Source organism: Ixodes scapularis, unplaced genomic scaffold (assembly GCF_016920785.2).
Source record: "Ixodes scapularis isolate PalLabHiFi unplaced genomic scaffold, ASM1692078v2 PGA_scaffold5__190_contigs__length_132052651, whole genome shotgun sequence".
Taxonomy (NCBI): Eukaryota; Metazoa; Arthropoda; class Arachnida; order Ixodida; family Ixodidae; genus Ixodes; species Ixodes scapularis.
Genome location: NW_024609880.1, coordinates 1127905 through 1272083, shown reverse-complemented (window position 1 = coordinate 1272083; position 144179 = coordinate 1127905). Strand labels below are relative to the sequence as shown.

Below are 144179 nucleotides of genomic sequence, written 5' to 3'. Positions count from 1 at the left end.
GAAAAGTTCATTTCCATCCTTAATCAATTGTCCAAGCTCATTGGCGAATGGATTCGAAGCGAGGAAGTGCCACTGGTGAGCGTGAACGAAGAGGCTCACGCGTCGGCCTCTCACTGCGCGATTTGTGGCGAATCGTTTGGAAATCGAAAGAGAAAAGTGAGAGATCACGACCACTTCAGCGGATCGTACAGGCAGGCGTTGTGTCAGGGATGCAATTTAAATCTGAGAGTAAACAAGAAAGTCATTCCAGTGCTCGCGCACAACCATTCGTATGACCTTGCCTTTATACTATCCTAACTCGACTTATTCGAGTCTAAAGATATTAAAGTGCTCGCCACTAGCTGCCAGCAATTTAAGCGACTCGACGTGGGTAACCTGCGGTTTCTCGACAGTCTGGCATTTCTCCCCGCCAGCTTGGACGCGCTGGTTCAGGACCTCCGTTCCAAGAGACTAGAAAACCTGTGCTGCCTAAAGCAGGCTTTTCCGCAGCACGTTGAGCTTCTGGCGCGGAAAGGCGTATTTCCCTACGACTATGTGACCAGTTTCGAGGCTTATCGGAAGCCCGAGCTACCGCCCCGCGAGTCATTTTACAACAAGCTTAACGACAGCCAAATTTCGGAGGAGGACTACCGTCACGCCCAAACCGTCTTTCAAACATTCAATTTCAAAAGCCTAGGAGAATACAGTGACTGCTACCTGAAACTCGACTGCCTACTTCTCGCCAACGTGTTCCAAAGTTTCAGGAAATAGACTTTAGACACGTACGAGCTCGATTCGTTACACTACGTTTCCCTGCCCGCGCTCAGTCTCGCCTGCGCACTTAAACAGACTGGGGTAAAGCTGGAGCTGCTCGACGACGTGGATATGTATCTGTTCATCGAAGCTGGTCTGCGAGGAGGAATCGTTCAATGTGCCATTCGTAACACGAGGGCTAACGTGCCAGGAACCGAATGTTTCGATCCGAAAACGGCGGTTTCTCAAATTTTAGACCTCGACGTGAACGGCTTGTACGCTTCCACCATGCGACAATCCCTTCCATGCGCCGAGTTTCGCTGGCTAGACCGCGAGGAAATCGACGCTCTCCACTTCCAGCAGGTTCCCGACGACGCGCCCGAGGGTTACATTTTAGAGGTGGACCTTGACTACCCTCGGGAACTACACGATTCGCACGCGGACTTTCCCCTGGCTCCCGAGAAACGAGGAGTCCCGCTCGAATGGCTCTCACCCTGTCAAAAGGCGCTCGTCGAAAAATTTCACCTACCCCAGCGAGAGTCTGAGCGAAAACTGCTTCTCACCTTTTACCCGAAACGCAATTACATTATCCACTACCGAAATCTCAAGCTGTATCTGGAGTTGGGCTCACAGCTAAAGGCCATTCATCGCGTTTTAAAGTTTTCGCAGAGTGCATTCCTTAAAGATTTCATCGACTTTAACCACAACCTCCGAAAACAGGCGACTAATGCTTTTCAAAAGAACCTATCTAAACTCATAATGAATTCAATTTATGGCAAGACAATCGAAAACCCACGTCAGTACAACAACGTTGTCATTAGCGTGAGCGAGGACGAAGTGCTCAAAAACCTGCAGAAGCCTAACCTCAGACAGTTTGCGGCAATTAGCCCGACCGTGGTGATCTTTCAGTTTTCCCAGAGAACGCTACACTTGAACAAACCCGTGTACGCGGGTTTCTCTATCCTAGAGATGTCCAAACTGGTCATCTACGAATTTTTCTGCAAGCAGGACAGGCGCATTTTCCCCGACGCTCGCGCAGCGTACAGCGACACGGACTCGTTCATCCTCCAAATCACCAACCCGGATGTGGACTCGAAGCTCGCGACCCTTGCCGAAACTCACCTGGATACTTCTGGCTACCCGGGCGATCACCCCTTGTTCTCTCCCGCAAACAAAATGAAACTAGGAGTGTTCAAAAACGAGCTCCCAAAAGATCACATTCTTGGATTTGTTTGTCTGAAACCCAAACTCTATTCGATGGAACTAGCCTCCCGAGAGCACTACGTGAGGGCGAAAGGAGTGAAAAGGTGCGAGTCCCGTAAGCTAACCTACGAGCTGTACGTTCAAACTCTCGAGCAACAAACTCTGCACAAGATCACGCAGCGGACTATCGCACGTAAGTTGTGCGAGAACAAGACTGTTGTCGTGAAGAAGATTGGACTCAACCCGTTTGACAACAAGCGCTTCATCGACTCTGACGGCGTTTCAACTCTTCCTTTCGGACATTGGAGCCTCTTGTGAAGTGCTTTTTTTTCTTTTATTTCAAGCTGATGTATTTGTGTGTGTGTGTGTGTACACAGAGGGTATTGAATAGAGCCATTTCTATGCGGCGCGAGGTTTTTTTGTTTTTCACCAAGTGTTTGATATTTGTATAAAGAGCTGTCGCGCGCCATCTCCATGTATCGAGAATATCTTAGCCGTTCCTAATAGGATGTAGTCGAAGTTTGAGGGTTTGGAGCCTGAAACCAACGAAGCTGTTTTGCTAAAAAAAAAAAAAAAAAGACGGGTGGGAACCTGCGAATTCGCCTCGTTTCTCAAAAGAAATAGGTAAGATGTGTTTCATTGCTTCGTCTACGAGATGTTGAGGATCCATTTTTTTTTTTGTTTTTTTGTCTCGTGGTCCCTTTTATTGTAAAATATTTGTGATCGACATCGTCAAGGAGTTATCTGCGATGCGAGGATCGCGCGCGCGTTGCTCGTGAGATGTCATTTCAAAACTTTTTTGCCTCGGATGTGTCTCGAAACTGTGCTTCTGTTGTACATTTTTTGGTGTAAAGCATTTCCAATCACGTCTTTGTTGCGTAGAGTGAAAAAAAAATAAATTAAGTGCCGTATCTGTATTTAGAAGTGTGGCTGTCTTTAGAGCTTATGAGAATAAAAAAAAATGAAACACCACATCTGTCTCATTTTTAGCGCGCATGGATGCGGTCACGCTCCGTTCCATTTTCCCACACTGCTCCGTTCAGCAGCTGCAGATGACGATAAAAATTAGCCAGAGATATGGCGCGCGCGATACAGTTGACGCCATCTACCAAGCTGGCGCTAAAATTAGGGAAACATTTCGCGTGATAATGGTTCACGCCAGCCAAGGGATTCAGGTGCGCACCATCTACAAACGGAATCGGCAATTCACAAAGCCCGGACTTGCGCGCGCGCGAAAATACGGATGAGCACGCCTTAGCAAGACGAGCAATTTAACTTTTCAGCAACAGATGGCGCAAGGTCACACCCACGCCGCCAGATGTCCCTCATGCCCTAACAACGAAGACGCTTAGCAACAGAATCTCGCACCATCTATGAACGGAGCTGACAACTCGTACACCTAAATCCCAGATGTAAACTGTGTTCGCGCAAAATCGAGAAGAGGAAATGCTATCTTCATCTCATTGAATTTTAAAATAATCTTCGACCAGTTCAAAGTTTTAACGCTTGGTGTCGGATACATCACAATTGGCTGGGACTGTGCAAAGTTACGTCACGCGACCATGGACACATGACCTGCGGCAATCACGCATCCTGCTTTGTAACCGTATTACAAAAGCCAAGTGCCAGGAAAACACGTGATCTGATTTGCACACACACGGACAACTACGAATAGTTAAGCCCTCTAGGAAGCAATGTGCTTCTAGCTCGGGGGGTAGAGTGTCGGGCTCCTGTGTACAAGGTAGCGAGGTCGTTCCCCAGCCGCCGCAGAGCCTTTTTTTTAGCGAATAAAAGTCGTTTGCCGCGCAGCGATTCAAATAATGTCACGTGACCATCATGTGACATCACGTGAGCGCCCTCTGTCGGACGCAACTCGAACCCTGTGTGAAATCACGTGAGCGCCCTCTGTCGGACGCAACTCGAACCCTGTGTTACGAGGAGGCACGAACCCGGGGAAAATCACGGGGTTAATATCACGTGATGGGAGCCGTGGTGACGAAACAAGACGATCAATTAAAACTTGTTGTTGGCCTAGTTGGTTCATGATGCAGTATAGAGGTTTTTTGCGCGACACAGGGGACAATTACAAGCGAGTAGACACGGACAAGCGCTTGTCCGTGTCTACTCGCTTGTAATTGTCCCCTGTGTCGCGCAAAAAACCTCTGTACTGCAAGACGATCAACGTCACACGACCATGAACACATGACCTGCGGTAACGACGCATCCTGTTTTTTTTAACCGCATTACAAAATGGAGTAGCGCGCGGGAAATCACGTGATCTGAATTGCACACACGGACAACTACGAAGAGTTAAGCCCTCTAGGAAGCAATGTGCTCGTAGCTTTTACATTATAATCTTAAAAGCTACGAGCACTGTCTGGTGTCAACATGTATTGGGGAGAGAAAACTGTCAACTTTTCGCCCCCAATGGAAACTTTGGAAATTTAATGTCACACTCTTATCAGAGAAACGTTTCTCTATTCGCATTCCGGATATTCTCTCATCTGTGCTATGTCTCCCGATGCTTTCCATCTTTGCTAAGTGGGATATGTTTAAACAAGACGTAAAGAACTGGGCTATAGAGTATTCTAGTCTTCTTGCGTTTGAACGAAAGGAAGACCGACGAATATTGCTTAACACACTTACTACATTATATGAGCTCGAATCTTTGCGTCCAGGAACTTACACAGAGGACATTAATATAACCAAAGCACAACTACAGCGATATGATGCAGAGAATTACAGAGGAGCAGTCATTCGTCCGCGATCGGAGAGGTTTCTCCTAAAGGAACCCCCTTCGCGGCGATCTTTAAATGACGAAAGACAGTACGCGCTATCAAAACAAATCCTAGCGATTGACCTCGAGGGCACTTCCGTGTCTGATACCCCCGGCATCTTAGACGTCTTTCTTGAACATTACAACAACCTCTTCGGTAAAATAATACCAGCAGGAGACGAGACAGGCGCAGAAGAGTTGCTTTCACTTTTACCAGTCTTATCAGAGGAAGAAAGAACTATGATAGACGGTGACCTAACATTAGAAGAAGTGCGAAATGCCATAAACGCACTACCCGCGAACAAGACACCTGGTCCTGATGGTCTGGGTGCAGAGTTCTATAGGTAGTTTTCACAGACGTCACCGGAGCGATGCCTTCTGGGCCAGCAGCCATTTTGTTGTGAATGTTTTGACGTCCCTGCTCGACCGTACTGGCGACGGTCACGGCTGCTTCCGATCACGTAAACTCGATCCTTTCCGTCCTGTTCTTTATTTTGATTTTTCTCATTCTTATGTGGAATGGTACACTGCGCAGTCGTCGGCTGTGGCAGCCGATCTCACACCAAGTCAGAAAAGCTCTTCAAAAACAAACGGGACCTGCGATTTTTTAAAATACCGAAGGTTAGGCATAACGAGTGCGATAAGACCCGCCAACTTTCCGAAGAGCAGCGCTCGGAATGGATTTCACGGTTAAGAAGAGCTGACTTGGACGTCCAGAACGCCGACAAATACAAAATTTGCTCGAAGCATTTCGTCACAGGTGAGTAAATTTATGCAGCAACAGAGTGCTGTTTGTTTGCTCCTGTGAAGAGCCATCTGCGTGCCACGACGCTTTATCGCGAGCACTTAATCAACCGTCGCTCGCAAAAAATAATAATAATAATTAACATGCGTGTATGCACGTCCTTTCGGCTGTACTAAAAAGCTCAAACGGCCGCAGCAGCCAGAGAAGAAAGAAAAAAAGTAGGCTGCGGTCGCGTGATGCGCAAAGCAGTAGCCTTGCGTACACTGATTTGTTTGCTTTTCGTGATTCGCAACTGGGACATAAACGTTTATGTGCCTTTGCCCCAGGATCACCTGCAGCCTTATTTGACACCAGCAATCCCGACTGGGCGCCTTCGCTGTCCTTGGGGTACGAAAGGCGGGGCGGCGATGCCGACAGCGCTCGCTACGAACGTCGGAAGGCGCGGAACAGAGCAGGAAAAGATCGCTCAACACACAGTAAGTTGAAAAGAATTTAAAACAATTACACTCATAAAACATCCAGCTGGTGTCTCTTCAGGCACTCCAGACCAAGCAGTGGATGACTTGGATGCTTCGCCAGCTCGGGCAAGCAACCTTTATGAAGAGATGACTACTGCTGGTACGTCTTAGTTCAGCAAGTTAAATAGAATTTAAAATAATTAGCCCTCAAACATCCAGATGCTTTAATTACAGGCACTCCAGACCAAGTAGTGGACGAGGTGAATGCTTCCCCGGCTCGGGCAAGCACTTTGATGGGAGGAACAACTACTGTTGGTATGTTTTGCTCAGTTTAGCAAAGTGATGAGCCTAACTTCTGAATAATTTGTTTCAGAGCTTGGCTGTCAAACAGAGATGACAGCAGCCGACATCCAGAGCTTGGAGCAGGAGGTAACGCGGCTTAACGAGGAAGTCTACGCTCTAAGAAAAAAGGTGGAAGACAGCAGGTTTACTGCGGAAAGTTTCAAAGGAGATGACGAAAAGGTCAGCTTTTACACAGGCTTACCGGGATTCGTCATGCTAATGGGTGTTTTTAACATGCTTGAGGCCCATGTCCAGCACTCGTCACAAAACTCGCTTGGGAAGTTCGAGGAGATGATGGTATTTCTGATGAGACTGCGGCTCTACCTGTCAGTACAGGACCTAGCCTACAGGTTTCGGATCTCTGCCTCAACGGTGTCAAGGGTGTTCGAGAAGTGGTTGAATGTGTTTTACGACAGACTGTCCCCACTCATCAGATGGCCTACAACCGACCAGCTCGCGAAGACGATGCCCACCGTATTCCGAGAGAACTTCGGCACAAAGGTGACTGTGATTCTGGATTGTTTTGAGGTTTTTATTGACCGGCCGAGTTCACTCATTACAAGGGCTGCAACCTGGTCCCAATACAAGCATCATAATACTGTGAAGTTTCTGATCGGCATTTGTCCACAGGGCAGCGTAACTTTTCTTTCCAAGGCATACGGTGGAAGGGCAAGCGATAAGACTATTACAGAAGATTGTGGCTTTTTGGCACTACTAGAGTACGGAGATATGGTTTTAGCTGACCGGGGATTTTTGATTGCAGAAAGTGTCGGTATGTGTTGTGCCACCCTCCATGTACCATCCTCGGCGAGAGGGAAACGCCAGCTTGGCCATTCGGATGTAGTGTACACTAGAGAGCTAGCAAATGTTAGAATTCACGTTGAGAGAGTGATCGGGCTCGTCCGAAACAAGTTTAGCATTTTGAAAGGTCCTCTCCCTGTGGAATTTCTGAAAACGTCCGAGTCCGATTTGGCCCCAGTAGATAAAGTAGGTGCGGTGTGTTCAGCTCTTATCAACCTGTGCAACTCGGTTGTGCCGCTAGACTAATGCTGAACAGTGTTCACTGTGAAAACTTTTCCTTGGTGCAATTGTAATGTTTGTTACTTGTACAGTGCGCTGCAATATGAAAGACCCACTGGGAGTGCGTGGCCGAGGCGGTGGCTGGTGGGGGCGCTGCGAGCACTCCGGGCAATTCCATTCTGCTTCGAGGGCAGGACGCTCACTTGGGGCTCAGCTAAAGTGCAACGCGCTTATCAGTTTGTGCTGAGCTCCGAGTAAGCGTCCTGCCCTCGAAGCAGAATGGAATTGCCCGGAGCGCTCGCGGCACCCCCGCCTCGGCCACGCGCTCTCAGTGGGTCTTTTGTATTAGAGCACACTGTACTTTATTATATACTTACCATGCAATGCTGCCAAAAATTGCTGGTGTGACATGCTCGCGCCAGCAACTTTGTCAACATATGAAACATGCTCGCGGCAGTACCATTCACACTAGTGATGGGCCAAACTTTTTTTTAGATTCGGCAAAGGTACATCGTTACCTGACTTAACGTTCATATTTAGTTTCTTCTGGCAAAAAAGATAATTTTTTTCTTAACATAAGTGCAACATGTAATGCATATTGACACAGTTATTACTAAATAAGGTTATATTCTACAAGATAATTTTATTGGTGTCGTTTTTTGTGTTTACTGGTAATTGTAGTGACTGCTTGCAGAAGTGGCGTGACGAGGTTGGGCAGTAGCCGGTGCAGTCACAAATCGTGCTACGAGTTTTAGTTTTGAGGCCTCGTCAGCGCATGCCTGCAAGTGTTTACATTGTTAACATAAAGGCAATTACTGCGTTCTTACTTTCTTTGGGAGTCCGTTTTGTGCACGAAAACGAATCCAACGGTTGCCGAGCCTTCACCAGAAGAGATAACACTATTATTGTAAATATGCAAGTTTTTAAATTTGAGTCACTTGATGTCAGCTTTGCATGAAAGTGTGCGTTCCATATTTGCAACCATGTCATTTCTAGCCTTTTGTTCCTTACTTGTCACTGGCTACAGCTAATAAAATCATTAAACCACTACTACTGCTCTTTTCTTTGTCATACTGTGAGAAGTATCATACTGTTATATTAGAAGTCTCTTGATGCATAGCAACTGAATGCTGAAAACACAAGCTTGTTTTCAATATCACTTTATAAACAAACATCGAGCAAAAGTCAGTCAGTAACACATTTCTTGCCCAGTAATAGGAACACCGAGTCACTTGGCTCTTCTTTGAGTTTTGCATGTGGAGCAGAACCATTGCTTTTTTCTTGGTGCAGTTTTCAGTCCCACACACCTGAAGTGGAACCAACCCACGACACAGTTCTCGTTATCGCATGCAATCATTTTGCCCTCTTCCGGACCGCTGCACACACAGTATGTTGGTTCGGCATTCGATTCGTGCGGCACTGCTGTCGACAACGAAGGCCCGAGAGCTGCATGGTCCTGTTGTAGCGTAGGTTGACGGGTAAACCAATGTGCGACCAACTCTGGTAGCAGCACCTGTGAGAAGAACTTTGCGGCATGGTCAACTACAGCGCACAGGAACCCATTGTTGCGGACAATTCGCTGGACGTCGCTTCCTTTACCGTTCCACAGCAAAAAGTCGGCATAGTCCACGTTGCAGACAAACATCTGCAGTTGTACTTGATAATAGTATGCATGGGTGTCCTTCAAGGTGAGCTCGTCGTCCGTGAGTGTTACACAACTCTCTGGGTCCTTTGCAGCAGACTTGAGGGGTACATCGCGCAGCTTGTATGGGCACTTGACTTCCACAACGCCTTTCCCGCAGCAAGCGCACTCAACAAGAAGGTCGGGTGTGGCCGCAAGGAACGGGCGTCCCTTCGCAATCATAAGGCCAGGCCTCCTAAAAGTGACACACTCGTGCCCCGCTGTGGCGAGTGCTTCGTAAGCTGCAATGGCCTTCGGCTCATTTTCAATTCCGTACCTGGTTGCTGCTGTCGAAAAGCGGTTCCTTTGAGGATAGCATATCCGCTCGAGGAGGGATTGCGAGGGATCTGCCAAACTCGTGTGGCAAATGGACCTCAAGTTGGAGGCCGTGACACGGCCGCTTCGGTATTTGTACCAAAGGACACTGTCACTTTGCCGACGCGTCTTCTGCTCGATGGCCACAATGGTTGAGTCGTCCATCTCGAGCAGCTCGGCCAGACTTGCCGTCTTTGCTTGCAACTCCTCCCAGGTCAGATCACAGGCATTAGCATCAAACAGCTGTAGCAAATAAGATGCAGTGCAGCTGCTGATCTTTGGTACATACATGTCACTATATTTAGGATCAGTAGCGGCTACTGCTGGGCGAAGGCCAGAGTTAGTGACATTGTCGAAAAGGACTTTCCACTCGTCTTCACTTGGAGCTGGGGCCCTGACACGTACTTGTTTCGGAGGAAGTGGGGTAACCTCGTGGCTCAGTCGCCTCTTTTTCATTACAGACGAGGAAAAATCCATGTCTGCAACGGGCACGGAAACGAGACTCTTCACATGTGCTGGTAGCCACACACTCTTGCTGTCCGTGCATGATGCCTCATCCCTCATTTGAAGGCCTACCTCGAAATAAAATAAAATTGCCGCGACGTGAGAGCATGCTTCGCCGTGTCCTGCCATGCAGGTGCAGTGGGCGATCACCACTTCGCCGTCTTTCTTCATTAGCAACCAGACCTTGAGGGGTGGTGCCGAGAGGCTCTGGGAGTGGTTCACCTGCAACAAGCACAAACAGCGGGGGGTTTTCAAACTGGACAATGTTTTATTTTTATAGCGGCGAACTACGTTTTAAAGGATGAGACACATGCAAACACAACCATAACGTAGCACACATTACGAAATAATATTAAGCACTAATTTTTCGAGCACGCAGTGATGTGCTACAGTATCTTAATTTTCACTAATTAAAGACATCACATGTTATTTCTGTAAATTAGCGTGTCTTACCTCGGAAACAACGACGACTGCGTCGGCGCCGATGGTCTTCAGAGAGGGCTCCTTCACCCAGCCGCTGGTTAGGTAGTTGTGAGCCTCCAACGACTTGTAGGCTTTCATCTCTTTTCTGGTCAAGTAGCTTGTCTTCCTTACGAGGTAGTCGATGATGTCGCCGGCATCAAGCTGAGGCCACAGCTTCCAGTCCTTTTTCAGGTCTGTAGCCTTCAACGTGAACGGATCAAGTCCACCACACATCGCGATTTTCGCTTCGTAGCGACGGCGTTCTTCTCCTTGGAGTTCATTGTGATAACTGGTGGAACCGGAGCTCGAAGCCCTCGAGTTGGCCATAGAGCACCCAACACGAAGCAGTCGTCGTCAGCACCAACAAGACAGCGTCAAAACTGGTCACAATCGCAAAAGAAGAACCACGTGCAATCGTGTTCGCAACCGGCGGCTCCGTGCAGTGGACTGCGGTGGCTCCGTGCGCTACTAAGCGTCGCGCGCGCCGTCTGCTAGCAATAACAAAAAAATGGCGCGGTGTGGGCGCGGCTGTTCTGGTGACGTCAGATGAAAACTACCTATAGAACATTTATTGACTTATTAGCTCCAGTGCTGCTTGATGTATTCCGCGTCGGATATAAAGAAAAAATGCTTCCGCCTACCTTTTACCAAGGACATACTGTCTTAATACCAAAGAGCAAAGACGAAGCAGTGTTGAGAAAAGCTACAGGCTACAGACCAATATCATTATGTAACGTTGACTACAAAATATTTGCAAAATTACTCACCGAAAGAATTCACGTGGTAGCTCACAACTTAATTGGAGAACACCAGACTTGCGGAATACGGGAGAGAACTATTCAGACTAATGTGCACATTGCCAGGTCTGTACTCGACTGTGTGACTGAAGGCAATGACCAAGTTGCATTAGTACAAATCGATCTTTCAAAGGCCTTCGATAGAGTCAGCCATTCATTTTTGTTTCAAGTTCTTGCCAACCTCAATATCGGAGACACCATCCTCTCCGGCGTTAAATTATGTTACAAGGACTGCTCCACCAGGATCATAGTTAATAACACTCTCTCCGATCCGATTGCTATTAGGTCTTCAGTAAGACAAGGATGTCCTCTATCTCCTCTTCTATTTGCCTTATACTTGGAACCACTTTGCCTGAGCGTGCTGTCAAACCTCAATATTCGTGGGTACCAATATTGTTTCTCCGAAGTGAAGTTGTTGGCTTATGCCGACGACGTTGCCATTTTTTGTGCCGACAAAGACAGTGTAGAAGAAGCTCTACGCGTAACGCAGAAATTTTGCACGGTCACCGGTGCGTCGGTCAATAATGACAAGTCCAGCGGATTTTGGCTAGGCATGTGGGGAACAACACCATCCAAATTAGCAGGGATCCACTGGAATCAGCCATCAATAAAATACCTTGGCGTACCCCTAGACCAGGCCAGGAACAGTGGGCTATATTGGACGTCAGTTGCCACAAACATTAAGCGGAAAATAGATGCCTGGAGGGTGCGAAACCTTTCCATTTTTACTAAGGCTGCTGTGTGCAATATTTTCCTTACGTCTAAACTTATGTACGGGTTACAAGTCCTCCACTGTGCCCGCCCACGTATACAAGCGTTCCATCGACTTTTCGCGACTTTCATTTGGAGTTCCTCGTGGGAACGGATGAGGCGAGACAATTTATTCCTCCCCCTTGAGTGTGGAGGGTTGGGTCTTGCCCACTTATTTGTCCGTCAACTTGTATCTAGATTATTTTTCTTTAGGAATATCAGACATCCGCTACTGGCCTCGCTAGTTCAGACGAAGCTTGCGTCGCATTTGCCTTTTTTGATAGTTTCAACGACGGATGACGTTTCGTGTGTTCTAAGAGGATTTTGGAAAGAAGTTGTAGACACGTTGTTGTTTTTAAATGTCCGGTTTTCTTTGGAATACTTGTTTAGTGTTTCTAGAAAATGTTTGTCTCAGGCCTTAGTTGAAAATTTTTTCCCACTACCGATTTATAGATCAAGGTTTAATGACAGCCCTGGACAGGATGTTTTGAAAAGAGTTAAAAAGATGTGTGTATCGCCTACTGCAAAAACATTTTTCTTTCAATTACACACTTCCACGCTTCCGGTTAAAGCGTGGCTACAGGAAAGAGGGTTTTTCGTTCCATGGTCTATTAACTGTCGATTATGCAACAAACCGGAAACCATTGAACACAGATTCATATACTGTAATGACGCAGTGTACTTTTGGGACGTTCTCCAACGAACACTGAAAAAGGATATCGACTTCACAGAACACAGTATACGATTTCTCCCCGTTGAACAACATGGAGTTGTCCCTTACGATTTATTTATGCTTCTTGGGCTGCATAGCTTGTGGAAGTGCCGGATGATCGACAGAAATGCCGAACAGCCCCGTACGACCAGATCTCTTTTCATTGAAGAGGTAGCGAAAGTGCGAAGTGTGTACGAGGCCCGCCCACCGGTGCCAGATTGGTTTAGTCTCTTTGATGCGTGCTTAAACCTACCGCACTTTTAAATTGTGTAAATATGTAAATATCGATGTTTATGCGTTGGGTGAATGGTGAATTCTAGCCAATGTAACCTTTTACCTTTTACAGAACTACTAAAGATGTGTGGTTGTCGCCCCACGCGATTCACGTGCGCGTGTGTGAGATTCTGGTGACTGGTGGCCTGTGCCTGTGCTCCATGGGTTAGCATGTGTGGGTGGGACTCTACGTGCCATGTTGTGTAAGGTGGACTGTGATTTTTGGACCTTTTGTGTTATTTGTGTGTGTACTGTTGGACTTGGCTGAGTAGCTATTAGTGAACTTCCATTTATTAAAGAAAAAAAAAATGTGCTCGTAGCTCAGGGGGTAGAGTGTTGGACCTCTGAGCCGAAGGTAGAGCGGTCGAGTCCCAGTCGGCCGCGGAGCCTTTTTTATCGAATAAAAGGGGCATTTACCGCGCAGCGATTCGAATAATGTCACGTGACCATCATGTGACCGCGGCGCAGCGCCCTCTGTCGGACGCAACTCAAACCCTGTGTAAGATCACGTGGTTAGAATCACGTGATGGGAGCCGTGCTGATGACATCCCTGCGGGATGTCATCAGCGTCAGCGGTCACATGACCTGATAGTCATGTGACCGCGCTGCGCTGCGGTCACATGACTATCAGGGATGTCATCAGCACGGTTCAGCACACCCTCTGTCGGATGCAACACTAACCCTGATGACATCACGTGAACGCCCTCTGTCGGACACAACTCGAACCCGGGGAAAATCACGTGGTTAACATCGCGTGCACGTGCGTAATACCAGGAGGCACGTGCGTAATACCAGGAGGCATGTGCGTAATACCAGGAGGCACGTGCGTAATACCAGGAGGCACGTGCGTAATACCAGGAGCCGTTAACTAGCGGTATTAGGTACGAGGCACGTGCCGCGCACGTCACCAGAGGGCGGGACCTCGATGAGCTCCGATTGGTCACTGGGATGGAAGAGAGGGAAAGGGCCCCGCCCTCCTGCGCTGTGATTGGTCGGTCGGATCGGGCCCCGCCCACATAGGAACGCCCCTAGCAATGGGCAACGCCCCTAGCAACGGTTTGTTTACCATCTTTACTACTACTTTCCAGTAAAAAGTGCACCATCCAAAGCATCGAGCTCGCTTTATAGCTTTTGGTGTGCTCAAAACTTTGAAAACACGATTATAATCATTTCTATTATTTTAATTATTTTAATAAGTGCATCTATGTGTTTTTTTTTTGTCTTTTGCGTTCGCATGTCATTTTCGTAGTTACATAATATTCTTCCAGAAATCCGACAACTGTAGTCTGTTTGATCATAAGTAAAAGCCGCATATTCAAGGATGTAAAAGAGAAAAAAAAGAACGCGAACACGCGAACACACATTTAAAATGCGATGTGGCGGCGCATTCAAAATTAGTCGTTAGTTTTTTAGAGAGCAGCAGTTTCGCATGGCGACTTTGTTACCCGTTGAAAATGATAAAAAAACAGTACAACTGTTAGCTCGGGGTCTTTAACGTGCATTACGCAGTATTGCGGTACAGGATCGCACAACGGTAGGATTCAGAAGGGCGACTGAACTTAGGATCCCGGCTAGAGCCCCTTAGGCGTTTTCTACAAGTACCGCCAGCCATTATAGTGGAAACGCGCAAGACACGTGCCTGAGCGGGTGTTCCGCCGCCATTCGCTTTCAGGGGCCAGTCATTTTAGTGCTGCGCCGCCATTTGCCTCCAAGGGCCACTCGAGACACGGGTCTCGTGCACTGTCATTTTTAAGGTTACTTGAAAGACCAACGCAAACACATCGAGGGGATTTAGTCCTATACTGGAGCCACTAAAACAGCTGCATAGCTTATTTAGTGGCACTAGTCCGTACAGGTTCTGCAGTGTGAGCTCCGTGCTTTGAACGGAGCTCACTCTTGAGCATTTCTCCACGTGCTCTGATCTGCGGTGTCAAAACATACTCAGCTAACGATCCCACACCGCACTTGGTTTAGCCTGTGAGCTAAACCAAATGGGCTACGCTTACAGTATCGGCACTTTTTCCCCCGATATTGTTTTAGACGCCGCCATCTTGGTGGTTAGTAACAACCCAGACAACACCCGACATCCTCAGGACGTCCTCAAAAGGTACACAAGTCCTCAAGGTTTTCAAGACGTCCTCAGGACATCCTGAGAACGTCGGTCGCTAGATCATCCTAGAAACGTCCTTCCGAGGACTTATTGAGGACGAAGGATACAACGTTAGAGGTAATATATACGTCCTCAATTTGATTGCGTTTTTAAACAAATGAATGAATGAAATAGCGGTAGTATACACAGTTCACGTTCACTGCTCAACTAAATTTCACATACAAATTATTACATGCAGTTGCGTAAGTTTAGGACATCTTTTAACAATAGTTTTGATCAAACAATTCTTTAATAAAACCAGGACGCACTACAATTATTATTAATTTTGTATTTGTGCAGTATTTCGAAATTCAGTTCCATTTGCAACATTCAATCTAGGTGGCGCAAGCTACCGCCTACTACAAGGTGTACCGTTATGGCAATTATCCACCCATCCGAGAGACTCAAGCAAGCTAGGCCAAGCCAGGACAGAAACATAAATAGCGCCGAGGTTGTTGATGGCTTGATAATGTGGATGCTTGGGCTAGATGGTAATTCATGTTTGGATGGAGCAGCGCCGATAAAGTTACACTCACAGGCACACAAGAAGGAAACAAACCCGCAGCGCTGATTAACAACTCAGTCGTATATTTCTTCTTCCTCATATCGTCATCTTCTCCTCCTTCGCCGTTAATGAGAACATTTAAAGTTTTTAAACACCAGAAACCAAATAGCCAATAAACATTAATAAATAATGAATAAATAAATGGCAACTAAAAGAAATAAAACTTAAAAAATTAAAAGAAATAATTTTTTTTTGAAGTTTCATTTTTTAATTGTAATTTATTTTCTACAAAATATTTTTTAACTTCATTTTTATTTTTTTTTAATTTTCTTAGTTTTATTTACTTTTAGCTGTCATTTATTTATTTATTATTTACTTATTAATGTTTATTGGCTATTTGGTTTCTTGTGTTTAAAAAATTAAAATGTTCTCATTAACGGCGAAGGAGAAGATGATGACGATTTGAGGAAGAAGAAATTATATATCACTGAGTTGGTTAGTCAGCGCTGCAAGTCTGTATATCCGCGCTGTTTCATCCAAATTGATGATGGCAGCAATGCAAGGCAGGAAACAAAGGTTAGTGTGTTTTTAAATGAATTCTTCTAAATGGCGGAAAGCAATGAACGGCAGTTTCGACGGGAAAGATGCCGGCGCGTAAACAAATGCTTCGAGCTTTTCAACTGTGCGAAAGTAGACTCAGTAGCAAGGTATCTTCCTCGCACGAACATTAATTGTGATATTTTTCTAGACCATCTTAGCTTTCTGCTGTGACTGTCATCACAAATCAATGTTTTAGGAGCAGTGAAATCAAATGTTGAGTGCGCAAACAAAGCTGACGTGGAGACCATCATCAAAGTATGGCTGCGCCACGCTGGAGAGAAACTGAAAAACTGCAGTCAAAGGCCGCAGATGTTCGACATGATGGTAAGTTTCTCATATTACCTGTTTTTATTATTAATGCTAATGGAATTGATTTTTTTCTGCAGATCCCGCTCACTATTTGGACTAGTGCTGGCCAAGATGCGAAGCCAGAGTGCACGTCTGGTGCAGACATTGAAAAAAGTCATGTATAACATTTGCTTTGCAATAAAGTATTTCTTGAACAGTTACTTTTGTTTGCAATAATGAATAGCACGATCATGCTCATAGTTACAGGCTAAGAACATAGCGCAAAGAAATACGCAGAGGAGAAAGCCGACAGGATGCTGAAGGGGAGAGGTTTTTTTCTCTCCTCTTCAGCATTCCGCCAGCTTTCTTCCTCCTTTCCCTTGTCTTATGTTCTTAGCCTCTCACTGACTAGTGATCTAGAATTAGTGTGTGAATTTCACTTTAAAATAGTGCACAACAACGCATTTTTTTTTCCTGCAGGCAGCTTTTGCAGGCATCTTCAGGTTCAAAATCCAGTTGGAGAAAACCTAGAAACAATAAAAGTGAAAGCATCCTAACAGCTCAGTGAACAGCGGCACCTGCAGTGCATTGTCCTAAAAATGTACTAGAAAAATCCTTGGCTGCCCTCCTGAGGACGTTCTGAGGATGTCCTGAGGCCGGACAATAGGACGTTTTTAGGATGTTTCCAGGATCATTTGAGGACATCCTCAGGACATCATGATGTCCTCAAAAGGCTGTCCTGAAGACATCCTGGGGATGTCCATGTGTGTCTGCGAAATCAAACGCAAGTACCCATCGTCATGATTCAAAAGTGCGACTTCCTCAGCATTAGTTTCGGTGTCAGGAAGCTCACGTAATATTGCTTTCCTTTGTCGCAAGCCGTTTGCACATTTGTGAAGGACGGAAAAGCGCTTTTCCTGTGATTTCAGATAAAGCTTCGATAACTGACAACCATCATTTTAATTACCAAAATGTGTATGAAGCGTAGCGTATTTAGGGGCTCTAGTTTAGCCCGGAGAACGAACAGCTTGACCTCGCGCTCTTGGCGCTGCTGCAGAGGCTTCATCAGCCCGTAACGTTAGCTGCGCTCCGAATAGACCGATCTCACCAAGCGTTCCACGCATGCGTGACGCCGCAATAACTGTAGTTCATAGGATGCAGACGCCAGTTCACGAGACAGCTCAGGCTGCCTCGTGCTCTGTTCGCTCAGACTAGTGCCACTAAATAAGCTACGCTTCAGAGTAACGACACTTGGCCATATTGTGGCTTAAAATCATGGCTGCCAGTTATCTGGAGCTCTGTCTGAAATCACAGGAAACGCTTTTCCGTCCTCCATTAATATTTAAACAGTTCGCGACAGAGGAAATCAATATTACAAAAGTTTCCTAACACCGAATATAATGCTGAAGAAGTCGCACTTCTGAATCAAGACGATCGGCAGTTGCGTCTGCTCTGCACAAGCCCCAAAATGGCGGCGCCCACAACAATGTCGGGAAACGGAGTGCCGATACTCTAAGCGCAGCTCATTTAGTGGCTCTAGCTCAGACCTCCAGCGGGGCTGTCGCGCGTGCAGAAAGACTACAGCTCCCACGATGCATGGCGGCAGCGGTGGTGTACTCAAACTGGCTGGTGAGATCGGTCTATTAAGCTAAAGCGAAGCACATGTTCAGATCTTAGTGTTTTACATGCCAAACCAGCAAAATCACCTAACACGCCCCTATAAAAAAAATTGCGCGTTTATTTTCACTATTTGGAGACCTTTTGACGTGCAACCGAAATCTCAGATAGCCTCCGTCAGATTGGTGGCACCTCGGCCGATATTTGAACGCGACAAATATGGATTCATGGGCAGCGCGTTGGCTCAGAGATACTGAGATGATTTAATATGCTCTGTTTTGTTTTATTATTGTAGTGTACTGGACAAAAGGGCGCGAGGGTCACACACATATAGACGACGACGAGGAGCACGCCCTCTGATAGAACTGTAGAAGCAGGACTACCACGTCCAACATAAATGCTACGTTTTATTTAACGAGTACGTTTTACTGGCGACAAGACTGAAGGACCTACGGCACAGCCATGGCTCCCAAAGTGAACATCGAGAAGTTCGAGTCTACAGCACCAAACGCTTGGATCGAGTACATCGAACGCCTAAACAGCCTCTTCGTCATTCACGGTGTAGAGGAACCAGACTTACGGCGTGCAGTGCTGATTGGAAAATGCGGACCAGCGGCATACTCGGTAATGCGAGACCTCTGTTCACCAGCCCTATCGTCGGCAACTGACTACGAGATCATCCTCGAGCGAATGGAAAATTATTACTGCCCAAAACCACTGAAGACCTTGCAACGCTTTCGTTATCACAAGCGAGAACAGCATGAGAGCGAGACTATTGCTGCCTACGTGAGTGCACCCCGTCGCTTGGGCGAGACCTGCGAGTATGGTGCTATGCTCAACGAGATGATCTGCGACCAGATTTTTTGTGTTGTGTGGGACACCAAGCTACAGGACAAGCTTCTGTCTACTAGAAACTTAGACCTGCAAACAGCTCTCGAGCTGGCTACCGCTGCCGAGGCTGCCTCGCGAGGAACACTAGAACTACAATCAAGATCAGCGCAGCCCGGAGTGCAGCCTTGCACAGATGCTGAAGCACCAGGTTCCGACTCTTCCATCGTAAACGCAGTTCAGCGCGGCTCTCCTCAGAGACCTACGCCATCAAGATCTTGTTTTCGCTGTGGGGGTCAGCATTCACCGTCAAAATGTCGATGCAAAAGCATGCTTTGTCGTTACTGTAAGAAGCTGGGCCACATCGAGAAAGTCTGCATGGCCAAGGAAAAAGAGCAATGACAACGTCTACAGGCGATTTCGAACGAATTTCATGCTACACACGTGGTGCAAGGAGGCCAAGCCGACATGTCCCCACCCCGCTTTGACGTGTATGCAGTTGAAAATAAAACTGTGTCGCCGTACATGGTGACGGTTACTCTCAACGGTGTTCCACTTCCCATGGAAGTGGACTGTGGAGCTGCCGTATCTATTATCAGTGAAGCCACTTACAGGACGCTCGGAGCAAGGGCACCTCCAACGTTGACAAAAGAAAACCATCTGCTTAAAACCTGGACACAGCAGTGTCTCACCGTACTGGGAAAAATAGAAGTCGAAGTAGGATTTCGAGGCCACACCCACACACTTTCACCTTTTGTGGCCAGTGGGGGTCATGCCAGTCTCCTTGGACGTGATTGGTTTGAAAGTCTGGGCATTGATGTCACAGGAGTCAACTCTTTACGCAGTTTCGATTTGCCTGGACTTCACCCCGACGTTTTCGCGGGAGGCTTAGGAGCACACCGCGGTGAGCCTATATCAATACCCATCGCAATAAATGCTACGCCGAAGTTCTTAAGAGTCGGCCCGTTCCGTTCGCTCTTCGGCCCGCCATCGAAGAAGAGTTAGAAAACCTAGTGAATCAGAAGATACTGGAGCCTGTTCGACATAGTCAATGGGCCACACCCATTGTGCCAATCCTAAAAAGAAACGGCAAGCTGCACACATTTATCACAAACGGGTTGATAGTGCTACGGCAACCGTAGCACTATCAACCCGTTTGTGATAAATGAGACGAGCCCGCTTCCAACGATCAATGACATTCGATCCACTTTAGCTGGAGGCGTGTTTTTTTACAACATTCGATTTAGCTCAGGCGTATCAACAACTCCGGGTGGACGATGCAGCTGCGGATCTGATGACCATAAACACGCATAGAGGCCTGTACCGCGTGCGGCGGCTAGCTTTTGGGGTAACTTCTGCAGTTGCCATTTTTCAACGCTTTATCGACACGCTGCTGTCAGGAATCAGAGGTGTGATTCCTTACCTTGATGACATCCTTATTACGGGAAAAACAAGTACAGAACATGATGAACGTCTGACAGAAGTATTGTGACGACTGTCAGAGGCCGGACTCCGATTACAGAAGGAGAAGTGCGTTTTCTCCTCAGCCAGCATCACCTACCTAGGCTATCATATAAACTCGACTGGTATTCGGCCAACCAAAGAAAAGGTAGAAGCTATTCGCGACGCTCCAGCACCACGGAATGTAACAGAGTTGCGTGCGTTTTTAGGAATCCTAAACTTCTACGGATGTTTCCTGCGAGATCGGGTGACTGTGCTGGAGCCGCTGCACAAGCTGCTCGCCAATGGTGCAAGATGGCAGTGGAACAAGGCCCATGACGAAGCCTATTTACGGGTGAAACAACTTCTCCAGAGCGACAGCTTAGTGGTGCACTACGACCAAAGCCTGCCTCTTTCACTGTCCTGTGACGCTTCTCCTTACGGTGTAGGCTCTATCCTTTGCCACACCATGCCAGGTGGACGAGAAGCACCTGTGGCCTATTCCTCAAGAACACTAACTTCTACCGAGCAAAATCATGCTCAAATTGACAAGGAAGCTCTGGCTATTGTCAGAGGCGTCAAGAAATTTTACCAGTTTCTGTATGGCCGTCATTTCTTGATATACAATGACCACAAGCCTTTGTTGGGCCTGATACATCATTCCAAACCTATGCCACAAGTCATGCCTCCACGGATGCTGCGATGGAGCCTTATATTATCGGCCTATGACTACGAACTGGTTTATCGTCCAGGAAAAGAGTTAACTAACGCAGATGGACTTAGTCCCGTGCGACTGACGACCTCGACTGGCGAGATGTGTGGTACACTCATGAACTGCCTACTCTTAGAGGCGACACCAAACCCTCCACTCAACGCAAAAGGAATCGCGGATGGGACCCGCCGTGATCCTGTATTATCTAGGGTCTTATCATGCGTATTGAACGGATGGTCAACACTGCCACCGGAGGAGTGTTTTCGGCCTTTCGTTCAAAGGCGGCACGAGTTATCAGCTCACAAAAACTGTCTGCTCTGGGGTAGTCGGGTGGTTGTGCCGCCTTTCTGTAGGAAAGTAACATTAACGCTGCTCCACAACAGCCACCCAGTTATCGTGCGAATGAAGGGCTTGGCTCGTAGTTATGTGTGGTGGCCCAAAATGGACTCTGAGATTGAAGAAACGGTCAGGCAATGCCTTGCTTGCTAAGAGTCGCGTCATGCTCCCGTGAGGAGCCCTACGATTCCTTGGGAACGCACGAGCAAACAGTGGTCTCGCATTCATATAGATTTTGCTGGCCCTATGCATAACAAAACATTCCTCACTGTCGTAGACAGCGACTCAAAGGGGCTGGAGGTAATTCAACTGACCACAATGACAACATCATGCACGGTATGCCACTTTCGTGCTTTGTTTGCCACTCATGGGCTTCTCGACGTCATCGTGTCGGGTAACGGAGCGTCTTTTACTTCAGCAGAATTTGAGCAGTTTTGCTCCCAAAATCAAATCCAACATGTTCGTGTCGCGCCATATCACCCGACTTCCAATGGACAGGCCAAACGAATGGTACAGACGGCTAAATAGAACCTTCTTCGTATAGATTCCAGCGATTGGTCGCTACGTCTGGCGGGAATGTTCTTCGCACAGCACTCCACTCCCCACTCTGCGACCGGGAAAACTCCGGCAGAGCTTCTCATGGGACGACAGATCACGACGGCGCTAAATCGACTGCATTTAGACCTGGATGCCGGTATCAACGCATGAAGTGAAGATGCTTACAAGAACCAACCGTCGGCTGAAAAATTGAGGGGTTTTAAACCAGGTGATGAGGTGTACGCCCCCAACTACGCATCTGGGCCTGCTTGGGTACCTGGCAATGTAGAAGCTGGAACAGGTCTGAAATCGTACATTGTGCAGACAAATCCAGGACCATTCTGGCGTCGTCACATAGACCAACTACGCGCCCGTACTTCAGCTACTGTGGGTGAGTCAGGCAATGTCGAATTCGGTCGAGCGCCGTTGCTAGCGCATGCCTCATTTACCGCCGAGTTCATGAGAGCCAAACATGCCTCAGCGGCGCACCTCAGCTCAACAGTCGCCTAGGCAAGACGTGAACTCAGTCTAACGGTGGATGTCAGATCAACAGCCGCCCAGGAGAGAATTAAACTCGCCCCAACTGCGAGCTTTTCCTCAGCGGCGGCAGGGGGAAGCAACATTAAGTTCACCAGCTTTATCCACGCCAACGGCCCCGTCGCTACGTCCAGCAAGAATCGCTTCCCTGTGCGGTCTACCTCCTACAGCGCATCCCGCATCGGAAGAACAAACTACTTCGAGCGATGGAATCGCTGCGTCTCAAAATGAACAGGCGGCGATTCCAACAGAATTAAGGCGTTCCGAGCGTGCAAGCAAGCGCCCGCGTTATCTTTCGGACTTCGTGTGATTGAAGACGGAGTCTGGCGTACTGGACAAAAGGGCGCGAGAATCACACACATATAGACGACGACGAGGAGCACGCCCTCTGATAGAACTGTAGAAGCAGGACTACCACGTCCACCATAAATGCTACGTTTTATTAACGAGTATGTTTTAATTATCATTGCCACCTAAGAGCCACCGAGGTGGTTTTTGAAACCAAATATGATCAAACCATTCCGACAAGCATTCTTTGATTGCTAAAATGATTTTTTCAACGGATAAAAAACATTAAAATGTTTTCGCATAGGTGGCTGAATCTTAAATGGCAGAATGCATTTCATGGCCCCATTTCAAGGTGCTGTGCAGCGACATTGGGTAGGAATGTTTCTTACTTTCCACCACCTTCCTGGCACTAGTGGGACCCAAGAATACTCGAACGAAACACCACTGACGAAGAAGCGTCTTCGTCGTGGCGGAATTCAAAGGATGAAAGCGGAGCTTTTCATTCCGTCTCTCCTTCTAAAGCCGCCTTTTGCTCCTTCGCGAAATTTAATGACGGAGCAGTGGGAAAATGGCAACAGTACGATCCCCGGGAATGCGTCATCGAGCTTTGCGGTGACGAGATTCAAATGCTGCTCACACAGTGGACGCGAAGAATGCGTACGCATTCGATCTGGGCTCGTGACGATCGATGCCTCGTCATGCATTCGGGTAGTAGCCTGTGTCCAATCGGTGCAACGACGACAATAGCCGAGCCATAACAATGCCTGGAACTCAACGCACGTCCTCTGCTTTGCCAACCTTAAAGCGCGGCTATGATAAACCCGGAGGTTCAAGATCTGGACCTGGCGCGGTAGCAGAAGCCAGATGCCTTCCTCTGGAAGTGTTACAGAAACAAGAAATAGTACGAATTCATTTACGCCATAAAATTCAGCATAAGAATCACTATCTTTCTAAAATACACATAAAACGTCCAAACTCCAGCTACGGGGATGCTTTAGGCCAAAATCTTGACAATATTCCAAAGCAGGCAACTTTTACCGAATACTCCAAAATACCTCCATGGACGCTTCGAAAACTGGATATTAATCTAAACATCCCCGGAATCATTGCAAAACACCAACAGAGTAGCTTAGTTATCCTACAACTTGTAAGGAGTTACATATATGAAACTTACACAAGAACAACGCACATATATACCGATGGCTCAACAACGGCGACAACTTCATCGTCAGCATTCTTCGTTCCATCGAGATTTCTTGCAAGATCTTGTCGTCTAAACCATCATACATCATCAACAGCCGCTCAGCTTCACGGAATTAAGGAAGCAATCAAGTATATATGTAAACAACCACCACAACAATGGACCTTATTTACAGATTCAAAATGCGCTTTACAGTCGCTCAGTCCTATTGGAAAGAAATCCATGTATTCGATTTCTTCCCTAGAAATAGCTGAGTACCACCACCTAGCATTCGAATACGGTCACCAAATTACATTTCAATGGATACCAGGACATCCCGGTATACGAGGTAACGAATGCGCTGACAAATCAGCCAAGAGAGCCCACCAGCACGTCTCAACACGAATGGTTCCTTATACGAAAGGCGATCGTACATCTCTGACAAGGCAAATTGCAAAAAGTGCACGTGAGATGCTTTGGTCATCACCGGATTCTCACTACAAATTTCTCTATGACATAGACCCTTTATTAACAACACGACTACCAAGCGACCTACCACGAAAATTAGAAACTCTTGTACATAGACTTCGCCTCAACTGTGCGTACACGAAGAACTATCGCTTTAAAATAAAACAACACGCGACTCCGGACTGTGAGAAATGCGGTGCGCCGGAAACCATCAGACACATTCTACTCACATGTCAAGCATATGAAAATGAACGCAAAGTTTACAAAAATTCTACGAATGCTCTGGACTGCAGACCTTTTGATCTGCCAAAGCTTCTCGGACCTTGGCCTGCTAAGAAACATCAAACAGCCTTAAAGGCCCTCTTTAAATTCCTCGAAGACATTGACTTACTGACAGTGCTATAATTATTTTTATCATCTTTCTCTCATTTCCCATCCTGAAACTAGACACTATAGCGTGTATATATTTTAACATTTCATCCCATCATCATTGACCCTTTATCGATCGTCTTTCTGTCCCCCCTCCCCTTCCCCACCACAGAGAAGCCTGTTAGAGCGCAAAGCTCAGACTAAACTCTCTGTCTCAATAAAGATATTCTCTCTCTCTTGGCGTCATATAATCGGGTTCAGATCACGTGGCCGCTTGTTCTGGCTGCGGGTTGAGGGGGTGAACAATGCTCGTTTTTCTTTTATTTTTTTTCTGCTACTTCTATTGCGTGAGGTGAAAAACTAACGCGTGTTTTATATGTCATTAACGTCAGGGATCCGTTTTATCCGGTATTTCCGGAAAGTACTAAAATTGTTGCATCCCTCTTTCATTTGGATATCGTCGGGCCGACGCACACAAGAACGCGCGCAAAAGTAGCTGTGGTGCACCCTCCGCCTCGTGCTTGTTGTTCTGACATCTCTGGCTCGCTCACTCGGGGCATCCAGGCATCTGACACCCTGGCATCTGGCACTTTTTCTGTCTTTCACGTGGCGTTCCAACTGGCACACGATGAAAATGCTCATCAAGCTGTTCTTGAACACGTGTCGCCATCTGTATTTTATTTTAAAAAAACTACAATTCGCCTTAACTGAATGGAAAACGATTGAGGTCTTCTAACATTCTTAACATGTAATATACCAATGCGGAAGTTCTGGAAAATGTAATATCGAAGGATGCTTCATATTTTAATGTCTCGTTATGTAGATTAGTTGACATGATTCCGTTTTTATAGCGCCATAAAATATTACCGTTTTAAACTATTCCTTTATTTTAAAATATACAGGATCTGTACATTTCGTTTCTTACTTTTTTAATTTATTACATCCAACCGAACGCTGACGTAAAATATCGTGGACCATGGGAAGTTATAACTCGAGAAATAATTGTTTTCACTCTTCGAGACTATGGTCAATTAAAAGCTTAATAATCAACGAACAACTAATAATAATCGTAATATCGAGCCATTAAAGTATTGTTCAAAAACAGCTCTTTAATTTGACATTAACTTTGTATTTGTAAGACACGTAGAAAGAAAGTTATAGACGCTTTACACACGTGCCAAATTACAGCCGCCATTGCTGACCTTCTCTTGTCTTACCGAGATGCCGAGCTACTGAAACGGTAGTTGACGATCCTCTACAAAGGCCGATGCTTTAGAAAAGGACACAGTTGAATCTAATGTGGCAATAACCTGGCCTGCTATGGTAATAAAAGTAGTGAAATAAACGAAATAAGAGGAAACAAAAACTGAAGGTCAGTTATGGCGGCGTCCGTGCACAGCTGCTGCAAAGCGTCTATAAGCCATCAAAAAACACCAAAACGCCTTGAACGGTGGGATTGCACCTTCAGGTGGCCTTTGTTGATTTATTTTATTAACCGGAAGTTCTCTTGGACGTCACAGAGCCATTTATTGAGACGGTTTGGCCTTACATTTGTTTGAATAGGCGAGCATCTCGGGCCAACCAGAGGCCGCGAAATTGCCCCTAGCGGTAGTCGTGTGCTCTAAATATGTGACACGACTAATTTAAGCCGTTTTAGCGTCGCTAGAGTGAATAGGATTAGCTCCCGGTGACTGAAAACTTTGCGCATGTGAGGTTTTTGTCACGTCAATATTCAAGCGTAGAATACACGAACGTGCGCTCCAAACCAGGGCCGACTTGCAAGAAACAGCGTCTCAGCTGAGACGGGGAAAGAGAGATCTGCCAAAGCCAGCGCACGAGCTGAGCGGGACTCCGCGTCTCAAGACGCTCTTAGATTGTGAAAACCAGCTGAACTTACAGAAAAGGGTGAGGAGAGAAAGGAGGAAAAAGCATCCGATCGCTGGTGATCGGATGCTTTTTCCTCCTTTCTCTCCTCACCCTTTTCTGTAAGTTCAGCTGGTTTTCACAATCTAAGTATGTAGAACCAACTAGCTCAGCTCCTTCCCATTTCAAGACGCTCGCGCGCCCTACCCTTTGCACTGTTTTCTTTCAGTCAGTCTTTGAGACGCTGTTCTAGCAAGCCGGCCCAGAGCAAACTGTCACCGATACTTCATCTGCATAAACATCAGCAGTGCGTACATAGGCATGGGCACGAGCGGGTGGCTTTGGAAAGTGCCTCCTATGCACGAGTTCTCGTACAAACAAAAGCATTTCGCTGAGCTCGGCTCCCGAGCCTGTGCCTTTGTCCTTACTGCAGACATTTGTGAGATGGAGCAGAGAGGCCGAGATTGAATGCTTATATTTCACGCTTTAAATGTTGTTTGCAATACTGTGACGTCGCGGTCTCCTGAGTAATCGACGCTGTGCCATAGCTTTAGTTTACACTCTAACGGCGGGGGAAGTTTTCGGCGCTGGCGGCGGTCTCTGCTCTGCCCATTGTCCAAACTCTCCTAATATACGGCTCTGGGACATCAAAGACTGGAGCATCACAAGGTGAGGTTTGCCAAAAAAGGGTCTACAGTGCAGTGGGCAATCGTTTCAGGTGATACTAGACATCGCTGTCCAACCACTTTGACGTCGTGGATTGGAGCCTTAACTTTTTCTTTTTTTTAAAGAAGTATTTATCTTTTTGTTTTCAAAATACAGAATGTAAAATTTACAAGTTGCAAATTGTTTCAAAGGGAACACTCTTGCGTCGGCTCTTTAAGAAACACAGGGTCTGGTGTGCCCCGTACTTCTCATTGCGGCTATACAGCCAATGAGGTTCTGGTCTTAGACGATAAGATCGCAGAAGAACCAATCACGAATAAAAAGAACACACCACGCTCTTAGGTGGCTTCTTAAGCTGCCAGGAATTATACGCCGCTTTCACTGACGTCACACTTGCGGTTCCTTTGAATGATCTTGCTGCTGGGCATGTTCCTTCGACAGCGTATATTTCGCGCCCCCGATTTTGTTTTAAAGCATGAAATAGTGTTTGACCGAACCGTACAATTCCAAAATATTGTCCGTTCGTCCTTCCGTTGTTCTGGGCATTTTGCGCTAAGTTTTAGTGGGGAAACGTTCAAGGTCCTAACGTCAATTCAGTTTCCTCGCTAAATTTAGAAAAAAAAAACATGAAGTCACGTCACCGGACATCAGGATAAATACGGTTTAATTCAGTTTCCGCACTAAATTTAGCGGGGAATTCAACGAGACCTATGCACGAGTTGATCTTCTCAGCTACATTTAGCGGGAAAAATCAATTCACGTGACCTGAGGACACGTGGTTAAATTATGCACCAGCTTTCACAGCTCTGTTTTCTAGCCCGAACAAATCATGTGAGCCTCAGATCCCCCGAAGCTTCGAGTTACAAACATCCAGACTCGAGGATGCGGGCTACCCACGTCACGTAGTTGACTCCGTGTGCGAAAGAATTTTCGCACCGTCAAGACTACGTGCGAACGCAAAGACCCTTCTACACAACAAAAGAAGACAAGACGACCTCTTATGGCTGTCCCGTACATTCATGGGATTACAGCAGTGTTGGACAAAATAATCGATAAAAGTATTTAAGTTAAGTTACTGAATACCTGCGTCATAAAGTACTTGAAATACTACTCAAGTTACTTTTACTTTAAAGTTTCTTGAGTAGAGTACAAATACTTAGAAATGTATCTTAGTTACTTTTGAAGATAATTCCGCATTGCTTAATTTGTATCGACGTCATTGACAACGTCAATTATGGAGCTACGCAGATCTGGGTTACCAGGATGGTTTATTAAGACGCAACAACACAAAACGGAAAAATAAGTATCCTAGGGCTATTTTATGCAGTCCGACTATAAGGAGAAAAATATTGTCACGAATGATAATTGATGAGGCGGCGAATAACTGAAGAAACTAAAAGTTTAATGGGGCGAACTGGTTCTTAAAACAAAGGAAAAAGAGTCGCAGGCGTCGATGTCGGCGAAACAGCAGGATCGACCGCTGGGGCGAGACTGACTCCGGACCGCCACTTGGAGCACCTATTGTACCCGCGTGTGTTTCTGCAACATTCGGCGTAGAAAGTTCGGCGCGTAGAACATTCGTAACTCGATCAGAGGACAAAATTTTCGAACAATTTGAAGAAATAAATAAAAGAGAAGACCGTTTTCTGGTGTCGAATCCGGAGCCTCCACGCGAGAGCCTCCACGCGAGAGCCAAGCGCGGTAACCATTCGGCCACGCGCTCGCTGAGCAACCCACGTGGCAATATCACTAATTGATGTTACAAAACATTTCTGGGACAACAAGAAAGAGGTCGCTTTGGTCAGACCGTGGCGCCCCAAGCGGTTAACTTTAGAACTAGATGGATGGGGACAACAAATGCAATGGCTCAGCGCTCGGCAGACTTAACCGAACGCGGCGTCAGCGTTCGGCTGAAGTTCGTGTTCTCCGGTGAGGGGGAGGAGGGGCTCTTTTGTTACTACTCCGGCCTGCATGAACAATGGAGCATGCACCCTGCCCAGCTCAGCACAAAAGCCCAAGTGGGTCAAGTTCGCATCTTCTGACGACTGCTTTCGGGGGAGATCCGGCACTTAACGTTACTTCACTAATTGTTGGTATTTTTTCGTTACACTATGCCCCACGTTCTATTAAAAAAGTTGAAACCAACATGCCCACAAGGCCTGTGGGCGTGTGCACAGGCCTTGTGTTGTGTAAACACCGAGGTGTGGGGGTGACAAATGGGTCAGAGCGCTTCGCCAGTGGGGACATCGCTGAATATCACATCCTGCGGCGCACCTTAGACGCATCATTTAACTACAATCCATATTCCCTATACGTGGAGTTCACTTTAAACGAACTTGAGACACGGATATCAGTGAATGGATAGCAAAGAGAACCCACATAAGAGCCACGGCAGTGGTCGCACCTTCTTCAAGTAGGTTGCGTTCAGAAAAGCACTCAACGTTGAGGGACACTGTGTTGGCATTTTGAGAAGTCACCCAGCTCCTAGTTCGTTTCCTGTACTGTTTCCTGCTTATCAATGTTCGCTTACAGACAGTGTTCGCGAGAGCAATATGTGCCGGATAAACAAAAAAAAACGAAGAAAAAAAGACCTCGACGTTTTGCCTTAGCGGGGTCAAATACGTATTCACAAAGCAAAACAAAAATGTCTACTTTTTTCTGTGTGTCCACTTCTCATTTTCTTTTATTTGTTATTTCTTGACACTTAAGTCTGCATTGTTCTCGTAGGTCGTTTCCCGGTCTGCTTGCGCCTCAGGGTGACATCTTTACTTCCGTAAAACCACACCTTTGGTTTGAGGATTTTTTGGGGGGAAACTTTATAGAAACAAAAGCGCCTTTGGAAGGCGAGGGGAGAACCTTCATTGTACGAACTTTGGTCTGAAATATGAGACACAGTCGGCAAAAAAAAAAAAACGATATTTTCACAAGCTCAGTTAAAGTCACCGTAGGTAATCGGAGCTAGCAACAGGATTCGGTTGCTCAAAAGAATGTTCACGTTTGCCCGTGCCACGCCCACCCCACCTCATACCGAAAAACCCGGAAAATGGCGAAATGTCAAAAATGTATTTAAGATAATGAGTACAAGATACTCGGAATTGTAATTAAAATAGAGTATTAAATACTCTCCATTAAAGGCATTTGCAAGATACCAAGATACTCCAAAAAGTATTTAAGATACAGTATCTTGAGTAGAGTATTTGAGATAGGGGGATCCGGTCAAAATGGTCCCGGTCAAAATGGTTCCGGTCAAAATGGTCCCGTTCAAAATGGTCCCGGCCAAATGGTCCCGGTCAAATGGTCCCGGACAAAATGGTCCCGGACAGAATGGTCCCAACTGCCAACCTGGACAAAATGGTCACAGCGTGGCATTATTTATTTGCTGTTTGCAGGTTTTCATATTCTTGATGGATATTAAAGACTTAGAAAATAGTGTGGGAAATACTCGTAAAACACAACGCTAACCCTTTTTTATTTTAATTAAATTGCAGTGAAGTGGTTGGACCAATGTGCAATAAATCAATACTTATATCCAATGAAAAACGGCACGAAAAAAACTTGGAACAAGCACGAAGAATACAGAGACACATCGTTGTGTCGCTGTATCCCTCGTGCTTGTTCCAATAATAAACAGTGCTCTGTATCCCCCCTTGTAGGCCCTCATTTTTTTTGCGCTTCTATTTTCCCCATAGTTGCAGCTGCGGAAGCCACCACCGAAGCATCACCAAATCCAGGTCTTGTCATGACTGATTTCGAGACTCCTGCTGTGAACTCTGCACGTGCTGTGTTCGGAGAAGACGTCACCACAGGAGGATGCTATTTTCATTTTCGCCAAAGCACATGGCGAAAAATTCAAGAGCTGTCTCTAGTGTCCTTTTATAAGAGCGACGTCTTTCGCCTGTTTGTATACATGATGAATGGACTGGCATTCCTCCCTTTGGACAACATCGCACGTGGCATTGAGTTTTTGCGGAACACAGCTCCTCCAAAAGTGGGAGATTTGCTTGATACAAACTTCAACAGTACCCTTTCACCGGTACGTTTCGCAGAGTTCTCACCAGGAATGGAACGGGGAGACTAAGAAGATGTGCACCTAAATTTCCTCCGAGGATTTGAACCATGCACGTTGCAACAATGAGAGGCGACCACAGGACTAACAACCTTGCTAAAGCCTGGAACAGGAACTTTTCAAGCATGGTTGGGCACTGCTATCCCACCATTTGGAGGGCGTTCGACGCTCTGTAGTCTCAACAATCCTGTCACTACGGTTATGAGTTATGACATGGGAAATGGTTAGACATCCACCAAGGAAGAGGACAAAAAGAATCTACTAAGAGATGCAGCAGCGGCTTGTAACTCTGTGCACACAGCACGTGCAGGGGCTCCGCGCCTCGAACGACTTATTGAGGGGTGTGGGTCATATCAATACTGTTTTGTATTAGGCCTCCGCTTCTGCAGCGTTGACTTCTTGTCTCTTAAGTGGTCCATGTAATGAATACGCTCATACTTGCGAAATCAATTTTTAATTTTTTTACTATACATTGTTCAGACAAAGCGATGTTGTTTCTGAAAAAACGGAGCACGGTGGAACGAGAGGTTCATTTCAGAAAACCACGTCAAGAACCTGTAATACGTGTATGATAATAATTTTCATTCCGGATATCGTTTTCAAGCTCGATAGCGCCAATTTGGAAACAGGTTCTGGTGATAGAAAGATATTTATTACACACGTGGAATGTATCGGTAGAAATCAAGAACCTATGAGAAATGGAGCTATACGGTATAGAATAGTATAGATAGAAAGGATTAAAAGTTTGTTTCAAATGATTATAATAAAAACGCTAATATTATCCTTGAACGTGTGTTGAAATAAATTTCAAAGTACCAAACCATTTTGCCCGATTAAGAGCTCTCAAAATATTGATAAATTCACCTGGGACCATTTTGTCCGGGTTGGCACTTGGGACCATTTTGTCCATGACCATTTTTTCCAGGGCCATTTTGTCCGGGACCATATTGACCGGGACCATTTTGTCCTACACCCTGAGATAGGCAAAAGTCTGGATTACAGATAGGTTAAAAAATGGCATATTGGCACGAGGTAGAAGTGCTGTGTTCGGCGCCAAATAAGGCCTATTCGTTGAGCCGCAAGATGAACCAGGGGCAAACCAGCAACAGCAAGGGATGTGGCACGACTCACTAAAGCCCCTTCATGTTTCAAAAGTAGCGCAAGGTGCGTCTATGCACGGAGGCACGTACAACGTGCAGCCCTTGGGAAGATCATGTCGGCACAGTGCAGTACTGAGCTAGATTTCGGACGCCATGAATTTCCCAGAAGTAGCGCGCGGCACGTGACTCGGCCATTTCTACAACAATGAATGGCGCCACTTTTCCCAGGATAGAGCGACTTTACCACTCACAGGACCGTTTACTCTCAGTGCGACAAGGAGATATTTTACCACATACCCCTGACATGCGGCCGATGTTACATCGAACAGACCGGGCTGTGTATAAACGACAGGACTCGGGAGCATGGCAACAGTTTAAAGAACCTGACGGCAGCAAGTCACTTAGCCCTACATTGCCGCGACTGTAAGTGCAAAGCAAACTTAGACGAAGTTATTATCATAGGGCACCATCGAACCCGGTTTTCCCGTGAGGTTTTGGAATCTTTAAAGAAAAGAATGACGACTTGTGTGTTAGTTCACCATCTGTGACCTTAACCAGAGAAGAGAGGATGTTCTTGCGCGGTGGAAGTTCTACCGCAAGTGGACAGACGAGCAGGGCCCGTTTGCTCGAAACTGCTAACCGCGGCTAAAGTTAGCCGCAGTACCTAGGAGAGGGATTTTAAAATCACGTGACTGGGTCGCTAGGGATGCGGGGAAACATGAAGGTGCCCCGGTGAATGAGCGTCGCTCGCTTTGGAACTAATATATCGTTGTAGCTGCAATATTGGTCGCGTTAGTCAGCAATGAATGGTGCAGGAGCCTTTCGCTTTGCCTTACTTCACTTAAATCGCAAAGCATGAGCAATGACCTCGCCGCATTTTTTCGATAGTATTTTTATTCTGGACATTCCTAAGCCTAAATGAACGCGATAACTGTCGGCATGGCAATGTCTTTGGAAAGCCTTGACTCAATCGGCCGGGCGTTGATAGCACACAAAAGCCTCATTGAAATATTCTTCCAAGTTTGAAAGAGGACGACGAAGTTCAGTCCTGAAACGACAAAGCAGATGTGTGCAGTGAAAGGCGAGCGGTACACCGGCGGCATGGTTGGCCAGCATGCAAGAACTGTATTAACACCATCATGAATTGAAAAAAAAAAAACCTGTAATTCGGCTCCAGTGAAAACACACCTATTAGTAAATTTCCCAAGCATCGAGGAGAACGCTGAAAGTGTAATTCTACGGTCCGCGCGCGCTGGCTTTCCTCTTATAAAAGATTCGAAAAAAAAAATCATAATAAGGCTTTGAAGAACGCGCGTGCAAGGCAAAATTTGTTTTAGACTTTTTTTCTTTAGAACAATTACACTGCAGATGCCAGCACGTGCAACGCATGCAGCTACACTCGTAGCATGCACCTCCATGCTCGGGAAATTTAGAAAGAGGCCTATTGGGGCGTTGTCTGCTCTTGCGTGCTATCAATACCCGGCCGATAGAGTCAAGGCAATCGACTTTCCCAAGACGTTGCCATGGCGACAATTATCGCGTTCATTTAGGCTTCGGAATGGCCAGAATTGAAATACTATCTAAAAAATGCGGTGAGGTCATTGCTCATGCTTTGCGATTTAAGAGAGGTAAGGCAATGCTAAAGCCTCCTGCACCATTTGTTGCTGACTGACGCACCCGATATTGCAGCTACGATATATTAGTTCCAAAGCGAGCGGCGCTCACTCACCGGGGCACCGCCATGTTTTTCCGCATCCCTACCGAGCCAGTCACGTGATCTTAAATTCGCTCTTCTAGGTACTGCGTCTAACTTTAGCCGCGGTTAGCGCTTTCGAGAAAACGGGCCCTGGACACCCTAGTTTAAAAATGAGAAAAAGAAAAAGTGAAGCAAGCTATATTTTGATTGATCTTAGCCTGTGAATGAAGATGAAGTATATTATTAAACGCAGTTAGTACTCCAGCGGTTGAATGCTTCTCTCTCGTTTTCCTTTCAGTTGTATGGTTGGTTCGTTCAGCTGGTTCCTACTAAATATGTTTTACGAACGTGCTCAAGTCTTTCCCGTGGCTATGCACCAATTTAGTTTCCCGCCAATTTTAGGGGGAAATTGATTTCACGTGACCTCTTTACCAGGTCAGTCTCCCTGATAAGTTTTGCAAGTAAACTAATAGCAGTGTATGTTCTTCGTTTGCGAAACAACAGTTTTATGCCTTCTAAACTAAATAAAACGATCGCTCCTCAAATGGTGCATTTTATGCATGAGAGGATCTCGAGGTAAAAGTCGCTGTAAATTTTTTCTTGGAAAGAACAAAGTAGGAACATTTACTGGCACACTGCGTTGACGTCGCGTGCAAGCCAGCCACCTATAGGGGTCACCAGTTTCGACAAATAAGACGGTCGAAATCACCCACCTCAACGCACAAAGCTCGAGTTTAGGCAGGCAAGCATTGTCTTCAACATCGTTTGGCCCAATTTTAGTCTCTGCGTACAAAACCTGCGGTTGTGTTGTCGTATGCAAGCTTCCAGAGTGACTCGCAGCCGACGCGCAACCCGCTGCAGACATATGACAACCGACACCCGACGTTAACAGTGCAGGAGCCTATACCGGCGAGTGGGTTCTCGGAAACTCTCGGGAGCCGCCGTTAATTCCCTCTACTTCAGGCGGAAGTTGGGTTCAAGTTTCGCTGCCTTCACCATTTTTGTTGTCCCTGTATTGTTTTCGTTACAAGAAAAATACTTACGTTATTGGCACGGGGGTCCTTCGGAACCGTACAAGGAAAGCACAATCGCTACAATGCCATGCACTGACTCGAGCTCCCGCGGTACAGAACGTACTGGGAAGTCAAACTGTGAACTCTCAAGGAAGTCTGTGGGCTATAAATGGTGCGATCGGTGGCTGAACGTGGTAACGCACTGTATATTAAACAATATAGACCGAAAGCTCCACCTGCAGATCCAAGTTGTCCTAAGGTTTAATCATCACCCCCGCCCCTTTCAATCTGTAAGAGCAACGAACCGGCGAGCGCTCGTGTATCACTATTGCATGATGCACCTTAAAAATCTCAGGCTACCAGTGGTACTGTTTAAGTTTCTCATCTTCAGCGTAAACCAGTGTGGCCTTACCTCAAAGGGAGACCTACCTTAGGTGTGAGCTAGATATATGAATTTCAATGAACAAAAGAACCCCTGAAAGAAGAAGACTCTGACCAGGAACGACAAAGATATACTGAGACTTTTAGAATATTGGAGACCAACGCTTAGGTGCCCCGAGCAGCTAGGTGTGTCGCACAGAGCATGCTCAGAGCTTCTACCCATGTGCAGTACGACACACAGGGTTGCTTAGCCGACCCAAAGCGTTGGGGCCGCCTATTTGAAAACTCTCCACTGACAAACGAAACGCCCTTGTGTTGAAAATGATAGTGGTCACCCTGGCTCGATGGAGCCGACGGAGCGAATATACTGTGAACTACAGGGGAATTTTTCCCGGCGGCATTCGGTCATCGTGTCTGAGTCCGAATAGTGGCTGTTGCGCCGCACCCAAGGCGTACGTGCCGCCGGACGAATTTCGTTGGTTTTTTTCAACACGTTAGCTCAGTGGAATCTACCTCTTAGACTACAAAGAACACCCGCCCTGAGCCTATGTGGAGTTCCGCAAGAAGTTAGAAGTACTCGTTGAAATGACAACATCTAACTAACTAGAGGTAAAACTTCACGCAAACACTCTTCAATAAGGCTACTCAAATTTAAAAAGAAAGTTTATTTGTTAATGTCGTCGATTATATACTTAAACTATTAGCCTTTTAAAAAAAGTTAAAAGATTTCGAGCCAGCCAGAGAATATTATGTAAAGTTTAAGGGAAGTACTACACGAGATTGGCTCGCTTTGTATACCCTAACGTTTTGTGGCGCCGAAATATCGTCCTCGTACTTTAAACGCTAAAGCATTATTTCGGCTCTTGGATGACGGAGCACCTACGCCACTCTCTTGCATTGCTCATTACAGAATCGATACTTCTGTACTTGTTGCCATTCAAAGGCGTGGAAGTTGTAAGTTCGAATTCGTACAAGGTGTGCCTTCTCTCTGTGATTGCCGATTTAATCTAGAGCAGCGTCACCAGAGTAACCTTTGGGAACGCAGTCACAATTTCTCCTGGAAATTGTAATGCAGAAATATGTTTGTACAAATATTAGCGAAGATAGAAAGAGCAAAGGGAGGTGAGGAACCCCCTTCCCCACCTGGTAATTTAAAACATTGCCTAGGGTGGCAAAGTGCTGTGTCAACCTCAGGGTGCATGTGCTTTCCTCCATAAAGAAATTAGTCTTTGGGAGGTTTGAAAGAAAGCGATGGCGCTTCCCCCTCTCCCCTTCCACTTAAGTCAAACCCTTGGGCTGACTAAGGGAACGAGGTTCGCCTCAATTTAAAAAGTGGAACATGACCTTTATAATAACTAAGCCGAAATGGCATCGCACTTCGAAGTGGTCTGCAGTAGAGCAGCACAGAAACAGCCCGCTTTTTTAGCGTGTCTTTTCGCTGGTGCCTTATTTCTGTTATTGACAATAACCTGCCACCTGACGCGGTATCCTTCTTCCTAGATATGTCTATGTGTGAGGTTCTTCGGTTTAGAAACTACGTTCGCATTTGTTTGGCAGTTTTGGTATACTGTGTCGACTTTAGGAGGCTTAACAGCGGAGCTTAGTGGTACTGACACACCCTTTGCGAACTGCGGATTCGCGCACTTGTTTCACCGTATTGCTGATGTCGACAAAATCAATTTCTGTTTCCTACGTCGATACACAGATTACTGTGCATGCAATAATGAATGTGTCGCGTCAGAGGTAACATTAACCCATGAAAAATATGCAAATCGCTGTCTTTCTATGTCGATCAAAATGACGTGATAAAAGCTAAAAGATACATGTGTTGCATGGTTTACCACGTTTATTAAGCACGAGTGCAGTAACTAAACCTGGACCTAGGTGCCTCTAAACTCACTCGAAGCACACTAGAAGCTCATCCGCCGCATCCTAGTGTTGGAGTTACAAGACGATCTCCCCTCTGGCTCTAATTAGCTGAAACGCTCGGGTGATTTCTTTAGTCATTATGATTCTGGGTGTCTTTATAAATTAGCCCCTCGTTCAAATTTAGAACGTTGATTGCTCCCATATTCAAAACAATTTGTAGAAATATGCGTTCAATCATACTTTTAGCGCGCATCAATCTAAGACGAAAGGAGCATGTGTGTTCTTCACCAGTTCTTTACTTCATCCTAGATCTCTCGTCCAGACTTAAACTTAGTCGCTGCAACCGCTTGTCCTCTGAGCGAGAAACGTCATTTTATCGAACATTAAGGCGACTTTTACGGGTGGTTGTCGGGAAGTTGGAGAATCGTATTGTTCTCTGAGTTTTTGTCGATACGACGACTGGTGGAACCCTTAGTGATCTCAAGGAGTGTATGCATTCAGATAGGCTGGTTTAACAATGTCTGAAGAATACATTTTCTTCTCGATTACTTTTTGTTGTGTGAATTACTTCTGGAGTTACCAAAAAAAAAAAAAAAAACTTTGAATGCGTCGTCATAAAGTGGTTGCGGAGGCTCCTTTACTACATCAAATGACACCACCGCCCGAAAATAAATGTGTAAGTCTGGGCTTCTAAATTTTTCAGTTGATGACTTGTTGTGAAATACACAATCGAAGTCGTTGCATAGTTCTCCCAAAGTGAGAAGAATAGTCCAGAATGTCAAAGTGTTGATAGGAGTGTGAAGATACTTACCGTAAGAAACAAAGAGGTCTGCCATACACGAACTCGGCAGCGCTCCACTCGAATCGGCTTTGAATGCTACTCAAATGCCCCCCCCCCCCCCCCCCCCCCAAATAAAAAAAAAAGAACTAGAGGTAAAACTTTCGTTTTTCTTTAAGCCGCACGCTGCGTTTTGAGAGATGCATTTAACTTGCGAAGAAAATTATTTTCACAAGTTTATTGTAAACGACTGTAGTATGAATGTACGAAAATCCAAGTATAGGAGGGAAACATTGTAACAATTTTAATTGGAATATTTCTACGCAATTACTTGTCAGCGTCGCTGTCACTTCAAACCGGCTGATACACATCTGCAGAAACACCTGTGAGCAGGTTTCTGCAAAGTGATGGCCGTTCGCAAGTCGGCAAGCCAGAGTGGAAAGGCTGGAAAGGTTGCCGACGATCTGTGAGCTACGGCGGCAAGCAGATAACCGGCAAACACAACACTCTGGATAGCTACCGCCATCTATGAGGGACGGCGGCAACCAGAGCGTTGTGACGACATCTGTTTTGTACCGAACGCGATTCTGGGGAGCCTAGCCCGTAAGAGTTCCGCTGCAAAAATCTTTCGCGGAACGAGCAGAAGGCGGATTTAGAGATTCCAAGGCTATTACGATACACCACTGAATCTACACGTTCTGGCAAGAGACACATTATTTGACCGATTTGCGCGCGTCGGTGTTGATAGATTGCGCGATAAAATTTGAGGGGACGAATTTCTTTGTCGCACGCATCTCTGGTTGCGAAAAGGAATGTAAAGCGTGAAACACACCTTAGTGTAATCGAGTGGTGAGGGTGAGATGCATTGATAGAAATATTGCTCACCATCGACGTAGCCATGTCCTGCAGTTGAGTTAATGACGGTTGGGACCGAAGCGTTTGTAGTTCTTCGCCCTCTAGCTGGACGGAAAAGAGATGGGAGAAAATTCATTAATAATCTGCAGCTGGCATTTACGTTAGTAGTAATTTTGAAAAAAAAGCATAAGCTTTGTAATGACAAATCGAATGCCGTTGGTGAATTCCAGCACAAACAACATGGTCAGACTTTTATTTAGGAGTTCACACCTACAACACATGATAGATTGCGCGATAAAATTTGAGGGGACGAATTTCTTTGTCGCACGCATCTCTGGTTGCGAAAAGGAATGTAAAGCGTGAAACACACCTTAGTGTAATCGAGTGGTGAGGGTGAGATGCATTGATAGAAATATTGCTCACCATCGACGTAGCCATGTCCTGCAGTTGAGTTAATGACGGTTGGGACCGAAGCGTTTGTAGTTCTTCGCCCTCTAGCTGGACGGAAAAGAGATGGGAGAAAATTCATTAATAATCTGCAGCTGGCATTTACGTTAGTAGTAATTTTGAAAAAAAAAGCATAAGCTTTGTAATGACAAATCGAATGCCGTTGGTGAATTCCAGCACAAACAACATGGTCAGACTTTTATTTAGGAGTTCACACCTACAACACATGATATCGCGTAATTGTTGGAATTGCGCTGGCTGAAAATGAATAAATTATGGTATTTTCGAGTTAAAAGTTACCAACCTGGTTATGATAAGCATCGAACTGAAAGGTTTTCAAGGATTATTATACATTTAGTTTGTTTATTCTAAAGTTCGACACAATTTTGTTTGTTTTTATTTGGAACTAAAGTGTTCTGTATTTTTCAGTGAACAGATATAGACGATGGCCTGTTTTCGTCAGTGTGTCAGTGACATGTGCTTTATTTCACATGAATTAAAGACCAATTTTTAGCACAGTTTGCTTGTTTTCTGGCGGTGGCAGGTAAGTAAAAATATTTTTGCTTATCACGGCGCCACGCAGGGTAGGGGGGGGGGGGGAAGGGGTTGACTGATTTAAAAAAATGATGACGATCCTGCAACTATGTAATTGGGCCTAAGATGCAACAATACAATCAAAGGTCTATTTTATTCCTCTCAATATCAGGTACAACATTCAAATATTTACAAAACAGTGACAGACAAGTATAGCCTTAAAACACACCTTAACATAAAGAGAACCTTGAATATCACCGGTCATCTATATTCTAATTAGCTGAAATTATAAAAAAAAATAAAACACATGTAGTTTCGACATTTCTAATTTTAACGTACGCTCGAATATCTTTTTTTTTTGTTTGTTTATCAATCTCAGTTTCCGAAACGCCTTGTCACCCTATATTACGGGCGCTCAACTATATGCCCCGTCCATACTAGTGAGTGCGTTTACAGCCGAAACATGCATACTAAAGAGGTGCGGTGCTGAGATAGGTAAAATCGTGCAGTTAGTAAAATGCTGGGAGAAAAGATAACAGTTAGCACCCTTCAAAGCACTCTAGACTTCATGTATAGTCGGCAGCAATAGGAGCTGTTCCAGACGTGGGCAAGCCGAAGGGTGTAAAATGCAGCGTGGAGTTCATCCGGCATGCTAAGCTATGGAACCGATGGCCATATCACGGCTATGAAAAAATGTGGCAGTGTATTCTAACATCTCGTCAGTAGCTTAACGCACCCGGGGCTCCCCGCACGTTTTCTTTCTCTTCTTTTCTTACTCGCTCCGATTTTAACGCCGCTCAGTCAAACTCACATTGGCGTCTCCGTACAGACCACACTCTGGTTGGAATGTTTGAATCTTCTGGTTCGTTTTGAAAGCCACGCCCAAAGCTATTACATGCAACAAGAAGTTGCGAGAAAATTTTAACGTACAGGACAGCACAATTTGGCACGCCAAGCCAGATAAACAACAACAAAACAACAACAACAAAACAAATATTACATATATACCGTTTAACACAAGGAATGAACAATAAGAAAAAAAAGCAGCTTGTTCAAACACAGACTACAAAAGAACAATGACACCGTAAATAAATATGAAAACCCATTTTCCCATATACTTCAATCCAGATCACAGGAAAACAGTAATTCGCGTGATTACTCGATTTTTACTTTGTGTTTTTATTTGGACTATATACAGGGGGTTCTTTAGGCTTGAGAAATTTGTTTTAAAAATGTGTGAAATTTGCATTTATAAGGTCTGTGCAGTTGAGTTATGTGGCCGGGGTGATATAGTATAGGGTGCGAATCGCCACTATTGAACGATTTATTAGATTTTTTTATTAAGTACGTCATAATTTAAAACAGTATGGTTCTAATCACGTCCGTAAAACACGCACAAGGCTCGTGGTATGAAAACTCGGATGATAAAACGCGGAAAAGAACGGGCGGGCGCCTTTGCGGGCACGAGTGAAATATTTTGTGCACTACCGCGCTTCCCAGTACGCTCTGCACGTTTCTAATTAGAACCATAGGCTGATATTTACTAATTTAAAAGTTAATTACCAAATTTATATAATTAGCCGGCTTATCGGGTTGACTATCCATCTATAGTACGCCCCACCCCCAGACATATAAGTTATAACTCACCTGCACAGACTGCATAAGTGTAACTTTCAAGGCTCTTTTTAAAACAGCCGAAGTAGCATAAAAATAAACATCTATAACCTTCATTGCATTTCGGCAATGAAGCTGTTTAAACTAGTACGGCGGTTTCATAGGCTAATTTCGAAAAGTTCATAATGCCTAAGAAGAGTGCGACGAGAGGAAATTAATAACCTTTCTTTGAGATAAATTAATTTACTATGGTTGCAACTGTACGCAAACAAGCAAACTGATGCCTGGTATCTATTAAGTATATAAATCCTCTTTTAGTGTTACTGCCGATGCGCTTAAGTACAATGAGTAGTGTTTAATTATGAAACATACCCCTACACGGTTCTTTTTTTTTTTTCGGGGGGGGGGGGGGGGGGGGGGTGTTACGTAGTTGGGATCTATTTTAGGGGCCACACATCAAGCTAAAACACTGAAGTTCTGACCCGAAGAAACAATTAGAAATTAAGCGCTCCAGCTTCGTGAAGTGGTAAAGCAATAGTCGCTCGATGAGCCCCAATGGCATACTTGCTTTGGGGCAATATAACTGACCTGATATAATCAACTTGGATTGTGAGAAACAAGAAAAATAAACGTTCAGATATTACTATTAATTCCAGTTTTCGAGTCGAGTACCGTTATTTCTGCTAATGAAACTTGGTGCATCTTTTTTCAGTCATACGAACAAATTTGGTTATATCCATCCAAAAGTTTTAACTCTTCAGTTGGTGTTCCGGTTTGGACTAGTCAGTTTAATTTCGGATGGAGCTCCTAACCTAAAAAAATATCGATTCAATACGGCTTCGAACTGATTCAAAGCGGTTCGAACCAGAAACGTTTTTGTGTTTTCCCGCATTTTCCCGTACTCGTTCCATGGAGACATCTGTCTCCATGGAACGAGTACCCCACACATTTTAGGTGTAAACGTTGATTATACATTTTAACCCGATTAATCGCCACCCTTTATTTGTTTAATTTATTAATTAATCGGCTTTGTTCAATCCCAAGAAAATAATTTTAAGACGTCAAACAAAATTGTACCTTTGCTGAATATGTGATAATCTGCGCTATGTAAAATTTCGGACTTCGTATCCACCGTAAAGTGCAGATGAAAGCAGTCAGAAGGTGCCCGCACGCACAACCAATTACTTCAGCAGCAGAAGCAAAAATGTTGGTTGATATTCTCCGGGAAAATAGCGAACTCCTCTGATTGTTCACAGCTGTCTCTGCTGCACCAAACGGACACTCGCACGGAGTCGAAGTGACGCGTTCAACCTCATCCACTTGTTTGGAGTTTGAAACCTCGCCCCGACAGTTCGCTTTGGGTGAAACTTTCACCTAATGTTTGCCTTCAAATAGGTGTATTCTCATCGACGTCTGCGTGGTGAAAGCGTACTTTTTACTTTTTTATTAGTAAAAAGTTAACCGATTAGCCGGTAAAAAATAATCGAGATTGAAGCATTAATCGATTAACTGATTAAAATCCCAGCCTTAACATTTTTTATTGTTTTACGATTTTTTTAAAATTGAAACAAAATTTGTGACATTTTGCTTAGACACAGACACGTGAACAATCACAAAACTTATTTACCTCATACATGACTGTTTCATATAACTTACTTTGTTTAAATTTCATTTAGGAGACTGACAAAATTAAAGTTCAGGAAGAATAACTTCGAACAAATGTGCAGGCGCAGATAACTTAAAGTGTCACAGTGCTGAAAGTCCAATTAAAGCTACGCAACTATCTTGTTTGATTTTTGTTGTGCGCAAAATATTAGGACACGTGCCTCCTGATCGAATATCATATATTAAAGGACGCGTAAAAAAAAAAAAAAACGCCATTTCGAAACATCACAGACATTTCGAGATGAGTCACTGATTTTCCGAAACGCTATCATCCTGCGACCCACCAAAGCATAAAATATCGCGCCGCACCTCTCTCCCCCCCCCCCCCCCCCCTCCCCTCGACTCTTCATGATACCATATGCTTTTCGATTTCATTGCATGAACAGTAATAAAACGAATGACGGTTTAATTTTATTTCACAGTGAAGGTATTCAAACAGATTCAGCTATGCTAAAAACGAGGGAGGAGTTTGTCTCCCGCTACTCTTGGTTCTGGTTCGCCGCCCTGACAGACGGGCGCTTAAAGAATTTCAGAACGAAGTTATTTGAAGTGTCGACAAACCAGCGCACGCCGGTAGGCGTGAATTTGCGCCGTTGTTTTGAAGCAGTCCGTTCTGAAGGACTTTCAACGTACCCGTTGGATAGCGGTCTAAGCTTTACGTACTGAACTTTGTAGTCGTCGACGTCACTTCATAGAAGCCAAGTTCATAGTTTTTTTAATTCTAGATATGATTCGCCCCCTTCCCACCCTAAAACTGCCTTGAACCCCCCCCCCCCCCCTCCCCTTTTTTTTATAGGGTCGCTTTCCACAGTTTGAAAAACACTGAGAAATCAACTTCGAAACCCTTTTTTATTGAATCACTTAGTGCCAGCCACAAGCATTTTTTCCTGACAATAATATTCACAACCCTCTAGTCTAGGCGATAAATCAGAAAAAGTGAAGAAGCTTTAAGCGTAAAATTTATATAATTATTCGAAGATTCGTTTGAAGGCCAAGACTGCACATGCAAAGAGCAAGGCCAATATAGTCTATTTTTAAACCATCGTTTCCGCAATTTCTTCTTGATAAGTTGCCTGTCAGTAAAGGGCAAACGAACAACACGTTTCTTTATTAAACACTCTTTCTTGTATAATGAAAACAAAAGTTGAATTCAATGTGCCGCTGATAAAATGCTGATTTAATGACTCGAATACGACTTGCTTATGTGACCTAGAAATTACCCCAGGTTCCGCTACTCGTCTTTTTGTAAGTTGCTTTACCCCGAAGAAACATAACACTGGTTTCAGTCGTTTGAAACACGAACACAGGCATATATGCTGCAAGAGGCATTAAAATGTAAAGGAAGCATAGCTGCTCAAATATGTTTTAATCGGAATGCTTTTTAACGCTACCTCTGATTCCACATTTTTGTCTGTTCATCCGTTCGTCCCCACGTTTCCCGCTAAATTTAGCGGGGAAACTGAATTGATGTTTAGGTAAAGTGACATCAATAGATGTAACGTGACCTGACGTCACGTCACCTATACATTATTTCAGTTGTCCCTCTAAATTCAGTAAGGAGATTGAGGTCACGTGACTTGAAGTGCCGTGACCTATAGACCAATTCAGTTTCCCTGTTACATTTAGCCGGAAAATTGACACCACGTGACCTGACCTCACGTTCTGACGTCCCGTGATCTATCAACAAGCTAATTTTCTGCGCAAATTTGTTTTCAAGAAAATTGATGTCACGTGACCTACACATCAACCTAATTTCTCCGCTAAATTTAGCGAAGAAACTGATATCACGTGACCTGATGCCACGTCACCTACACAGTAATAGACCGAACTCACCAACCGCTCGGCATGCGCGATCTTGAGCAAGCCAGCTTGGGTGCGGCGATAACTTTAGTCCACGGACGGGAGGAACGCGCTGAAAGCGCGGAGGCATGCGCAGGTCCACAGCCTATGCTGCCGGCGTCGCTTTGCTCCCTCGTCGAGGTATCGCACCGCCAGAACAAGCATGAGTGTCCCGCTTTTTTTTTTCACCCTATGGAAGGATGAGTATGCTGCCCAACGTTATTTTTTTTTTTTTGGTCCCTTGTATTTGAACACAAGACCCACTCGAAGGGGCACAGACTTGTCTCATGCTTTGGCCGCAAAGTTTATTTGCCGTGTTTAGGAGGGAATATTTTAGAATATTACCAAGAGTTCATTGAATCAACTTTGAGCAACAAATCTTGGTTTAATCAAGCCCTTTTTGAGCTGTGAATTTTTTTAGGGGCACGCATGATAGTGGCGGGTTTGATTTAAATATTCGTGTGGTTTCGTCCATAAAAAAACTCAGCAAGGAAGCATCAGTGTTGCGCAATCTTTTGTGCCCGACGTTTGTCGGTGTAACCATATAGCAGCGCCAGATTCTTTGTTAAAGATTTTAAAGGCTTGAGTTTTGTGTAAGCTGCTTGAACGTAAATACTTGAATTGTTTACTGACAAACATGCTGAGCAACATTTGCACCTGAGGACATTCAGATCCCGTTGCTCCTGTTTTCTTGTGCATTTGGCGTCTACCCTGGCAAAACTTTTTGGGACACGTTCGTAAACGAGGCATTAGTTTACATATTGGAAATGTGCTTAACCGATGCTGGTTTATGTCATGTTTCTGTTTGTTGCTTCTACCTTTGATACAGGTTTTAAAACAGTTGCATGTTTCGCCAGCCCTTGGGTAGCTACTTTCGATTAGTCTCTTACCTGCGTGCACTTCGCTAGAAACCAAAGGCCATGAAAAGAAAAGCTCAATAATTTCAATTTGCGTGATTGGTCGGGGGCACGAACTGGAGAAATAACTGTAAACGTAGGAAACAATGGTGCCGAAATCTCCCGGTAATGACATGTCTGTTTAACGAATGAGTGGCGAACCCGTGATGCCACACATTATCGGCGAGCAAACACGATCGGAGACAAGCGCGATCGAACGACGCCCCCGATGCAGGGGACCAAACCTGCGGGTTCCGTCAGTTTTGTCTCAGTCCATTCTCTAAAAGAAGGCAATCAATAGGGTGGCGATGTGGGTTAGTTGGTGCATACTGACGCAGAAAAAATTTCATAAAGAAATTTTAGAGGCGCATGCAATTATCAAAGCAGGCGCGAACTGCGTGAGCCAAACGTCACTGGGCTTGAGTGGTAAAGAGATGGTTTTTTTGGACACGTGGTGAATGTACCATGGGACATGGGCGGAGTTGCTGTTTTCTTTGTTTTGTTTTTATGTGATTACATTTCAGTTGAGAAACAGCGCTTGTCCTGTTTGCACTTCCTTTAGTCCCCGTTTACTTTGCGCTGTTAGCCTTTTCGCAAGGCAATCAAAATTTGTGTGAGTTCGTTTTTGCGGCCACAGCGTTGATTATCTAGCTTTCTCAAACAAGCAAACTCATTTACTGTTCATTACCGTCCGCTCGGGGAACAATTGGGATCCCTTCGTCTCTCAACTGCCGGTTCTGCGTAAAGCTATGCAACCAGACACCCATGTTTCAGGTTGTTTCTCAGGCAGGGATAGCACGTAAAACCTATCATAACAACGGAGATAAAAAAATTGAAAACACTTACTTAATTTGTATGAAACACAGCGACAGCTTAGGTGTGATGTTGGAGACGCTAAGGTGTGATTTTGGAGCAGATGGACTGATTTAACTGTAAAGGCGATAGCGTGCACCATAGAGTCCGCGTGAACGTTTCATATTAAGCCGAGTTACACACAGGACAAAAATCGCATAGCGTTTTGGAACCAATGAAGGTAATGCCGGCTGCTTTGTTCATACTTGTGGCAAGTGTTTTGCCTGCCAGCCAAGATATTCTCAGCATACGAACAAGCTACACAATTTCCTTTCTTCAGAAAAAAAAAAGTTGGAAGTCGATTTTAGATTATTTTTATCCCGCGAATTTGAATATCACGTTCATATTCCCCGAAGATGTAACTAATTGCAAGAAAACATGAAAAACCTCCCGTTACGACATACCCAAATCGTTCGGCCGTCAACCAAGTGCCGCTCGTGTGGACAGCGCGTGCAATCGAAAGCTTGCCAGGTATATCCCCCACACTGACATCAGTCGTGACGTCTTTTGTTTCCCTTCTTGGAAGTAGCAAGTGTGCTCGTGTATACCTCTGATAGGCGCTGAAGATTCTCGTTAGCGGCGATTATGACAACTCTAAATATAACGTCGCGCCCATGGAAGGCGGGGCTTCAGCGCTACTCTGGAAATTATTTTCTACAGCCTCCCTGTACCAAATTAAAAGAAAAAAAAATAATCTTGGCATGCGTGATCCTGGAGGCAAAATGAAGGCGATTTAAGTGTTTTTCCTGAAACGCAGAGCCGATTCAGTTTCCCTCCAACCCCAAGTTATCCTTACGAGAACCCTACACCTGCTTGTACGTGTAGCACGTCAGTTGCGAAGCCATGCACGCAACTAAAATTCCAAGCAAGGAGTGCTTTACCGCAATCAAGAGGGCATCTGCCGCCGCCATGCATATGCTTGTGCGAGCAAGCCTCTGCAAACGCAAGCCTACCGAATTAACCTTAACACCCATACTACACGTACTCGCAACAAATCAGGATCAAATAAATGAAATCAAAATAATTCAAGCCCATGCTGTCTCAGGCACGCAGTAGCAAGCAAAACTAGGCGCCTATGAACGCCCCCGCACTTCGCTACAACGACCGGAGCTCTACATGTAATGCCGTCTGCTCTGTTCATACTTCTGGCAACTGCTATGTCTGCCAGCCAAGATAATTTCCGGATAAAAGCAAACAAAACTACCAGCGAACGCACACAAACTTTTGAGTTCGTTTACGTCACCGCGCAACATGCGTCATAGCAACAACAGCTCGGTGTTTGCGCAATTTGTACTAATTTGTAGCCGTTATTTTATTTGTTTTTTGCGAGGCTTCCTGATCATGTTTTTAGGAATTCTACGGCATTTTTTCTTCCACTCTCGAATCTACCCTATTGCATCGTCCGTACTGAACTTACAACAAGCCTCTTCAACAAGCCGTAACCAGAAATTGAGTTTTTTGAACCCGCTAGAAACTTTCAAAGGTCTAGCTAGCCTTCAAAATTTCATAAAATTAATTAACGAATTTTAGTTAATTACTCACCAGACAGTGAGGGCTTGTTTTCCCCTCGAATGTCCGCCGAGCTCAAAAAACACATAGCGAAAACGGCATTCATGTAGCAGTAAAGACGCTTTTTAAGTAATCTTTTTCGAACGAAAAATATCACCCCGTACATAGGTCTAGAGACCGCGCGCATCCTAGCTGCAAGATAGCGTCCTTTCCTCGCTATGGCGGTAACCGGCGCCACCAGATAAGTCTTCGATAAGCGGCTAGTGGCGGCCTGTCGCAGGCCCGGTTTTTCATGATTCAGAGGTGGCAGTAATAAAATTACTCTAATGAACTTACAATTAGTTTCCTGCGATAATGAGCAAAATAATGAATCACTGTTTTAAGCTGGTAATTGAGTAATGCAATGATGTAATAAATTACTTTAAGGCAGTGATCTTAAGAACATAATCCCTACTTTTGATATTACACTTGTGTCACAGGAGACAGTCTGTTTGCGAGCTTTCGGAAGAAAGGGAAAACTATTTTGGATGCAAAGATGTTGCGAAAGAGAGTGAAACTGGAACATGAGCCGAATAAATAAGGCCTATCTGAGAGCAAAGTCCCTTTCGTGTCAGACGACAGAAGCAAAAAGGCGGACTTGAAAGGCGAAACAGGGAAAAAAGCTTTCGTGTGAAGACATCACTGGAAACCTCATGAAACTATAGGCAGAACGGATTTATGGCGTAGCGTCAACATTAGTAAGAAGCCTAGATGTCAAAGAGCACACGATCAGTGAGATCAACACCTTTTGAACCCTGAGACGACAGGAAACTCAGATCCTCAACCTTGCCCTTTCGTCGAGCAAGGTCAAACCATCAAACTTCGACCATTGCAACCTAAACAACAAATGACACGACTCAATTCTTAGTCTTCAATCTTCCATTAAAAACACAAAACAAAAGAAAAACAACAACAACACAAAAAAAACAGACAACCCAGTCAGGTCTTGAGACTTCGTTCTTCTGTCCATGCTTTTTTTTATTTTTTATTCCTTTGTCTGGGGTTTACTATGAATGTCATTCGCCAGCTCGACTATGTTTTTTTTTCTCCACATCTTTAAATGTTTTCTTATGGATTTAGGCCATTTAGTGCCTGGCCGTGGTCTTAACAAGCAATTTTTTTTTATAATCGAAAGACAAAGGGGTGGTGAGCCAAACAGGTACCATTCGCTGTGTGCATATCTGCTTTTTCCTTGAGGAGTTGGTCAGGATTAAGAAAACGCACATACATCGCCACCCGTACGTTGAGAACGTATACATTTTAGAAAGCTCCCGTCACCCCTTTCTTACCCTGGCTGCGTTTCTGCCTAGAAAACATCCCACCCCCTTGCGTGACAATGCGCGATAACTTGCACTCTTCTTATGTTTTTGAGTAATACACACCGAGAGAAATGTTTGGGAATACGCCGACTAGTTCGTTTGGGATAAAAGCATGAGACTACGTCCGAGCATGAAGGGAAACGTCTCACATGACGACTTCTTTTGAGAACGAAGTGCCATGGCCCGACTTAAGTTGCTCACATGAACTATGACTTCTTCAAAATCAGGAAGACGCAATACTAACCGCCCTGAACCAAAAGCCTTTACAGTTAAAGGAAATGTGAATCTGGTAATTTCATAAGGCTGATCTATGGAACCTGCTAACCATTATAACAATAATACTCCCTGGAGTATTTTTGTGGGGCTCGCTTGTTCCATTGCGTTAAGTGCATTATTTCCGTACTGGCCGATTAACATTTCTGTAATTTACTTCCGCAGAACGACTAATATTGAGGTGCATGTGGCGGTTGCGGTGCGGACAGGAATATTTGATTAGTGCGTAAATAACATGTACACGAATTACTGCTTGAATGTCTCGAAAACTAACGTCAAAGTAATTTCATTACTCTTGAAACGTAATTTGCATGTAATTAAATTACTTTTAATCTGGTGCAATTTTCAACACAACTTAATATAATTTTTCAGTTTTTAAAGATGTAATTAGTAGTGTCGCTTAATTCCTGTTCGAAATATTTTCGTCATCTCTGTCATGCTTCTCTATGGGAGACCTGCTTGTTTTAAATGTCGTTTCGTGGGTGTGACGCGTGATGCAGAACTTGGCACTTGCACTGCGCGTGTCGCTTAGAATCAGCTTTGTCACGTGACCCAGGTTTCGGGCCTGAACGGTGCCAAATAGTTTTATGAACGTGTTGAAGCTGAGAGATCTCTGGCGCGGTGTTCGAGCCAGCGTGCGTCGACGTCAGAGCAGACACGCCAAGCGAAAGGCGCTCGTGCCGGGTGCCATGGCAAGGAAATACTTTTATTTTTTGTTTGTTAAATTTTTTCCTCATCTGCGCCGTCAGCCCGGCGACAAGCTCTCGGCAATAAGTAATAGTCGGGTGCACCCCTATAGGACTTTATCTGGTCCAACGAGTCCCAACGTTCACCGTGAAGTTTCAATCAAAATACTCTCTTAAGCCGTGGTCTCGTCATGCGGTGTGCAAGATCGTCTGCTCGGATGTTCCTGTGCATTCAGCGACACAACAGGGTGACGAATGCAACGTCTCTTTCGAACGCCCGGCAAACCCGCTGGAGCTTGGCGAGAGACGCCGCTAGTTGTGTTTAGAGCGGGCAAAGCCACGACCGCGAGAGCGTGCTTTCGTAGGATGCTTTCTTTGTAGGAGCACTCACACAAAGAAAATATTTCGAAAACAGCTCCCTTATGCCTATGTGCCATTGCCGGAATTGAACACAACCTACGAGTGGTTGGAATTTTGCCAAAGGTATCTTCGCAAGCAAGCAACACATGCTTCCCCGTGTAACACGAAAGTCGGGAAGCCTCCCAGGCAACACACAGTTTTGGGTCAATATTAAAAGAAGCACTGGCAAAAAAAAAGGCTTAATGATGGTCAACTTTAGCCAATTTGTTCCCAATATTTTCTATGCCATTATTTAGAATCTTCATTGATGGCCCAGCTTATCTACTGACCAGGGTTGTAACCTTTTCCAGGTACCGAGTTCCAGGTAAAAGTAACTTGAAATCGGTATCTAGGTACATTTGTTGTACCTGAGGTACGAATCTAGGTACTTTCATTTCTTGGTATCCGTATCTGTATCTTATGTACAATTTCCAGCAACTTGTAACTATGTGAAGTTACTTTTTACAAGTACTTTTTAATTAACTTCGACAAAATGGTGCAAACTATAAATCTTGAAGCATTACCACAATACCACATGCAGTGATTAACGTTGAGTTGGGTACGATCTGGAAGACACTGACTTGGTCGAACGACGCATGAGCGAATGAAGCCTCGCCCATGATGTTTCATCGAACGACACTTTAGCGAATGGCGGTGTTGATTTGAGCGACCGGTGGATTAGCAATTCCCTTCTAGCGACACCAACTTATCGATTCGCTGCAGAACTCCGTTTAGAGAAAAGAGGAACCTGCTTCCTTCATCTCAAACCGAAATCGATTTTATTGCATGTTGGAAGCTCCTCTGACAGCTAGACCAGGGAGAAGATAACTTGAAAGATGTGCGCAGTTTCTTTTGCCTGTATCTTCATTTCATTTGATTTATTATGTCTCTCAGGTCCCGAATGCATTACAGAGGAGCGGGGCACACGAAATGAAGCAAAGCAAATGACAATGAAAAGGCGGAAAATACACAAAATAATTACTAAACATCATTTAACACGTTAGAAATGGCACAGTACATGGATTGAAACAAAGATCAATGAAAGGGCAAAAATACACAAAATTGCTACTAAACGTCTTATGACAGATTAGTAATGTCAATCTTAAGTTTATCTGAGGAAGTGATTGTGACAATGGTTGCGGGAAGGCGGTTCCAGTCAATCGAGGTCTGAGGTAAAAAAGGGAAAAAATCTTGCCCTGGTGGTGGCTCTCTTCCGCCGTAAATACACTATAAAATGTAATTAAATATTGATTATAATTACAATCGCAAAGCAATGTAACATCGCGAATATAATACAGTTTCACCTAAAAAAATCGGACTCAAATTTCGCAGTTATGGAAACGGAAAAAGTTCCAAAAGAAAAAAAAATATTTTCCTTGCGATTAACGAAAGAAAAAAAAATACGAGGAAGCTTGAAGCATTTGTTCACCTTTATAAAGGTTATGGGCATATACACTCGGATCATGCGTTTCTTCATGTGGCCTACGTCTTCTGGGCCCGTCGACGTCAGCACCGGCTCTGAGGGCAAGAGCGCCAGCAAGCCAGTTTCGGCGGTTTCGGCGTGACATGGTAATCAGTGGGAGCTGTGGCCTCGGTGAACCAATTGGAGCGTGGGGATAAGGCACCTGAGGACGCAACTCCAATGTGGACATCGCATTGACACGATTAAAGCACATTTATCGAACTTGTTTCTGTGTGCATTCCTAGTATAAAAAGCCTTACTTTCAATTTATTCTCATAAATTCGTGGAAAATAAAAAAAGTGTCTGTGAAGTATACTTGTACCTGCACCTGGGTAGACTTTGAAGCGCGGACCTAGTTACCTTTTCGTATGAGGAACTGTAACTGTATCTTAGGTACATTTTTGAAGTAACATTTACAACCCTGCTACTAACCAACCAATATTGGAAGTACATTGGTATAAAATGGACAATCTTGGCCTGTCAGTTCCATTGACTCGCAAATATTGGATAAACATGGGCATAAAATGGGCAATATTGGCCTGGCGATTCCTTTGGCTTCCGAATATTGAATGTTCACTAGCATAAAATGAGCAATATTGGCCTGAACGTTCCATTAGCTTATGAATATTGGATGATTACTTGCATAAAACGGTCAATGTTGGCCTTTGAGTACCTTTGGCTTGCTAACGTTGGAAGAACACCGAAACGAAATGGCCAACTTTGGCGTGTCAGTGCCATCGACATTCCAATATTTGATGGTGACTGGCATAAAATGGACACTTTGGCTTGGCTGTACAATGGCTTGCCCATGTTGCATAAACACGAGATTATAATGGTCAATGTTGGCCTCTTATGGTCGTTGGCTCATCGACATTATAAGTACACCGTGGCATATAATAGGTTGATCTGATGATACCGTTGGCTTAATAATGGGAGCATCTTTGTATAGGCTGGTTTAGGCGTGTTAGTTTGGATTCATTGTTTTGCGCAAAAAAGACGGACACAAGAGAGAAACAAACATGAGCGCAACTTTCAACTGTATTGAAGAAACCTTTAGAAAACATACAAATATATAGTCCACTTCAATGCGTCCACGCATGCGTCGGGTCACTTTCACACGCTCGTCACAGAAACTTATAAAGGAAGCGTTTTTCAGCATTATACAAACTTATCGAGGTATCACTCACACATAGGTCGCCTTTCTTTTTGATAAAGAAGGCTTCCAACAGCTCACGTGCTTTTTGTCTCTTACTTCCACCCAAAATTGCAGTGTCAGAAAAACGTGGCTCGCACTTACAGTTTCTGCAGTGAGCAGGCAAATGTGCCCCGTCATTGGTCTTTAAATTTTGAGCATGCTCCCTGAGACGGTCGTTGGCACACCTTCCTGTTTGCCCCACGTATGTCTTCCCACACGTGAGCGGGATTTCATAAACGACTTCTGTTTTGCAGCCAACAAACGGCCTGGCATGCTTTGTGCTGCATCCTCGCTTCTGTCTGCCTTCTCCAGTAATGCGGGGGCAGAGTTGGCCGAGTTTTTTCGGAGCTGTAAACACTATCGGCGCCCCATGCCTGTTCGCGACCTTCATGAGGTTATGCGAGAGTTTGTGTACGTATGGTACCGCTTCAGGCCTCACATTCCTCAGTGTTGACTGCATCCTTTTTCCAGCAGTGTGTCCCTTCACTCTTTGCAGGATGGTTTCCGCCAGACTCCTCAAGACCGAATTAGGGAAGCCCGCTGACAATAGTCGAGCCAATTGGTTGCTAAAGTTTGCCTGTATCGTGTGAGCACACGACTTTCTGAGGGCAGACTCATGGCAAAGCTTAGCAATTCCTCTTTTAACTACCCTTGAATGGGCTGAGTCATACGGCAGGAGTTCCTTTCGAGACCGCGGGGAATACATCCAACAAACGTGTTCTTCCAAGAACAAAAGGTTCAAGTCTAAAAACTGAAGGCTGCCCTGGTTGGGCAGCCCATGTGTAAAAGACAAGCCTTTGACATGGCGTCTAAAAACCTGTAAAACCTCATTCACACCATCAGTGTACGTCAGAGAAGTCTGCTTTCTAAAAACAATTAAAACATCATCCACGTATCTAAACACTCTACAAACATTAAAATCATTAAGAGCCTGCTGAAGCGTCCGATCAATTGCTGCTAAAAAAAGTTTGCATAGTATAGGCGCTACGCACGAACCAATGCATATGCCTTTCTTCTGCAAATAAAGTTGATTGTCAAAGAAAATAAAAGTACTGTTAAGGTACGCTTCTAGTAAGTTAAAAAAATCTTCAACTGAGACTCCTGCCGTATTCTGGAGAGAAACAACTCCATTTACGTCAATACACTCCCTTACTGCACTAAACAATTCACAGTGCGGGACTGAATAAAACAAATCTTCAATGTCAACTGAAAAGGCGTACCCTATGCTCTGGTTATCCTGAAAGAAATCAGCCACCTCATCTGGTCTCTTTGTGAGGAAACGGTCTGTAACCAGCAAGCATTCCAAATGTTTCAATAGAAACTGACTTGCAAGTAGCTGCCACGTGCCCTTTTCACTCGCGATAGCCCGAAACGGCACACTCGGCTTATGTGTTTTTGCGGAAAAGAACACGCTTAAACACATCGATTTTACATTTCGACACGTCCTTCGCTAACTTAGTCAGATCTAAACTCTTACACAGATCGACAAACCTGCTTCTTGTTTTAGACGCCTTAGCATTAACCGGATCAAAGTTCTTTTCTATTGCTTTCTATTTCTAACGACAGAGTTCATGATCTCTGGAGTACGTTATCACCCCCTTTAAAGAATTGCTACCGCCGCCACGCACTGTCCTTGGGGCACACTTCAGAAGGCAGTCCACACCTTCAAGCAGGCAACGTTCCTGGTCTTCTTTGTCTGCCTTGCTGGCCACTTTCCGATTCAGTGCCACAAGTTCATGTGCTGGAATACTCGGCTCGATCCCGTACTTGGGTCCCTTGCTGAGTAAGGTGGTGATGTTCTCGGGAATTACTTCTTCACCTGTCCACTCCCCCGTTCTTCTTTCTGTTGTTTGTCAGATGTTCGAAGGCCTCGGCTGAGAATGTAGTTCCACCAGTACTCTGTCAACCGGGCTGAGAAGCCTTTTATCTGTTGCAACTTCCGTTCTGCGAGCCATGGGGGGTCTTGTAAATAACACACCAATCGCAACCATTCATTGAACATGCGAAATTGTCGCCATAATTCAGAACAAAGGATCTTACAGATTCGTTTCTGGTGTCCCCATGACGGCCTTAGATTGCCGCACATAGCACTTACTTCTTGTGGTGTGACTCCTTTCTTGATGCAGAAGCCGATGAATCTTGCGCGACACGTTGCAGTGACGATGTGACAGACGAGCGTGTTGACATTGAGATGATCGGAAGAAACACAAAAAGAAGGGCCCACTGTAGAAGAAATGTACTGTAAAAAAGTTTGTTGTTGGGCGAGACCCTTTCCTCACAAAGAGATCAGATGAGGTGGCTGATTTCTTGAGGTGGCCGTATTACTCAGCCTATTCAAAGGTAGTTAAAAGAGGAATTCCTAAGCTTTGCATCGAGTCTGCCCTCAGAAAGTCGTGTGCTCACAGGATACAGGCAAGCTTTAGCAACCAATTGGCTCGACTATTGTCAGCGGGCTTCCCTGATTCGGTCTTGAGGAGTCTGGTGGAAACCATCCTGCAAAGAGTGAAGGGACACACTGCTGGAAAAAGGATGAAGTCAACACTGAGGAATGTGAGGCCTGAAGCGGTACCATACGTGCGCAGAGTCTCGCATAACCTCGAGAAGGTTGCGAACAGACATGGGGTGCCGATTGCGTTTACAGCTCCGATAAAACTGGGCCAACTCTACCCCCGCATTACTGGAGGAGGCAGACAGAAGCGCGGATGCAGCACAAAGCATGCCAGGCCGTTCGTTGGCTGCAAAACAGAAGTCGTTTATGAAATCCCGCTCACGTGTGGGAAGACATACGTGGGGCAAACAGGAAGGTGTGTCAACGACCGTCTCAGGGAGCATGCTCAAAATTTAAAGACCAATGACGGGGCACATTTGGCTGCTCACTGCAGAAACTGTAAGTGTGAGCCACGTTTTTCTGACACTGCAATTTTGGGTGGAAGTAAGAGACAAAAAGCACGTGAGCTGTTGGAAGCCTTCTTTATCAAAAAGAAATGCGACCTATGTGCGAGCGATACCTTGATAAGTTTGTATAATGCTGAAAAACGCTTCCTTGATAAGTTTCTGTGACGAGCGTGTGATAGTGACACGACGCATGCGTGGACGCATTGAAGTCGACGAAATATCTGTGTTTTCTAAAGGTTTCTTCAATACAGTTGAAAGTTGCGCTCGTGTTTGTTTTTCTCTCTCTTGTGTCGGTCTTTTTTGCGCAAAACCATGAATCCAAACGTTCACGAACTCGCCGAACAACAAACTATTTTGCGTGTTAGTTTGCCGTGACAAGTTGAGTTTGATCGAGCGCTCGTTAAATTTATTTAATTTCATCAACGCGCGATTGAGATGTTTTGCTGCGAAGTAGGAAAAAATATCACAAGGTACGGACATTACAAGCGATGTCCTGCTGCTTTTCTGCGCATCTTAAGGCGTCGCCACCTTGGACCGCCGATGTCCGCGTCTATGTCTCGTCGTTCCGTCCCGGCCAAATGCATGAGATCTTTCGCTCCATATTATTATGTTAACCCTATGTCCTCGACAAAAACCTCCTTACCCCAACTAAGAGTTTCTGGACTGCACTTCTTGTCAGATGTGGGAGCTATTTGCGATTGACTAGAATAAAGAAATATTTTAAAATGTGGTTTTACAAAAACGTCTTTAAAACTACGGCACTATACTGCTGCCACAATAAGATGCGGAATGCCTCCCACAGGGAGTAAAAGCACATATGGCAGACGACAATGTTGGTTTCGATTTCGAGTCTGAGTGGAAGTGACGTCAGGTTTATATTTATAGTGATCGAGATTAAAATATGGGTAGCAGACTCCGTCTTAACGTCGACAAGCGCACGCACTCGACCGCGTTGGCCGACGCCGGCTGCGAACGGGGGTTCATACACCGTCGTCATGCGCAACGAGACATGGCACAGCATAGCCCAGCGCGCGTCGACGTAGCTCACGGCGGATTCGAGCATGATCTATTCCCGTCGTCAATGAGCGCAGACCGACGACAGTGACTATCCCAGAAGCCCTCGCGAGAGTGCCTCATTCGGGAATCCGGTTGTGAGACACTCATTTCTGTGATCTGAAGCTATCGTTCTTGCCATGTTGTGTGTTTTTTGTCGTGTTCCCGTCTTGGCGTGTGCATTTAACATTCGTGCGCTCGACTGGGCGAGTGTGTGCGTGGACGTGGACCGCTCCGAGGATGCTGTACCACCGATTCTCATTAAGCCTATCGGCCTGACGAGCCGGTTGTGGTGGGTCGTGTTGTTGGAATGCCGGCAAAAGCTGGAAGCTCGATGACACGCCAAAGGTAGGGTTAATTAAAATTAAGGATGACCTGATATGTCTGCAATTTATAATCAGGTGCCAGCCGCACTCACCGGCAGTCGTTCCCGATCGAAAAAGAGTCGTCGAATGTACAGGGTGCGGCCGTAAAAACTTCCACATTTGGCACGCCTAGCAAAAATCGAATTTCAAACGTACATACCTGAAATTGGGCTCACGACCGTCGTTTATTTCAAAGTTTTTTGCCTATTTTTTTTTCAGACCTCAACTCGTTAGTAGCGAATTATTAAAAAAATAACAAAAATGGCAGACGTGCATTTCCTATGGCCTATACCCGCCCGTTCGCCGTCTGCAATGTGGTTCGCGACGCCGCTCCCAGGTGGCTCACTGAACGCAAGAACATGGGAAACGCCGCACGAAAGGCTGGTGTCGGGCGAGATGATCGCGATAGAAAGTGACTTTAACGAAATATGTAAGCTATGATGCCCTTTTAATTGAAATTCGGAAAACTAGCGGACGACTTCGTTTAATAAAAATATGTTCTAAAGCAGACTAACGTGTGTTTGTCGTCTGCTTATCTGTTGACGGGTCCGTTCCCGGTTAAAGCTCAGCTTTGGAATCAAGAGTGCCGCTGCTGAGGCATCTTGATTGCTATTATTTATTGTTTTTGTTGCACTATCTGCTGCAGTTATTATCAAAATATTTTCCGCACCGCCCTGCGATGCCGCAATACTCGGCAAATGAGTGTACCCAGGCAGTCAAGTGGTACGTGGAGCTGAACGCGGTGGCCACAGTACAACGAATATTTCGCACTGCATTTCATTAACACTCGCCTTCAAGCCCGACAACTTTAATTTGGGCGGATCGTTTTGCGAGCGGGACAAGACTTTAAAAAGAAGAATCCAGTCAGTGAACGTGAGAGCCTGCTGAAAAATGAGGAGCTCATTGAAGCGGTGCTTGCTGTCTTCGAGAGCGACCCGCAATTGTCAACAAGACGAGCTGCCAGGTTATTTGGAATTTCGGGAAAAAGCGTACGACGTATTCTGCGGAAAAATACTTTGCGCCCGTACAAGATGCAAGCTCTCCAAGCCCTCCACGACGGCGATAACGTCCGACGTTTACGATTTTGCAAGGCGGAGTTGCTGCGAGTTAAGAACAACCTGGGGCACCTGCAATTTATTTTATTTAGTGACGAAGCAACGTTTCAACTTGATGGACGTGTAATCGGGTGGCTCCCCATTACGCAAGGAGTGTGAGGGCATGGCTCAATAACACGTTCCCTCGGTGGTGGATGGATCGGGGATCAGACTATATCGACTGGTCTCCACGTCCACGATCCCCGACTTAAATATGTGCGACATTTTCGTATGAGTATTTATAAAAGGACTTGTCTACAGGAAGAGGATACCGAGCATGGAAGAGCTGAAAGAAAAAAGTGAGGGCGCGTTCCTCGAGATAGACGATGGGATGCGCGAAAAGGCTTTCCTGGCGTACGAAGCTCGACTTCGGCTTTGCTTGTCTGTGAATGGCGGGCACATCAAATCGGCTGAACCCTAGTCGTGTAAAGGGCCGCTGCAGCATCAACACCGTTTCAAATCGTCATGACAGAAGAGGCGTACCAGAAGATGTATTTTTCAGGAAGAAACAATTGAATGAACGCACAACTTCCACTTCCTGGCAATATTTAAAATATTAGTTTCCCTCTTACTTTTGTCTCTCGTGCTGCCTGCGGCACGCGGAGAGCAAAGTAGAGGCTGCTGATAGACGAGTATTTCTCTCGAATACCAGCCATTTTATCACCGGCCCGCCGAAATGACTCTAGTGCCGTAAATATTGCACCAAATAATATGATTTCTTTTTGCAAATGTGTCTCAGACATGCGTGTTAATTATACTCAAGCTGTATGAAAAAAAAACATTACTTCATGAGTTACAGCGGCTCTATAAATATCAGAATGAAATGATAACTCAAAACGAACTTGTCTGGAATGGTAGCAGCACCACTTGCTATTTCAGGCCGTTGTCACATCATGGTGTCTTCTTGCTTGCATGACGATCTGTCAAAACGTGACTTGAAACAAGTAATTTCATCAATCGTTCATATATTTCGTTAAAATCACTTTTCATCGCGATTATCTTGCCCGACGCCAGCCTTTCTTGCGGCGTTTTCCGCGTTTTTGCGCTGAGTGCGCCACCTGGGAGCGGCTTCGCGAACCACATTTTAGACGGCGAACGGGCGGGTATAGGCCATAGGAAATGCACGTCTGACATTTTTGTTATCTTTCTAATAATTTGTTATTCCCGAGTTGACGCCTGAACAAAATAAGCAAAAAAAACTTCAGAATAAACGACGGTCGTGTGCCCAATTTCAGGTATGTACGTTTGAAATTCGATTTTTGCTAGGCGTGCCAAATGTGAAATTTTTTACGGCCGCACCCTGTACTTGAAGGTGTACCCAGTGAAACCTCTAGACTATTTAGTCGGTCAAAATTTTAACTAGGGTGTCTCAGCTCGCAAACGATAGTAGCGGAACGCGATGAAAACTGGACTGAATCCTATATTGTTTCCATAGGCTCTGTAAAGTGCGCCATAATTTCGAACGCGTACGTTGTGCAATTTAGGCATCGTCCGCCCTCTTCGGTGTCAGTTTTCTGAGTCAGCGTGAACGTCTACTCTAATTATAACACACAGGCTATCTGTCACAAAGAGGTGTCTGTGGAATATCCAGTGCATTGATTTTATCGAAGCATTCTGGCGGAATCACAGGAGTTGCTTGGTACGACTCCGGCAAACCTGCTAGGTTCGACAGACGCGATATCGAGGATTTTGTTTACAGTAGGATTTGTGTGACATTTTGGAGAAAATAAGTGGTAGTTTGCAGTTGTTATCACTTTCATTTGCTGGTTGTCGAACTGCTAACTAGTACCGCAAATGGTTGTTTTGAAGCTGGACAACAGGACGAGGGCGAAGAGCACAGACCGGTGGCATCTAGGCTAGGTGGCGCTAACTACCTCCCGTACAGACGATGCGGTTGCGACGGGGACGCGTATTTGCAAAGTGGGGCAGTTAGCTGCAGCGCGCTGTACCGCGGTGGTCTACACTGGACTGGAAACGCCCTCGTTGGGGCGCATCTCGGCGTGGCGCGACGTGGCGCAGTAACCGACGAACTTCGGTCTGCGCCCGCACGCGTTGCGTTCGTGCACGTTGGAGTCAAAACAGTCCTTTATGCTCCCATGGTGAACACACATTTACCAAGGTGCAAGCTTTCAACTAGTCCGTATTACTTCTTTTCAAACATTTGTATTATGCCAATTTGTTTTATTAAAGGGTAACTGCAAAGAAAAAAAGTTTTTTTTTAAATAGCCTAATTGGGACAAGCATGTCAAAAAAACAATTTTTCCGCGAGAAAAATCATTTTTTACAGCAATATTTATTGCGTGAGACTGATTTTAGTTTGCGGCTATTTCGCCCGTTTTAAATCGCGCGCCACGAAGTTGTGATTATGTGACGTCAATCCCAAAAGGTTCTCATTGGCTAAGAGTTTGATTGACAGCTTAGATCTTGGTTGTTAAACCTTTGTTATTCGTTGCAATTTCCTTTTGAGCGGCATATTTTTACGTTTAAAGAATAACCCATGTGATGAGAGTTATTATTCTTTACAAAAGGTTTACAAGACGGGCACTTCCGTTTGGATTCATACAAACAAAAGCTTCGCCATCTTTCATGGCCGCCGAAGTCTGCTCCCGCCTGTCTCGCCTACCTCGACTAATCGTTTCGCCGAAGTGATCAGTGTTTCGTCGTTTCGTGCTGACCCAGGTGCTTGAGTGAGACTTCTTGAAGTGAAGTAGTGTGTGTTTAGCAGCTGTCGCAGGTGTTAGTGATAGGAAGCGACGCGGGGTTTTGGCTTTCATAGCGCGGTTCTTTCGTTTTCCTCTTTGCTTGCTTAGCGTGCTTTTTTTTTTTTTTTTTGCTTGTTGGTGCGTGCAAATGCTGACTTTTCGGAGATGTTAGATGCGTGATCCCGACAGTGAGCCTTCCAGCAGCCATGTCGCCCCGAAAGGAATGCTATTTGGGTGGAGGCAATCGGGCGTTCGCTTAGCGACAAACGTGTCCAGTTACGTTCTCGTCATATCGCTCTGGAGGCCGTCGAGATTCGCCCCGTGTGCACCTAACGTCCGCGACTAGACAGAAAATAAAAAAAAGCACTATGTCCACTACATAAAAATGGTCTCAGTTCATGCATCTGTAGGCAGGTACGAAATCGTGCCCAAATTTATTCACACCGCACGATGCAACACGTCGCTGTGCAAACGCAGTCCAACACGAAGCATAAAAACGGCAGATTTAGGACAACAATGCGGAGTCCATTGTTCAATTAAAACGTAGTAATTTTGTTGAAAACGCCCGCAGCTTTTTACTCACGGAATGCGTCGGGAAACTTCCACATTTTGAAACAGAACGAGGCAGATTTACTTTTAAGAACGCTCCCAGCGTCCTCCCGGACCAGTTTGACTGGATCAGCTGACGACGACGGGACTTAACTGGTTGAACGTCAACCCCACAACAACCAATTTGCGCTCCGTGTTAGCACCGCATTACACACACCACAAACGTTTCAGCTCTGTCTCATCGCCGTGTTGCACCAAACGGAACGAGATCGCCGAAACCAACGCAGCGCTGTCGTGAACCTTGGCTCGTGGTTGCGCACTTGTGGATTCTGTGACTCCCTTCGCTTTGAAAGCGCGCACGACGATTACGAACGATACTTTCCATCTTCCGGGAACATCACAGGGGCACTTCTCCGGTCACGTCTTCGCTACATGTGCTCGCCAACCGCGTCAAACCAAAAAAATACCACGGCCTGGCGTGGTTGCCAGATCTTGCCGGAAGTCGAGACGCTGCGTCGTTCAACTCCGCAACGCAAGGAGAGTGAGGGGCGGGGCGTACTCCTCTTCCGCGGGGGTCGAAAGAGCGGGAGTTTCAAATGTGGAGAAATTCTGACTCTACTAAATTACGTCCTGTGGCGTAAATATTGATAAAAAAAATATTTTTTTTCGCGGAACATTTGTTTTGTGACATGCTTGTCCCAATTAGGCTGTTTAAAAAAAAACTTTTTTTTCTTTGCAGTTACCCTTTAAGTAGTGCATGATCATAAGATTTGTTTGCTTGAAAACTAAGAGGTGCTTTAAAAGGACACTTCAGTAATTTTTTAAATGTGTCGATTTTGATCTTATATTGTTTAAAAGGTGTTAGTTCTCGGATATACCAAGTCCTATATTTCAAAAACCGCCTATTCATCTCAGGACCATTTTTCTCACGGACTACATTGTGTTTACCAATGAAAGCCCTACAATACGTGCAGATTTGGAATAATTTTATTATAACTCGTTTCGAAGAGAGTTTAATAGGTACACATTCGAATAAAGCTCCTCTTTCTTACCGCGGCTTGCAACTCGACGACAAGCGCCCTTCGTCGACCACTTTACTTGGAAGAAAAATCTTCCCAAAAAGAGCGTGTCGCGATCTTTGAACAGGTTTTTAACGGGGAAATAAGCTACGCAGTATTGTGATTTTGGGCTTGTTAGGATGCTTAGAGCGTCTCGATTAAGCTTTCAGCATAAAAGAACGATCTCAGAATCGACTTCAGTGCCCCTTTAAGCCTATTGCAAAAGGCCTGCTCAAATATGTTAAAAGATAAATGGGCAGTACTTTGGTTATACCTCACAACATCAACATGTGTATAATTTGCTTTGAATTGGTAAATCATGGTACGGTCGCTTATATACCAAGACACCGACTTCTCTCAAGAACAATGTTGGTTGTTGTTATGATCACAAAATCGCTTGTGCCAGCCATTGGCTTTAAGGTGCCACCCACAAAAGAAACCTGGTGCGTCGGTCACACTATCGAACGGTTTCACGTGACATATCCTCCGGCTCGAAATGTCACCGGAAGTCAGGTTGATGAACTTTGTCCTAGTGTCTTTCAAAGCACGGAGACGTTTTCTTTTTTTCTTTTTTGTAACTCACTATAGGTTTTTGTTTTGTAAATGACTACGCTTGTCAGAGTAGTTGGGAACATATAAAATGGCTTTTGCTTGTACTGGGTGTTTCTACATACATGTTTTTATTTTAATTAAGACTAGCCGGTGATTGACAGTCAAAACGGTACCAGCAAACGACGCCTGAACGACTCTGAGAAAAACGCAAGATAATAATAATAATAATAATAATAATAATAATAATAATAATAATATTTATTCATGAGAGAAGAATTACCAAGTTCAGCTTCGGACCTGGTCAAAGCCGGCAAGGGCTTGTGGGACCAGATCCAGCAAGAGAAGAATCGAAGGGCGAGCTCGCATATTGTCACACAGTGTGTAAAAATAAAAGAAGAAAATTACACAAAAAATTGTCATTGCTCCCGCAGGACGAACGCAGTTAGCCGCTGGGCCGGCAGATCAGTCGGAGCACTAAATAAAAGAAACGGCGCTCATTGGCGCGCACACACACACACGTACACTTGTACGTCCGTATTGAAGAAAGGCGAAGCAGAACGTCGGGACGAACAGACCAAGACTGTAGTTACAAATAGTGTAGGGCACTAAAAACAAAAAGAGCACCAACGAAAAAAAAAAAATCACTGGGCAAACTCGCAGAGGTCTTAGGGCCTCACGATGATGCAGATAGAACAACAATCTACTTCAGGACAAAATTGAGAAATGAAAAGGAAAATAATATCGCAAACAGAATAATCAACGTTTCACCGATATCACATGAAGCTCACAGTCACTGTCGCGATACGTCAGAAAATGTTGTTTTTAGAGTTTTCTTTAATTTCTTGTTTGAGGTAATGGAAAATATTGAGTCTGGTAAATCATTGAACACTTTCGGCACATAAAAAGCGCGCGTACTTTCACCATATCGCGTTCTCACTCCTGGTATGTCGAAACGAGAGGTAGTCCTAAGTTCCCGTGGCGAATCTGATGTGACCTTAAATTCGCTCTCCCAGAAGTGGCGCCAGATCACCGTTTGAAGAAAGAGGGAGTGGAATGATAATAATAATAATAATTATCCTTTATTTGTATAATGCCCCAGAACAACCTATTGGTTACAGTGTGGTGGCACATAAGAAGTTTAAAAAGGGGAAAAAAAACACCTGAAACAGTACAGAATCTCAACAACCCCCCCCCCCCCCCCCCCCCCCGACATATGCTCCCGAAATTAAAACATTTCACAATCATAAACTAAAAATATGCATATCAAGTAGTCGTTTGAACGCAGCAAAATTTAAGAATATGTCTGCATGAGTCGGAAATTCATTTAAACAAATTTGAATTCTAGCCAAAGGGGACGGTCTCGTTTGGATAGATCTATAAGACACGCTTGAGTTTCTAACGACTCGGGCCGGTACATGAAAGTTTAAAGACGACACAAGATTGCTATCAATTTGGCCGTAAACCACTTTGTATAAAAATATAATGTCACGAGCAATCCTTCTTTTTGAAAGCTTCTGGAGTGAAAGTTCTCCAAGAATAAGCAGAGGTTTGTGCGACCGAAATGCGTCTGCATTCATACTAACGACAAAAGTGGCGGGCACTGTCCAAAGCTTTCGCAGCAGCACAAAGCGCATCTCTTACATCTATTTTACTAAAAGCCAAACTCCGAAGCACATGGACTGAAAGCTGTTCTTCTAAAACACTTCGTTCAACAATGCAACAGCCAACGCTATCAGTCGCAGACCTTTTCTGTGTTCTCGTTTGTATTTTTATATTTGAAAGGGAATAACCACTTCTTTATAAAAAAAACTTCCTTGGTTTCTTGATCGTCTTTTGTAGATCTGTTGCATGCCTTGTGCCCTTTCCCTCCCTCCTCCTCTCCCTCCGAGTAAGGGCGTTTTTTGGTACCTTTTTGGCGTCGACAAAGTCGGTGTTTATCTTGTTTACTATGAAGAAAAGAGTTTATGGTCGTGGACCTCTACATACTAACTCAAAGTTATGCAGAGACAAGCAGTACGATTACTCGCCAATGTTTCGAATCCCGTGCATTCCACCCATGCTTCGTTCAGAATTCTTTTCTTACAAAAAAGCAATCACACACGCAAAATATTGCCAGCATGCATGTTCTACACAATAAATACAGATCCTAAATATATACACAAAAATTATGCCAACACAACATCAACATACACATTGCGCATCATGAAGTACCACCAATCAAGAGCACAAACAAACTAAGCTACGCAAAAAATTTCATATCAAAGTTCACAGCTATTATGCTTACACCCAAACTCTTTATTTTTCTCTGGATTGAAGAATGGAGACAGAGATAAAAGCAACTCCATCGTTGTTTGACGAACCCCTTTCTCCCTCAGCAGCAACAACGAAAGCATCCACCAACACAGTATTCGTTTTTAGAAATAATGTCAATTATTTATAGCCCCCAAAAACACACGCATTTAAAACCATTTCAAAACATATATCGTAGCCTGGGTATAAATTATTGAAATAAATGTGGCAGGTTAAAACTGTTAGTGTATTATTTTGGTCAACGTTGAATAGCATTTCATTTATTTCAGAATTTGTATTCAGTCCCATTTTGATTTATTATTTTTTTTTTAATTTTATTGTTTTGTGTTGCCCTTATAAGCTGTACGGGAGATGGGGTCTTATCATGTGACACAAATCGCTTTTTTGATCATCCACCTAGATTTAATAACGGTGTGTCTAGACTCCTAGACGCACCATTATGATGAGAGAAGGAAATTGGATAAGCGATGTGGTTCCCGAATAAAGAAGCAGCTTCGCAAACACACGTCCCACGGCCACCCGACTTGTAGTGGCACCAGCCACGTGACTAGTTGCTACAACTTGGACGACCACATGACCATGTTATTGAGATTAGCGTCCTATTCAGTCGAGTAAAATAGTAGTCCACTCAGTTTAGCACGATTTTCGCCAGCTAAATTTAGACGACTACGCCACAGTACGGCTACGGCTATGGCTGCGGGCTCGGCTACGGTCACGGCTTGAGCTAAGAACGTACGGCAACGCAAATCTTAACTTCGCTTCTACTAAAACACATTGTGCATCAAATTGCATTGATTAGTTTTAATTAGGCTTCCGAACCTTTCTGAGAACGAAAAACTTAGAGAAATAGAAAGTTGAAAGGTGAGCTATAAAAAAAAAATAAAAAACAGGTTGTTTGAACCCGGAGACGGAGACAGACTAAACAAAAATACACAAGGAAGAGTTTCAAACTCAGCTGGATTTTTATATATATGTATCCAATTCCTTAGCTCTCAACAGTTAAAGGTGTTTGCTGGTGAATGAACCCAGCTGTAGCCCGCAAATAAATATTCGTCTTTACGCTTCCTCCACTGTGTTACAAGAAGGGACTTCGATTAGTGTGTCAAAGAAGACTAAACGCAACCCGAAGCTTTTTTACAAGTGAGTCCTCATACATTGCACTTCACATTAAAAAAAAAAAAAAAAATATATATATATATATATATATATATATATATATATATATATATATATATGTATATATGTATATATAGATACAACTGATTTGTTGAAGATTGGTTTTCAAGACGCGAAGACTACCACGCAATAGTTAAATAACCAGCGGCTAACTATGAAAATTCTAACATAATCTCAGTGTCTTCAGAACCAGCTTCAAGCTGTATGGCATCCAGATGTCGTTGTTTTAATGACGCAGCATGCTCCGCATGAGGAATCATGCGCCCGTGACTGGAGTATTACACCATGGCTTCTTTTATCATATAATTCAAAGTGTTCTGATGACTTCTTGTTTCAGTCTAGGGTAACCAGTTCGTCACAGCGGGAACACGTATGGCAAAACATTCGAAACATATCCTAAACGTAAAAACAACACAAATAATCGTGTTTGTATTTTTTCGTTTGTTTGTGCTTCGCTGTGGGTCAAAATGAGTTATGTCATTCTTTATGTTCTCTGAAGGCTGCATTCCGCTGATTAAGGTGCGATGACTCTATATCTGGCAAATACTAAAAAGGCATAAAATGACCACAGATTTCTATCCACTAAAGACGAATCAGTAAAGATGTAGTGCGATTTTGCGTTTGCTCCTCGTTTCTCCAGGCAACCTTCCATCCTAACAGAACGAGCCAGTTCAGCTCCTATGTCACTAGCCAAACTTCGCTCTCTCTCCATCGCCATTTCTTTGGCACGTCGATTACTGCCAAGCTCGGCATGTCGCCTCTTCTGTTCAGCTATTTTTTTTTTTCACTCGGCTCTCCCCTCTCACGAGGCATTATAAACACTATGGCACAATTAGTAAGAGACTCGTCCCGCGACCCGTGCATGCGTGCAAGAAGAAGAAAGGAACAGCACGTGTACCTCACTCTCCCGTTAACATGCGCACGCGTTTTCGATGTAAGCCCCGGAATGTTTTAGGTGAGGTCGCACGTGTGTTGCCTGAATGGTAGGGAGAGATTGGAGTGAGGCGTGCCCTTGGAATTCGCGCCAGGCGTCGCTTTTGCGCGTCGCAAACGACAATATCGTTCCATATCGATGTACGATTTTGTTATGTTTTGCTTCAATGCTCAATGAAAAACAAAAGTTTAAATGCGTCCAGAAACTGAGGAAGAGGTGCACACGCCAAGCTGTGGTTGGTATGATTCGTGGGTGTTCCTAAAGCAATACTTCGAATCGCCTCAAGTATAGACGCAGCCGACGCCACGAGCAGATGGAACCATCCGGACAGCGTCAAAGGCGCTCCATCGAGGTGTTCGTCGTTTTTCAGTACGTGTTCTATCGCCGCTAGACCATGAACGGACAATACCTAGTGACTGGCGCTTTTGACGCTGCTTCATTAGTCCCATTGCCTCGTTGCGTTGACTGTGTCTTGACTTGAGCTGAGACGAAGTATGCGGAGCGCAAGTTCGTCTGGTTTTTGCACAGGGGTGGTGATGATGTCAAAATGCCGAGCACTTAGTGACTGAACAAAAAAAATAGTGGGTAGACCTCAAGGCATCTAGCATTGAGGTCTATCCACTATCCTTCCAATCAAAGCCAATAACAACTCGGCGTCGTTCTGACGTCACAGCAACCACTTTTGCAGGAAGCAGACGTCTTGCTTTCCGCATAACAGCCTTTGTCTCCACTGCACTCGACAAATGCGTTAAAACACCAACGCTAGCGTTCGTCGTCTGGATTCCGCCTTCGAACGCGCCCGAGGAACGCAGTGGAGATAAAGCAGTGTTGTACACATTCCTCAAAAAAAGGTACGAAAGATCGTTGGTCGTTCCTTCTGATTTTTTCAACGTCTTCCCGTTACAAGTTCCATTAGTGAAAAAGGAACTCGTTCCCGTTTCAGTTTAAAGATGGAACGTACCGTTACATATACGTTACATTTGTATTGTGATCATTACCATATTCAATTAAATCAAACAGAGTTTTTTTTTTTTTAATATATCCCAGCAAATGGCAACATACGAATTTGAATGCCGTGATGGAAGGACAGGAGAAGAAAACAAGCGAAAGCAAGGTTTCATTTGTTGATATATTCACGTTTAAAAATCTCAGCTTTGGACCATATTCATCTTTGTGGTGGGCGATTCAGACGAGCCAAATGTACTGTGGCACGCGTGTGTTACAACAATCTCATACGTTTCAATCTAATAAAGTTCCTTGTTCGAACTTAGCAACACATGCTTCTCGATGGTTCTGTCCGCAAGACGAGCAAGTGGAGAAGAGGGTAGGATGTTTGGAAGGCTCCTCTTGAAAGCCTCCAGTCTTTCGTAAAGGTTAGATTCATTGTTCTGTTTTAAGGTGGGGGACAACGGGAGAATGAATAAAGGTTACTATTTGTGTATACTTTAACTGACCAAGGTTCGGGATACAAGGTTGCGTTTGACGTCTGGTCACCTGTTTTTCTGTAGCCGCTGTAGGTCTCTCTCTGAAAGTTAAGTGATGGCTGTGGTCGGCGTTAGATTTATGGTGTATGAGGATTCGTGGAATCAAAGAAAGTAACTGAGTTTGAGACGTCCCTCTTTCTGTGTCTTTTCTTTCTACTAAAAGTTTTGGTTTTTTGCATTGCAGTCTCAGCCACTAAAAAAAATGTATCAATGTCCATTAGCTTTCCTGCACCCAACTGTTACCAAAAGAAAACATCACAAAATAAACCATCAAGCCCCATTCACACACATGCAACTAAGAACGACCGAAAGAGATAAGACCGGTTTTTAAGCCTCTTGCCACGTCTTAGGAGCAACTCCACAGCAGCGCATCAGGTCCTAAGTCGTCGCAACAAGCTTAAAAACCGGTCTTGCCTAGGTCGGTCCGACTCGATTGAAATTATGTGAAAGGGCCTCAAAGTGCCATTCACCTACTTGCAGCCGAATCCAACTCAGCGAGACAATACCGGTTTTTAAGCCTCTTACGATGGCGTAGGCCCAGACGCGCTGATGCGGAGCAGGTCCTTCGCCGTCATAAGTTGCTTAAAAAAAGGTCTTGTCCCTCTCGGTCGTACGCGGTTGCACAAGTGTGCCTTAAGATAAGTAACAAAAAGTTAACAAGAGCCTGCTCTTCGTAACGATAATGTTTTTATACATTTTAGAACTTCCCTTTTAGAAATAGATGAAAAATTACCTCAATGGACGAAAAAAAAGGAGCGCGTTCCTTCTTTCGTTACAGTAAAAATCTTACGCATTCCCGTTGCAGTTCCACTTATGCAAAAAGGAACGGCGACGTTCCTTCGTTCCTCCGAAAAGGAACGCGTTCCAGAAACGCCGTTCCGTACAACACTGAGACAAAGGCAACCTTTGTGTTCACAGTAGGCGTCGAACGCCCTAGAACAAGGAACGTCGGCTTCTGACGTTAGGCAACGTCATTCGAAGGCACTTAGCTTTAGGTCTGCCCACGAATCATACCAACCAGAGCTTGCCGTTCTGACGTCCCCCCGCGCTCTCTTCTCCTACTCTCCCTCAATTTCTTGGCGCATTGGTATTTTCCGGCATACTTGGGCAGGTAGGGCCTTCCCTTCCTTTTTAACTCTTCGAGTCGCGCAGGCGCCCGAGGCGCCATCTCTCAGGGCCATCTCGCAGTAGCTATATAAAGCAACTTTTGTGTTTTGACTTGTCGTTAAAGGGTGGTGCTGTTATCGTGTTCAGTTTTGCTCGGTGGACGCCAGTGGTCCAGGTTTCAAGGATGAGTTCCCCTACTGAGTGTTTTAGTAGCGTTGATTGCCACAGCAGACTAAAAAAAGTTAAAGAAACGGGCCCATCAAAGCCAACGTGTGGCTTGTGCGAGGCCGTCCTACAATGGTGCCTGGACAGCGTCTTCGACTGGTGTGTTTAGCCCCCTATCCTGCTCATACATCAAAAGTAGTCCCGAAGTGGTAACAAATGATGTCACAGATGCCGGAGTGTTATGCTGGTACCTGTCGTGATCCTGGCGGTTGGTCACAGAAGTGCTGGGGAAAAGCACGAGCGAACGCGAGAGTCGCTGTCGTCAGGGCGTGCCAACTTCTGGCTGCTGAAGCTTCCGTGGACTGTCACACTGGAGAGCGACCTGCAGCAGAATAGACGTCTGCTACACCCACCACAGCTGCTGGGACACCGCCAGGGTCGCGACCGGCGACAGCATGACACTTCTATGACGTCATCAGGCGGAAATCGAGGGACCACTTTTTTGGACGCGGTAAACACACCAGTCGGAGACGCGTTCCAGGCACCATAGTCCTACTATCTAAACGTCAAACTTAGCTAACCGGAGCCGAACAAAAAATCAAACACCCACATGTACACTTTTCTTTGAGTATCGCCGATATCGTACACAGGAGATATTGTGCACACTGTCCGGAATCAAAACGTAAAGGTAAAAATAAAACCTACGGCACCTAAAGTAATAAAGAAAAAGGAAAAGAACCCAGCGTCTCAGGAAAGAAATTGAAGTAACCTATAGAATATTAGTAATCATAATAATAATATTATTAATTAGAATCAATGAACTGTTTTTACTTTAACGTCCAGGAACTTTATTCCGACCTATTGTATCTCTGCTGGAGGATCAAAAACAAACTAACGCCGCTTGATGAGGCTCCACCAGCCGTTTACATCGTTCAGCAGGGACAGAAAAATTATATAAAACAATGTTTGAAGTGAACTAAAGCAGACCACAATCTTTTATACTGTAAACAACTTAATTTTTGCGAGGACCTGATTTTCGCGAAGTTTGCGAATAACCTACAATTCGTGATAAATATGTTTTTCGGGCAATTCCGGTAAAATGTAAACTCATTGAAATCCACATTGCCATCCCACCGCGTCGCCAAAAATTAGAACCCGCGAATCATTCCAAAACTATGGCTTTTACCTATATCGCGAAATATTGAGTCCGCGAAAAATAGGACGTTTACATTATACTTTTAAACACCAATCACACATTCCCACCATATTTTCACACACACACAAAAAAAAAAAAACGATAATAAACAATAACGAAAAAAACAAACAAATGCAGACACCTAAATATTATTCCATGTGCACATAAACACAATCGCAGCGAACTCAGGGCGACTTTCCCTCCGCCCCTGTCCGTTTAGGCTTCGTGCCGACTCCGCCCCCCGCTGCAAAAGGTTGCCGACCCCTGGTCTAGGGTTTTGCAATGTTCGGTGATGGCACTGCGGTTATCGTCGAACTTCCGTACGGCGCTGTAGCGTTGGCGTACTCGATCGGGGAAGTTCTTCGTCTTACCGATGAAAGTGTTGAAGAGAGCTCTGCGCATGGAGTCGTAAAAAAAACCCGCCTTGTGCTTTTTTTTTTTTTTCGATAAGCGATTTTCGGATTTCAGCATTAACCATCATGTGTGGACACGGGCCTGAGTGTCACCAAATTTTTTTTCTTTCCCCAGTAATGGCGCCAGCGCTTCGGTGGTCCCCTTTACGTAGGGGGCGCTGATGCGCGCGACTTGATGGGGCTGACTTTATTCTAGCGGCTTCTGCTTTTTTCTGGCGATACCTCGCAATCGGTCGATGCGTTCAATGAAGCTACTAGAAAAGGCATATTCTGTTAAGGTCTGCAGTGATGGTCTCTTTTTCTTCCCTCTATAGAACTCCGACGAGCAGATAGTCGCTGCCCTACGCAGGAGTGTCGAAACCACTGACGCCTTGTGACTCGTTGGGTGGTTGGAGCCAAGATCGAGGTAGCAAGCGTGAGTGTGTTTTGGTTTTCGTACGCTGTAAACCTTTGATGTTCTCCTTGCCTTTTCATTGGAGGTACGGCAAGGTGTAGTCCGTCTCTCCTTCCACGGTGAACTGAATGGCCGGTTGGATGAAGTTGAAGTGTGCCAGAAAATTATTGACGTCTGATTTCTTGAGAACGCAGAAACATACGACATGGCGCGTGAATGCTCTGCGTTTGTTGGGGAAAGACTGCAGAGCTTTCTGTTCGATTGTTTTAATAGTAAGTTTTGCCGTCGTGACCGAGATAGCCGCTTTCATTCCGAAACCAAGCTGGTTTCGAAACATTGGGTTTCCTTTAAAGATTTGGTTGGAGTTATGTTTGCTTTTGTTTCTTTCACTTTCAAATAAGCTATATGTTATACGGACATTTGCTACAACATACATAGGGTATGAGATAATGCACAGGACCTTCAAGCGAAGTGTGACATTTGTCTTGCATAAAACTGGGCAAAGGCCGCGTAAACGAAATTATCTCCGGCAAGTTCAGCTGCAGTCGAATAGCTGGCTCCACTTCATGAAATTGCGTAGAAGGCATCTTTATTTGTTCGAACACGTGCTTCTTCTATTTGAACGTCGCCAGTCACTGATAAAAAAATCCCTTAGGGAGCTGTATGCATGAAAATCACTCGGGGGATTTTCATGCATACAGCTTCATTTTTATGCCACATAATGCGGGCCTGGGCACTCTTAATGTGTCTGGGATACTTTTATTCACCCGGGGAGTCCCAACCTTTGTATTAAAATAAATTATTTAGATTACCTTGAATATTTAAGACAGTTATTAAAGCGCTTGAATAAGTGCAGCAGACATGGGACTGAGTAGGGCGTACAGGTTTTAATAATTAAGAAACTAATTAACAAATGTTCCTGTTGCCAAAGAAATTAAGAACGTCTAGCATATTTAGATGTAATGTTAAGAACAAACATATTCTTTGATGTTGACGTTACCGTTATTTTATGATTCCGATGAAATGGAAGATAAATATGCTGTTACGTATCTTATACATCTCATGTAATCGAAAGGAACCATGTTCAATTCCTTATGAAGGCAAAGCAGAACGCTTTCAGAAAACGATCGTTATTTTGTCACGTTTTTTAGGTTCTGAATGCATGATCACAAATGCGCATTGAATTATTTATTACTATCACTGAGCTAATCTGCGCAGTCATGAGTAATTGGCCTCTCAGTCCTCGCGCGGTCATATAATCGTCTACATACTTAAAGTGCAATAATGCTAATTTTAATTCTTGCAATTAGGCAGTAAATATCCGGGGCAGACATCACTTTACAGAGTAAGTGAATAAATGCGGTGAAACGCGATGCAAAACATAAACAAAACGCATTCGCCAAGGCGCAGAGGGAAGGCCGGAACGACGAATTAAAGCCAGCTAATGGCGGTTGCGTTCTGTGGTTCTAGCTTGGCGGCGCCCATAGAAACATGAGTGAAAATGTACATACATCTTGCCACACAATATCGGTGCGTTTTGCGTACGCTCTATCGCTTCTCGAAGTAGGAAACAAGCGCCGCCTGACTGTTATTATCGCACGCTGAACTTACTTTTAGGAATGGTAGAATGACGCACTCCGTTCATAGTCAAAAGTAGATAAAGCGAAAGTCTGAGCGCTCTTAACTTCGCTGCTTTACAATCTTATATGCGAAACTGTGCTGACGTTGGTTAGTGTAAGTTGTCTTCACTCGGCATGCGTCGGTACTCAGGTACATGGGCTATTTACTTAACCGATAAAACGATAAAGCGCTCAAAGCCAAGGCAAGGCAAGATTTCGTGCAAGTGACGAAGGGCGACGTTAGCCCCCGTAAACCTTGTTTTGTGCCTGAGATGATAACACTGAACAACAAGATCGTCTAGCATTTCATTTCGGTTCAATATATTCTCGTATGCTATTGATAGAATTCAAACGCCAATTGAGAGCCCTTCCAGCCCGTAAAGAGGGAAGTCAAGCGAAGCTGGCATTCCGGTGGAGTCTGCTACGTTGGTGTTTAGCTATATTGTGGATTCGCTATGTTGAATGTGGCCATTATAAGTTTATTATAGGACGATCAAAGATACATTAACACAAAGATCCCGGTTGTCATAATTTATCTCGTGACAGTCGCACACGACACACGTGGCGCCGAAGGGGTTCTCGATGAACTCTCTCCGGAATCTCGAGGTTCCGCCGGGGAGGCGTTCCGATGGTTTAGCGCCTAGGTGGTATGGGTCACGCTTGCGTTCGGCCTCTCTTGCTCGATCATCGTCGGTGGCGTTGGCTCGATGGCGCCAGTTGAACTGACGTTGTTGCTCGCGACGGCGCGTAACACGGGCGAGGTCTTCAACGGGGGGAGCTTGGTCGGCACTAGAAGCTCTTGTCGGGCTGGCAGCAGCGGCAATGGCGGTTTCACGTTGGCGGCGTGCCTATTCTCGCGTCTGGGCGTGCCGATGCTCCTCGTATTCCCGCTGCTCCTCTTCGGAACGTACAACATGGGTGCGACCGATGTGAAGTCTGAAGTACAACTGAAAAGGACAATAGCGCGATCTCTACGTCAGAGACATAAGACACACGCGATTTATGGGTAGAGACAATGACGGTTTATTATAGCACGGCTACAGCAATCATGACGCAGACTCTAGTGCGCCGCACAGGTGGCCGCCGAAGAACGCACGGCATTGCGGTATGTCAGGGGGGAGAGTCGTTTTATTTTAGCGCGGCTACGGCAATCATGGCGCAGGCTCTAGTACGCCGCACAGGTGGCCGCCGAAGAGCGCGCGGCATTGCGGTATGTCAGGGGCGAGAGAGACGGCCGCGCGTGGCGAGGAGTATACCAGACTCGGGAAAGAGACGGCGGCAGTGGAGAGGACTATAAAGTGGGGCATACATCGTTTAATTTGAAAATTGTTGGTCTACGCTCGGTTTGTCGCCAGAGGCGATCCGCCAGTACCTAGCCATAGACAGCTTTGCTGTAAAAATTAACTACACGAGGACATATCATTAAACAAATTATATAAACAATAACACATATGACTCACAATTAAACAGCACATAAAATACAAAGTTGTCAGTGATTTCGTTCTTTTGTCATCCGTTGTACAGACTGGTGGCTCACCGATTTCCTATTGGTCTGAAGGTTCGTCAAACTCGATTTTAAAGCTTTTTTGCCTTTTACATTACCATCTGTACAAAATGAAAGTTAACAATATTATTACTAAAGTATTGCCTATAAGAAAATAATTAATACAGATGGCGTTCCAATCTTTAAGTAGACAAGATCGGAACCCAATTGAACTTCATATAAATATAAAATGAGTCCAGATGTGCATTGGAATGTTAATGACATTAATCTTGTTCCTTGCATCTTAAATTTATTTCATGAAGAAAATTTAATTTAGTTGTATGCAGAGAATACGAAATATATACATTTAATTACCTCTTACAGATAAAGATTTGAGTTCCAGGCTGATCAGGTGTGTTTGCTAGCGAACGTTTAAAATATAATCTTAAATCACAAATCTTGAAGTTTTAAAATAACAATATTGAGCTTGGTTTTTTCTGTGAGTGGGTATAGTTCGGGATTTGTATTTGTGCCATTAAGCTTGCGATTCACAAATAGTCAGTCGTTACCTAACGTGATGTTTGGCTTGGTGCAGTTCGACACATTTAAAAACACGTTTCCAGGCTCTTATCTTATTACCACGTGTAATAAAAAATAAGTTACTTTTCATATATCCTAAAGATTTGCAAGCGCTAGCCAGTATCATATCAACATGAGTATGAATAATATTGTCACAGATTGCAAGGAGCTCAACAAATTTAAACGGAAAACAAAGGCGAAGTTGTGCCAAACAGAATAAAAGGCGAGTGTTGAGACAGCAGAAAAGCGTGCGGCCGTTTGGCGGTTACAACAGCAAGCAAAGCGAGACTTTCTCGACAAGGTCGCGGGCAGCTCTATATATAGTGTGCGTCAGCATCGAGAAAATTTGGCCCAGAAGGTTCGAGCATCGAGCGTTCGGGGTAGGAATGATCGGGTAATTTTGAGAACAAGAAACTAGGGCGAAATTTTAAGTTACTGCCCGAGTAATAAAAAAATGCGAATTCTAGAATACCGTGACCGTGCGCTGCTTCCTCGGTCCTGCGCGCGGCATAACCCCCCCCCCCCCCCCTTCCTCTCCCTTTAAAAGCGCATCGTCCCGGTGCAACCCGAGAAGAGAACAAAAATGGCCAATCAAAATTGAAAGAAAAAAAAAAGACGTTTACAACACCCTGTAATGCCGAATCAGAGCGCAGCTCTTGAGGAGGAGGAGGGAAGGGTACGAAGGGGAGGTTATACCCCTCCTCCATCCTCCTCATCCTCCCTGATACTCCTCCTCCCCTCGTCCCTCAAGCTGCTCCCCTCCTCTCCTCCTCCTCTCTCTCCTCTCCTCCTCCCCCTCGTGCTCCTCCTCCTCGACCTCCTCCCCCTCCTCCTCCCCGCGCGTGGCATCATGGGAAATGTCCCATAATGCACCGCGCGGTTACGCCGACAGCGACGGCGACGCCGACGGCGACGGCGACGCCGACGCCGCTCAAGCCGGAAACGAGCGCCTAAAAGCTGCGCTCTAAAAAAAATAAAAATACAATGAGGCGAAATAAACATGCACCGTCACAGTCCTAACGTGCGTAGAACGGCCAGTGTCGAACTACGCGGACCACTTCGGGTCGTGGTAGACGGCGTCGTGAAGGTCGGGCTCCGTCGGGGAGCACCTCGTAGTTCAAATATCAAAAGCGGCGAATGACATTGTAGGTTCCAAAGTAGCGTTTTAACAGTTTCTTGTTGAGGCCGCGGCGGAGAATGGGGTCCATACCCACACCCTTTCTCCGGGCTGGAATTCCACATTGTGGCCACGAAGGCTGTACCGGCCAGCGTCGACACGTCGTTGAACCTTCATCCGAAGGCGAGCAAGCTCGCGTACCTCTTCTGCCCGTTGGGTGACCAGCTGGGCGTCGTCGGTGCCGTCGTTCGTCGGGTGAAGGGCAGCATCGCGTCGAGCATCGTCGCCACCGTTCTGCCGTGCACCAGCTGAAAGGGCGTAATCCCAGGGGTTCCTTGAACCGCCGTGTTGTACGCAAACATGACGCAGTGAAACACCCAACTCCACGTCACGTGTTGCACATCCACGTACATGGAGATCATGTCGGCGATGGTCTTGTTTAGTCGCTTCGTCAGCCCGTTGGTCTGCGGATGGTACGCCGTGGTTCGACGGCGGTCAGTGTGGCTCCGGCGGAGTGTATCTGAATCAGCTGAGCCATGACCGAGGATCCTCGGTCCGCAATCAGGACTTGGGGAGCGCCGTGTCTGAGGACGATAGACTCAACGAAGAACGTGGCTATTTCTGCAGCAGTTCCCGATCGGTGTGCTTTTGTCTCGGCGTGCCGGGCGAGATATCAGTTGGTACGAGTATCGAACGGTTTCCCTGCGTCGCGTTTCCAATAACCTCAGCCCGGAAACTAAGTTGGTGCATAGGTCACGTGACGACAGTTTACGTTATATTAAATTTTCGATAAATTTAGCGGGGAAATTGGATTGGTGCATATGTCACGTGATGTAATTTTTCCCGCTAAATTTAGCGGGGAACCTGATTATTAGCCACGTGATGTCAGGTTAAATGACATCGATTTCCCTTCCGACTTTGGAGAAGCAACTCAATCGGTGTACAGATCATGTAACGTGGGCGCAATTCGGTTGGCCCGCTAAATTTAGCGGGAAGGGCACGACCGGGCGGATTTACGAATGGACGGATAAAATTTTAGGATTGGGGGATTTAGTTCAAAATGACTTCATACTTCAAAATGTTGAACACGTCTAATAATGACTAAATAAAACAAATATATAAAATCAACAAGACGATTGGATTATATGCGTTATCAAGCTTTGGCTCAAAATAACTTTAAATTTTTATATAGATATTTCCCTGTACCATTTTTATATTTAGACTATTCGAAATTTACTGGGAGATGCTACAGAGATGTGTATGAACAAGTCGTTATTTAAAGTTCCAACACTATATATGTTGAAAAAATAAACGCACAGGGTTCGGACGAATCATTTCTTATTTGTTGCGGCACGCATTATTGCAGGTTTACATGACAATATTAGAATGGACATTTGACGAGTTGGTAAGAATTCATATTGAAAGACAGCGCAACTTGGACAAAGACATAGTGAAAAACATCACTTGTCCTTTATACCTCCCTTTGTCGTCATCGCAGTCGCTCTCTTTTTTACTACGGGTTTCTTAACAATGCTTACTGATGCAAACTTTTGTATTGTTGTATATAGCGCAGATCTAATACTGTTGGATATTTATATAGCATCTACATACTTAAGGGGCAGGGGGGGGGGGGGGGGGCGATTGCTAAGCGAATCTTGCTTTCCTTCTTATTATCATGCGAGCTTTAATTATTCTCACGAATTCATTAATCGGAAAATTTTAATATCTACTTACAACAAATTGCATCTCAGAGATGAAGTGAACTTGAAGGTCTTTGAAGGCGAACTTTTTGCTGTCGTCGGATTTGCGTCAAAATGTATTTCAACATAAGAAGGGACAAGGCTGAACTAGTAAATGGAATTATAGGTGGAAGTTCATACATCCATTTCTTTGTACAATCTGTGGTTAGCAGATGTATAGCAAACTTAAAAAAAAAAGCTATTGAGATTAATGAGGGGAGTGGGCCACAAACAAATTCGCAAGGAACCGCTCGAAACTTAGGCAATGCAAGAGAACGAAAATAATTACAGTAATCTCACGCCTGGTGGCTTAAATAAAAAAGTACCTGTCTATACCGCACAGTTGTGTTCTGCCAAATACGTTTTTTTTATTTTGCTGGCGTCTTCCTAATAAATGACTAGTTGAGAGCTTATCTGTCATACCAGTATACTTCTTGTCACTCTCTTTCTACCTTGCATATTGCGCAAATTTTTTCTTAAGACACTGAAATTGTGGTGAGTATAAGAAAAACCCTTTTTACAGGATCAAGCCTTCCAATGAAAAGGACGACAATGCCCCTGCTCCTGAGTTTCAGAGTGTGGCTGCTGCTGGTTCGTGGCCTCTGTGTCTTTGTAGTCACATCTGCAGCTCCTGTAACGAATGACGCAGACATTAAATCACGGGATGAAAATCCTGGGGAGATAATCAAGGTACTTCATTCATCAGCAGCATGATATTGTTTTGTTCGACACATTGTGTGAAAAAACGTTATCCTCTCGGTACATCTACCACTTTCAACCCCCCAAAAACTATAATTAAGTGGAACCATATATTTACCAATGTAAAAGTTGTGCTTGTAGGGAGGAATATCCCAATTAGTATAACACGCCTATATACCCCCCAATGCATATCTGATCCCTATCAACTTTCATATATCTGAAAAATTACACTTCTGTAATTTACTTAGAAGGGAAGGCAGTCTACCTGGCACTACAAATTATTTATGATTAATTTAATTTAATTCAATGTTTATTTTCGCGTGCTTACCAACAGCTCAAAGCCTTTGCGGTGAAGCGCGAAGCATAAACTACATAGTCATCACAAATATACATGCTTGAAATTATACACATGTTTTAAAACTTATACATATGGTTTACATCAATACCTATACAAACAGTCTAGGCAATTTTAGAGCAACCCTGTGCAAACACGAGGCAGTTTCGTACAAAAAATATCAACATTGTAAAACTTTGTGTCTAAAACATGTTGAATTTGTGATATCGGTGATAGGTTGCTATGAATATCTTGGAAAAAAAAAACTTTGAGATTTCTAGAGTTTGCACTGACGGGAATACGGAAGTGTAAATAAGCAAGAAGCGCAGGACTGGCTATGGACCCATGACCAACCTGTGCAAAAACTTTACATCCCTGACAGATATTCTGTTATGGAAAGTGCAAAGATTTAGTCTGGATAAAATTAAATTCGATTCGAAATAACATTTACGACCAAAATATCTGTCGTAGACTCTGGCTAAGAATGGAGTTCATGTGAGAATTAAAAGGAAGGTGATCATCCACAAACATCCCTAGATCTTTAACTATTGTCGTCCGACTTATAGTTTCATTTCCCATACAGTACATATAAGATAATGTGCTACGCTTTCTGGACAAAGACATCACTTGGGTTTTGCGGGGGATCAAAAGTAAATTGTTCAGAATACACCATCTCTTTACTGAGTAGACATCTTCTTGCAGCAAAGCACAGTCAATAATAGTGTTGACCTGCCGAAACAGTTTAACGTCGTCTGCAAACATGAGCACCTGCCAGTGTTTCACGAAGGACAGTAAATCATTTATAAAAATACTAACAACAGCGGACCAAGATTCGAGCCCTGAGGTACACCCGAAATAGACATGAAAGGTTGTGACAAGTAGCCTAAAACCCTAACACAGTTCTGTCTTTCATGTAGATAACTCGTGAACCAGGTAATACATTCAGGTTCAGTACTAAGATGGTGATTTCATTTTCAAAAATTAAACCTTTGAAAATAAGATTCTTATAATCAGAAAGGAAATATTGAGATTACATGTATTGCAATATATATATATATGCGCGGCAATATTCAAACAAATAAATTAACAAAATAAAAACATGTAACACGTGTACTACTTGAATGAGTGACCGTGTAAAGTTCAGTATGTAATTATTTGTTCAGATCATTTCAAAATTCTCAAGTTCTTCCTGAACACCTCACCAATCGGTATGAAAGCTTTAGTTTGTCACAAAATGGCAGTAGAATGGAGGAGCACGTGGCATCTGCATCTACTACATCCATGTGAATATTCAGCGCCAAACGAATGAGCTGTCGCTACATATTTTAGTGGAGAAAGTTGGTCACATATTTCGTCGTGACATCAAAGAGGGCATTGAATAATACTTTCAGCGTGTTCGTCTCTGAATTAGCAAATGACCCTGAACGCGCTGAGAAAACTAGAATTCACATTTATTAGAAATATATTGCAATTACTGCGGTATTAATATAATGTATTGACCTAAGTTACCATTAAACAAAGACATTTGAGCTTAAGTCCTTAGAGGCGCTTTAGCATTGCTGGTCCTGTTGTGCTAAATATTTATACTCAACACCAGAGATTAGGCTAAATCTGGATGACACTAAAATTGTTTGGCATACTTTCACATGGACAATTTATTTCCTATAGAAAAGCTTAAAAGTCGTTAGATTCATGATACGTAAATTTAGTTGCGCCAGTCCCTACAAGCTTTTGAAAAAAAAGGGAAAGAGCTCGAAGTGCGGTATCTTTAAAAACATTTTATTGTTTCATTTAAAGTACATATACGCTTTTAATAACAGAGCCCGGAGCCTCGCGGGCCAGAGTTCCCTATCTCATGCTGACTAAGTAAACGCCAACTCATGCTCCTTGTTGCAAATTTCCTATGAATTTATCTTCACTGATAATTTTGTTTGTGTAAAATTCTCCACAACTATCCCGGAACGTAATCATCCGTGATGCGACACCAAATAAAAATCTATCCTATTCCGTGCTGAATTATTGGCAAGTTATTACGTATGTCACGTATGTAAGGCGTTACGTGAGTACAAGATAGAAATCAAATTGGTGATAATTTTGCAGTAGTGGTTCCGGTATCACTAATATCCAAATGGTCGCATGCAAAAAATCGTGCAATCAACGTTAAAACTTGATCATTTATTGTCTTTGAAGGACATGCAGCCAAGCAATCATCTTAAAATGCCGTCTGACTAACAGGCCAGGCAACACAAGAATAAACAAATAAGGCGGGTTTTCACTATTTCGCTTGACTGCGCTCGAATGAGTTGCGTCATCTTGTGATGAGGGTACAAGCAATCATGATTTGTTCGAAAAACTCGAATAGATTATATTTGTTTCATTAAAAGAAAAATATTTTTTTAATCAAAATATTTTTATTGAACTCCATTTAACTCTAATGTGCTGCTTTCGAATCACTAGATATACTTTTAAACTTGACATATTGTTTCATCAATCCGTCCGGTCACTGAAAACAAAGCGGAAGAAAGAATTACCGTAAAATTAGAAGGCAGTTTAATTAGCACATATTTATTTAGTAAACTACGTAGCGAAAGTAGCAACGAATTTCTTGCTATTCTAAGGTAAGGGAAAAAGCTGCATTTAATTTTTTCGAGTTAAAATGTTCTTGCAATGGAACAAGTGTTAGTTGTTTTTTTTTCTTTAGCGTTCGTATTTTTTTGCAATAAAACGTTACGTAACTTACGAAATAGGTTAATTGTAGAAAGAAAGTTAAGCGTTCCGATATGTTTCGAAGACCACTGCTTTGCGGTTGTGTTCAACGTGATATAAATCTTTCTTGCTTGCTGACTCTGTTTTAAATACGAAGCGAATGCATATAGAGAGCATAAATTGATAGAGAAATGGTAAAAAAAATAAATATTGGTGGGGTAATTATTTCCCAGGAAAAATTTGATTTAAATCATCATTCTAAAACCGGATTGATTTAAATCACGAGTTAAATGTTGATTTAAATCTCGATTTAAAATATATTGATTTTAATTCTCCATCCTACTTATAACCGTTCACGATATGAAAAGTCACTGGCACGCTGGCGTCATCCATCTGTTAGCTTTGGAACTGAGAAAAACTAGAGTGAAACTTTCGCGGTATATCGGACATCAATTCGACGCACTATCTTTGAGGAATGTAGCTTATAACATGGTCAGAACGTTTTCAACCTCAATGTTAACGAATGATGCGTAAAACGTAGTACAAATATGTAGGCACGCTCAAGGTGTTCCTGGACTATCTGAGAAATGTCGCTAGTGTACTCTTGTGTTCCCTCGTCATGAGAGAATGCAACAAACTCGAGCGCACTCAAACGAAAATGTGCGGGCCAGCGTAAAAGGAACGACACGGTAGAAAAAGTCACCGTTTCGCTGTAGGCTAGGTCGACTTTTCTTTCTATCCGAACTATCCTGCAACGTAATTCCAAACTTTTAAGACGTACCGGGTACCCAATCAAAATGTTAAAACACCAAATGGCAAGCTTGTCCCACAATGTAATATCATAATGAGCACCGGGACGAACAAACTGAAATGAAGTACGATATAAACCAAATGATATCAAGTTTGATGTGATCGGTGACGTCGGCCGTTTGAACAGGAGTGCCAGCTGGATGCTGGGGCAAGCATTTGTCGTCTTTTTTTTTAGTTTCCCGCATTTATAAAAAGAAAAAAAATTAACATCGTACTCATGGGCACGGGGGCCCAGCGTCCAAAGTTGTTGACAACTGCATACGAAAGAGAAAATGAGGAAATATTGTAATAATACACGGAATGAAAACGGCCAGACACTCCCGCTCGGTTATCGTGTAGTTTTGTTCATTCGGCTGAACCGTGCGTGGTCTTCGTGCAAAACTCGAAGTCGACAAGATATCCTAAAACTCGGTCGAACGAAAACATTCTGTTCTGATTTTTGTCGCAACATGGTTGATTTTTCGTCAGGATAAGTTTTAGGCGACGAGTAATGAAACGAATCGACGAATAAATTGTGAAAAGTATCAGCATGGCCAAAGTAACATGTGCACATCCCTTTGTCATCGGGAATTAGGGAATTTGTGAAGGAATGTTATCTTGAAGGGGTCCTTTTGAACGCCCTGGATGTCGAGCAGATGACCTAGAACCTTGATTAGGGAATTCCCAAAATGGAACTTTGATGAATTCAGGGAGGACATTGCTACTTTCAAAACAGACAGCAACTGATCAACAATACAAACTATGAAGAGAAAAAAAAGAATGACGTTGTCTATGTAGCAAATACATTGCCCACATTAACTCTTTAAGGGACGTCTCATCATCTGCTCAAATGTAGTTGGGGCATTATAGAGACAGATGTGCGTGACTTTGAATTCGTAGAAGCCGCCTGAAGCAATATACAGTCTTGTTTGTCTAAATCGTCCAGAATAGCCTGTAAGATCACTCACCGAAAATGGACGCAGGACAACTACTACGGAACTCCGAAGACAGTCTACAGTGCGATCAATACAAGAAAATGGCTTTACATCATTCTTGCCCAAGTCATATCCTTGTTGTTAATTGAAACAACATGCAACGATCAGGGGCTGGAAACGGCTGAATACGTTCTCCAGAAAGCCTTTGGTAGACTTCTGTTTATATTATTCGAGGTATATAATAAGAATAATATTAATGCTTTATTTGAATCACGCCACAGAACGACCACTATGTCATAGTGTGGTGCCACATTAAATAACTTAACACAATGTCTTCCACTTGTAAAAAAGAACAGACTAACATGCAAGCAGGAATTAAAAAGAAAAATATAGCTCCCTTCTAAACACTGATATATATGAAACGATATCAACATGAGAGGACAGTTCATTACCACAAGTCTGCATCCTTACCACCGGTGACAATTTCGATTGAATGGAGGGGTAAAATATACTAAATCCTCTAACAATAAGTGCCGGTACGGGAAATTTTAACGATGACCCTAATTCACTATCTACATGACCGTGTACAGCCTTATATAACAATAAAACGTCGCGAGCTATTCTTCTATTTAACGAGTTCTGCAACAATAAATTTTTAAGAATATATTCGTAGTCGTAGAAACATCTCCTTCCAAAGTACCCATCATAAACAATACGAAGGCGTATTGTTTATGAAGTCGTAATCACGTAACGGCTTTGGTGTAATTGTGAGGGGGCCCTAGTGTCAAGCGATGTTTTATGCAACCGTTCGTTCAGAAAAGCTCTCAAGTCGAGACTGTCATAATGTTTACAGAGTAAGCTGCGCACCTGATGATTTCGTAATGCGAAAAATGCCGGGTTAGTAATACTCGTCGGAAGGTAATACTGGGTGAGGGTATGCCGTATCTCTGTCGATGTCAACAGTTTGAGTCAACGTTGCTGACTACAGCGGCCATGTGAAGGCAAGCGAACCTGCGATCTGTAGCACTTGCGGAATCAAGCAGAGTTTGATTACGCAGAGAGAACGAAACCACGGTGGACAGAAACAATGAAATATGCAACACTAAGTTGCTCTGTAAAAAAGGATGTCAATATTTGGAAACGGCCTAGATGTGATAGAATCAGCCATATTTCTGCCACAGTAACCGAATATACTTCTTTCAGCGCTTTTTGGAAACCATAAATCTAAAGCTATAATTACAAAATCTGTCAAACTAAAATTGGTCATTATATGCATAGACAGTATAAGTTTAGTCTGCTAGACTTTCTGGTGGGATTCCTAAACGCTGTGCATGATAAATTGTGCGAGTACACTATGACCTCTAGCCTGACGTTAACGGGCACCAGGCAGTAGTGCTACATAACGGCGCTTTGGCACGGTGCTCATCCAGATAAAAACGGGCAGGTGTGGGGATTGAGTCCAACAACCCTGGATTCTCCAGGCCGAAATTGCGCTACGATTACGCCGACCTGAGGTGCGCTAACACACTCGGCGACCGATGTGATTGCAATAAAAAAAATCAAGTTTGTTTGAGATTATACTCTTCGTGTTTGCCAAAATAATGAACAATCCGCTGAATAGCTCTTTCGCGTCCATCTCTTGGTAAAACAATCATATATTAATTTGCTGCTACTAAGCTCCTTTTTTATTGTGTCTATTAAATTGTACACGCTAAATTAACTTCGACTCATTTTACACTCTTGCAGACGCCGCTTAGTGAAAAAGATCCAATGCTTCAAAAATACCAAGATTTTCCAAAGGTAAAGTTGCTTCTTTGTGGGGGATCATAAGATACTTCGCGGCACTCTAACGTAAAGACAACATAGATGATGTTGTGCATCTTGCTCAGTAAGGATTACGACGTGTACACTCCTCCCCCTTCCCCTTTTTTTTTGATCAGTTAGATTAATGTCCCGTCGCAGAACAGTCCGCTACAGTAGCAGTTTTAGAGAGCAGCTCTTAGGCGTACGTTCACGTATTTAGCGGAGTCGGCGTCGGCGTCGGCGTCGGCGTAAATGCGCGTTGCATAATGGAATGTCACAAACTTATACACCAATTAAATTCCCCGCGAAATGTAGCGGAGAAACTGCTCCCAAAAAGGACCTCTCGCCAACTAGGTTTAGCGGGAATATTGACGTCACGTGACTTCGGCACCAAATCAGTTTTTCCGCTAAATTTAGCAGGAAAAAGGACATCACATGCCTTCGGGTCACGTCACCTATGCACAAACTTTGTTTCCCCCTAGATTTAGCGGAACAATTGACGTCATGTGACCCCAACCCTAATTGAGATTCTTCGCTAAATTTAACGGCAAAAATGGCGTCACGAATTTGTGTCACGTGGCCTATACGAAAACTCAGGTTCTCCGCTAGATTTAGCTGGAATATTTACGTCGCGTAACCCAAGCAACAATTCAGTTTCCACATAAATTTAGAGATAAAAACGACGTCAGAGGACTTCGTGCCACGTGACCCACACAAATTGAATTTCCCCGCTAGATTTGGGAAACACTGACGACACGTAACCTCAACAACAATTTAGTTTCCCCGCTAAATTTAGCGAGAAAAATAATGTCCGATGACTTCGTGCCAAGGCACCTATTAATAAATTTAGTTCCCCCGCTAATTTTAGCGGGAAAAATGATGTCACAACTTCGCGCCACGTTGCCCACACACATATTCAACTTCTCCGCTAGATTTAGTGGGGAATTTCACGTTACATGACTTTAACAACAATTCAGCTTTCCCGCTAAATTTATCGAAAAAAAATGATGTCACATGACCGTTCCATGAGACCTCTGACAAACTCAGTTTACCAACTAAATTTAGCGAAAAAGTTGACGTGAAAATTGACTCTAAAATACCCCAAGAGCGTACTAAAATTTCGCGCTATAGAAAAGTGTAAAGGTCTTTCAATGTTTTATTATAGCCTTTAAATGACACGAGAAAAATAAAAAAATAAGACGATTGCCTACCAGTGTCGCGTTATGTACATTGCAGGCTTGTGTTTTCCTTGTTTCTCTTCCTCCTGTCACGGGCTTCGCTCCGCCTTTTTCTGATGAATTTACCCTTTTTAAGCTGGTCGTAGAACAACCGCAGTCTTGGGACCTAGACACATTTCCAAACGTATCGGATCGGTCAGCACTATCTAGATAGCAAGTTTTGCACAAAAAGTTTCTGCCACGTAACTTGATCAAACGATGGACACAAATTAAACGCGAGTACAGCGTTAGCGTCTGTCTGGGGCATTGAGTTAGCACGAGCCCCAGCCGAATGCTGAAGCAGTACTCGTATGCAATCTCCCGCGGTCAATTGAGATAGAGGATGTAGAAAATGCAGTCATTTCTATCTAGGTGTTTTAGATCATTGGATAAGCTCGCTCGGAGGACACCGACAGCCTTTGGGTAGGAGGCATCGGACGCTCCGTTCGACAGAATATTTTTATTGCGGGACTTTGACCTCTTCAATTCGCCGGGTAACAGGCCCTTGAACCAAGCAAAATTTTGACCATCTACACAACGCACAAAAAATGTCGCAATCAGGTTTAATGATGGGCTAGACATTTCTCGGTGGAATATAGTGGCTAAAGCAAATATTTGTAGTCCATGAGTGCAATACTGTGAATTAAATATATTAAAATCAGCTTGCCCACTATGACGTCTCACTTGTGGCGTGACTGCTGCAACGGCCGATAGTAAAACTCGAAAAGAGTTTTTCCCAAGTAATCCTTAAAACCATTTCAGTCTAAAGAGTAGGTTGGTCAGACAAGAAGATGCAGAAGAGCAGTCTGTAACAGCCAGAGAGTTCCACTCTGCCCACTAAGCAGATCACTCCGTTTAGTGCGGCTGAGTGCAAACATGAAGGACACAGTTTTACTAGGAACATTTAAACTACAGTGAACGCCTGATCTACAACTAGTTACTATGATCCACTACTATATGAAAATCAGTCTCGCATCGGTGCTCCCCTTCTTGTCAAAGAAAAGTATCGAAGAACCAGCTGTGTCTTGAATTATAATAGTGCTCTTGTTTTTATATGTATAGATTATTTGATTGCATTACTGTATTTTTGGTTTTATGTTTATACACAATTAATATAGCCAATTGAAAATACGTTCCTTCTTCGGGACTTTCCTTGTTCTGTGTCGGTCTGGCAGTTAAGCGGCCGTTTGGTATTTAAGCGTGTATTGCATAGCTTGGAATATACGTCCCGTTTATTATATAACCTCTTCGAAATCGTCCTTTATAGGAAGCATACCGGTGGTCTTTTTTTTTTTTTTTTTTTTTAGAAAAGCCAAAGCCAGAAAGCTTTTTTCAGCTATCGCATAACAAGGGTGTCCGCGTGGATGTGCTTTAATTACAGGGTCTTTTATACGGCAGTCTTGTATTGAAGTTTTCTTCACTAAAAGAAGATTCTCACCGGTTATGCAAGATGACATACGACGCAAACAAAGGAACTTTGCCTGACGGACAGATTGAACTTCTCACAACGTCAACTAACGAAGAGTAAGGTTTCTCTCGATATGTTTAGCAGATGTTCCTTTCTACTGCACCAAGTGTACAACTGTGTAGCGTATTTAATGTCGTAATACCTGATGAGAAATGAAACAGCAAAATCTTAAAGCTTCGATTGCAACTTATACATTTACAGCGCCTATGCGAAACTCCCCGTGGTCAACTTTCCCTCCCGCAAATGCAGGATGGAAGTCGAAGTGCCAACGCGCACAGTGCTGTACAGCAGTTACACAATGTACGCTTATTTTGCTCTTGAAACCTCAGTATACGTATATTGATAAGCAAGGGCAAATATAGGCTGAATTGTGAGTCTAGATTCGTCGGATTTCTTCTCTAAATAAGTTAATTGCACTTTCGTGCAAAATACGATCATTAAAAATATAGAAGTGGTGCGGTGCGCAGCGGGATACATTGCTTAGCGCAATCTAACAGATGAAGATGATTTTCGAAAGTCGGAAAGGCAAAATGGCAGACGCAGCGCTGCTATTATGTAGAATAGTCGCCGTTTGGGCCCTCAACTATAAAGAGTGTTTCAACTGGTTTGTGTAAAGATTTAAAAGAAGCTGGTACACGCTAGGCGCACCAAACCAACACGGTATTGTTGAGCCTTATTGAGTATATTCAATAGTTTTTCTCAGTATGCTAAACTGAGTAATTAACATAAAGTAATTAGCTAACTTTTCAATAAATAATTTGTGCGAAAGCACATTAGTGCAAACAATGTTGAGCGGGTTGAGAAACATCTCATCATAAAGTTTTCATTACGGTAGCTAGCCTTTATTTGTCTAATTTTTTCAGCTGTAAAATATGTGTCCGAGATTTAAAGAAAAAGCACACGTGACCGATTTTCATCCCAGTCCGCTGGCAAATAGTCATGTGAAAATTTGTTTTTCACTTGACGCGTTTTTCTTTTTAGTTTACCAGAAAATGTGGAGGACGCTTAAGTTTTGCCTTTAAGAGTAGAAGGCGACAGCGTTATCGGGACCCGTTCGAACGCCCTCTCATGCACGAAACGCATGCGCGTCAGAACGGTCCGATCCGACGTGAGAACTGCCGGAAAGATGGCTGCTTCCACTCGCCGCACTCGACAGTTCGAGAAACATATGCTTCTGATGCGTCATGACGTAGTTTCATTCAGCTACAGGCCACTGTAGTTGAGCTCCGCCCAGTTTCGTTATCCCTCAACCAGATGGATGCTAATGGCTGTATTTATAACGGGCGCTGGATAGCGCCACCCAGCCTAGAAACCTAACTTACTCCCTTCGGCCTTCGTAGTTTTTCTGACTTAAAAACTAACACAGTATTTTTACTATATTCAAATAAAGTTTGCCTGTCTGAAGATTTTACGTGAGATTGCTTTTCTGCTCAACTTCACATAATCACGATGGACGCAGCGGACCTTAGGAGCCATCTCAGCGAAGCGAGCGCTGGGTATAAATCACGTGACTACGCACCCCGCGCTTTGCTGCCTCTCTTCCGAAGTTCACGTAACACTCACACGACGTTGGGCCTCTCCCGATTGGTCCGAAAGTTGCCTGACAACATGACGTTCGCGCCCTCCGTGCTGCCAGTGGCTGCGGCCCTCCGACAATCGGACAGCAGTGCGGCGACTCTCTGGCAAGTTGGTCGCATGCCGGTGCCGGACGAAGCCCCGCCCGATGCTACGGTGAGACGAAAATCCTCGCCTCTGAACGTCGTTTCGAGAGTTGGCACGTCGAATCGGACAGTTGTGGCGCGCATGTGTCTCGCGCATGTGTCTCGCGCTTTATTCGCTTTTCACGCTCTTCCTACCAGTGAGCAGAAGGAGCGGCGGACATGGCCTAGTCAGTAGCCTGTCTGGGTCGCAACCGAAGGGTCGTAGGCTTGAACCCCACCTAAAAGTGTTTAAATTTTTCTTTAAGGTATATAAATTACTTTATAATGGGAAATAATTTCAGACATGCGGCGACCTTTAATTTGCAATACATGTCAAGTTTCAATCAATATAATTCCATGCGTGTCACACGTCAGGTGAGCGCTGTGGGTTGTTTGATATACGAGGGTGAGCTCATGCCTCTGGGACGGCATGACACTATCGACCAATCAGGATTTTCGCGTGACGCCACTGACTCCGACTTTTCTGCCACGCCATCGAGGCCGGCTTTTCTGTAACGCGAGCTCCTTAAAGCTTCAACGCTAAAATCGACAGGCAAAGACTACCTTTATAGAAACTACACGATGGGATGTTTCTCAACACACACTATAAGATTTGCAACAGGATGTCCCTGGAAAAATTAACGTGTAAAACATTAACTACTGACATGTGTAATTAGCCAGTTTGGCACATCACACAAATATCTGAACTTGCTCAATACCTAGCCTGCTTTATTCTCAGCGCCTGCCCGATTATGCTGGAGAGGCCGTCTACTTCCCTCTCAGTTCCGCCTCTCTTCTTGCCTCGACTCCCCGCAAGGGGTGGTCGCGTCCCATAACCATTTCCTCGTACGGACTAGCCGTGGCAGCTGCAGGTGATCGCTGCGGGTCTTGCTTAGAGACCCGGAAGCGCTCTTTACGATTACGTAGTGAGCTTAGACAGAATGGGGCATTTTTTGTAAATATTTAACACGCTTTAATTTGGCGGATAGTGAGCTTTGGAGCACTGTGATGATAAGACGCAATCCGCGAAGTTGGCGGCTACCTCGCAAGAGCTGTTGGGGAGAGCATCGCTTGCGAAGAATGCCACAGTTTGGTTAATGTGAACCCAAGTCCTCGGCCCCATCAAACGCAGTGATTAGACAAAAGGATAGAGGTGGACTTATCCACCCATCTGGGCAGTTGTGGGGGATGTACTTACTGAGGAAGTATGTTGAAGTCGTTCGAGCGAGAAGGCGACGTCTGAAGCAACCACTCAAAGCGGCGGCGGGGAACGTCGTCCCAGTTATGCTGCAGCGCAAAGTGTTCATTTGTTCAGTGCCCGGGCATCCCCAAAGCATCTGGAAGTGCTGCTGACCACATTTTTTCGATCCGTGTTTTCTAATTTTTCTACATAAATAACTGACACGAAGTACCTCTATCAACAACTGCGAAAAGCCTCTCATGTAAGGTTCTCATTCTCTTAGCTTTACCGGAAACAGGCATACAGTATAAGTTTGTGTTGAGATCTATGCGCATTTGTTATGTACCTTAGATTTTCACTTCTTAATAAAAAAATACAAGCAGTCACCTATCTTTTTTTTATTTTGGATAGCCGCACTTGCACCGCCCGATCGCGGTTCGTTCGCACGCAGAAAAGGAGCAGCGGTTGGGGGGTGTATCTCAAAACGTCCTATTCGCGTTTGAACCTTGCGCATTTCGTCCCATTCTCATTTGGTCCTTCTCGTTTGGACCTTCTCATAAAATCCGGATCAGGTTTTTCTCAACTGGGCCTATTCTGATTTTGCGCGTTATCTGAAAACGTCCCATTCGCATTTGGACGTTGCGTATTGCGTCCTATTTTCATTTCGTCCGCCTCGTTTGAACCTTCTCATATGATCCGAATCATTTTTTTTTCAACTGGGCCTATTCTCATTTTGCCCGTTATCTGAAATAGACCATTCGCATTTGAGCCTTGCGCATTTAGTCCTCTTCTCACTTGTTCCACCTCGGTAGAACATTCTCATAAAATCCGAATCGTTTTTTTTCTTTTTTTGCAACTGGGCTCATTTTCATATTGCCCGTTCGCGCTACGACCGAATCGGACTAGCTTGGCAGGCTTCTGCCGTCATCATGCCTTCCCGGCTTTGTACCTGAGTCTTACCTTGCTTGGGCACCCAACATACCATCAGATATAGAGTCGAAGTATAGCTAACCCCACTCCTTAGCTTGGTCGAATCCATTTTTCTGCATTCGAAGAAATGGATACTATCTTTTACCGACGAACATCTCTCGTAACCCTCCCCCCCTCCCCGCCCCCCCCCTCCCCCCCCCCCCCCCCCCGCGCACACACATACACTTGTCACCTCCCAAAAATACAAATACTACAAGATAACGTAATGCGTTTGTACAATGACGCGTAGCTGCTTTCCTTTCTCGAAACGAACGCAAAGAAAAGAAAGAACGATGAACACTTAACTTGGAAACTCTGTTTGAACAGAGATAGCACATGTATGTTCAATATAGAAGTGGTTGCATTGTCACAAGTCGAGCCACCTCAAACAAGACGACATTTCGGAATGTGATCTGTCTGCGATAAGTAGTTGGTCTGTTCTTTTGTCAGGCACTATATTTTCTCGACGACCACGACGCGCGGCTATAATCATTGGCAGAGAGAGTAGGCCGGTAGCGTGGCACACACACAAAAGAAAATATTAGTGATTTTATGAATATATATTACTCGAAAAAACCCAAATTTGGGGTAGAAAGAGTCAAATGTGCTGGGTTAAAGCGAGATATTTATGAGAATATCTGTTTTGAGAAGGGCCAAATGAGAAGGGCGAACAGAGAACGGGCTCAAATGAGGATGGTTGAAATACGAAGGACGAAATAGGAAAGGGCCAAATGCGACAGGTCAAAGTGAGAAGATCTTTTTGAGAATGGGTTGTTCTGAGAAGGGCCTAGGTGAGAAGGGCGAAAAGAGAACGGGCCAAAATGAGGGGGGTTGAAATACGAAGGACGAAACGCGAAAGGGCCAAATGCGACAGGTCAAAGTGAGAAGATCTTTTTGAGAATGGGCTGTTCTGAGAAGGGCCTAGTGAGAAGGGCGAAAAGAGAACGGGCCCAAATGAGGGGGGTTGAAACACGAAGGACGAAACGCGAAAGGGCCAAATGCGACAGGTCAAAGAAAGAAGATCTTTTTGAGAATGGGTTGTTCTGAGAAGGGCCTAGGTGAGAAGGGCGAAAAGAGAACGGGCCCAAATGAGGGGGGTTGAAGTACGAAGGACGAAACGCGAAAGGGCCAAATGCGACAGGTCGAAGTGAGAAGGTCTTCTTGAGAATGGTTGTTTTGAGAAGGACCAAGTGAGAAGGGCGAAACGAGAACGGGCTCAAATGATAACCACCCGCGGTGGGGAGGGAAGATCGCGCCCCCTGGTCGGGAGCGCTAGAACAAGGCGCGACGGTCGGCTTCCTTTGATATCGGCGGCAGCGGCCAGGCATGGAGTATATAGGAGGCTATGCTCAATATCACTGTGAACACTACTCTGTCGGTTCAATACGCGTAGCGTATACCCGATTTATTATGTTTTAGCACAAATAAGGTCACTCGTTAGAATGTTACTGGTTCGAATGTCAAAGTTTTCTCGCCACCGGCACATATCTGCTCTCTTACCTGCAGCAAGAGCAATAAGATGTTCATTATGATGTAGGTTTCCTGTCATGCTTTTTATTTCAGTGTGGTCTTCAAGGTTTCCTGTCGTGTTTTTTTTTATTTCAGTATGGTCTTCAATTAAAGAAAAACACTTATGATGAACAAAGGAAGCCCTTAGTTAATATCATGAGCCATCAGTTCTTGCGCTATAACTTTCCCGTGCGCCGTCATTGGCGCTTGTGTTATACCATTAATGCCTCGCTATGACCAAGTTGACAAACTTTTAGCCAATCAATCCTGTGTTCACAAATGGCAGCGGATTTCGTGTGTCAGTGTATACCTCGATATTAGTTAGGTGTTAATATCGTTTAATAAGCCGTGCTTCTATCACTATGAACAATATTGGCTACAAAAGCCATTTTCCGTTAAACTTGAGTACACTGTTTCTGACCTAAAGGTAACAGCGCACAAGAAAACTCACACACTCGGAACACACGCAGACCAACAAAAAAGAACCATATCCCGGAGAAAAGTTCACTGCAGAAAAGGTCACCGCAAAACCGCCGGATGCGGAGAAAAGCTCACCGGCCATTCAGCGTATGCGGAAAAAAGCTCACGTATTTTTTTTATTTTTTATATGGAGGCTGTTGAATCATGCGTAACATATATTAATTTATTATCATTACAATTCGTCATCTTTGCAAAAAAGAAATTGTCTTTCTTGTATTATTTGTTAAGTTTATTGGGTATATTGCTCCCAAATTAATAATTTCGGGCGACTGTTTTCTGTGGTATACTCTGTAGGCAACGAAAGCCTAACTGAAAACTTTATGAACTTGAAGAACAGGAAGAAGTTCGGAAACTTAATAATATCTAACTAAAACCTAAAAATCAAAACTCTAAATGCCGAAAATCCGAAAGTGCATAAGCGAGAACGCGATGCCTGAAGTTCTTTTTGAAGCTTTTGTTAACCTTTGAAAAGAGGATAAAACAGTCAGTAGGATTTTGAGGTTTATTTTGTCCAGGGACATACACGTTTTCTAGCCGTCCGTGCCGGTGTTTCCACACGTTGCCTTTTACACACCGCTATTCATATTAGCTCGCAAAAAACATACCTCCGTATCTGACAGAGCTACCGACGGCGCACGGTCAGCTGCCAATAAAATGTTGTCTTTTTCACCAAAGTCCGTGGTTCTGATTTTGTATTTGTGGCTTCAATAATATACAGAATGGGTGATTACTAATTTCTGAGGGATTAGTAAATATGCCCTTGGAACTTCAAGAATATCACGAAAACGATGACATATTTTTGATGAGGTGAAGAATTCGAATTCTGTTGAATTGTTACGTGTGTCGCAGAATCCGCTTAGCTAAGAAACATTTTTTTTTTTTTTAAAAGTCGGTGATCTTGTCTCCGCATCCGCTCAAAGGCCGGTGAGCTCTTCTCCTCATCTGCTGGTTTTGCGGTGAGCTTTTCTCGGGTGAGCTTTTCTCCGGTGAGCTTTTCTCCGCCGCCCAAAAAGACCTCTCACGTCGCGCTATCAACGCTGATTTGTATTTTGTCGTCTTCCTTTACACCGATAAAAAAAATGTTATCAAACTTTGTTGGTTTCCTTCTGCTGCTAAGAATGACAACTCTTATCCTGCGTGGTATTTTGTCCTCTTCTAAACGATTTCAAAGTCTAACGCACTTGCTACTTTCGAGTAGAGTCTAGGTGTAACTCCACGTCGGAAAGTGATATAGAAAGATTGCTAACACAGGAATTAGTCCGCTTCACAATACTTCTGCTTCAAGAATTTTTCTTGTGATTGGGTGATGAGTATTGCTGATGACAGAGCAGTTGTTGAAATTGACTGAGCATCCTAAGTCGCGGCAAGAAATGCCTATAAGTCCTTAATTACGTAATCTAATATTGTCCTTATGTTATCTTAATCAGTGGTTAACACATCTTCCTGTTTTGACATATGTAAAGTTTGCCACATGAAAGGGGCAAGGAATAAACCACTACTTCTAAACAAGGGGTGTAAGGGGTTTTATGTTCCTTTTTTTTTGCAGCCTATATTACTTTTTGAAATAGCGTTAACCGTTTTACAAAAACATTAAGAGCTTGTGGAGGCAGAAAAGATACCACCAATATTTGATCGGTTACCAATCTTCTTGAAGTTAGGGAATATGCTGTGAATGTAAGGTACAACTGCCGGCATTCGGTTTCTTTTTTTGTCTCGTGATTTGCAAAGTGCCGTTTCACTTTATATTAAGGGCGAAGCTCCTTAGGGTATAGCCTTGTCCGTCCGGCGTCCGTGCTCACATCGATTGCCATTCCATCTGTCTTCTTAAAAAAGGAAAATATATTTGCGCAGTCGACAGGATTCGAACCTGTGCGGAGAGACCCCAATGGATTTCTAGTCCATCGCATTAACCACTCGGCCACGACTGCGGGACGATTAGGGGGTTTTGAGATGTGGTAGTAACTCAAGAGCTGGGAATGTTATGGATGAAGCGTTCCATGTAGCCGCTCAACGTCTATACAGGAGAGGGCGCAGCGGTCAAATGCGTATAAAATCGCATAAACTTTGCATGCATTGGCTCAAAGTTTATAGACGAGAGGGCGCTGTGGTCAAATGCTCAACTGCGTACATAACCACGATCCATACTAAGCATTCTCTTTCTGACATGGACCGTTGACTTGAACGGTGGAGATGCGTTCCCACGGCTTCTAGCGGATCCAAGCTGATCCGCTAGAAGAACCATTAGCTCTGCATTTTACCGACCATAAAGAAGTAATAATGAAGTCGAAGCGCAACCCGGAACTCAGCCCTACCCATGAGCAATAAAAAAAAAAAAAAACAGCACCACCAGCACTACTTATGAACAATAAAATCAGTATCACCAGCACCACCAGAGATTTGCCCCAATCAATATCATTCACCACGTGGAGCTGCGGTAATTTTTTTGTTTGTTTGATTGTTTGAAGGCGGCTTTCAGCGATTGAGGTTGACAGGTTGTTGCAATGCTCCTTATATAAAAAGGCAGGTTAGGGGAAGGGGAGGGAAGGCGGAAATATAAGACGTCAAACGCCACCGTGCTTGTGGCGGCGTGGCCGTTCTGCAACACAGGTATGATTAGAAACGCGCTTTCTGTATCCTGGACACTTGTGCTGGAATGCTTAGTTGGACGGAACGCGAGAAGAACTTGAAAAAAAAATATTTTTTGAAGCACTGATCCAGTAAACCACTTTTTACCAACAGAAAATAAGCCAAACCATAATTAAGAAGTGTTTTCTTCTCCTTAGGTTAATATGACTAACATACATGCCACGATAAAAGAAATAGTCTGAGGTCCAGAAATATTAAAGATTCTTGGTCAGGAAGTTTTAGTGTTATATCAAACGGGTCTAAGAACATGTTTTGAAGCTGGAGAGCACGCTGGGCACAATGTTCGGAAAGTTTAATTCGTTGATGTCTAAAAGCAATGTAAAGTCATCTACGTAGCGAAACATAGGACATCAAAGTGCACTCTGTGCACCAATTTCAGAGTGCATCGAACACAGCACTGACTCGTATGGTGCCTTAGCCTTCCAAAATGCCTCATGCCTTTCTCAAAGCAGTTCTCTGGAATTGCTCACAGTTAATTTCAATTCCATTTTCGCGACCTGGGATGGTAACACATACCTTAAAAATTAGAGCCTGCATCGGATCTAGCATAGCGTCTATTCTCAGTGATATATTTCACGACAGTCGCAAAAGATTACTTGAAAAGTGCTTAGACCCATCAAAAGTGCAAAACGTGTTTCACTGCTTAGATGATGTTTTAGTACTCCAAGACATCAGCGAACAAGGCTTCCCGAACATTGTGCCCAGAGTGCTCTCCAATATTAAAACCTGTTTAGACCCGTTAGCGACAACACGTGAGCTTCCTGAGCGAGGATCTTTACAGATTCTGGATCTTAAATTGTTTGCTTTCTCCTGCCATGTGTGGTAGACATATTGTCACAGATAACAGATGATGATGCAGGGGAATACAAAATAATCTAAACATTTAATGGGGACAAAGTTGTGCCAGAAATGAAAAAAATAATAACACACGCCGAGCACGCCCCAGTGAGCGTCGACGGCGGCAGCAGCCAAAGTTCCTAGATAAGGGCTTCCTACAAGTAGCGACATCTTTTGAAGCGCCGACTGCGTGACGGTGCAGATTTTAGGAAGCGAATGGCGGCGCACAGCAGGAGTCTGAGCTAAAGGACGCCATTTTTTAATAGTGGAATGCGCTTTGTCATTTGTATGGTTGTCAATACTTGCGAAAAAGTATCAAGGGGCTTTAGCAGCATCAAGCGACGGTGCGTCGGCGTTACAACTGGCTATCGCGAGAGAGAATCAGTGAATGAATCGGTAATACGGTTCACAGTTTTTTACCTAATAGGCTTGTCATCTCGAATACTCTACCTAGAACGTTCGGGAAAGGGAGGGGCCAGCCTGACAATGCATGATTCTGGCCTCCTTTTATTTTATGATCGGAGTAAGAGTATACGGGAGTCTTCCAGGTCAACGGAGAAGCTACCCTCTCGATCATGCACGCAGCATTACTCCCCCTTAAAAAGCACAACGCCCTGATGCAAGACAACACAATGCAGAACAAGATAATGGTAAGCTAAAGAAAAAGTTGTTTGGAACACAAAAAGTAGACAGTCGTACTGCACGTAGAACGACTTGAGTCGAACGACATAAACCGCCTCGGGTCGTGGTCGTTGTCGCGATGATAGTTGCATTTCGTCGGGAACCACTTCGTTGTTGACCTCCCCGAGGCGACGAATTGCTTTGTAGGGTCCGAAGTACCGTTTCAAGAGTTTTCCGCTAGGGCTGCGGTGATGGGTGGGAGTTCACACCCACACACTGTCTCCCAGGGCTGGAGGTGAACGTCCCGACGACAAAGGTTCTAGCAGCCAGCGTCTACACGCTGCTGGTCTTGAATCCGGAGTCGGGAAGCTGGCGGACTTCTTTAGTTCGTAGAGCAACCACCTGGGGCGGTTTGCTCATCTTGCGGCCGCTACCGCGGTATAGGCCAAAAGGGATGTTTATATCCGTGACCAGCTCCATGGGGAGAAGGGAGTGCCTAGCGTTCTTGCCTACATAATGACCTAGAAATTCCTGTCAGTTCGAATACAAAAGTTTATTTTCGTTCGCAGAAAGTTACCGCAGAGGCTTTCAGTTGGAGTCCAATTAACAACCCCTTTATAGTTAAGGAGCGGCAGGTAAAGTTACGACCAGGAAAGGTAAATATGAGCGAAAATAAAGGAAGAAATAACAAGAGATATAAGCGGTGGCAGTATATTTCTATACCCGCGCCGGCTTCGCCATTTTTTGCTTTCTGCTGTAGTCGAAGAGTAGGAAAGCCGGGACTTGACGTCGCCGCGTGAAAGTTCTGGGCTCAAATCGTGTCACAAACTTCGTTTTCTTTTCATTTATGTTTGGTGCGTGTGTTTTACTTTTTAGTTGAGATCTTCTTAACAAATTATCCAAATCATCTACTTACACCATTAAGCCTTACGCGGTTTTTATTGTTGTTCCTGCTGAATCGTCATGCCGGAAGCGAAAAAAAGAGCAAGCCAAGTTAGCGCGCTGATATTATCGTTTCATAATGTTCATTAAAAGGAAACCAATATGACAACCTCGGTATGACTTTCTCATGAACCGGGCCGTGTAACGTGTCTAGACCTAGATGACATGTCTGTAGTTTGGCATACACAGACGTAAAGTGTTGAAAAGTCCGCAAATCATTCGTAGATAGTCCGTAAGAGGGTCAATGAGTATGCTGATGGAACGGTTTAGCGATCGGTCGAGAAACGGTTGAAAGAAATGCAGGTGCTGCAGAACCGAAAATGGCGAAAACACGCAACAGGTAGCGTAGCCAGACGTTTAGAGACGCAAAATACATTCGCTGCATAATAGGGCAACTAACTATTAAAATAGATGTTGAACAAAAAACGAAAACTCCGACATAGCGCGGACGATTTGTACAAACAGATCACAGTTAAAAAGCAAGACCCACGCGCAAAACAAAAATGAAAGAAGAAAAAAAAGTTTGTGACGCGCCCGGAACTTTCATGCGGTGACGACAGTTCCCGACAAGTCCCCTCGACTACAGCAGAAGGTACAGAACACCTTCGCCAGCGCAGGTATATAAACATATTGCCACCTCTTTTGCCTCGTGTGATTTCACCTTTATTTTAGCTCATATTGGCCTTCCCTGGCCGTAGCTTTACTTTCCACTCCTAAAGTATAAAGGGGCGGTTAACTGGACTCCAGTAGAAGGCCTGTGCAGACAGTTTTTGCGAGCGAAATTAAATTTTCGTTCTCGAAGCGACACGGATTTTTCCGCCATTAGGCAGGGACGCTCGGCAACGAGCGCTTGATCCTGTTTGGCGGTACGACGACTCATGCCAGGTACGGGAGCGGGGTTGGTGCAGAAGATTGGAAGCCGATCCCCGGTAACAAAATGTACAGATTCAGTCACATCCTATGGTTAGGCGGATGATCCTCAGTAGCTTTCCTTGAGGACGCGTTAAAGAACAACAGCACGCGATGGCGCGCGCTCTCACAGAAGATCGTTTTCTTTTTCGTCGTCTTTCCTCCACCAGGCAGATCGCGGCTGCAGGTGCGTCCTTTGTTCGGGACGGTCAAAACTGCGTGAAAGCACTGCACAAGCTCCAAACGAACGACCAGAGTGATGTCCTGGTACAGGTTTGGACCCTTCGGGGCCCCCTGGGCAAGGCAATACACCATTTCGGCCCCCACTTCTCATAGACGGGAGTCCTGGTAAGGCCCGGCCAGGATTATTCAGCCTAGTCGCCACTCTTTCTACTATCCCCTCCTTTCTTTCACCCTTTTCTTCTCCTTCCTTTTATTCTTCACATTTCTCTTCTTTCATTTTTCAACTCCTTTCGCGGCAAGGGCAAACCTTGGGTGGGGACAGATACTCTCGTCCGGATCCACACTTTGTTATAGTTTCTGGGTAGCGCTAGTAGAGTAATGCTTCCAGCAAAGCCATATTTGTTATGGGGTGTTACTTATTCCCTTGTCGGGCCCCATGGTGGGCGGCGCACCACAGATTCCGAACACCCTTTGCGTTTTTATGGCGTCCCTCCCTTCTAAACCACGAGCAGAGCGACCCCCCAAAAGGGTTTGCCCCACTCCTCCTTCTTTCGAAAAAGCTAATGAACCAGAAAAATATCCTCGTTTTCTTGTAGTTCACTCTACAAGTGACACTGTTCATTTGCCAAACGTTTCTCTCTTTTAGAGCGCAGCTCTTGGGCGCACGTTCCCGGCTTGAGCGGCGTCGGCGTCACCGTCGGCGTAACCGAGCGGTGCATTATGGGTAAATTTCCCCGCTAAATCTAGCGGGAACGTTTCCCCGCTAAATCTAGCGGAAACATTTCTCCGCTAAATCTAGCGGAAAAATTTCCCCGCTAAATCTAGCAGAAAAACTTCCCCGCTAAATCTAGTGAAAAAAATTCTCCCGCTAAATCCAGCAGAAAAAAATTCCTCGCTAAATCTAGTGGAAAAATTTCTCTGGGGGGTTACGTGGCCCCCCGAGGTCGCGGGACCGCCGTGGACACGTTACACCACTAACGTCACGTGACTCCCACGTGACCTTAGGGAGGGGGTCAGTGACCCCACTAAGGTCACATGACCTCAGGTCACGTGGCCACCCCCCCCCCCCCCCCCGAGGTCTCGTGACCTCCCCCCCCCCCCCCCCCCCCCGAGAACACGTGAACCTCAGTACCCTTCCCTCCTCCTCCTCAAGAGATGCACTCTAATTCGGCGTTACAGGGAGTTGTAAACGGCTTTCATTTTTTTGTCAGCTATTTCGTATGTGCTTTTTCATTGCAAAGCATTTGGAACAAATGATGGGAAAATGTTATAAGGCAAAGAAGATTGTCGGGGACCTCCTTGTTCCGCTAGAAAATAAGCCACAGGGCACAGCACTCTTGAAGATGACAAGCCCGGGAGACCACCCGGATACTGTCACCCTCCACCGTACCCTGAATACTACTCGCAGTATCAGGTCAGAAGATGACCTTCCCGAATGCAGTGAAGACGAGATCCTCAAGGTACGCGCAAGACTGCTGTTGTTGCCGACAGACGGATAACCTTAAAACGTGGTGGACAAGAAAAACCAAACCGGCATCTGATACTCACGTTTGAACTCCATGCTCTCCCGTCCAGCCTGAAGGCAGGATACTTGAACCGCAGAATCCGCCCTTTCATTCCAAATCCTCATCGGTGTTTCAGTTGCCAACGTTTTGGGCATGATTCCCGGAACTGCCGCCGCGGCCGGGAAACTTGTGGAAAGTGCGGTGGTACTGACCATGTAGCGAACATCTCTGAAATCGAACCGAAATGTGTAAACTGTAGCGGAGCTCACCCTGCTTTCTTTCGCTCTTGCCCAAAATGGAAAGAGGAAAAAAGATGTCTTGACTTTTAAAGTAAAACATAACCTCAGCTACCAAGCAGCCAAAGAACAGCTTGCCTCCCAGGCAGGGGGTTCTTATGCCCAGGCAGTGTAGAGGGAACCCCCACTGTCTACGGCATCTGTGGAAGCACAGACTACCCCGGAAGACCTGTCCTCTCCACAGGGGCCCCCTCCCGAACCTCTGAAGGTGAGGCACACCCTGGTCACCTCCATGCTCTAAGGGTGCTATACCCTCCAAGGAGGGTACCACACCTCCAAGGTGCCGGAGGTGCCATCAAGGACACTAGCTGTCCCTTCTGGCAGGGGTCGAGGGCTCTCTCTTCGTGCCCCCTGGAGCAACCAGGAGGCCAGGCGGACAGAACAACCTCCTCCGCCCAAGGGTTCAACGCTATCGCCGGATGAAAAAATGGACGAGAGCCTACCGCACTCTGAAGACGACCAGTCTCTTCCTCAAACAGAGTTTCTTCCTTTGGTCTCCTCCGTGGTTATAGGACGACCAAAAGGACACTGCTAAAAAAAGCAATCCCACGTATTAAGGCACCAAAAGCCCCTTAAACTTTTGTTCTAGCTTTCTCTGGTATATATATATATATATATATATATATATATATATATATATATATATATATATATATATATATATATATATATATATAGTGTAGCAGTAAGGCACAAGTTGGTCCCAATTATTGTGTTGGTTCTTGACGTAGCTTGCAAGTAAGCCGCTGATAGTACGGTTGGCACGTTCAACGAGACCATTTGTTTCCAGATCATACGGAGCTGCCCGAGTGTGATGGATACCGTGCAGTTCTGTTTCCTTCACAAATTGACGAGAAAGGAAACACGAGGCGCGGTCGCTTACGAAGACCCGAGGGACTCCGTGTCGAAGAATAACTTGTCGCAGGAATTGAACAACTTGGGAGACCGCAGTATTTGGAACTGGTTGTAATTCTACCCATTTGCTAAGGTAGTCAATGGGTAGTCAATGGCAACCAGAATGTGTTTGTTGCCATCTAGCGTACAAGGAAATGGGCCGAGGTGGTCAATGCCAATAATTTCGAATGGTGTTTCGGGAAGTGGAAGAGGTTGGACGCGCAGTTGATGGTGGGGTTCGTAGTTTTTCGAGACTGACATTTGACGCAGGACGCGCTGTACTTGGCGACGTCCGAGCGAACTCCTGGCCACCAGTAACGCTCTGAGACCTTCTTAGCGGTTTTATCTCTTCCAAGGTGTCCAGCGGTCAGGTCATCATGACATAGGTGAAGTACAGTGGGACGTAATTTCACGGGTACAAAGGGCACCCAGCCTTGAGATCCACGATGGCAGAGTAGGCCGTGGTTGATACGACAGGCACAGCGTAGTCGCAGTAAGCGTGTAGCAGTAAGAAAGACAAGGAGAGGAGAAAAGAGAAGCGGGCTTTCGAATAAGTTCACGTTTCCTTTGAAGCCACTGTAACGCTGAATTATCTGTAATGGCCGTGAAATGATGACCATATAAATAGGGCCGAAAGTGTTGAAAAGCCAAATCAGAGCAAGGCATTCCAGTTCTGACGAATGATACCTTTGTTCCGTATCTGTGAGACGACGACTGGCGTACGCGATGACTCTGAGTTGTTGACGAGGGGTGCTCTTGAAGCAGCACAGCTCCCAGACTATTTCCGCTGGCGTCGGTATGCAGGAAAGATGCTAATTCCGGATCGAAATGGGCCCAGATTGGTGCTTGAAGACTTTCTTTGAGATCGTTGAAAGCTCGTTCCTCGCTTATGGTCCATTGCCAAGGACTATTTTTACGAAGAAGACGGGTAAGGGGTGTTACGCGACTGGCGAATTCTGGAATGGACCGCCAAAGGTTAGACGCAAAGCAAAGGAGCTTTTTACTTCGGAGAGACGATTCAGCTTTGGGTACTTTGATACCGCTTCTAGCTTCGCGGGGTTGGGTTTGATGCCGTTTTTGCTGATGACGTGGCCAAGGTAAAGAACCTCTTCAAATCCAAAAAAAAAAAAACTTTTGAGGTTTGATCCGCAAGTTCGCTTGATGGAGTGCGTCGATAACAAGTTCAAGCCTCCGGCTGTGTTCTTCGAACGTTCTACCGTAGACAATAATGTCGTCACGGTAAATCAGTACCATGGTTCATTTGAGGTGACCTAAAACCTTATTCATAAGACGTTGGAATGTAGCTGGAGCGTTACAAAGGCCGAATGGCAATCGTGTGAATTGATAAAGTTCAACGGGAGTTACAAATGCAGATTTTTCAGCATCCTCTGGGTTCAACGGAACTTGCCAGTACCAGGATATACAAGTCAAGAGTCGTAAAGTATCTGGCGCCTTGTAATCTGTCGAGCGAATCATCAAGACGGGGTAAATGGTACACGTCTTGTGTTGTGTTGCTGTTGATCTTTCTATAATCAACACAAAAACAGATAGATCCATCTTTTTTACGCACCAGGACAACCAGTGACGACCACGGGCTGTTGGATGGTGTGACAACCCCTTGACTAAGCATGTCAGCGACTTGTATTCGAATAACTTCGTATTCGACGGGAGCTAGTCGACGTAAGGGCTGTTGAATAGGAGCATGCTCACCTGTGTCAATCTTGTGTTCCACAAGATGCTTGCATCCCAGTTCGTTGGGAGTAAGGGCCACACATGTGCGGTAAGTCGTAATGAGTCTCTTGAGTAAGTCAACCTGATGTTTGTCGAGGGATGACCGAAAATTAAACACCTCCCAAGGTACCTGGTCACTCTGATTTGAAGCTTGTGCTGGTGGTCGTGCTTGATCGACCGTTGTTGTCTAAAACTCTGCCGAGCAAAAGAGAAGCGACTCGCGGACGCGGTGTCCTTGTTTAAGCTTGGCAGGGGTACGCCCTAGGTTCATCATCAGGATGCTGAAACAACCATCAGTGCACGTAGTCAACATTCGAGGTGCTGCTACCTGGCAATCAGGCCTCGAAATCCGCGATGCCTCATAGACAATGTCCCTTTTAAGATGAGGTGAGTTTGCTTTCACGTTGACCCATATAACTGTTTCTGGCTGTAACACCGTCCTAGCAGCAATGCGTACGTTCCAAGTCTCTTTTTCAAGGACCGAAGTAGGTTGTTGAAAATCATGCGGTAAGCTTTTTATTCTATCGGCCGCACAAGACGCACATGACCTCCAAACGTTCATGGAGTTGCGACAAAACCGCCTAAGCAGAGAATAAAAAAGATTGCCGATAGGCTTATAAAATAATTTCAAAACAACCGAAATGGCGCAAAGCTATGACAGGCACCATGAGCATCCGGTTCCCAAGTCGTAAGCGGGCTCTCCTAAATATCGGCAGAATCGTTTAAAAAAAAAACAAAAAAACACGCCGGTTTTAGCACATTAACAGTACCCAAGAATCGCGGGACATACACAATTAGGGATTACGACAAACTCTTCAACGGATGTGCGACCGAATACTGTGATGCTTAATCGAACTTTTCCCGCAGTTGGTATGGTAGTACCATGGGCCGTGAATAGTGCCGGGCAGTCAGAAGAGAACTCAACGTTTGAAGGAAGTGAAGACTTATCGACAGCATTGACAGCTGCCCCAGTGTCAAAAAGTGCGTCCACGATCCTCAAGTGTTCGACCAGTACAGGATGCAAAGGAACTGATGTTAGCTGGCTTGCAACTGATACAAGGGGTCTTTGAGCATTTACATCCGGCCCTGCCCCAGGGGATCGGGTGTGTCATTTCCCGACGAGGTAGAAGCAGTAGCGCATTCGAATGCAAAATGGCCGCGACGTCCGCATCGGTAGCACGACCCATTGGCATTTCTCCGTGAATCGGCAGACGCAGCATGCGGGCGCGTCCCTTGTGGGATTGACAATGCTTGTACTTGGATTCTATGGGGTTTGACGGTTGCGTGCAATTGGTGGCCCACTGAGCAGCGCTCATTTCCATGGCGTGGCCAAGAGCTGCACGTATTGTGTCCGGTTTTGCAAGGCGAACAAACTTTTGAACCTCGGGACACTTAGAGCATCCACGAACGCGGCCGTGCCGACACGATTTAAGTAATCGGGCGTTGTTCCCGGAAATGATTTTTAGGTTAGGCGTTCTACACTTGACGCAATTTCCGGTAAACTCTCACTTGATTGTTGACGTCGTGACCGGAGCTCTGCGTAGTATGCTTGTTATATGTGGTCATCACCAAAACGATCACGTAGGCTTGCGACTAATGCTGTGTACGTGAGCCGAGTGCCTTGAAGTGCATGGAGTACGTTGAGTGCCGGACCATCAAGTTGGGCGATGACAGTGCATACCTTGTCATCTTCGGTCCAATGGTTTGCCTCGGCAATTATGTCTACCTGCTTTAGGTAAAGATCCAAGGTTGTTACCCCATCGAACGGCTTCAACCCGAAATGGTGCTGTGCAGATGGGGCAGTGACAGTGTGGTTTGGGGAAGGAGTCTGTTCAACAGCACCAACTGTTGGTTGTGGCGATTGTCCAAGTACTTCCAGAGCAGCTACTCGTTGACAGATGTTGGCATATTTTGCAATTAAATAGTTTGACCGTTGCTGCGTAGCTGCCATGATTGCTTTCGTTTGTCGCTCCAGTAGTCCTTCCAGAACCCCGAGTGTCATCACTGTCGTCTGAGTATCTGTTCGTGCCACATTCGACTGCGAACCGGTGTCATCTCGTAGCCACCTTAGGCACTACATTCCTCGTTCATCGGAATTTCAGACACAAGAGCTCGACCCGTGACGATAACGTCAGTTCACTAGGGGACGGGGAGGGCGAGTGTAACAGGGAGAAAGACAAGAAGAAGAGGAGAAAAGAGAAGCGGGCTTTCGAGCGAGTCAGAAATAGGAAGAACGTCGATCGGTTGCAGAATAAACCGCTACAATATATATATATATATTGTCACGAAGAAGACGACGATGACCGTCTTTATCGGGCCGCTGGCGGTGGGGCTCGCTCCTGCGCGAGCTGGAGCGGGCAGTTTGATTAAAAGATCGAGGCTGAAACGGACCGCTCTTGTCCTTGCTCTTGATTTCCATCGTAACATCGTGGTGGAGGTGCGGGTCTTTGCTCTTCACCTCTCCGCACGCTAATCACCACGCTTCTCCGAAGCCACCAACGGCCCCCTGCGCTGACCATGTCACAAGGTGAAGCGGCAGGCACTCCGGCGCTCCGCCCTGGCTCAGTGCCCTATCGCCAACGGGACCCTCCGACGTTCGCCGGCTTCGGCACCGACGACGTTGACGACTGGCTGCGAAGCTTCGAACGAGTAAGCACCCACAACGCATGGGACGACACTTTCAGGCTCGCAAACGTGGTGTTTCATCTACGAGACACAGCTAAAGTGTGGTTCGATAACCATGAACACAAAATCTCCTCATGGGATGCCTTCAAAACGAACCTGTCGGATGTTTTCGGATGTCCCGTCAGCCGCAAAGAAGATGCTACGCATAGACTTGCTACAAGAGTCCAGACTGCAGGCGAGTTGATTACCTCTTACACCGAAGACATCCTTGCGCTGTGCAAACGCGTTAACGCAGCCATGCCCGAGTCAGAAAAGGTCGGCCATATAATGAAAGGAATCGCCGAGGACGCCTTCACCATGCTGACGTCACGAAACCAACGGACTGTGAAAGAACTCCAGGAAGAATGTCAGCGCTGGGAAGGGCTTCGAAATAGGCGCATATCTCGCCCTGAGGCCGTCCACCGACTTCAGAATTGTGTACCGTCCTCCGGAGTCCCTTCCACTGGGGACCTTACTACCACCATTCGAAAAATAATCAAGGAGGAGCTTGCCTTGCTATTTCCGCGTGGTTGCCACCATCAACAAGACGACTCCTCGACCCCACGCCAGATGATCTACGAGCTCTCAGTCGCACCGAGCTGGCGCAATCAGGAGCTTCACACGCTCAGACGGTATGTGCTACGACCTCGGCACCACGTTACACCTTCGAGCCAGAACAAATTCCACAACAGTCAAGATACTTCCAGAACTCGGGACTACAACACCCATGGCCACAGCCCTACTACCCGGTTCTCCGTCGACCGACATGCTTTTATTGCGGGATAGCTGGCCATATTGCCCGTTTCTGTCGCCACCGCATATCGGATATTTCAAGGACTCCCGATTTCCGTCCGTCCACCTTCAATGGCACGAACCAACCGCACTCTTACAACGAATACGACGACGACCTCCCACACAGGTACCAACGACGATCGGTATCACCCTCCAGTCGCAATGCTCGAGACCGAGGTCCTTCTCCCGGATACCGACGCCGCAGAAGGTAAGATTCAAGGCACTTGTTGACACTGGAGCATCCATTTCAATCATTCGTGAAGATGTACGCAAAATGTTTAGACTTGTTTGTACTCATTGGAACGGTGGCACTCTTCGCAATGCGAATGCGACTTTTCTTAATCCTCTTGGTATTGTTTCCGTCGAACTCACCATTCAAAATGGACGTCACAGACATTACTTTGTTATCCTTCCTAACTGCACCCATGACATCATTTTAGGATGAGACTTCTTAGCCACTCGACGTGCCCTTATAGATTGCGCGACTAAATCGATTTATTTCAGCGATCCGATACCTTACTCCCAGCCATTTTCTCCCCCCTACGTTAATTTTCGTGCAACGTCTCATACTCGTATTCCGCCATCGACTGCAGCACTCATCGAATTAGAAGCCGACGTCAATGACTCTACATATTTGCTCGAACCAAACAGAGAAGTTTTGTTGCAGAAAGGTCTAGCTTTGCCCACCGTACTCGCACAGTCACAAAATAATCGGAACAATGTTTGGTTAGCAAATATTACTGAAATTCGCCAAGTTCAACCAGCTGGAAGCTGCGTTTCGAGAACAAGTTTGAATGATTTCTTATATATCGGCGGTGTCACTGGTGAAAAGATGAAGCCTCACTCCTCTCACCGCGATAAGGAAGCGTTAAGTTTACTTCGGAAAACTATTAACACTCGTCTTCCACGTCATCAGCAGGATGCGCTCTACAATCTACTATGTTCTTTCGTGGAGGTCTTTGATATCAGTTATCCTCACTTAGGTCAAACTTCTGTTGTCCGACATACGATCGACACCAGCGATCATAGACCACTACGTAGTCGCCCTTATTGTGTCGCTTCCTCGGAAAGACTCCTTATACAAGAACACGTAAGCAAGATGTTGCAAGAAAACATAATTGAGGAATCCTCGAGTCCATGGTCTTCCCCTGTAGTGCTCGTCAAGAAAAAAGACGGTACATGGCGATTCTGTGTTGATTACAGACGTCTAAACAAAATAACAAAACGAGACGTTTACCCTCTTCCTCGAATAGACGATGCTCTTGATCGTTTACATGATGCCAACTATTTCTCCTCAATAGACATGCGTACCGGATAATGGCAGATCACCGTCGATGAAAAAGACAAAGAAAAAACAGCTTTCGTAACTCCCGATGGTCTTTACCAGTTTCGAGTAATGCCCTTTTGCGTGTGCAATGCGCCCGCCATGTTTGAGCGGATGATGGACACTTTACTTCGCGGCCTACGCTGGACAGCTTGTCTATGTTATCATGACGATGTTGTAGTTTTCGCATCTACCTTTGAACAACATCTCTCCCGCCTTTCTCTGGTCTTGAAATGCTTCCGTAAAGCAGGTCTGCAACTCAACTTAAAGAAATGCGCCTTCGGTAATACGGAAATCCAAATACTTGGCCATGTAGTCAGCCGTCAGGGAATATCCCCCGATCCAGACAAGCTCCTGGCTGTCACACATTTTCCTCGCCCTACACATTTAAAAGCTTTGCGCTCTTTCCTTGGTCTGTGTTCTTATTTTCGACGTTTCATTCGCGGCTTTGCTGATTTATCCGAACCGTTGCAGCGACTCCTCAAAAAGAATGTCCCTTTCGTATGGTCCCAAGACCAAGAGCAGGCGTTTCTTTCCCTCAAAGCGGCACTAACAACACAGCTTGTTCTGGCACACTTTGACCCGTCTCGCGAGGTTCAAATTCACACCGATGCTAGCGGCTACGGAGTTGGTGCCATCCTCATTCAAACCTGTGACTCAAGGGAACATGTTTTCGCGTACGCCAGCCAGTCGCTATCCAAATCTGAAATGAATTACGGAATTACAGAGAAAGAATGTCTCGCCGTGATTTGGGCAATACAAAAGTTTCGGCGATATGTATTCCGGCGACCATTTAAAGTTATCACTGACCACCACGCCTTGTGTTGGCTATCGAATCTAAAGGACCCTTCTGGAAGACTCGGACGCTGGGCGCTAAAGCTTCAGGAGTACGACGTTTCTATATTTTATAAATCTGGCAAAAAACACGAAGCCCCAGATTGTTTATCGAGAAATCCTGTTTCTACCGCACATGCGACACATCATAATCCGCCAATCGCGGCAATCTCCTTGACATCCACATTAGATTTTGCTTCTGAGCAGCGAAGAGATTCCCACTTACAACAGGTCTTCAAATGCCTAAAAAAGGCCCATCTTACACGCCAAGAACAGCGTTTGAGCAGCCTTTATACACTGAAAGAAGGCATACTTTATCGTCGTAACTATAACCCCGAGGCGCCCGAATTACTCTTTGTTGTTTCCAAACACCTCCGGACGAATATTTTGCGCGTTCTACATGATGACCCTACAGCTGGACATATGGGATTTTTAAAAACATACATGCGCGTTCGAAACACATTTCACTGGAAAGGAATGTACCGTGACATTTTTAAGTCTGTCACATCCTGCCTACAATGTCAGCAACGTAAAAACCCAACCCAAGCACCAGCTGGACTCCTGCAACCTCTTACACCACCGCGTTATCAATTCGAACGAGTCGGAATCGATCTCTTGGGACCACTTCCCGTCACTCGAGCTGGTCACCGCTGGATTATTGTGACGATGGACCATTTATCTCGTTATGCAGAGACTTCCGCTCTCCGCACCGCAGACGCTGAAGACGCTGCTGCTTTTCTTTTAAAACAAGTAATTCTCCGCCACGGCCCTCCCAGGCACCTTATCAGTGACCGTGGAACAGTCTTCCTCTCCTGCGTCATTCAGGAGCTTCTACGTCTGTGCCAAACTGTACACAAACCAACGACAGCGTATCATCCCCAGACGAATAGCATGGTTGAACGTTTTAATAGAACAATCGTTGATATGTTGTCTATGTATCTACAGTCAGACCAACAACAATGGGATTCTGTGCTTCCTTTTGTGTCCTACGCATATAACACTGCAATCCAAGATAGCCAAGGCTATTCTCCATTTTTCTTTCTGCACCATCGTTTTCCAACGACTCTTCTCGACAACCTTCTGCCATATAGTGCTACCGAACAAAACCTCCAACCAACAGTTGCACAACTTGTCTGCCGCTCCGAAGAAGCTCGTCAAATAGCACGATTACGCACAGCCTCTTCTCAACAACGCCAACGTCAACGCTATGACCAGAGCCATCGCCCGGTTTCCTACGCTATTGGAGATCTCGTCTGGGTTTGGACACCGACTCGACACCAAGGCAAGTGTACCAAGCTTCTTCACCGGTACACCGGGCCCTTCCGCGTCACTCGACGGTTATCAGACCTCACATATCAAGTGACGCTCCACGAACCAACGGCTGACCTCCGTCGGAATTCCACCGACACCGTACATGTCGTCCGCATGAAACCCTACTTGCAACCACTCACACCATAACCGACCCTACTCTGTACTTGCGTTCGGGACGACCGCCGCCACACCGGGGGGGGGGGGGGGGGTAATGTCAGAAAGAAAACGACGATGACCGTCTTTATCGGGCCGATGGCGGTGGGGCTCGGTCCTGCGCGAGCTGGAGCGGGCAGTTCGATTAAAAGATCGAGGCTGAAACGGACCGCTCTTGTCCTTGCTCTTGATTTCCATCGTAACAATATATATATATATATATATATATATATATATATATATATCTTTTTTTTCAGTGGAACTGTAGAGGCTTCCTTCGTAACTATGACGATGTGAGCCAGCCACTAGAGGATCATTGTCCCGTTGCATTTTGCTTGCCGGAAACACATCTAAAAACAAGCCACACTGACATATTAAAGTACTTTCAGGTGTTTCGCAAGGAGCGGATGCAAGCAGTTCATTCATCAGGAGGCGTTGCAGTCGTAGTTCAACGCTCAATTCCATGTAGCAAAGTGACTCTGCAGACTTCGCTCGAGGCTGTGACAGCCCGCATTTTGTTAGATTATATGATTACAGTTTGTTATTTATATATACCCCCAGTTATCAGCTAAAGATTGAAGAGCTCGAAGACCTTGTTATTCAGCTTCCACCACCTTTTTTTTTTACTTTAGGGAGATTTAAATGCACACAATCCTTTGTGGGGGAGTGGCAAACGAGATCCCAGAGGGGCTCTCATTGAACGTTTTTTTGTCTTTCCTCGGGATTGTGCCTACTTAACACAAATAAAGCTGCATATTTGAGTTCAATAACTCACATTCTCACTTCCCTTAACGTATCTATTTGTCACCCATCATTATTCCCAGAGCTTTCATGAAAGGTCATCCCGAATCCTCGCGGAAGTGACCACTTTCCCTTCATTTTAGAATTTGACCATCTTCCAATGACAGTCGCCACGCGCTCTCGTTGGAAATTCGAAAACGCCGACTGGTCAACATTAAAAAAATCATATCTTTTGGCATGCACATACTAATAAAAATAATAATAATAATAACAGGGAGTCGAACCGGAACCGAACCGGTATTTTTTCCGGAACTGAACCCGAACCCGAACCGTTATATTATTATCGCGATGAACCCGAACCGGAACTGAACCGGAAAAAAATAACGGTTACCGGCTCATGTCAAAACGGTTCGGCCACGTGCTGTTGACAATGAATGTGCTTTCAATGCCATTTGTTTTTTAAGTGCCGTCAACTGACACACACCTCGCTTAGATATTTTTCTTCTCCACTCAGTCTTAGGAATATAAACGCTGCATCCATGAATCTCGACAAACGCTGCATCCATGAGTCTTGACATAGGAACCAGTATTGCGCTGGTCGCGGCTTGCACGGAAAAAAAAAAATTGAAAAGCTGTGAAAAAAAAAAAAAATCGCGTCACGGGATTTCATTTTCCTACAATCTCGTAAATGCTAAATGCTGCTGTGTGCTCATTTCATTACACGTTTCTAGAACGCGCGAGTTCTTGAAGCTTGCTTCCATCAGAATGAGAAAAGAAAAGGCTGTGGAGTTTGATAATAATGCATCCGGTTTCGTATAGCCGCTTAGAAGCTAACATATTTGTGAGACAGCGAACTCTTCTATTTTAATACTTATCCTATTATGTCCTTCTGGCGTTGCGTTCGGTGAAGTGTTTTTCATATTCCGTATCTTGTTTAATGAAGACTTCTTTAAGGGTCTAATTTGAGTTACCGAAGGCTAGTTCAAATAAAGAAAGTTGTATTTTCTCCCCACTGTTCCTTCAATTGCTTACACGCCAAGGTGGCGGGATAGTTAGTGAGTTTTACTTGTAAGTGGGTTTGTAAGGAGGTCGCGGATTTTACAGCTACTGCGTCGGACCCAATTAGATGAAGTCCGAATGCGTAAACGTCGGTGAGGTAACCTTTGAGTGCACATAAAGAAACCATTCCTGGTAGAAATCCCTGCGCCTTACGCTAGGATGTATCCCGTTTCGTATGTGCTGATTTTGGATGTTTTATTTGTAATTTATTTTGATGTTGCAATTTGTCATTTATAATTTCCGAACCGGTTCGCGAACCGGGTCGCGGATCGAATTAATCGAACCGGAACTGAACCGGAACAAAATAAATTTACCTGAACCTGAACCGTAACCGAACCCGTATATTTTTCGGTTCGACACACTGAATAATAATAATAATAATAATAATAAATTTGTATTCAGGAACATTCATAAATTCATACAGGAGTGCGGGGGCAATCAAAGCCAACACTGGCTTGTGTGACGCCGCGCAAAAAAAAATTAAAAAGAAAGAAACCGAGGTGGAATGTCTAAGAACATAGTCAGTAAAAAAATTAGTACAAAGAAAGCTGAGAACGGGAAAGAAAGCGATCATGAAGCAGTCAGAAGTGCACAAGACAGGATGACTAATATATACACAAATGCAAATGTAGTAAATATAGACACAATTGTGAAACGACTAAGAACAAAGTCAGTACAAAAATTCGCAAACAATAAAGCAATGTGGACGTGAAAAACAAGAATAAAGCAGTTAGGAGTGCACAAAACATGAATAATATGTACACAAATACATACGCACTAAATATAAACATTGTTAAGTAACCTCTCCTCGAGAAAGATAAAGTTTCATACTTTTCTTCAGCTGGCTCAAAGAATTAGCCTGTAGAATTTCAGAGTGCAAGTTGTTAAACGTCTCAGGCACATAATATTCACGCGTTTTCCTACCATATCGAGTATGGACAAAGGGGATTTTAAATGTTTCTTGAAAACGTAGAGAATGAGTAGGTACGTTTTCTCTTTTGAAATCATCAGATTAGAAGTAGCGTTGAACAACAGTTCGAGTGAACAGACTTCTGAGACATGGGAATTGCAGGAAGTTAAACAGGTCACTGTCATCTGGTTTTTGCAAGCCATAAGATACACTTTTCAAAATATTTTTTTTAAATGCTATCTATTTAACCATGCCACTGGGCAGAATTGTTTCCAAACACTGAAATCCCATACCTTAACACGCGATATGCAAGTGTGTGGGCGACTATTTTACGTACCGAAAAAGGCATAAGCGATTTGGTGTTATATAAAAGAAAACTTACACTCCTTAGCTTTGCACAAAGTGACACGAATTGAGCACTGCAAGTTAGGTCGCAGTCAAATAAAATTCCGAGGCACTTGACATATTCAACATATTCCAATGAAACACACTTGCATGGTACACATTTTGAGTAATGTAAAACAAAAGGGAAATCCAGACGCACGTATTTAAGGGGATTATGGAAACAGATAAGTTTAGTCTTATTTACGTTAACGTCCATAAGGTTTCGCTGAAACCAGTCCTTGACTGTAGTCGCATCACACTGTAGTGAGCCGGTGGCATTTTTATCCTGGCTGTAAAAAAAAACAAAAAACCTTGAAATGAAGCGGCTGATTGCGCAGCCAGCTCTGCTAATGATAGAGAAATCGACACACACCAAATACTTTACAAAGATTACCACAACTCTCTAAACAGTTGCATCAAAGCAAAGTGGCAATCGCAGTGGAACAATGAAAACGGCAACAAACTACACGCAATCAAACCTTTTCTAGGCGCGTGGGAGAGTGCCCGACATCGGGAGCGTTTTTATGAAGTCATACTCTGTAGGTTACGAATCGGTCATACTCGCCTCACACATGGACACCTCTTGAGCGGGGAGGACGCCCCTGAATGTGTGGACTGTGACTTACCTCTAAGTATTATGCACATACTTTTTTAATGCCCTATGTATGACCAATGCTGTCATGAACACTTCTCCCTGCTTTATAAAAGACACATTCCACTACACCTTGAACTACTACTAGGTGATGAACCGCTCATTCAATACAGTTGTGTTTTTCATTTCCTCACAAATATCGGCCTTCTACACCAACTGTGATTTTACTTTCTATTCTAAATTCATTGTCAGATTGTTTACACATATGCACATTTATTTTCATACTTTTATCATATATTTCACTACTATAACCCTTTCCTCCTCTCAAACAATAATTGCAATAGTCTAAGCTTGGCGCAATATAGCCTTATATGCTTATGCGCCATTAATCCTGACCAGTGGGACCCTTGAAGAAAAAAAGACGTGTGGCGAACGGCCGACCGACGCCCGCTGTGTTACCACTGCGGGGAGGCCGACCATGTGTTCCGGCGATTCCCCTACCGGCAGCTTGTGCTTCATGGGTTCGCACCGAACGCTCCCCGCCCAAGGAGCGGGGAACGACCGCGAGACATCGAGGAGTGCCTGCATCGTCCGCTGTCACAAGCACCCGCTTCCCCCCGGGAATCCTGTTCGCCGTCATCACGACGTCCGGCGTCGCCACTTCGTAGCTCCTGCCCGAGAGAGCCTGTCTTCCCAACCTCGTCCGGGAAACTAAGCGCGGCAAACCCTGGAGGGGGAGTTGCCGAAGACGACCGTCGGAAATATCCTTCATAAAAGTCCGAGCACACCCACACTAGCGACGACAAGCATTCGAACGATGATCCTGCAACAGTGCCCAACAACCTCAACGTTGTCATCGGCGGCCACGACGCGTCGGCACTTGTGGAACCCAGAGCAGATTATTCCGTTTTGACTGGGAAGCTCTCTCGCCGTCTTCGGAAAGTCACTATATTCTGGGAAAGTCCGCAAATACGCAATGCCGGAGGACACCTCATCACGCCTGTTGGGGGGTGCACTGATCGCGCCGAATTTCATGGAGAGACCTGTCCAGCCAAGTTTGTCGTCCTTCAGGAGTGTGCGAGCAACGCCATCCTTGGAATGGACATTCGGTGTGAATACGGTGCCATAATCGACCTCGGAGCGAACAGGTTGACAATGCAAAACCTCGTTTTACCTCCGGAGAAATAAAAAACGGCACCAGACGCCGTCCGAGTCATTGCGGACCACGTGGACCTGCCGCCGCCGTCGAGTGTTCTTGTGCCCGTCGTGACCGATGCAGTCACCTGCGGGGGAATTCTTCTGTAAGGCGACGTAAAACTGCTTCTCAGAAGAGGAGTAGGCTTCGCGAGGGGCGTAACAGAGCTGCAGGATGGAAACACTGTGGTCCCCGTGACGAACTTTCGACAGGAGGCACAGTACCTCAGAAAAGGTGCCACTGTAGGCCAACTCGAGGAACTCTGGAACGCCGCCGGGATTGGCGAGATCTCCGCCGTCTCAGCCGTACAATACACCGCCGCTGCAGCTCGACGTTAATCCGAAGCACTGTGCCACGGAACAACGAGAGCCCATGCAGAGAGCTCCTCCCCGAATACAGCGACTGCTTTGCGAAGACGTCGAAAGTGCGCTAGACAGCAGTTCGGAAAAATCGCATCTTTACCACTGAGGATGCGATCCCTAAGCATCGGCCGCCGTACCGAATCTTCCCAAAGGAAAGAGAGGCCATGCATGAACAGGTGCTAGAAATTCTCGACGATGACATCGTCCAGCTGTCAAGCATGCCGTTGGCCTCTCCAGTCATACTGGTGAAACAGAAGGACGGAATGCTTCGATTGTGCTTAGATTACCGGAGGCTCAACGCGGTGACAAAGAAAGACGTGTCTGTTCCCCCGCATCGACGACAGACTGGACCGGCTGCGACACTCCTGATACTTCTCGTCGATGGGCCTGAAAAGTGGTTAGCGGCAGATCGAAGTCGACGAACGGGACCGAGAGAAGACTGCCTTCGTCACGCCCGATGGAATGCACGGGTTGTGATGCCGTTCGGACTGTGCACGGCGCCAGTAACTCACCGGCGTGTTATGGGCAACGTACTGGCAGGCCTCAAAAGGTAGAGCTATTTCGTTCACCACCTTTTTATTTCAGCCGACTTAGACGAGCCCTTACGACGCCTTGGGGCCGATCTACAAGCAACAAGGACCTCCGGATTCGTCCCCAAGCCGACGAGGTGCCGGTTCACCTACGGCGAACTGAAGTTCCTAGGCCACGTTGTGAGAAATGAAGGTGTTCGTCCTGACCCTAAAAAGACTCGCGCCGTAGCGGAATTTCCACCGCCAACCGACAAGGGGGCCGTTTAAGACTCCTGGGACTTTGTGCGTACTACAGGCGGTTCCTTCAGGATTTCGCCAAGCTTTCTGCGCCGCTCACGCGCCTCACAAAAGACGCCGTGAACTTCGAATGGGGAGAGCAACAACAAACGTCATTCGGTGAGATAAAGCGACTCCAGTCGCCACATATTCTTGGCCACTTCGGCCAATACACAGAAACAAAAGTTCACACGGACGCCAGCAATACAGGACCCTGCGCAGTACTGGTCCAACGACAAGAGGGCACAGAGCGCGTGATCCCCTAGGCTACACAAATGTTGTCGAGAGCAGCAATATGAACCTAGGGAGGCAAATCACACCTTAACTATTGTTCGGCTCCTTCTTAGTTTGTAAAAATGGGTATAATAATTCAGTGCTTCAAAAACTCCATTTCCAAGTCTTGCCCGCATTCAGTTCAATTTGGCCTTGCAGCACAAGTATTCAGAATACAGAAAGCGGTTGTCTCATCAAACCTGTTAACCTCAGTCGCTGAAAACTTCTTTGAAAAAATCGAAAAAGTTGAAACGACACAACGAAATTCACTAATCAGAAAGAGAAACCGACGGCCGGCAGAACTGCTTTAAAAATATCCCGTCGTAACCTGAAGAATTTGGTAACTGAGAAAATATTGATGTTGGCTTTCGCCCCCCCCCCTCCCCCCCTAAAAAAATGCTTTCAGGTTTATGCCAATTATGAACGCTATCCCAAAAGCCAGTACGGCTGCACAAAAAAGCATAAAATTCATTCTATCCCATGCTGAGAAGCATTAATTTATTGCTTCCCTCTTTCATGTGGCAAACTTTACATGGGTCAAACAGGACGATAGGTTACCGACCGGTGAAGAGAACACAACGTAAGCCGCAAATTCAAGACTTGTAGGCATTCACCGTCGTGACTGCGGATGCTCAGCCCACTTCAAATACTGCTCCGTAATAATCGAGAGTCATCACCACTCACGAGAGAAATCATCGAAGCATCAAGTATCGTGAAGCAAACTGACACATGTTTTAGTAATCCTTCTATATAACTTTCCGAGAAGTTGTTATACGTAGACACTACTCGGAGGTTAAGAGTGCGTTAGACCTAGAAATCGTTTAGAAGAGGGCAAAAGACCACGCAAAATAAGAGTTGTCTTGCTTAGCAGCAGGAATGAAACAACGAAGTTTGATAACAATGTTTTTCTTTTTTGTTTTTTCTTATCTGTGTGAATAAACAAGAAAAAAAGACAAAATATAGTTGATAGCCAAGACGACGTGAGAGGTTCCTTCTTGCCGTCCGGCGTGTGTTCTGAGCATGGAAGTTGTCTTGTGCGCTGTTAGGTGTAAGGGGACACTGACAAAGTATTTATGCTCACTAAGGTGTTTGTACATGACACATGAGAGTCATCTGCCCAAAACACAATTTGAGACTCGAAATTAAATTCTTTTTTCGCCCGAAAGCCGCCGATCGAGAACTAACCGGTTTGAGTCGCGCTCACTCTCTTCTTTCATATCACGTTCCGTTCTTTATCGTTAGACACACGCACCATATATAATCCAAACCGTGGGTGATCAAAGGCAAACACACAATATTAAAAAACAAAAACAATAAGACAAAACAATAAAACAATAGCCTATTTTGTGGTGTTCAAAAGGCTTCAAATACATTGAATGAAAAAGAAAAGAGTTGCACGGAAAAACAAGAAGCGCTCCGCAATATCTGCGCAATTCTCAGCATGGCGTCGTATCGCGGGAGTCGCGGGCTGGGCGGCTGAACGAAGCTGACTAAGCAATGGCATCGGACAGCGGGCGAAGGGCCACTACTTTAAAAATGTTGTTCGCGGTACCTGTGAATCTGTCTAGCTTCGAAAGAGAAATAATTTACTTATGAAAGCAATTAGGATGTATTCCGTACGACACGCCCAACCAGCGAGCTGATTCGCACGAGACGTTACGAGACAACGATAAGTTAATTGACAATATTTTCGCCAACTGTACGATTCTAATCAATGGTCACAAGCCAGGATAAAGCATAAAAAGGTAACAAAAAAAAGCGATCTCACTTCAAGCCGATTGTGTTCTTTATGAAGATGCCGCGTGACACACTACGCAAACGATACTAAGCGCGAAGTTCACTCCGTTTAAGTGCACTAAATTAGCCCGTCTGACCGGGGTATGTGTTTCAGGCAAGCAAATGTGGGATTGAGGTGGTGCATGGTAACCAAGCAACATTTTAGTTACAGGGACATGATTCAAGGGTTTGCTCCAGAAACCGTCGAAGGTCACAATGAATCATATAAAGCTCTAGCTTGGATTGATCGCGGTGGTATGTAAACATAAATTTGTTTCCATGCACATGCAACCATTTGCATAAATTGATATATCTTCTTTTTTCAAACAGTCTATTATGCAACGAGAGTGATCTTCACAGACTACAAATACTGCACTATACTCAGAACTGAAGAATATAAAAACCGTAAGTGTCATAACCATGCTCTCATTTAGCTTGCAAGCAAAGCAATTATTGCATACCAACCACTTTTACACAACAGCAGTCGTCTATAGTACTTTAGGTAGAGACGATAAAATATGAACTGTCAGATGACGTTTTATTATCTGTGACATTCCCCTACTGAAAACAAAGCCTGTATAAATAATTATACATGTTGACCGGTTTAATTTATATGATGTTACGGATACAGGACCTGTATTCAAACTGGTATCTCGTCCACATACTGGACCTGTATTTATACAGGACCTGTATTCATACAGGACTTTTAGGAATACCAGTTTATTTGTATGCACACGGGTTTGGCTATTCCAAGGATGGCGTAGAGCTACTTAAGTGGTAAGTGCTTGGAAAGGTAATCTAAAACTGAAAGAGAAAACAAATGAGCCTACAAACAAAAAAATGTACAACGAAAATGAAAAAGAACATAAAATAAACTTACCTTTAATATTTTAATTAATGTGTCATAACGGTGCATTACATCAAATTCTACCCAAGCCTTGCCTCCGTGGTGTATATGAAGACGTGGTATGTCACTGACTAGAGGAGTCCTTAATATTTATGCTAAAAGTTACAACCGCAGCCTCCCCGAGTACCACGTTTATATGCTAGTCTTGTCTACCGTGTGCGTACCTATAGCCCTAGTTGGGCGATACTAGGGCAGGCCAAATTTTGGCTTTTCCCTTGTCTGCCACAGAAGTGCCGAAGTAAGTGCCATAATTGAGCCATAACTGTCAACGTAATACAGTACCTAATTTGGGTCTTTCGGACATGCCAAAGTTTGGGTTTTCTCTAGCCCTCCACAGGAGAGCAAAATTACGTGCCAGATGTGAGCCATAACTGCCAAAGTAAATCATAATTTGGGGATTCGGGGCTTGCAGAAGTTTGGCGTTTCTCTAACTAGTCGCTGGAGCGCCAACTATTTGCCAAAAGTGGCAGAGGCCTTCCGAAGTTTGGAATTCATTCGGTGTGCCACAAAGGTGTTCTTTCACGCGCTCCAGAGGAAAATATATTAAATAAGCATTAGAATCACGATGGTCGAATGTCATGATCTCCGTTCCCAAGCACCACGGTGATACTCGGTGGTATCGTGCCGGTACCGGCCAAAAGTCGGTTCAAATATCGCTCAAAGTTCCAGCTTTGCACAAACGCGTGATATCCGGAAGCTACTGCCGTACAGTCGTTTGGCACCGGCCTCGTGTTCGCGCAATATCGTGATAATACTCTACGATGCGTCTGCTCCGTATTGGCCGGACGTCGTTCAAGTCTGTGTTGTATAGGACGTTGCATAGAAATGGCATGCACGGACGAAAAAAACTGTGTAATTCTTCCCAGAAATGTATTAAATTGCTATCAATACACACAGCTTATTCTCGATATATTTACAAAGTTCATGTTTTTCAGTGAAACAAAGAGCAAAGTAATAAATAAAATTAACAATTTTCATGCCAGGCAAAACTCATTAATTAAAGTGCGAAAAACCGCGAAGATTGAGAGGGAAGCAGGACTACTATCAGAAACATGATTGCAGTGGACTTACTAATAAAAAAGAGACATCATGTAATCCTTGATAGAATAATAATCCGACTCGGCCAGCCCCAAGACACAGCCGAGAAAGAAGGTTGCGCATATTCAACCGAAGTCTTGTCGTCGGCGAAGAGCAGTTATTGTCGAAGCGCATCCAGCAAACACAGCTCAAGCATTCCACGGACTCCGGTGAAACAAAATGGCCAGCACCGAAACATATGCATGAGCGTATTACGGCCGTTTACGACGAAAAACAACGGCGGCGTCTGAAACGCACCAAAGCAACAGAATACTGAAGAACGCATTTCGGGAACATCACCTGCACGGCTCGACTATTTCAGTAACTTGGCAAAAGGCAAATGACCCAAGAGATTCTATAAGCGCGACAGAGAGAGTCACCTCACAAATGTTCGTCCGAGCGTTTTTGTCCCACAGGTCCTATGGGGAGAGATCACGCGTTTCGTTCCACCATGGCCGTCGCGCTCGCTGGCAGCCACACGAAGACACAAAAGCAGGTGGGGAGGATAAACAAAGGGCGAGGTCGAAGGGTCATAAGAAATGCAGCTAAGCTCCCCCTGCTATTTTGACTCACTGTATAGTTGTGTATGTAAAGCGAAGACAAAGGTAGTGTTTCGTAGCCGAGGCTTGGAATGTCACCTTTGGTTGGGGAGGAGGGGGCAGTGAAAGATTGCGAGAGAAAGGAATGCCTGGTTTGATGCTGTCAAATGCTTGAAATGAACGTTTCAAAAATATTCGTCGCCGTGATTTCATTTTAGTTCCCTCAAGTGTGAAGCGGGAGCGGTAAAACAGAGCAACGCTCGCTTCCGCTTTTTGTTACCGCTACGCTTTGACAGTGCTCAATCACAATGCAAGACACGCACGGAGCTACGCTCACTTTTGCAATACGCCACCTAATAATGGGATCTGTCGAGGAGAAGTGAGCACATCAGTCTCACGCAGCGCTTGCTGATGGCACCACTTTCGGTAACGTGGAACCAGTCACACGCCGCGTCCTGATATTGACGTGTGTACCTACGAGCGAGTACAACAGTCCGGCGCAATCTGCGTTTGCAGTCTAGTCCAGCAGCGGCAAAACATTCACCCCACCTCTGGCCTAGAGAAATCAAGAGACACCCAAAATAAAACCTAAGTTGCGAGCAGAATAAAACTTCATATCTACTTAATGAAGATGAAGACCACCCGCGTACGCCCAATACCTCATCAGCCAAACTCCCAGGTATTAAGCCTGGTTCTGGCACTTGTTTGGAGACTTTGGCCTGTAGCTGCCAGATGACAGTCGAACTATCAGGAAGTGAAGCCTAACTTTGGCACTTGTTAGGCGACTTGGGTCCGAAAATGTCAGATGACAGCCGAACTACCAGGCAGTAAGCCTAACTGGCACTCCTTTGGCGATTTCGGCCCAAAGAGGACTCATAATAGCCGAACTATCAGGGAGTGACGCCTAACTATAGCACGTCTTTGGCGAATTAGGTCCAAAAGACCCCGGCTTTTGCCAAAGAGGGTCAAATTCCGCTCAACTTTGCCCTCTACCGATTTTTAAGGTCCAAAACTCTAAGAATTTCGCCAAATATTGGCCGAGAGCTCTGGGCTACATGGGTAAACAATAGCCGGTGAAATAAAATAACTTGATTTGGATATTTTGAAAATTAAATATTAAATTAAATGAGGCGTAAATTCTATCAAGATGGACATTCGTGGATGCCTGAAAATGCGTGTACTGAAGCGGTCCTCTTTTTGTATTTATTTTCACTACACCAATGATATTGTACTCTTCTACTACCTAGCTCAACAGGTTCACGCTACAGTCGTTGATATTTCTTTGCATTAACTTATCTAAAGCGTTGCAGGCACATTTGAAATCTATAAGGAAGACAACATTGCGATCAAATTCTAACTTAGGGCGGAGATAAATGAAGCAAATTTCTCGTTCTTTCACCTAGCTGATTTAGAGCGTGGATACAAAATAACTTTCCAAGACAGTTCTGATGTAGTAAAGTCACATATACGCTCCGTGCGGGAACTATAGGGGGCGCTTTGAAAAAACACGCGTAGCGCCGCTTGCAGAGGAGCTGGCGTTCGACAGTGAGGCGCGTTCAGCAGCCTGCGGCGCCTTTTCGCATGCGAAGCTGAGGCGGTGGAAACGCGCACGGACAAAACCTTTGCTTTTTGAGCCAATACGTTGAGGGTGACGTTGCATGAGTGCTGGGGCAGACCTAAGAAGGGCATCTAGCTGTTCTCCACTTCTTTTATATCGAGTTTGAGTCGTTATTAGGGGTAATTTCTCTAGTTGCGGCCGAAAAAGGGGTTGGAGCAATTTTCCGAAAAGCAAGACAACCGCCGCCATAACTGCTCTGAGTGATAAATTTGTTTCGCTCGTCGCTGTAAACGGGACTGCTGGAACGATGCTATTTGGAGGCGAGTGAGGTATTCACTAAGTTCGTGCACGAAGTGTGCCAAGTTTCATTAAGACAGCAAGTGTGAAAGTTATGTTTCTATAACGATTAAAGAAATAAAGCAATATTGGACCCAAAATGTTGTGTTATAACCGGGCTGTGCGAAGTGCAGATTTGGGCACACAGGTGCTTGGACTTGACAGTAACATGATACAGCACTTATTATACCAAAACGAAGTGGCATAGGGAAACCAGGAGGAAATTTGGTTTGGGCGGCGTAACTGAATGTGATCCGGTTTTGACCATGAAAGGGCTGTCAAGAGGATACCACTCGGCATGGGAGGTGGAGACTCTACAGGTAGGAAGGGATTAGTGGACTGTACTCCCAATTGGAACAACTCTACGAAAGGTGGTTCTAAAGCCGAGAAAACAAAGTTGTTGGCCAACACATGGTTTGGTCGTCAAAGGCGCTTGCGGTCAGCTGTTGTGCAATAACCTGTTGCGCGAGGTGCTTATTTTCGGTACACAGGTACTTTGACATGACCGTAACCTGACACAACACTTATTATACCAAAAAGAGGTGGCATAGCGAAACCAAGTGGAAATTTAGTTTGGGCGGCGTCGCTAAATGGGAACCAGTCTTGACCGTCAAAGGCTGTCAAGATAATACCACTCATCGTGGGAGGTGCACACTTTACAGGCAAGAAGGGACCAGTGGACGGCACTTCCAGTTCGAACAACTTTGTGATAGGTGGCTCTAAAGCCGAAAAAAAATCGCTGTCTACAGAACTCGGGGTGTCAGCGTTTCCACATGAAAAAGGAGGCTGATCAAAAAAGAAAGCACACCACATAAACTTCCATACTCAATCGTCGATTCTCCAGTGATTCCGAGTTTCATTGTACTTTTCCTTAGATTCATATTTGACACTTTTTTTTTACCGTTCGAATTTTTCTAGATGAAGTACAGATTGCGTGCCATTGTTGTCCGGAAACATCATCGACACGTACGATGGGGACGGAACTTCTTTGGAGGGCATTCCCCCAACGAAATCGGCAATGTATACCCGCGAGTGTGGGACGGCATTTCAGTTCGTTCCGTCGCTAACACATGTAGGCGTCACTGGTACGAAAAGAAATGTAGAGCGCAAAGCGGCAGTGTAGAATATGTCAGCCGTGCCGACACAGTGGCAGATATGATCGGGAGACTAAATTTCTCGCGTACTACGGCACGGGTCCATCGTTGTCGCTGTCCCACAAAACATCTGCGAGGTGAAAAACTGTGAAACTTTGTCCCCACGAGATACGACGCATAACTATTGAAGCACTTAACGACGCAGCACCGGCAGCACTTCATGCTGTGAACCCAGCGCAACCCCACCGCTCCGACTTCAATGTGTATCAACGTACGTGGCGTGGTTTCGGTTTCGTTTTCTTTGACGTTCTCACTGCCAACCTTCGGTAACAGCCGCGCGGCGGCGCGCCAGTCGCGTCGCACGGAGTGTATAATGAAACTACACTGATAATAAGGAATAACTGACAAATTAGAAATGTTTACTGTTTCGTTAAATTGAAAACACCCTGCTGACACAACAATGGCCTGGTTGGCACAAACCTCGTACTTAAAACGAATGGTTGCAAGGCTCGCTCAACCTGTTCGTCATCGAACATTTGTGTCCCTTCAGCTGCCGAAATATCCAGTTGTTCTTTACCTTGGAACTGCTGTAACTGGTGCTGCTTTTGGGTGGACTTCAATCCACATACTACATTCAAAGACGAAAATTGACAACGTTTGTGCATCTCACACATTTCTAGGCGGAAACGTTGCACATATGCAGGATACTGAGAAAAATAATATTTTCCTCCCTTTCCCCAATGACTTGTCTGAGTTGATTGTTCCAAAGTAGCCTCTGTAGATCCACCAAACCTTTCTACTTGAAACATTACTCTGAGTTCTGTCGAGTACAAAGCGAGTTGTAACCCCCTTTTTTGTAATAAGCTTAATTTAGGAAACCTCTATTCAGCGAATTGGTTCTCGGCTTCCGGGATCTTGGTTTATTTTTACAGGGACTGCTTGCTAGCCTAATTTGAGTCAGGCATTTTGGCGGCTTCCGGGGACTCAGCCGCTGTCGAATGGTCTTTAAAACTGCTATTTTCTTCAATTTGAGGCTTTGGTGAGCTCGAGACTTTCTTCTCGTTTGTTGTGGCGGATGTCCTTTCTGTAGTATTTTTATCTTTAGCAGCTTTTCGGTTTCGTTCTTCAGGGTAAAAATCCCAGCCGTTGCATACAGAGCTGAGGACTACAGGAACGGTGCTGGCTGCTGTGCCTTCTACCTTGTCAGCGTACATGGACATTTAATTTAACGTGTCAATTCCTTGACGACCGACATTTGAAGCGTAGGTCCTCACGCAGCCTTCTGCCTTATGCCCGAAGCGATGACATTCAGAACATCGCGGCGCACGGCAGTCTCGTCGTATGTTCCCAGTACACTTACAGCTCAAGCATAACGGTGCCCGACCAGGGACAACAATCGAACAGTTTTCTCCAAAGAGCCGTAACTGGTGCGGTAGGCTGTCGATCGTTGTCCCTTCCTAGAAGGTGATGCGGACAAAACGTATCGAAGACTAGTTGCCCTAGAAACCTTCGACCATCCAAGTGTCCCGTGTTTCTTTTGTAACTTCACCGAAAGGATCCAACTCCGTGTGTACTGCGTAGTTCAACGCTTAAAATGGTATCCAATCAATGTTGCCTCTTACTTCAGCGTTGCTCAGATCAATGACTGAGCATCGCCTGTTATTGATTTTGAGCTCCTTGGCAGCGACTAACCTGCGTGCGGCCGCTGACGATCGCGGTGTGGCGATCCGGACGTTATTCATCAGGTATGCTCCTATTGAAGCCACTTCTCTTGGGTCCCAGTTCATGTCTAAAGTCTTCCCTTCTGTACCGACGGCCCTTGGCATCACAGTGCAGTAGTAGAGTGTTCATTGCAAGTGCACCACGAGGTAGCTGTAGCAGTACAGCTTGGTATTCATGAATAGATGCAGAATCAGAAAATCAGAGGCCAGCAAGGGCCATCGTAAACGCTCCCGCGGAGCGTATGTTTCGAGCGTCCCGCGCGTTGTTGACGTGCAATTGAACTAGGACACGCAGAAACGCATGACCTTCTTGGGAGCAAATGGAGGCATACATTTAGCTATCGTGCTCCACTCTTAAAGCGAAGCGTAAGGGTTCGCTTGTCATTTTTGGACACACTTTGTGCCCCTATATCATGATTATTTACAATGAGCAGCGCGGAATTTTTTTTATTATTCGTGTGCAATGCGCAATATGATGGAAATAGTTGAACCACGTTTATACTCCTTTCACCCTTAAGCTGAGGCAGCAGCCAATGCCAGAAACACGAAAGCCCAAGGACGCTGCTTTGAAGCTTTCTTTCGCTGAACAAGCTCTCTCTCTCTAAAAATGCATGTCTCAAAGCCAGGAGCGCGGGCCAGCTCGCACTTGTAGCTGTGGCTGTACTCTTAACTTAAGGGTGAACAGAGTATATTGAAATACGATTTTTAAAAAGAGACCTACCTCAAAATAATTTCCAGAATTTTAGTATCTGCCAGTGTATTGACGAAGTTTAATCCTAAAGGCACGTAGCCGAAAACGTTTCTGCGTACTATGCCGAGGAAAACTAAAGGTGTCTATTTTTGCTACTTTAATTGGACACTGTTTAAAAAAAACTAGTAGTATTGACTTGCTAAAAACCACAAACCGCTTGTCAGATATGTTACTATGTACCTTGGAAACGTATGTAGTAACAGTCAATATAGTAACGGATGTGCAAAAACGGCTAGAAAACCGTTTTTGCACATCCGATACGGTGCGATGGGCCATCCGGTACGTGTTGTGCATCTGCGCGTCTGATGCAGTAGCACATGCGCAGTTAGTACCGGACGGCCCATTGTACCGTATCGGATATGCAAAAACGCTTCGCTAAAATTTTGCTTGGTCAAGATCCTATAACGGTTCCTAACGAACGCAAGACCCCGGGTGGCGCTAGTCAGCGTCAAATTCAAATTTGGCAAAAACATTGTTGTCGCTGGGAAAAATTTGTTCCACACGGGTTACATTCACATTTGCACATAATTTATTTCACATATGCACGCGCATTTTACGTTTAACATAGACCTGAAATTTGAACACAGAAGACCCACACACGCACAACATAAACGCAATGACACGCTAATGCAATCGCTGCCCCTAAAGGGTACCCATAAGTCTTTTATACTGATCATTTGAAAGAAGTCCTTCGGTCAGTGACCACTGCGTCAGGAAACGATGTTGCTAATATGGTGCTGCTTTCGCACCAGTATTATTCTTCAATATTGTTACTAAACATTGCAAGGGATGTATCTATTACAAAGAAGAAACGGTACTCAGAGAATTTATTTGCTACATCCTATAATACAGCGTACGTGTAGGTTGCCAGCAGCAATGTTCTTGCTGCCCCGCATAAACTGCCCCACTTTGCACATGCGCGTGTCCGTGGCAACCGCATCTTGTCTACATTGTATTTCCGCTTCCTGTTCGGTACTTTACGCTTTTAATGCCACTGTCGCGACCAAAGACAGCTCAATGAGAATCATCCAAACTCCTAGCACACACTGACTGTGAAGACGTACTCAGTGTCAAGTAGGAGTGAGGCAGCGAAAATTCTTGGACAGCAAAACCGATGCCACTAAACCGTATGAACGCTCGCCGTCGAGCGGCAAATCCGGTGACGAGCGAACGCTCGTCACCGGCTTGTTAGTCGTATCCTCGAAGCAGTCCATGTACACGCGGTCACTCGCCCAGTCATCGCGATAACGTTAACTATGCACACCAATGCGGGAACACTAGAACAGCACATGACACACAGCAAAAACGGCATGTTTAGATCGCGGAAATGAGTATTTCGCAAACTCTGACTGGCCCCAACGTGCTTTTCATACAATGTAGCAAGCCGCCTCCTGGGAAAAAACAAAATATATAAATATATATTTTAAAGAAAACAATAATACAAAACAAAAACAAAATGAACCTTTCTTGCCTATCGAAACGTTTTTAGCACGAGCTATATGGCTATTGTCATCCCAGCTAAAAACCGAATAAGAATATAAACGCTTCCAAAGGAATGCAAAATGGAAAAAAGATCAGAAGCCCATAACCATTTTGCACCAACGATGGCTGCCGATGGCTGTGCTTGGGGCAGTGCTGGCTTCCTCGACGTTTCACAAGCTTTCCGTGAAATAGTGCTACGTTTAGTGCTGCATCTACACTACAATATACAGAGAGGCTCGCCGAATGACGGGGTTTAAAAAATCTATATACGGTGAGAAACTGAGGGAAAAGAGACGAAGAGAGCGTAGAGGGACGTCTAAGCGCCGAGCTCTGACTGGAAGGATAGCGTGTGGACAAAAATACTAGCTGCCGTTGTCTGTACTCAGCGTTCGAGCGCCTTAGAACACTGAATGCCAACATCCGGCGTTCGAACGCGAGAAACTGCACGAGGAACAGAGGACACTTTTGTCCGGTCTGATTAGAATGAGATAGTGAGTTGACTTACGTCTACCTACTAGTCATTCCAATCAGATCTCGGCGGTCTGACGCCCACCGCGCGCCTTCTCTCCCTCACTGTTTCATCCTATGCACCTTTCCGACGCACATCACCCAAGCGAGAAGTGCCGATTCACTGGAATGCGGACGCATGCTCAGAACGCGGCCAGAGAAAACAGCTAGTGCTTATGCTCAATATGAGTTCCAGGACCCAGCAGACAAGGCTGACAGCGACCAGACGGCGATTATTTGAGTGGTTTCCACCTAAAAAATGAGGTCTTTAATGTAACCCTGAGCATGTTTCACCTCGTCATTTGCCGAGACCTTTCGGTAGGTGTCGGAGATGGGTTCTTCGAGTACTCTGCGTGAAAGCAGACGCACACGTACTGCGTAGACTAAAGCGCTGTATTTCGCAATTCTCGAAGAAAAAAAAATAGGACGTTTAAATACCGAAAGTCACAAAAATATATACTACGCAAAGGTCTGGTAGACGCGATGACATAGTTACATCGAAAATACCTGAACTTTTTTTCTTTAAGATAAGAAATAAATATAGATAATCGAATATTAAATACAAATACTGGCACCTTTTATTCAAATTATTCGCCATTAAAAACAGTATGATCTTTCTCTTTTACAGTGTGCGAACTTTTTGTTGCTGGCCGTTATGATTCCGACAGGGTAAATGGATGGTGCTATTTTATCTACTTTGTGTTCTGTGGATCACCGGCAGTCTCTTTCGACAATTTACGGGAATGTTGGCCGGAAGCAGCAGACTAAACGAATTCAGAAATCAAGCAGAAATAAATTAGCAAAGCTCTTATGTGTGTGCCTTCATTTCTTCTAACTCTTGTAACCGAAGCTTTCTGATTAAAGTGGCTCTTCGGAAAATTGGCACTTTAGCCCCATATTGCCGTAAAATATTTACACATGCTTTATCATGCTGACAAACATGGGCAAGCCCGGAATGTGTGATAGGCCTTCAAAGAAACAAGAGAAGGGTGTAGTACGAAACCCCTCACTCGCACGCCACGCCAAAGACTTCGGTCGTGAGTGAAGCGACCACCGGTCTAGAATAGCTCCAATCTAACCAATAAAAAAAATAAAAAAAACTACATATCTCAATGGGCAAAATATTCGGCTCACAATCTTGAGGCGGTGAGTTCAAATCTTGGCGACGGACTGAAGGCTTTTTATATGGTTCCCTATGGCCGTAACACTTTTCGGTGTCATTAAAGCCGGCTCTGTCGAAGCCGGCCTTTAAGCTTGTTTTTACAACCAAATGTTATAGAACTTTATAGAAATTGGCTGATAAAACACACTCTGTATGAAAAAAAAAAACTAATTTAGCTTCCGAGTTAAAATTTGCTGAGAGTTTTTTCCTATACTGCATGAAATGATGTATTTAAGAAATGGTCGTTTAGATTTGTTTAGAAGACATTAAAGGAGTCGTTTCGAGGAGTGTAGATCGTAAAAGTTTATCGACTGCAAAGAAGTTGACTTGGCGCACATACCGCGTCGCATCGATTTCCTAGCCAAATTTTGTGGAAAACTTCATTCGTGGCGAAGTGACGTGACGTCAGGTAATATGGCATTAAATATCCCGTCAAAAACCGGGTGGAAACTGAGTTGGTAAATAGGCTATGGGACGAAAAGTCACGTTACATAAATTTTCTCGCTAAATTTAGCCGGAATTTTGAATTGGTGTATAGATCTCGTGACAGCAGGTCCACATGATATCAATTTCCAAACGAAGTTTAGCGGTAACGATAATTTCGCATAGGTCTCAGGGTAGGTCGCGAGGGGAATGTTCCCCGTTAAATTTATCTAGGAAACAAAATTGATGCATACGTCTGTAGTGGCTCAAGGCCACACGGCTCCACACTCGCAAGAGCGGTCAGCAGGCCCGTGTTGTGAAAAAACGGAGTTGAGATTTCGTACGCGCGCTCGTCGAGAACTTCTTTCCTCGACCTCGTTGGCCACCAAAACATCCCGCGTAAAGTCAGGTAACCTGATATACATTTTTTCCACTATCGGGGAAATGGATTTAGAGCAAAGGTAACGTGGTCAAGTCACGTGACGTCACTTTTCTCTCTAAATTTGGCGGGGAAATTGAATTCGTGTTTAGGCCACGTGACGTCGATTTCACCGCTGAATATAGCCGGGAAACTTAATTTATCTATACGTCAATAGACCGAATCCTAAATTGTTCAAACGTCTGGCAACACCCTGTGCGCTGCCATCTTTGTTGCGTCGAAATTCTTCTGCTGTCTTTCATTTTCGTCTCAGTGTCGGTAAAAATCGAGACCTACTGATCATCGTCATCGATCCGCACCCACTCCTGCGAGTTAAGAGTTAGTATTGTTTTTACGATCTTCTTGCACATGCACGTGCTCATCGCCCCACCGGTCGCTGATTCCTCGTCGCAACCAATATGGCGGACGTTCACTCCAGCACGAAATTTGACTTTTATTACCGGCAAAGGCACGGGCGCGGGCGTGGTTTCCATAAGCGTTTTCTCTACGCGAGTGCTTGTGCGAGCGAAGGTATCTTCCGAACAACGCTTTCGCGCCCTGGAATTTGCCAGTGCCGAAGCGAACTGGTGAGACGGGGCATGTTCTTCGGCGTCCCACTAAATGACGCTGTTCATTGCAGATATGGTTTATTGACATCAATTTCCCTACTGACTTCGGCGGGGAAACTTAATTGATGTATAGGCCATGTGATGTCAGGTCACGTGCCATCAATTAACAACAACAGACATGCAGTAATTCTTTCCTCGCTAAATGTAGCGGGAAATGCACAGACGCATGGACAGGCGGACGGCAGGACGGACAAACGTTTGGGAGGGGGGTAGCGTTAGAGCACAATTCATACCTTTTACACCACGATTTTGCAGCGTACATTGATGGGGCTAAATTCACCATTCAGATTGATTGTCAATGATTAACTTTCCAAGCGGCACAAAATTTGGTCAAGCATTGACCAATGCCTGGCGATGGTCTTTTGGCCAATGGCCAATGAGTGCCCCTTCATCAGACAATGCTTGGCCGATGGCTGATGGCCAGTTCCTATTTCCCAATGGCAAGAGAAAGGCGAGTCATCAGCCAACGGATGGCCACTGTATGGCCACTCGACAAAGGACCATTTCCAGCCGTTGGCCAATGATTAGCCAAATTTGCGCTGCTTGGGTTGGTGGACAAATCCTTAAAATCCCGGAGGGCGTCTTGCTCGTTGGTCGAGCGTTGCTCGAGCATTGCTTTCTCAGCCCTGCGCGCGGCATTATTCCCCCTTTAAAAGTGCATCGTCCCGATCCAACATAAAACACAAAGCCACAACAAAAGGATAGCAGAATAGTGAGTCACAGTTCACGGTTTGACGAGAGTTCAAAGTTCTATCGTTCGTAATACGACTTAAGGCGCACGACGTGGACTACTTCGGGTTGTGGTTGGCGTCGTCTTGATGATCTAGTTCCGTCGGGAAGAACCTCGTAGTTTAAGTCCCCGAGACGGCGAAGAACCTTGTAGGATCCAAAGTAGCGCTTGAGAAGCTTCTCGCTGAGACCGCGGCGCCGTATTGGTGTCCAGACCCATACCCGGTCTCCGGGTTGAAAGTGGGCGTCACGCCGGCGAAGATTGTAGCGGCAGGCGTCGACATGTTGCTGGTCTTGAATTTGTAGTCTGGCTAGCTGGCGGGCTTCTTCTGCCCGTTGAGCAACCACCTGGGCGTCATCGCTCCCGTCGTCGACTGACTCGTGCGGCAACATAGAGTCTAGCATAGTCGTCACCGCCCGGCCATACACCAGCTGGAAGGGCGTCACTCCCATGGTCACTTGCACTGCTGTGTTGTAGGCGAACGTGACGTAGGGCAGCACTTCGTCCCAGGTCTTGTGCTCCACGTCGACGTACATAGAGACTATGTCGGCGAGTGTTTTGTTGAGCCGCTCTGTCAACCCGTTGGTCTGCAGATGGTATGCCGTTGTTCGACGGTGTTCCGTGTGGCTTAGACGAAGGATCTCTTGGGTCAACTGTGCCATGAACGATGACTCTCGGTCTGTGATCAGTACTTCGGGGGCGCCATGCCGCAGGACGATGGACTCGATGAAGAACTTGGCGACTTCGACCGCACTCCCCGACGGAAGGGCTTTCGTCTCGGCGTAACGAGTAAGATAATCGGTGGCGACGATTATCTAGCGGTTCCCCATCGTCGACGGTGGAAAAGGGCCCAGCAAATCCATTCCAATTTACTGGAAGGGCTTGGTTGGCGGGGTAATCGGCTGGAGGAGACCTGCTGGCTTCGACGGCGGTTTCTTGCGTCGCTGGCACTCATGGCACGATCGTGTGTAGAGATGGACGGTCTTCGGAAGCTTTGGCCGGTAGTACTTGTCACGAATCCGGACAAGGGTCCTGCTGTAGCCGAGATGTCCGGCCCTTAGGTCGTCGTGGCACGCTCGAAAAGTTTCTTCTCGGAGGCTGGCGGGGACAACCAGTAACCAGGGAGTTTCGCTGGTTCCGAAATTCTTTCTGAAGAGCACGCCTCCCTGTAGGACAAAGCTCGGTAGGTCCCGAGAAAAGACCCGTGGGACAGAGCCTCCTCGACCTTTGAGGTGGTCGATCACGGAGCTAAGTTACGCGTCGTCGCGTGGCAATGCCCTCATGTCGGTAGCTTTAACTGCGCCTAGAAAACGGGAGTCGTCATCGTCGTCGGCGCCGGAGATTGGAGGTTCGACTGGAGCCCTACACAAACAGTGAGCGTCATTATGCTTGCGCCCGGACTTATGCACAATGGTTACGTCGAATTCCTGCAGTCGAAGGCTCCAGTGGGCGAGGCGTCCGGACGGATCCTTGAGGTTTGCGAGCCAGCAGAGGGCGTGGTGGTCTGTGACCACGCGAAACGGGATCCCATACAAGTACGGGCGAAACTTGGTTATCGCCCAGACGACAGCTAGACATTCTTTGTCGGTCGTTGAATAATTTTGTTCTGCCTTAGACAGCGCCCGGCCTGCGTAAGCGATTACACTCTCTGCCCCTTCTTGTCGCTGAACGAGTACCGCACCGAGACCGGTATTGCTGTCGTGCGTGCGGATTTCAGTCTCCGCCGACTGGTCAAAATGTCCGAGGATAGGGGGCGACTGGGGCCTTCGCTTGAGTTTGCCGAACGCTTTCCCTTGCTCCTCTCCCCACTGGAACTGCACGTCGTCTTTCGTCAGATGCGTCAGCGGTGCAGAAATTTGCGCAAAGTCACGAACGAAACGTCTGAAATAGGCGCACAGCCCAAGGAATCTTCGAACGGTCTTCTTGTCTGATGGCTTCGGGAACTGGGCGACAGCGGACGTCTTGGCGGGATCAGGGCTTACACCTTGAGCACTCACGACGTGGCCCAAGAATTTCAGCTCACCATAGGCGAACCGACACTTGGAAGGCTTGAGGGTCAGCCCAGCAGCTTTGAAGGCCTGTAGCACGGCTCGCAGTCGTCTCAGGTGCTCGTCAAATTGGCTTGCGAAGGCCACAACATCGTCGAGGTAGACGAGACAGCTTTGCCATTTCAAGCCTGCAAGGACGGTGTCCATAACGCGCTGGAAAGTTGGCGGCGCTGTGCACAGCCCGAACTACATTACTTTAAACTCATACAGTCCGTCCGGCGTGACGAAGGCCGTCTTCTCACGATCTCGTTAGTCGACCTCAATCTGCCAGTACCCGCTCTTCAAGACCATCGACGAAAAGTATCGGGCGTGGCGTAGCCGGTCTAGGGTGTCGTCGATGCGTGGCACTGGGTAGTTGTCCTTTTTCGTTACGGCGTTCAGTGGGCGATAGTCCACGCAGAACCGAAGAGTCCCGTCTTTCTTTTTCACCAGGACTACCGGTGAAGCCCACGGACTGCTTGAGGGCTGGACAATGCCGTCGTCAAGCTTTTCTTGAACCTGCTGCTGGATGGCTCTTGTAGTACACGTCGAGGTGGCGTCGAATACTGCTGGGCAGCTGGCGCCGGTCTCTGAGCTACCGCGGCGTAGGTCAAAGAGGGCTCCTCGAGTGCTGATACGCTGGCAGGAGTGTGTTGGAATGCCCGCTGGACCTCCTCGCGGACAACTTCGGCTATTGACACCGAAGCAGGCTGGTGGGTAGCAGGCAGGAGCTTCTTAATTTCCTCCCGGACGACGTCCCGGATGATCTCGCGTATGTTCGGGGTGTTGCTGCTGTACGGCGAGGGGGCAGCGAAGCCAGGAAGTCTTTGATAGTGGGAGGCGCGTGCTTGAAGGGCACGTTCGATGTTAGTTGCCTCCGTGAAGAAGTCTCGGAAGGTGATTCGCGCGTTCCGCACAAGGCCTCCGAAGATGGTCTCTTTCACTCCTCGCATCAGGAACCGCAGCTTCTTCTCTTCAGGAGCGTTTGGGTCGGCGCGGTTCATGAGGCGGAGAACGTCCTCGACGAAACTTGTGACGTTCCCGTTTGGCCGTTGGCATCTTGCTTGAAGAAGTTCTTCGGCCCGCTGATGTCGCTGCTGGCTTGCAAAAGTGCGTGGAAGCTCCGCCTGGAAGTCTTGCCAGGACGAAATCAACGCTTCGTGGTTCTCGAACCAGGTGCGTGCCGTGCCTTCCAGGGCGAAGTAGACGTTCTGAAGGCACTGCTCCGGAGTCCATGCGTTATGGCGAGCAACTCGTTCGTAATGTTGCAGCCAATCTTCAACGTCCTCGTGGACCTCCCCGTGGAATGGCGTCGGAGTCCAGGGTGCGACGGGAAGGTATACAACGGCGGCGGCGGCCGGGTTCTGCGACGACTGGTTGTCCATCGTCGGCCTCGTTGGCTGCCTGGTCCGGGGTGGCAGAAGTCCGTGTTACGGGGGTAGACCTTGGGTGCAGCGACTGGATCGAGTCTCGATCTGGTCTTCGCTCGGTCCTTGGGAGGCCGGGTTCGGACTTGCACTGCGGGAACTCGGAGGGGAGCGCTGCACGGGCATGCGGTTGCCCCGCACCTCCACCAAAATGTCACGGGTGGTGACCAATAAATAAGAAATAAACAGGAATAAATAAACGTTTAATGTGGCGAACTTGTGCCAAAAATAAAAGGGTACAAAAGATAATAACAGAGCGTTGCGGGCGTCGAAGTCGGCGTAGCAGCAGAGTCGAACGGTGGGACGAAACTGACTCGACAAGGTAGCGGACGGCCCCTTATCTAAGTTGAGTCACTATCTCGAAGATTCGGCGGAGAAGGTTCGAGCATAGCGCGCTCGGGGCGAGAATGAACACTCACTTTCTGGAACAACAAAAGCAGGGATAAACCATAGAAGTAATGTCTGGAACAAGAATAAACGAGAACTGTCTAGAGGTTCGTGATCGAGCGTTGCTTTCTCAGCCCTGCGCGCGGCAACATACACTTCCTTTTTTTACTTAGTACAAAAATATATTTCAGAAACTCTTTTAAAAAAACCTTTATTTCAACTACATTTGAAGTTCCCTCCATGCGTTCAGAAATATATAAATACTAAATTAGTAGGCACAAAATATCTTTCATCTAGATTTTTTTTTAAATATTTATTTATTTCATCCAAAATATACTCCAACCCTAATAAAAATGCAGCGATCAAAAATATGTGCAGAATACTCTTAAAATACCTATAAATCGTAAATACTATTGTATTATACTCTAAGTATGTTTTGATTGCAATACTTTGGTAGTCTGATTTAAAATAATAGAAGTATTGAAAAGCTCGCCTATCAGAAGTTCACTTCAAGCAGATTTGGAGTACACTGAAGTGCCTAAATACAACACTTGATTAGTTTGTCAATTGGGTTGTGCAGCATCGCACTGATAAATCAGCCCAGTTTATGTTATTGTTTCATTTTTTTTCTATCAAGAACACACCTGATGAGTTTCTTGCACACCAATCACAAACGGAGTTCAAAAACTACAACCACAACACTTGCTGTTGCTGGAAAGCTTCAGCAAGTGCTCTGAGCAGATATGTTCGGCGTGGAATTGTGTTAGCACAATGTTAGTTCACTGAATGTGTATGCTCACCATTGTACGTAATGGGAGTAGCGACTTTAATATAGTGACGTTAATGACCATCTTAAATAGTCAACTAGTAAAGAAAAGCAAAATAACTATTTCAAAGTGAAGAAACTAGCTTGACTCATTTCATCCTGGGTGGTGCTATGCAGAGAAGCAGTAACATTTTTTCTATGAGCCGTTTTTGTGGATAATGTTTTAGCGACTGCGCCGAATTATTATTAGTTGTATTAATGCTTTTAGTAACAGATGCCGTCCACAAACTTCAAAACACTGTTTCCCCTTTAACAGACTCCCGAGGAGAAGATCGAATACCATGGAACCTTAATAAGTGCATAGGTGGTCACCGGCCAAATGATTAACTTCAATATGTAGGCAATATTGAACGGTTATCGTGCCTGCCTCCCACGCGAAAAGCCAGGGTTCGATTCCTGGGAGCACCGCATCTTTTGTTACTCCTGCAAATTAGTTCTCTGGTAGATTCGGGAATCCTGTTGAGTATGTTCTACGCGTCGAACATTCTACGCCGATTATTCCAGAAGCTCACACATGTACATAGGGGCTCCGCGTGGCGAACCGGAGTCAGTCTCGTTTTAGCGCTCGAACCTACTGTTACGCCGACTTCCACGCCCGGGACGCTCTGTTCTTCTTTGTGTTCTCTTTATTTTGGGCACAAGTTCGCCCCATTAAACGTTTAGTTTTCTTCAGTTATCATCGCCTCATCAATTCTCATTCGTGACATGTTGGTGGAGGTGCGGGGTATCGCATTCTTTGCCCGTTAATCGTACCCCTCCAAAGACATCCCGGCCAAGCGACGTGCTCAGCCCCGGAAGGCTACCCTTCGCCAGAAATGGCGAAGCCCGAAGAAGCCGTCGTGCCAGAGGTCGGTTCCCTGAAATGGGTCTGCTGCCGGACAAGCGCAGGCCGAAGAAGACGACGATGACCAACCAGTCGCAGACCCCGGCAGCTCTTGCCTTCATCTACCTACCCGTCGCACCGCGGACGGCTGCGTCGTTCCACGGCGAGCAGTACGAAGATGTGGAAGACTGGATCGACCAGTACGAACGCGTTGCCCGCCACAATGGCTGGACAGATGAGCAACGCCTGCACAACGACCATTTTTCACTTGAGGGGACCGCCAAGCACTGGTTCGAAAATCACGAGTCCTCCTTGAAATCGTGGGACATGTTCAAGAGCCAGCTGAAGGGCGCATTTATCAACCAAAACCGCCGAGAGAGAGCCGAGGATCTACTGCGAATCAGAACCCAGGGCTCCGACGAGGCCATCACCGGATTCCTGGAGGACGTTCTGCGCCTGTGTTCCCGCGCCGACCCTCGGGCCACAGATGAAAAGAAGCTGCGAATCCTCTTGCGGGGCGTCAGAGACGACTTTGGCGGCCGGGTCCGTAGCCCTACGACAACGGTCCAAGATTTTGTCACCGAGGCAACGAACATCAAGCGTGCCCTGCATGCCCGATCCAGTCACTTTCAGCGACTACCCGGCATCGCTGCCCTCCGGCCGTCTAGAGGCAACCTTGGCTCCAGCATCCCAGGCATTCGCGAGATCATTAGCGACGTCGTCCGGGAGGAGCTGGGACAGCTGCTATCCGCCACTGACCGACCATCTTCGCTCTCCATCGCTGAGGTCGTGCGGGAAGAGGTGCAGAGAGCCATTCAACCAGAGGCTCTCATCAGCGCAGGAGTCCCCGAAAAACCCGCGCTAACTTACGCCGCAGTGGCCCGACGGCCACCGCCTCCTCCTCGCGCCTATGTCGCGCCGCCCCGACGTAAGTCTCCTGCGCCGCAGCACGTCCGACGCCGCGACGACCACCTCGAGTACGCCAGCCAGGATCCCGTGCACCCCGGAAGACCGATGTGTGGCGAACGCCCGACCGACGCCCTTTGTGCTTCCACTTCGGAGAAGCAGACCACACCTACCGCCGATGCTCATACCGTCGACTCGAATTGCGCGGGTTCCACCCGAACGACCCGCGACCCCGTTATGGTGAACGACCTCGGGAAATTGACGAGCACCTGCGACGACCTCAGTCCCCCGAGCCTGCGTCCCGCCGAGAGTTCCGGTCGCATTCGCCACGACGTCCAGCTTCGCCGAAGCACCGACCCCGACGTGAAAGCCTGTCGCCCCTCGCTCCACGCCGGGATAATTAGGCGCGGCAACCCTTGGAGGTGGAGTTGCCGAAGACGACCGACGCCAAGATCCTCCACGGACATCGGAGGTCCCCCACTCGAACGCTACCAGAGACCGAAACGACGCCCCTGCAGCGGTGTTCACTGACCTAAACGTCGTCATTGACGGCCACGACGCATCAGCACTCGTGGACACCGGAGCAGACTACTCGGTCTTGAGTGGGAGGCTCTCCCGCCGCCTTCGAAAAGTCACCACGTCGTGGGATGGACCACAAATACGAACCGCCGGAGGGCACCTCATCACACCAGTTGGGTGATGCACTGCTCGCGTCGAGATCCACTGTGAGACGTGCCCTGTGAAGTTCGTCGTTCTGCAAGACTCTTCGAGAGACGTTATTCTCGGAATGGACTTTCTCTGCGAGTATGGCGCCGTCGTCGACGTCGGGGCAAACCAGCTGACGCAGCGAAATCCGGTTTTACCGCCGGTGGAGACCAACACAACGTCAACCGCGATTCGAGTTATCGCCGACCATGTGAACTTACCGCCGCGGTCGAGTGTTTTTGTCACCATCATAACCGACGCAGCCATGCACAGTGAAGCTCTTCTGGAAGGCAGCGTCCAACTGTTCCTTGAGAAAGGAAATGGCGTCGCACGAGGTGTAAAAGATTTTCAGGAAGGACGTACAACTGTTCTTGTGACAAACTTCCGAGAGGAGCCGCAACACCTCACGAAGGGTACCACCGTGGGCCATATCGAGTAGCTTCAGGCGCCAACCGTGATCACCGCAATCTCCGAAGAAACCTCGTCGTCACAACATAACAGCACGCCGCCGCCGTCGATCGACATCGACCCCGAGCTCCCAGCTCCTGAGCGCCGGCAACTGGTTGTTCTCCTCGCCGAATACAGTGACTGTATTTCCACGTCGTCGAAACTTCGCCAAACACCAATGGCGGAACAACGCATTATTACCGACGACGACGCGCTCCCTGTTCACCAGTCGTCGTATCGAGTCTCCTTAAAGGAAAGGAAGGTGATTCAAGATCAGGTCCAAGGAATGCTCGACGACGACATCATTCAACCCTCAAGAAGTCCATGGGCGTCCCCAGTCGTCCTTGTAAGGAACAAGGACGGAATCCTGCGGTACTGCGTGGACTATCGGCGGCTGAACGGGGTGACGAAGAAGGACGTCTATCCGCTCCACCGCACCGACGATACGTTGGACCGACTGCGCCACTCCCGATATCTTTCGTCGATGGACCTGAAGAGTGGCTGCTGGCAGATTGAAGTCGACGAACGCGACCGGGACAAAACTGCCTTCGTCACTCCCGACGGACTGTACGAATTCGAAGTGATGCCGTTCGGGCTTTGTACAGCGCCAGACACCTTCCAGCGTGTCGTGGACAGCGTGCTGGCAGGTCTGAAATGGCAGAGCTGCCTCGCCTACCTCGACGACGTCGTGGTATTTTCACGAGATTTCGACGAGCACCTGAAACGACTTCGAGCCGTGCTTCAAGCCATCAAGACCGCCGGCCTGTCACTCAAGCCAACAAAGTGTCGATTCGCCTCTGGTGAACTTAAGTTCCTTGGCCATGTCGTGAGCAACAGAGGTGCTCACCCTGGCCCCGAGAAGACCCGCGCCGTAGCTGCATCTACGCAGCCGTCTGACAAGGAGGCCATGAGAAGATTCCTCAGACTTTGTGCCTACTACAGACGATTTGTTCGGGACTTCGCCAAGCTGTCCGCACCGCTGACGCACCTCACGAAGGACGCCGTGAAGTTCGAATGAACAGGCAAACACCAGCGGTCATTCGATGAGCTGAAACGAAGACTCCAGACGCCCCCGATTCTCGGCCATTTCCACCAGTTCACTGATAAAGAGATCCACACGGACGCCAGTAACACCCGACTTGGCGCGGTGCTAGTTCAAAGGCAGGACGGGGCAAAGCGAGTCATCGCATACGCAAGTCGGACGCTGTCTAAGGCGGAGAGGAACTACTCTACGACTGAAAAAGAGCGCCTCGCTGTCGTCTGGGCAATAACAAAGTTTCGCCCATATCTGTATGGAAGTCCTTTTCGCGTGGTCAGGGACCACCACTCGCTCTAATGGGTCGCGAATCTGAAAGACCCCTCCGGACGCCTCGCTCGGTGGAGCCTACGACTGCAGGAGTTCGACATGACCGTTCTGTACAAGTCCGGCCGGAAGCACAATGACGCCGACTGCCTGTCAAGAGCTCCTGTCGAGGCCGGTCCTGCCTGTATCGAAGACGACGACGATGAGTGTTTCCTCGGCGCTTTGGACGTCAGCGACATGGCAGCACTCCAACGAGACGACCCTGAACTGCGAGCGCTCATCGAGCACTTAGAGGGAGAAGCGAGTTCGGTTCCCCGTGCTTTCTTAAGAATCCTGCATACATTCTCAATCCGGCAAGGGGGGCTGTACAAGGAGAACTTTGTCAACAACAACAGAGCATGGCTGTTGGTTGTTCCCGCCAGCCTTCGAGACAAAATATTCCAAGGATGCCATGACGACCCAACGGCTGGACACCTTGGCTACAGCAGGACGCTCGCCAGGATTGGAGAAAGGTACTACTGGCCGAGGCTACCGAAGACCGTTCACCTATACATTCGATCATGCCACGAGTGTGAGCGACGCCAGAAACCGCCGACGAAGCCGTCAGGACTTCTGCATCCGATTTCTCCCCAGCCTATGCCGTTCCAGCAGATCGGAATCGATTTACTTGGCCCTTTCCCGCTGTCAACGTAGGGAAACCGCTGGATTATCGTCGCCACCGATTATCTCACACGGTACACCGAGACGAAAGCCCTTCCAGCAGGCACGGCTGTTGAAGTCGCTAAGTTTTTCATCGAGTGCATTGTCCTCCGGCACGGCGCCCCTGAAGTCCTCATCACCGA

The 144179-nt window shown here is 45.6% G+C and overlaps 4 protein-coding genes across 4 annotated transcripts in view; all 4 read left to right on the top strand.

Annotated features, from left to right (window-relative positions):
- The window catches only part of LOC120843531, a 1764-nt gene extending 1014 nt beyond the window's left edge, over positions 1-750 (top strand). Inside the window, exons 1-2 of the mRNA XM_040214925.2 lie at positions 1-269; positions 414-750. The exon at positions 1-269 is cut by the window's left edge and continues 1014 nt beyond it. Coding sequence (XP_040070859.2) covers positions 1-269; positions 414-750 — 606 coding nt within the window. The remainder of the gene's footprint in view (positions 270-413) is intronic.
- Positions 751-864: 114 nt separating this feature from the next.
- LOC121838025 lies at positions 865-2253 on the top strand. Its single transcript, XM_042293989.1, has one exon. The coding sequence runs from the start codon at positions 865-867 to the stop codon at positions 2251-2253; it is 1389 nt and encodes a 462-aa protein (XP_042149923.1).
- A 9320-nt stretch (positions 2254-11573) lies between these two features.
- LOC120843536 lies at positions 11574-12761 on the top strand. Its single transcript, XM_040214932.2, has one exon. It carries the CDS (start codon positions 11589-11591, stop codon positions 12759-12761), a length of 1173 nt encoding a protein of 390 aa, XP_040070866.2. The 5' UTR covers positions 11574-11588.
- A 54454-nt stretch (positions 12762-67215) lies between these two features.
- On the top strand, positions 67216-131931 carry LOC120843537. Its single transcript, XM_040214933.1, has 8 exons — positions 67216-67358; positions 73007-73107; positions 80147-80313; positions 86833-86886; positions 89488-89630; positions 121319-121407; positions 121483-121557; positions 131753-131931. Exons 3-8 carry the CDS (start codon positions 80161-80163, stop codon positions 131890-131892), a joined length of 654 nt encoding a protein of 217 aa, XP_040070867.1. The 5' UTR covers positions 67216-67358; positions 73007-73107; positions 80147-80160; the 3' UTR covers positions 131893-131931.
- The last annotated feature ends 12248 nt before the right edge of the window (positions 131932-144179 follow it).

Bases quoted from the DNA above. Each gene is read 5' to 3' on its own strand.
- LOC120843537 (XM_040214933.1), top strand. From the start codon at position 80,161: ATGAAAAGGACGACAATGCCCCTGCTCCTGAGTTTCAGAGTGTGGCTG. The intron at 86,887-89,487 runs GTAAAGTTGCTT...CTTTAATTACAG, and splicing joins AATACCAAGATTTTCCAAAG to GGTCTTTTATACGGCAGTCT. The intron at 121,408-121,482 runs GTATGTAAACAT...TTTTTCAAACAG, and splicing joins AGCTTGGATTGATCGCGGTG to TCTATTATGCAACGAGAGTG.
- LOC121838025 (XM_042293989.1), top strand. From the start codon at position 865: ATGTATCTGTTCATCGAAGCTGGTCTGCGAGGAGGAATCGTTCAATGT.
- LOC120843536 (XM_040214932.2), top strand. From the start codon at position 11,589: ATGTGGGGAACAACACCATCCAAATTAGCAGGGATCCACTGGAATCAG.